Consider the following 144179-nt stretch of genomic DNA (forward strand, 5'->3'; position numbering starts at 1 on the left):
GATCAGTGAAGGTAAAAGGAAGTTGTGAGGGATTCACTCTGGCTTCTGCAGAGCAGGTCTAAGGAAGGAGTAAGAAAGTGCAGACTTGTTCTGGATGGTGTGCTATTCAGAACAAGGGCTATTCAGTGGTTGGGTATTTGATAATGTGATCAAGGAGCTGGATGGACTAAATCAGAGTTAACACTGTTGTGGTAAAGTTTTCCATGTTAGCTGGGAAAAGGGGATATTTAGTTGCCTCTGTGGTTGCAAATTGGAGAAGGCAATGGCACCCCACTCCAGTACTCTTGCCTGGAAAATCCCATGGACAGAGGAGCCTGGTAGGCTGCAGTCCATGGGGTCGAGAAGAGTTGGATACACTGAGAGACTTCACTTTCACTTTTCACTTTCATGCATTGGAGAAGGAAATGGCAACCCACTCCAGTGTTCTTGCCTGGAGAATCCCAGGGATGGGGGAGCCTGGTGGGCAGCCGTCTATGGGGTCGCAAAGAGTCGGACACAACTGAAGCGACGTAGCAGCAGCAGTGGTTGCAAAGCATCCTTGCCTGTTTTAGACAAGTTTATAGAGGGAAGCTGATTACTGTTCTGTGAGCAGTTTATGTACAGTTGAAAACATCACAGGTGAGCTGCTTCACATGTTTTTATTTTCTCAAGCAACCATGCCATGATTGCCATTTTAAGGAGCTAGAACGTACATGTAAGGAGTTTTTAAAAGTGAAATAACATATAAAGTTTCTGTTTGGGGAAGATCACTCAGGTGGCTATGCAGAAGAAGGTTTTGAATGTGGCAAGACCAGATACAGGTGATCCAACAGGAGTAGAGGAAAGAAAATGCCCGGGGAATGGGGATAGAGAGGAAAGGCTGCTGACAGATGCTTTAGGAGGAAAGAGAAAAAGTGCTACACAACAGTTCAGAGAAAAATAGCAACACAAAGCTACTGGGGCAAATCACAGGATGTGTCTCTATCTCCATGGTTTCACTGGGAAAACTACTTCTGGGGAAAACTGTAAAGGGTTTCCTTTGCCTTGAAAACTAAAACCCAGTGTTTACTAAGTTCTTACAGGGCAAATAAAATTTCTTAGACACCTGAAACTTGTTTCAGCTCTCGTAATGGCCCTACAGTAGCCTTTTCTTACCTCAGATGCAAAAAGTTTGCAATTTATTCTTCCTGGTACAATCAGAGCAAATTGATAAAGCACAGACATACCTGGCCCCAGGTTTTCTTGGGAGATGGACTCGGGTGGTCTAAGAATGTGAGTCCTGAACCAGCTGTCAGAAGCCTGAGCAGCAGATAGGAAGGACCAGTGGTAAAACAGAGTCAGGTCATCCAGTTCCTAGTCCCCACTGAAAAGAGCAAACAGGCCATTCTGGAGAGACAAGAAACTAGTAGAATATAGTAGAACCCTGGAAATTGGGAAGGAAAAAAACAGAAAAGAAAGAAAATTTTCTGTAATGTCAGGTGGGAGATTGGGAGTAACTGCGCACAGAGGAGAGGAGACCATCTTCTTTTTAGAAACAGTGCTAATTATACTGTTGTCCTGCTTTTCTTTTAATCCATAAAATTGTCATTTACTGATATAAAAATGGACACATAGAGAAGACTCATGTAATAGAGGGGGAAATGAAAAGAAAAATGAAATCAGTAAAATAAATCATATAGTATTATAACTATTAATGACTATAAGATAGATATTTTGGCCATTTAGAAGGAAAAAGGATATGGAAAAATCCAGTCTTCCCTTTTAGTCTTGTTTTGTTCCGGGGAGACTGCCTCGAGTCACAATTCTAATCTGTGACAGCACAGTTACATAAATAGCTTTGAGCAGAGTGCTTCTTAACACTTACTCCATTTAACACTACTCCATTTAACATAAATATTTTGAAGAGCAGACATTACTTTAAGAGCAACATTTCCTAAAACTCAGATGTCTTATTTATCCAGTTCTTCCACAAGCCTATTCTGCAGATTAATCTTTTCTAAAAATGTTTTTTAAAGCCAAATGAAACACTCAGAAAGTGAGGATACTATTAGTTCACGACCTTATGTTTTAGTGGAGAAAAAGTGGCTTTGCAACCCATAAAATGTGTTAATGTAGGGATAGAAATCTTTATCCTTCCACTGATACTAGGTCCAATCAATAGGGCAGATTAGACCTAAATAATCTGACATTAGTATTAAAATATATTTTAAAACATGTGTATCCATTACTGGTACATTACGTATGGAGCTTTATTTCTTGGTATTAAGACATATCCTGACCCCAAAAACACTGAGTAGAAATCATGACTATATGTGAAGTTGGGTAGGGGATACAGATAACGACTTACATCACTTTTTCAATTAGTAGCAAAGATTTGATGGCCATTTAAGAACTGATTAGCAAGTCAATAGATTAAAAAGAGGGTACCTTGTGACATATTTTGCTTCCCTGCCTTGGAATGTGTTCAACAGCAGTGAAGGACATCTGCCATGATCAACCAACACACCAGTGTTCAGATTTCATGACCAAACAATGTGGTAATAAGCACAAAAGGCGTGTCAAAGTCTCCAAAAAGCAAAAACCAATTTTTACTGTAATGACAGAAATAAAGAAATACTGAATTTTAAAAAGCATAAATCAGTTCTATTAACAAACTGGAAGTAGCATTACAACAGCTATTTATATGGTTAAATTATCATCTGAAAATATGATTTTATGTGTTTAGAATGTATTCATTTTCCATTCAACTGCCTCGGTTTTTCTAGCATGTAATTATCAGTAAGTAGCTCATTTCTTTAATATATTTTGTTTTGAGCTGAAAACACTAAGATCATGGCATCTGATCTCATCATTTCATGGCAAGTAGATGGGGAAAAAATGGAAATGGTGACAGACTTTATTTTCCTGGGCTCCAAAATCACTGTGGACAGTGACTGCAACCATGATATTAAAAGATGCTTGCTCCTTGGAAGAAAAGCTGTGAACAACCTAGACAGCATATTAAAAAGCAAAGACATCACTTTGCCAACAAAGTTCCATATAGTCAAAGATATGGGTATTTCCATATTGAACGGTATTTCCATTCAATAATGAATGGATGTGAGAGTTAGATCATAAAGAAGGCTGACTTCTGAAGAATTGATGCTTTCTAACTGGTGCTGGAGAAGACTCTTGGGAGTCCCTTGGACCACAAGGAGATCAAACCAGTCAATCCTAAAGGAAACGTACCTGAATATTCATTGGAAGGACTGATGCTGAATGTCTAATACTTTGGCCACCTGGTGCAAAGAGCCAACTCACTGGAAAAGACCCCGACGCTGGGAAAGATTGAGGACAGGATTAGAAGGGGGTGACAAAGAATTAGATGGTTGGAGGACATCATTGACTCAATGGACATGAGTTTGAGCAAACTCCAGGACACTGAAGGACAGGGGAGCCTGGCATTCTGCAGTCCATGGGGTCACAAAGAGTCAGACTCAACTTAGTGACTGAACAACAATCTTGAGCACCACCCATTCACTTTCATGCTGACAAACCCCATGTGGTAAATAGATAGCACACTCTTCCTGCTCTAATGGAGCTTACAATCCACATGAAGAATCATTTAAGGTTAAATGGAAAAATGTTAAGAAGACAACTCTGAAATATCCTAAGCCACAATATATTGCTTAAGTTTAAATAAATGGAATAGATTGTACACACGCTCTCAAGCCATGGCAGGCAGGGAGTCCTTGTTGAGTTGGAGTTCAAGCTTTAAGAGGAAATGAGTATTAAGCTGGTTCATGGAAGATGTATGGATAGGAGCAGGGGTGTGCTGGTGGGCTGGAGTAGCCTGATTTGTAGCATCTGCGATTTCCACAAGTACTCCCACCATGGTTGACTGAAAGCTACCAACTTGATTTTACTGAATGTGAAGTGGGAGAGTGCTGTGTTGTGCTTAGTTTCTCAGTTGTGCCCAACTCTTTGCGACTCCATGGACTGTAGCCTGCCAGGCTCCTCTGTCCATGGGGATTCTCCAAGCAAGAACACTGGAGTGGGTTGTCATGTCCTCCTCCAGGGGATCTTCCCAACCCAGGGATCAAACCCAGGTCTCCCACATTGCAGGCGGATTCTTTACCACCTGAGCCACCAGGGAAGCCCAAGAATACTGGAGTGGGGTGGGAGAGAAATGTTCACAACTGGCTCTTGTGAGCCAGTGCAAGCTGATATTGATACCACCAAATACGTCTACAAGTGATGAAGATTTATTCAACAAGTATCTGAAAAGAAGAAAAGGCTGGTGTGGTTTTTGAGGTCTTCCTAAAAAATAAAATAGCATTTTTGCCTATCTCTTTTCCCTTATCAACCCCCAATTAAAACACAGTCCTAATTATAAATTGAATACTTTTGAAAGCTACAGAAGGCTCTTTCCTATTAAAGGTACAATGCTGACCTATCACCAGCAATGCCTTTGAAGTGCTTTTCCCAGGGGTGATGGTAGTAGTCTTGCCCTGATCGATTTACCCCTTCTTTCTCAGTATCTCTTATGAACAGGACACACATTTTGCATCTCTTATTAGCAGGACCATGGGGCCCAGATTAGAAGTGCAGGCTGTGTTCCTAAAACAGATCAAAGTTACACACAACCACAAAATTAGACTGGATTTAAAACTTGGTAGAACTTGGCTAATTTGCTCTCTCTCTCAGCTGTACATTTGAAGTGTTTGGTGGGGACCCCAAGTCCTGATCTCATCGCTCAGGAAATGTTAAAATGCCTCTAGTGAATCTGACTTTAATTCACCATGACTGCTAAAACACAGGCTTTGAAAGCTAAAGGAGTAGCAATTTCCTATGTGAAATCAGAGCTCATAGGAGGATATTCTGCACCAGCTGCTTTGGATATATATGGGGATCCAAAAAATAACCTAACAGATACTTCTAGCAACTTTCCAAGTGCAAATGCATGGCTGAGGGGTTAAAGAGGCAAGTCATTCATTTGGTTCTAAAAGGATTAGAACAGACTTCATTTTCCTTGCTTCAAACTTTGCCTCCTTTCTTTCCCTTTTATCCCTTTTATTTTCTCCAGCCCATCCCGTTGTGGCTACCTCCCCCATTCATGACTCTGATTAACAGACAACCTCTAAGCTTACAAAAACAGCTCTTGAAAGAACTATTCTGATAGTTGCTGGGATGAGACTGCTCAGTGATCTCCAGCAAGAATCAGGAACACTCAGAGTAATCTCTGACCATTTGCTGCAAGGAAAATTTTGCAACAGTTAGAGATCAAGAAAATTGCAAGCTAGGCTAGACCACAAGGTCACATACTCCTTGCTTCTCAATTTATAAGATGCCAATACTGCTTCATTTTCAAGAGTTTCTGGGTCTTCAGGGCCAGATTTGCATCAGCTGAACAAAGCCTTTAACCTCTATTTGGATCACTTGAACGATTTCTTTTTCCCTCCAATACAACAAATATTTATTGAGTATCTCCTCTGGCCAAGCACCAACCTTGATGCTTTGGGGACACAAGTGAACAATATAAAGAAAGGACACCTACTCACATGGGGTTACATCCCTGCTATCCACAACACCATGGGCTTACTGATTTTTGGATAGTACAGCAGGTTTATATAGGGGAGCCGAAAGTAAAACTGAAAGAAAAATTCTAGGATTCTAGACCCATTGCCCATTCCCTGAATATTGTTTACATACATAGTCCTCTCACTGATGTCACATTTTCATTCTAACTTCGAATGACGATCTGACTTTTTACACTAGACTTTTCAAGAAGAGGTGAGAGATTGAAAATAAAACACAACTTATCTGACAGAAGGAATTGGGAAATCCAATACTTAAGAAAGACTACGGATTTCTTTGAGAGTAATATAAAAGCACACAGTTCGTACCGTTGGGCAATAAAGGACTACTACCAGACAGTCTTGTATTGTCTAGAATTGCTGATACACCGTGATAATAAAGAGTGGACTTTTAGTTGGTTTTATTGTTTTTAGATTTTCTCCAGAGAACACACCTTCCTTTTACCTGCACCCCGGGGTAACCACTCTCCCTGCCCCTTGGTACACTATGGCTCTTGCTTCAACTATTTTCTTAGGTTCATCTCATCTGTCACATCTTTTTGACCAGCCCCTGTCAAGCCAACTCCTAGTCTGCGAAGATCTTCTGTAGCCATCATACTCTGTCCATCTTCACTAGCCCTTATCTAAACACAAACTTAAATGCTAATTACTCCTTTCTGTACATCCTGTTCCTCCTCAAAGAGAACATCACAAGGACAGGTCTGGGTCCAGCATCCATCACTTGTTGAATGACCTAACCGGTGCACAGTTACTGTTTAGCTGGTGGTGGAAGAGGGTGGGGATGGCGATGTGCCCCCACAGGCCCTACTCCTCTTGCAGAGGGAAAGAGCATCAGCATCCCAGCCTGACCCAAGCTGTGCTCCCTGCAGAGATTCAGTTCTGCGTGTCCAGCAATGTCTAATGAGTGCAGGTGGGGCAAAGAGGAAGTCGGGCCGCTAAGTATGATCTGGTAAAAACATTTAAGAAATAAAGGGCGGAATACACTTCTGAGTACAAGGTAAGGACTTGCGCCTGGGTCAGAGAGAGAAAAGGAAGAAAGTAAAAGCTTAGTGAGACTTTGGAACCCAAGTAGTGCTGCCATAAGAACAGTGTAACAAAATTCATCTCCCAAAAGGCTGGGACTCTTCCCATCTTTGCCATAAGCCCCAGTGTGGTCTCCAGATCATGGTAGGAGCATCATGAGGAAAGAATCTGATGGGGGAGAAACAGCAGTGTTAGGGGCCTGCCAACCAAATGGGGCCTTGTCGGGTGGCTGAGCCCAGCATGTGTCACCTATTAATGGTAAAGAAAAACCCTAACATGTACTGAAAACATACTTTGTTCCAAACACTAGGCTAATGTAATTTAGGTATGTTATTTATTTACTATTCACAATCCTTTGAGGTAGCTTGAGGTCTCAGATACAATGCAACGGAACAAGGAAGGTAATAGACTGGATTTGTTCAAGAACACACATGAGCACCACCCCCAACCCCATCCTCAGGAAACAGATGTTTGTGGAGTGATCTCCCAAGTGCTAAATATTGGGGCAAGTTTTTCTGCTATTTTAATCAAAGCCCATTTGATTTCATTGGCTGGAGAGACCGCAGAAAATTCTGCTATTTTAATCAAAGCCCATTTGATTTCATTGGCTGGAGAAACCTCAGAAAACACAGGTGACTATATAATAACCATACTGGGTTAAGGAGAAGATAATCACAAATCACAGATAAACAATGTAGTCCTAGTTCAAATATCCAAAGAGATGGAGCTGTGCAGTGCTGATGTCCCCAGAGCAGAAATATAACTAGGGAGATGCTGATTAGCACTGATGGCTGGCAGATTGCTGTTCAGGTAAGATCAAAAAGAAGAAAGAGAAGCCTTAGGGGTGTGTATGGGAGGAGAGGGGCAACCTCTCTCCCTCCTCCTCTCTCTACACCACCCCTGGGGAAGGTTAATTAGCCAGTGCCTATTACCAGGCTCCTCAGCTTACAGGTAGATGAGTGATTCTCAGTCTAGGCTGAACATTTGAACCACCTGAGGCTTTAAAATACCCTGCCTCATTGACTCCCTCAGGGAGTATCTTTTAATTGGACTGCAGTATGGTGGAAGTGGGGAGGCGGAATCGGGATTTTTCTAAACTCCTTCTGGTGATTCTTATGTGCAGCTGCCAAGGTGCCAAGTTTGAAAACTGGATAAGAGCAAGCCCTGATGGGAGTTAATTGTACCTGATATTTATTGAGCAACTACTATCCCCAGGCATTGCACTGGGCACTCTACACGGATTCTTTCCAGGCCTTAACATCTGACTTGCAGATAGGTATGCTCATCCCGCTTTGAGAAGTGAGTACACTCAAATCAGTCATAGACAGTCTAGGCCATTTGCCTGCCCCCAAACCTCATCCTTTCCTGGTCTAACTGCTGCTCTCCTGGAAGGACAGTACCATAAACACTGAAAAGAGAAGTAGAGAGACCAGAGATGCTCTTCTCAAACATTCTTCATGAGAGACTGTAAAGACAAGAGGGCTCTCTGATACCTTTTCTGCCGATATCACAAATTGTCCTTGAACCTAGGTCTTCTTCCTCGTATCTGTGCTGCATTGCCTCTGGAAAGGTTTGCTTCTGAAACTTAGTTACTTCATCTTTTTTGTTCTGCTGATGGCGCCATGCTAGGTGCTAAGAGATCTACCAGGGAGCTAGAATATGCAGTGCTTGTCTTCAGGAGAGCTCTTGTTGAGTTGAGTAAGAATTCTTAAATGAAACTTCTTTGAAATAGTATTGAGGGGCAAGTATTTGAAAGGCCAGTAAATTGGTCTAGCCCCTAATTATTTAAAATGAGGTCCTCAGAGACTTCCCTGGTGGTCCAGTGGTTAAGATTTTGCCTTCCAATGAAATGGGTATGCATTCAATTCCTGGTCTGGAAGCTCTCACATATCTCATGGCCAGAAAACCAAAACATAAAACAAAAGTTGTAACACACATGTAGCACACATGAGTAACAAGTTCAATAAAGACTTTATAAATGGTCCACATCAAAAAAAAAAAAAAAAAACTTAAAAAATAAAATATGGTCCTCAGACTAGCTGCACCAATATCCTGTGGGAGCTTGTCAGAAATGCAGATTCTGAGGCCCTACCCCTGACCTACTGGTTCTCAATCTGTATCTTACACAATCCCCAGGTGATAGAATATTTACGCATTAAAGTTGGAAGCAGTAGTCAGGAGAAACATTGACATTACGTCTGTCCCACTTTGTTGCTTTAGGAATATCTGTTTTATCCTTTTTCCTAAGAATGTCTCTCATACACATTTTTAAAAAAGAGCGTAGCTGCAAATCTCCGATTCTTCCTGCCCTTCTTGAAGCACATGAAGCCATGATGAGCAGAGAACTGGGATCTTGTTCATAACTAAGTCTTTTGTCAGTCTCCTTATATGGCCCCAGGTGCCCTGGCACAGCTGCTGATATTTAGTTACGTTCTGCACCAGCAGTTCTAGCATTTGGGAAGTGAAATTCCTTTTTCTCTGTCTGGCTTTATGAAAGCCTAGGGCAAAGGAGGTGAAGAAAGGGGAGCTTGGAGGAAATCAGCCTTGGAAGTATCAAGTGTAGCAGCGAGGTCAAACCATTTTCATTTTAGGTCCTGGCGTTTCATTTAGGCCTTGGCAAGCTATCTCTTTAAATGGCGATGTGAGAATTTCTTTACCAAGGCCACAAACAAAGGTTTGTAGTTCTAAAGGGTTCAACATTTGACTCACAAGTCCTTATACTGAGTTACACCTTAAATAGGGCTTGTGCTCTGCTTTGTGTTTGGAATGATAACTCTCGAAATGTCAAGAGAAGTCCTCTCAAGCATGATCTTCAGACACGGGTAATATTAATTGTTCCATTTAATAAGGGAACCGCAGCCCCACCGATCCTGACATGGATACGATTTTAATTTAGTCAAGTAATAAGGTGAATTACATTCTCAGATCCCAGATCTCTTCTTTCATAAACCCATTCTGTTCCTTGTTTTAGCATTGAGAATAAAAGACCTACTTTTGCTATTGAACAGATTCACAAGCAAAACCTACTCAAAGCAGGGAATGAATTTGCACATATTGGGAAACTCTTTGGAGTTTAAGGATGTAGGTGACTTTGAAACTGACTGTATTATTCTTGCAAAGTTGCAGAATTATGCTATATAATGTTTGCATTTGGAAAAATTAATTATGATCCTAAAGTCATGGGTTAGAAATATAATTAAACTGATTAGTGTCATAGGATAAAAATAAAAAGCAAGGCCTGTGACAGCTTCCCACTTTCCCTCCACTCCGCAGAAAGGCTCTTAAAGGAACATTTAAAACACGAGTCTTTGTTCCCTCAATCTATGGTGCTCAGGTCAGGTGGACCCTGCAGCGTGGCTGCAATATTTCAAGCAGGCACTCACAAATGTGTCATTTGACCTGCTGTTCTTCCAAAGAGGTAGGAAAAATGTGTTTCTTGCTGAGATAACTTGAAATCAAATAAACATAATCTCTTTAATTCTTTCTAAATAGTTCCATATTTTAAGTCTAAACACAATAGAACACAAAGCTTCTGGCTTTTAAAAAAGTTTTTCTTTTTTTATATGTGTTGTATTTTTTCCGCCAGTTTGTGTTTGTTTGATTTTAAGAGTATAATTTACCTTTCAAACTAGTGAATCTATTTCTTTTGGTTGAGAGACACACACATAAAAAATGGTAACATTGTTACTTGGCTAAATGAATTTGAGCTCCTTTCTAAGAATGCTATCTATAAGCAAAGACAGACATTCTTATTTATATTAACCATCATTTGACAGATCAAAGTCTAAACCAAGGCTTGCAACAAATTGAATATTTCCTTATGTAAAATTGGTTCTGGTCCATTGTTTTTATTTATCTGCAATAATGGTACTCACTCGAGTTTGTAATAACACAGTCATGGCTGAAGGGAGTTTGTTTTAGGTATTATATCTATTATCTGCTTCCTTTCCTTTCTTTAAACAGAATCTCCAAGGAGAAAGTCTGCATGTGGCTTGGATTTAAGAAGAAAAAACAAAAGCTTTCCTAAAACCTCACTGGGTAAGGTGTTATTTCAGATTGTTTTACGATTTTGAATAATTGTTATTTGTTTGCCTTTGGCATTGAACACTGGATAAAACAGAACTTGCCCTATTCTTAGAGAATTAGAAGGCTTGGAGTCATTGTAAATGTTCTATTAATTCCCTTAGCTGTTTTGAGGCAAGCCTACATAACCTTTTGCCCAAACAAGGAATGTTTATCTAGTGTGCCCTCGCAGTGGATAAATCCAACAGTGTGGAAGCGGTTGCTGTGCTTCACCACCACTAGAGTGTGCTCTAGTGCTGTAAGATTCAGAACGTTTTCTTTAGGATGTGGGAAAGGTAGATGGATAAACCACCTAGGAAAAAAAGCCTTTGGCATCTAATTTTACAAGTGTCCTTTAAAGTGTCTTGGTAAGGCTGGATTATGTTTGTGGAGTTGATTAAAGTGGATCTGGAGACTTTACCTTCAATATTAATGCATAGTTTTGGATGAGTTCATTTTTTGTATCTGAATTAGCCTTGTTTAGGTTCAATGGTAAAAATATTTCCCTGTTCATCTACAAGCTATGTTTTCAGGCAATAACTCTTTTGATTTATAAAATAACCATCACTACGGCCCCAGGGCATGGATGCATAGTGGCAGGGACTTAGGAAGAATTCACACTTTGACTCTGTCAGAAGACCCCTCCCCTAGTCCTGGATGCTCCGTTGGTGATGGGAGCACAGTCTCGGTCTCCACTGGGGGCCAGTCATGCTGGAGGGTGATTCTAGCATGTTTCAGCAGCACCTCCTCCCCCTGCAGCTCCCACATTGGAACAGGGTGCTTTCATCTCTACTTCTCCCCCAGAAGAAGTGGCCCCTTAGTCCCCCTTGTATCATCACTGATCCCTCTTGCTTCAAGGCCTTTGAACAACCTGAGACCCAACACAACTTCCTTCTTTGGGCATCAGTATAGTTGCTTCTGCAAAGTCTGCAACAAGGTCCTTGTAGCCCAGAGTTCTGTGACCACAAACTCTGGGGCTCACATTCCCCTTCTGACCAGAGGACAGCCCAGGACCACTTTCAGAGCATTATGTGGCTGAGTCGGCCTGGACAGATGGAGACTTATCTTAGGTCCTGCTCCGGAGGCCACCCTAAAGCAGACCGGCCATAAAGAGATTGCAGCCCAGAGAACTGTCTGAGATCTCCCAGTGCATCAGGCTTCTTTTGCCCCTGGAGAGATCCACACAGGAGTTTAACCTCCCTATGCTTCTTCCTATGAACTTCAGATGTGGAATAGACAGTATTCCAGCCCCCTTTTCAGCTGGGAGGTGGTGGTGAGTGCTCTTTTAGTTCTCTAGCACAATGGAGTCACAGAGAAGTAGCTTGGAAGGTTTCAGGCCCCTCTTCCCCTGCAATAAATGTTACCAAGCAAGGGCTTGCTACAAGAACCTCACAGAAGCCAGTAAGATGGCACTTCTTTGAGAAGGCCCTTTCAGAGCCACCCCAAATAGGGACTTCCAGGGTGATCCAGTGGCTAAGACTCTGTGCTCCCAATGCAGGGGCCCCGGGTTGGATCTCTAGTCAGGGAACTAGATCCCACATGCCGCAACTAAGATCCACCACAGCCAAATAAATTAAAAAATATACATTTTTTAAAAAAGAGCCACCCTAAATAAAATTAGAATCTAAATAAAGGCGGTGCACTTGCTATATCAGTACAGCTTTAAGCCAAGTTATATGATGAGAAGCCTCTCCAGCTTCTAAACAAAGCCCCATCAACGTAGACACCAATGAGCCATCTTTCTTCCAATGCAACTCTGAACAGTCGCTCCTTCAGACTCCTCTTCCAGAAACCTGAGGCAGCCAGCCTCTATGGTCTCTAAACCTCAAGGGGCACTACCTGTCCTCCTTCTGACCCCGAGATTCTATCAGGGAGGGCCAGGAGCCCCTCAAATACCTCACTGGCTTCTGAGAATACGCATCAGAGTGATCTGTGTGAGAGCAAAGGCCCCCGGCAGGTCCTGCTTTTTCTCTTGCTCTCAGAGTTCCTCAGCCTTGTATTCCTGTGACTTGCACTCCTTGGGCAGGAAAAATGAACACAAACTTCACAGTGTGATGTTGTGTATGGAGAGAGCACGGGCTTCAAACTCCTTAGTTCATCAGTTGTGTGATCAAGGTTTACTCAAACTTTCTGGGCCTCAGTTTCCTTCTTTGTAAAAGAGAGGTGATATGAGAAGCAGGCTGAGTGTAGCATAACGCTACCAAAAGTGAAAAATCGGCGCCGTTAACTCAGAATTCTTCAATCTACAGAATGGTTTCCTCAATCCCATTTGTCAAAACTGCCTTTAAAAAGGAAGAAGAGTATTACTCCTTCTTGCGTTTATATTATTTACCAAATAAGCTGTAATTTCAAAAGCAACAAAGTTTTGACAGATTTGAAAAAAAAGAACTCTGAGATTTGCACAAAAATAAATGTTTTCCTACCACAATAGAGCTTTCACCACTGAATATATGCTGGTTTTTTTAAAACTAATTGCAATTATTTAACATGGGAGACACTGGTGATATAAAAATTTTAAAACATATGGTTCCAACTTCTGAGCCACTTACATTCCACTTGGAGTTAGAACTAACACTATGAAGTTGTGAAGACAGATTGTTCATTGACTTTATTGTGCATAACTATGGTTACTTGCAGTTTAAAATGATGAATACTATTTGATAACTGCATACCAAAACACCTTATATTTCAGAGTTTTTCCCCTGGAAGGATTTTACCTATTCAATATAGTGACAGGAGGGTAGAGTATTGTGGAAAGAACATTGCATTAAAGCCCAGTTCCACTTCTATCAACCAGCTGTGTGGCTCAGGTGAGACGCTTAACTTCCCTAGAATCTGCTTCCTTATCTGTAAACTGAGGGGTTGTAACTTTAGATCAGTGGGCCCCAGACCAAGCTAATCAACAGGTTCACCTGGGAAAGTTTGAAAATATACAGATACCCAAGACCTACCTGGAACTACTAATTAAAATCTCCAGTAGTGGGCCCAGAAATTTACATTTTTTTTAAAGCACTGCGAAATATTTCTGATGATCAGCCAGGTTTAAGAAAGACTACCTCAGAAAACTGGCCACTCTTGGTCTTTCTTTAACGAGCCTGTTTTCTCACCCTGACTAAAGGAATCTCCCTCAAATTCACCCTGGTCTCTTCCATCAACTTTCCCACTCCTTGCTGAGGGGTTTCATGACATGCTCCTATGAATCTGTGGTCACAGATATACATCTCTGCTCCTCCTCTGTCCTCTGGACCACTGGGAGACCATCACTCTTCCCACTGCTTGGATTCCTACCACCACCACCCCTGCCCCCGACAGCTGAAGACACTGATAGGATGAATCCAGTCCTTCCAAACCCACACAACCACATATTCAAGCTCTGGGACCATGATTTGCCCAAAACATCAGTTCAGTTCAGTCGCTCAGTCGTGTCCAACTCTTTGCCATCCCATGAATCGCAGCACACCAGGCCTCCCTGTCTATCACCAACTCCCGGAGTTCACCCAAACTCATGTCCATTGAATCGGTGATGCCATCCAGCCATCTCCAGCCATCTCATCCTCTATCGTCCCCTTCTCCTCCTGACCCCAACCCCTCCCAGCATCAGGGTCTTTTCCAATGAGTCAACTCTTCTCATGATGTGGCCAAAGTATTGGAGTTTCAGTTTTAGCATCAGTCCTTCCAAAGAACACCCAGGACTGATCTCCTTTAGGATGGACTGGTTGGATCTCCTTGCAGTCCAAGGGACTCTCAAGAGTCTTCTCCAACACCACAGTTCAAAAGCATCAATTCTTCGGTGCTCAGCCTTCTTCACAGTCCAACTCTCACATCCATACATGACCACAGGAAAAACCATAGCCTTGACTAGACGAACCTTTGTTGGCAAAGTAATGTCTCTGCTTTTGAATATGCTATCTAGGTTGGTCATAACTTTACTTCTAAGGAGTAAGTGTCTTTTAATTTCATGGTTGCAATCATCATCTACAGTGATTTTGGAGCCCAGAAAAATAAAGCCTGACACTGTTTCCACTGTTTCCCCATCTATTTCCCATGAAGTGATGGGACCGGATGCCATGATCTTCGTTTTCTGAATGTTGAGCTTTAAGCCAACTTTTTCACTTTCCTCTTTCACTTTCATCAAGAGGCTTTTTAGTTCCTCTTCACTTTCTGCCATAAGGGTGATGTCATCTGTATATCTGAGGTTATTGATATTTCTCCCAGCAATCTTGATTCCAGCTTGTGCTTCTTCCAGCCCAGCGTTTCTCATGATGTACTCTGCATAGAAGTTAAATAAGCAGGGTGACAACATACAGCCTTGACGTATTCCTTTTCCTATTTGGAACCAGTCTGCTGTTCCACGTCCAGTTCTAACTGTTGCTTCCTGACCTGCATATAGGTTTCTCAAGAGGCAGGTCAACCAGTTAGGACCACAGTTAGGACCTGATTACTGATATTCAATCGCTAAGTCATGTCTGACTGTTTTGTGACCCCACGGACTGGAGCCCACCAGGATCCTCCATCCATGGGATTTCCTAGGCAAGAATACTGGAGTGAGTTGCCATTTCTTTCTCCAGGGGATCTTCCCCACCCAGGGATCAACTCACGTCTCCTGCATTGCAGGTGAATTCTTTAACTGCTGAGCCACTGGGGAAGCCCTTTATCAGCCTAGAGTTACTATTTAAAGTCTCAATAAGATTATCTTGGGAAAGAAGGCAGAAAGAGAAAGAAAAGTCTACAACCAAGGCCTGGTGCACTCTCATTAGGTAGAGGCTCGATAGAAGTGATCCAGGGCAGAGAGGCCAAGGGTAAAAGGAAAGACAAAGAATTGTGCTTTCACTGATACCTGAAGGAGAAACAGTTTCAGGGTGGAGAGGAGTCAGCATGCTTACTGAGAGGTAGTCAGACACAGATACACAGAGAACTGGTTGTTCTCCATCCTCAAAAGAGATTAGCCATGAAGCTAACAAAGCTTATATTTCACAGCCCAAATCTTATGGTTACCGAAGGGGAAGGGGTAGGGAGGAATAAATTAGGAGTTTGGGATTAACATAACATTCTACTATATATAAAATAGATAAACAACAAGGATCTACTGTATAGCACAGGGAACTCTACTCAATATCTTGTAACAACATATAACAGAAAAGAATCTGAAAAAGAATACACACTAATATATTTATCTGAAAAACTGCTGTATGCCTAAAACTAACACAACATTGTAAATAAACCATACTTTAATTAAAAAAAAAACTTAACAGCCTGTCACTAGTACAAGCTCCTTCCAATGCCCATAGTTAATTTCGTATCTGCAGTTTTGTATCCTTTTGCTTACAGGATTCTCCAACTTGATAAACTTAAGCCCCATAAACCTAGATGTGGCTCTCCTCACCATCCTTCTCCTCTCTCTAACAACCTACCCAGGTAAACATCATTGATGTCATTTTTTCTTTAGTTCCCTGTGGTGCATTCCTCTCTTCCACTGTTCTCTTTTCTTCTCCTTTCATGCCCTAAATGAAGATGTCGACTAATATTTGACCTCAACCTGTTCTCCCTACATTATTGCTCTGTGAACTTATTCATTCATCTCATTCTTATGTGACAATTCCCAAATTCAAACTCCAACACTGAACTCTACCTCTCAAATATGGGCAAATACTTATGCTCTTGTGGAATTTGCCATGATAAAAAGTTACCCTTTTATAAAGCTCATGAGCAAAAGATGAAATGGATAAAAAGGGAAAGAAGCATATGCTTGGCTCAGTCAGTATTACTCACTAGCATGTTCTTTCAGAAAAGAAATGGAACGGTACTTCCCTAGTAGAAAGAATCTGCCTTGCAATGCAGGGGACATCCGTGGTCTGTGAAGATTCCACATGCCTTGGAGTAACTAAACTCCACTCATCACAACTTCTGAGCCCAGGTTTTAGGGCCCGTGAACTGCAACTACTGAGCACTTGAGCTGCAATTACGGAAGCCAGGGAGCCCCAGAGTTTATGCTCCACAAGAGAAGCCACTGCAAGGAGAAGCCCGAGCCCCCAAACAAAACAGTAGCCCCTGCTCCTGGCCACTAAAAAAAGCCTGTGCAGCAACAAAGACGCAGAGCAGAAAAATAAAGGAAAAAAAAAAAAAAGAAATGGAAGGCAGGCTGTCTTAGTAACCTATTGCTGAGCAACAAAGGACCCCCAAATTTAGTGGACAATAGCATTTATTATTTATTATTATTGCTGTCCTGTTTCCGCAGGACAGCAATCTGTGTGAGACTTAGCTGGGTCTCTCGCAGGCTGCAATCAAGCCCTTGGCGGAGGCAAGTCATTACTTCAAGGATCCCATGGGGCAGGATGGATCCCTTAGGAGGGATTAGCAGGATTCAGTTCCTCACAGGTTGTTGGACCAAGGGCCTCAGCTCTGCGTGGGCTGTCTGGCCGGGGGTGATGCTCAGTTCCCTGCCATGTGGATGGCTCCATAAGACAGCTCACAATCTGGTTAAGTGGCTTCATCAAAGTGAACAAGTGGGAGGGCAGTGAGGTAGTGCCCATGGTGGGGAGTGCAAGAAAGATGAAAAGTCAGTCTTTTATAACCTCATCTCCAAAGTGACCTCCATCACTTTTGTTTTATTCTATTGCTAGAAGTGAGTCACTAGGTCCTGCCCACACTCAAGGGGAGAGGATTTGCATAAAGGAGTGAATACAGGGAGTCAGATTACGGGGAGCATTTTAGAGGCTTCCTACCGGTTCTCCAGGGACTCGCAATCCTGCAGAGACAGCCTTATGGAGTACCTGAGAAAGGCCAAGGTAATGCTGGCGCCATGGCTGCCAGTCTACACAGGTGTGTTAAGTCACTCTACGTTTGAGACTCTATGTTCCTGTCAGCTTGCTTATAACACGTTTTAGACCATCACTGATCAGTGTCTTTTGAGATGCGTTCCAGGGAGATATCCACCTCCCCTCCCACTCCAGAATAGTTGCTACAATACTATATAAAGTAAGCTTAAAGACTTTACCAAGAACCATTCTCTGTGCTGGTGTAAGAGTCCCCATTCTTTCTGGTATTGCAGCCAACTGGAAAATGCAGTGACTTCATTTTCCACCGCATGGTCAAAGCTTCACAGAAACACTCCTCCTCATCAATGTAGGAGACAATTTTATCATGATATAAATTATTTGTACTACCTCAGAAACTCAAGTTTTTCAACTCATCTCCCAAGTTTTCCTCATGCTATAAGAAAAGAAAAGAAAAAAAAAAGACCAATTAGCTTTCTTTAATCTCTCTGAAAATAACTCGGCGATTTAACAATTAGCACACGGGCATATAATTACTCGCAGTAAACATGTGATTTAGGTGTATGTTGACTAGGCGCACATTGCGGGTTGGCGGGCTGGGGCCCCTCGTGCAGTTCCACCCCACACCTCAGGGGGAAGTCGCTACCCTTCCTTCGGCCCGCTTGGCGACCCGGCTCCCGTCTCTGTCAGACCCGACCAAGTGGCCAGGAAGTGGGGGAGGCCATAGCGACGGCGGCCCAGGCTTCCTCTGTTAAAACAAGGTTTGTCCCTTGTGATGCGCTAGTGGAAAGCACACTATAATTCTGTAAACCCCGGGCACTCTGACGGCTGCCCGGGCCTGGGTCCCGCGAGATCCCGCATTTTCTACCCCCGCGCCGGCGCAGAAAGGTGCGGTCCGGCCCGACCCGGAAGCTGCCGCGGCCGCCTAGTGCCGAGCTCGCCTCTCGCCTTGTGGGCTCCTGGCGCCCCGACTTCTGGGGCCCGCCGTGTCCTCCTTTCTTGGTCCCCTCTGGCCCATGGGTCTCCATGGCGACGGCGGGGGCCCGGCTTGGGGGGCAGGCAGCCCGAGTGGGGGCGCGGGGCGCTGGGGGCCTCTGCGGCGGCGTCGCCGTGTTCGCCGCTGTGGCCGCCGTGTTCACTCTCACGCTGCCCCCCTCGCTGCCAGGGGGCGACTCGGGTAATGTACTCTCAAGGTCGTCCCTCCTGCCCTCCCTGATTCTGACCGTTTCCACGAGATCTGGTCAGTTCGCCCACCCCATCCTCCCGCCGGGGCCCCCCGCAGGGTTTTGCGTTTCAAAACCAGTTTGTGTGTTTTCATTTCTGTAATTTTCCTGTAGTTCTGGTCTCTTGTAGTTTTCAGCCTTTCGAGACAGGGCTGGTTGCTTTCTCCTCATGGGACTTAACTGACCGCTCCACTTCTCCAGATCATCTTCCTAGCTTTCCATTCCTTTTTCGTCCACAGATACCAGTGTTACTTGCAGAGTCTTTGTCGTGTACCAGACAAAAGGGCTGACAGGAGCCGCGAGCAAGTTTCATGGAGAGTGTTGTAATGCGGGCAGAGACAATACACAAACTGTTGAATAAACACAACGTATTGGGAGAAGTTATTGGAGACAGTAAGAGGAAAATGTGATTGATAGTTGGGTAGGCAGTGGCTCTATCCGGATGGCTAGTCCGGAAAGGCCTCTAAGGAGGTGATACTTTAGTTGAAATCTGAACGTTGAAAAGCAACCAGCCTTGCAGACTATTTGCGGGAGAACACTTAAAAATAGTGGAAACCAGTTGCGGCTTAAAGCTGATTCTATCGAAAAGCGTGACTCGGGGCTATTTAAATCACATGAATAATCGTTGCGTATTTGGGATGAGATGCAGATGCAGGTTTTGTTTTGTTGTCAAACTGATCATCTAATACTGCCTAATAGTGATCAGTGATTTTGTCAGAATGGTGCTGAAACTTGGGGTAGTGAATCTATAGACTGAAAAAAACTGAACACCTTAGTTGCTGCATAACAGAATACCCCCAAATTGAGTGGCTTAAAACAACAAACGGTTATTCTCTCACATGTTCTGTTGATCAGGAATCTGGGTGCAGTTTAAGTGGGTGCTCTTATCCAGAACAAGTTTGTTGTCCTGGTGTGGGCTGGGGTGCAGTCAACTCAAAGGTTCAACCTAACAAGGATTAAATTCTAAACCTCATCCAGCTCTTTGATGTGGGGGTTTCACAGAGAGAGAGAGAGATGGCACCTCTGCCTACCGCTCCGTCATTTTGTAACCCAATCCTGGCAGTGGCAGACCACTGCCCTGTTTTATTCTTGGAAGTGAGTCAGTATGTCCAGCCCATACTCAGCGGCAGAGGGTTATCCAGTGAGAATATTGGAATTTGGGAGTTTTAGAGGCCGTCTTCAAGGCTGCCTACCACATTGAAAATCCCTGATGTTCCTTTTACACATCATTACCTTTATTTTTTCTTTCAGATCCTATTGAATAGGAGCAGTGTTTCATTAGTATAGTGGGGAATGGAGTTATTTTCAAGTTTTATACTAAATAATAGAAATAACTTTATAGTTGTGAGAGCTTTGATATTGGAGAGTATTACTTACAGGTTGAATAGTTCTGTACCTTTGAAAAAAAGCATTGATAGTTCTTGACTATGGTTGTTTGAGCCTGAAGGATGAGATTAGAATGAATAATAACAACACTTGTTGAGCACTTACTATGTGCCAGGCACTGTTCAAAGTGCTTTACATAGATTGCCATTTTAATTCTCCCAGCTGCTACCCTGTGAGGTAGGTACTCATTTATTTTATAGATGACAAAACTAAGGTTAAGCTCTGTCCAGAATCACACAAGTAGAAGATAGAGGTAGTCAAGAGGGAAAAAACCCAAGTAGATTGAATTTAGAGCGTGCTCTCTTAACTAGCCTATGCTCTAAATTCTTTTAAATCTATCATCATGTATTTAGTGATGAAGTCTATTTAAAATTTATGATTGTGTTACCAAGCTCATTTTGCTTTCTGTACAGCAGGCCAGTAAATCGGGAAAACAGTTGTTGGAGCAAGGAATAACCACTTTAATTGTAAAGCTAGCAGACTGAAAAGATGACAGACTAGCACCTCAAAAAAACAAAACAAAACAAAACCTTGGTACATATACAATGGAATACTACTCAGTCGTTAAAAATGAAGTAATGCCACTTGCAACAACATGGGTGGACCTAGAGATTGTCATACTGAGTGAAGTAAGTCAGAAGGAGAAATACTGAGTGGCATCCCTTGTATGTGGACTCTAAAAAGAAATGATACAAAGAACTTACTTAGAAAACAGAAACAGACTCACAAGCTTAGAGAAGGAACTTAGCGGTTTGCCAGGAGGAATGGATAGATAAGGAGTCTGGGATGGACAAGTACACACTGCTGTATTTAAAATGGATAACCGACAAAAACCTACTGTATAGCACATGGAACTCTGCTCAGTGTTATGGGGCAGCCTGAATGGGAGGGGAGTTTGGGGGAGAATGAATACATGTATACATATGGCTGAGTCCCTTTGCTGTTCACCTGAAAATATCACAACGTTGTTAATCCACTATACCAGGTTTCCCTGGCAGCTCAGCTGTAAAGACTCCACCTACAAATGCAGGAGATAAGGGTTTGACCCCTGAATTGGGAAGATCCCCTGGAGAAGCAAATGACAACCCACTCCAGTACTACCTGGGAAATCCTATGGACAGAAGAGCCTGGCAGGCCTCACAGTCCATGGCGTCACAAAAGAGTAGGACATGTCTTAGCAACTAAACCACCACCACCCCAATACAAAATAAAAAGGTGTTGTTGTTCAGTTACCTAGTCATGTCTGACTTTACGCCCATGGACTGCAGCATGCCAGGCCTCCCTGTCCCTCACCGTCTCCCTGAGTTTGCCCAGGTTCATGTTCATTGCATCGGTGATGCTGTCCAGCCATCTCATCCTCTCACTTCCTCTTCTGCCCTCAATCTTTCCCAGCATCAAGGACTTTTCCAGTGAGTCATCTGTTCATATCAGATGACCAAAATACTGGAGCTTCAGCATCAGTCCTTCCAGTGAATATTCAGGGTTGATCTTCCTTAAAATTGGTTTGATCTCCTTGCATCCAAGGGACTTTCAGGAGCCCTCTCTAGCGTCACAGTTTGAAGGCATCAGTTCTTTGGCGTTCTGCCCTCTTTACAGTCCAGCTCTCAACAACTGTACATGACCACTGGGAAGCCCATAGCCTTGACTATACGGACCTCTGTCAGCAGAGTAATGTCTCTGCTTTTCAATACACCGTCTAGGTTTATCATCGCTTAACTGTCAAGAAGCAATTGTCTTCTGATTTCATGGCTGCAATCACCATCTGCAGTGATTTTGGAGCCCAAGAAGAGAAAATCTGTCACTATTTCCACCATTTCCCCTTCCATTTGCCATGCAGTAATGGGCAGGTGCCATGATCTTAGGTTTTTTAATATTTAGTCTTAAGCTAGCTCTTTCACTCTCCTCCTTCACCCTCATCAAGAGGCTCTTTAGTTCTTCTTCACTTTCTGCCATTAGAGTGGTATCATCTGCATATCTGAGGTTGTTGATGTTTCTCCCACCTATCTTGATTGCAGCTTATAACTCATCCAGCCTCACATTTCTCATGATGTGCTCAGCGTGTAGGTTAAACAAACAGGGTGACAGCAGACAGCCCTGTCGTACTCCTTTCTTGATCTTGAACCAATCAGTTGTTCCATATAGGATTCTAACTGTTGCTTTTTGACCCGCATACAGGTTTCTCAGGAGACAGGTGAGATGGTCTGGTATTCCCATCTAAGAGTTTTCCACAGTTTGTCATGATCCATACAGTCAAAGGCTTTGGTGTAGTTGATGAAACAGATGTTTTTCTGAAATTCCCCTACTTTCTCTATAATCCAGTTAAGGTTAGCAACTTCATCTTCAGTTCCTCTTCCTTTTCTAAACCCAGTTTGGACATCTGGAAGTTCTTGGTTCACATAATGCTGAAGCCTAGCATGCAGGATTTTAAGCATGGCCTTATTAGTATGGGATATCAGTACAATTGTCCAATGGTTAGCACATTTTTTGTATCACCCTTCTTGGGAATTGGGATGAGAATTGACCTTTGCTAGTCCTATGGCTACTGCTGGGTCTTCCAGATTTGCTGATGTTGTTTAGTTGCTCAGTCATGTCTGACTCTTTGGGACCCCATGGACTACTGCACACCAGGTTTTCCTATCCTTTCCCCTATCCTTCCAGGACTTGCTCAAACTCATGTCCATTGAGTCGGTGATGCCATCCAACCATCTCATCCTCTGTCATCCCCTTCTCCTCTTGCCTTCAGTCTTTCCCAGCATCAGGGTCTTTTCTAATGAGTCAGCCCTTCGCATCAGGTGGCCAAAGTATTGGAGTTTCAGCTTCAGCATCAGTCCTTCCAATGAATATTCAGGACTGATTTCCTTTAGGATTGACTAGTTTGATCTTCTTCCAGTCTAAGGGACTGTCAAGAGTCTTCTCCAACACCACAGTTCAAAAGCATCAATTCTTCGGTGCTCAGCCTTCTTTATGGTCCAGCCCTCACATCCGTACGTGACTACTGGAAAAACCATAGCTTTGACTAGATGGATCTTTGTTGCCAAAGTAATGTCTCTGCTTTTTAATATGCTATCTAAGCTTGTCATAGCTTTTCTTCCAAGGAGCAAGTGTCCTTTAATTTCATGGCTGCAGTCAACATGTGCAGTGATTTTGGAGCCCAGAAAATAAAGTCTCACTGTTTCCATTGCTTCCCCATCTATTTGCCATGAAATGATGGGACCGGATGCCATGATCTTCACTTTTTTGAATGTTGAGTTTTAAGCCAGCTTTTTCGCTCTCCTCTTTCACCTTCATCAAGAGGCTCTTAAGTTCTTCACTTTTTGCCATAAGGGTGGTGTCATCTGCATATCTGAGGTTATTGATATTTGTCCCGGCAACCTTGATTCCAGCTTGTGCTTCATCTAGCCCAGGATTTTGCATGATGTACTCTGCATATAAGTTAAATCAGCAGGGTGACAAATTGCTGACATAATGAATGCAAAACCTGATGGCATCATCCTTTAGGGATTTGAATAGTTCTGCTGGAATTTCATCACATCCACTAGCTTTATTAGCAGCAGTGCTTCTTAAGGCCCTCTTGACTTTGTACTCCAGAATGTCTGGCTCTGGGTAACTAACCACACCATTATAGTAATCCAGTTCATTAAGATCTTTTTATACAGTTCTTCCATGTATTCTTTCCATCTCTTCTTGGTCTCTTCAGGGTCTATTAGGTCTCTACCATTTTTATCCTTTATTGTGCCCTTCTTTGGGTGGAATGCTTCCTTGATGTTTCCAATTTTCCTAAAGAGATCTCGTCTTTCCCCGTTTGTTATTTTCTTCTATTATTAAGCACTGTTCATTGAAGAAGGTCTTCTTGTCTCTCCTAGCTATTCTTTGGAACTCTGCATTTAATTGGACGTACTTTTCCCTCTCTCCCTTGCTTTCCGCTTCTCTTCCTTCTTCCACTATTTGTAAAGTCTCCTCAGATACCACTTTGCCTTCTTGCTTTTCTTTTTCTTTGGGATGGTTTTGTTCGCCACCTTCTATACAATATGTGGACTTCTGTTCTTAGTTCTCCAGGCACTCTGTTAACTAGATGTAGTCCCTTGAATCTATTCGTTACCTTTACTGCGAATTCATACGGGATTTGATTTAAGTCATACCTGACTGGCCTAGTGTTTTTCCCGGTTTTCTTTGTGCTGTGCTTAGTCGCTCAGTTGTGTCCACCTCTTGGCGACCCTATGGACTCTGTCCATGGGGATTCTCCAGGCAAGAATACTAGAGTGCCATGCCCTCCGCCAGGGGATCTTCCCACTCCAGGGATTGAACCCAGGTCTTCCACATTGCAGGCGGATTCTTTACCATCTGAGCCACTAGCGAATTTTCTATGAGAAATTGATGATCTGAGCCACAGTCAGCTCCAGGTCTTATTTTTGCTAACTGTATACAGCTTCTCCATCTTCGACTACAAAGAATGTAATCAATTTGATTTCAGTATTGACCATTTGGTGATGTCCATGTGTAAAGTAGTCTCTTGACTTGTTGAAAAAAGGTATATGCTATGACCAGTACATTCTCTTGGCAGAATTCAGTTAGCCTTTGCCCTGCTTCATTTTGTTTTCCAAGGCCAAACTTGACTGTTACTCCAGGTATATCTTGACTTTCTACTTTTGCATTCCAATCTCCAATGATGAATAGAACATCTTTTTTCGGTGTTAGTTTTAGGAGATCTACTAGGTCTTCATAGAACTGATAAGCTTCTTTGGCATCAGTGGTAGAGGCATAAACTTGGATTACTGTGATGTTGAATGGCTTGCCTTGGAAATGAACTGAAATCATTCTGTCATTTTTGAGGTTACACCTAAGTACTGTATAAGTACAATTTCATACTCTTTTGTTAATTATGAGGGCTACACCACCACCACCACCACCCCAATACAAAATAAAAAGTTTATATACACACACACACAAAACAACCTAAATTTGGATTCCTTTTATACAGAAGAGGGGGAGGGTCCACTGTGGTGCTGACCAGTAGCTAAGTGGGGCTGCTATATCTGGTGCCTGCCCCACACCATTACAATTGTTACTTTGTTTTCGTTAATAATGTCTTTTATTTTTTTCCCAAAAGAATAAAGTTATCTATTCACTTAGAGTTATCAGATTTTTTAGGTATTCTGATTTGTTTCATTTGACGCTGGATAGTAGTTGCTTCTAATATTTTTATGTTCATTTTTTTGAGAATGCTAAATAAACTTTTCCAATGTTGCCAGTAAAATTTGTAAATCACATCTTTGATAATTTTGCTTATGTGTTTAATGTACTGTTCTCTTTAGATTTCATGTTTATGAATTTTTTTTAACCAATAAACAGAATGCATCTCAAGACCAACATAAAGCATATACTCTTCTTCCTAATAAGTCTTAAATTATACTTCATGAATCCATCACATTGTGTGGCCTAGCCAAAACTACTTTTTGTACCACTTGATACACATTGTTGATTTATGGGCAAAAGCCTTCCTGGTCATTTAGAGGAAAGGTTGGGAATCTAGCCTTCACTTGTGTTTGTTATTCTTGGGAAAAATAAATTAGCTTATATGTATATTTATATATTTTTAACATACAGAGGGATCTGGGTTATGTAAAGGTGAAACATCTGCTAACTACTCTGAGTTTGCCACCCATTTTTGTCCCAGACAAAGCTGTGGTTCTCAAGCTTGAATATATTGATACTTGAGAATTGCCTGGAAAACATTGGCCCTGATTCCAGAGGGTGTCGTGTAAGGAGATTTAGGTTATGGTCAAGGAATCTTCACTTTTAAAAGGCATCCAGGTAATTCTGATACAGGTTATAGTAGGACTTATATTGGACAAATTGTGTTTAGTTGCTAAGTACTGTCCAACTCTGTTGAACCCCATGGACTATAGCCTGCCAGGCTCCTCTGCCCATGGGACTTCCCAGGCAAGAATACGGAGTGGGTTGCCATTTTCTTCTCCAGGGGATCTTCTTGGTCCAGGGATCAAACCCACATCTCCTGCATTGCAGGTGGACACGTTACCACTGACCCATCGAACCCTAGTGTAAAGGGTTGATTGAGGGAAAGCAAGGTGCCAGAAGGCTTTTTTTTTTTAATTATTTCTCTTTGTATCATGTTCAATTTTAAGAGTAGTGCTTCTCTTTAGCTTTTTATCAAGGGTACATAATAGACTTTGAACACTATCATCTTTTCTATTTAGATTTTAATTCACATACGAAAAGAGTTGGTGTTGGAGGTTTGTAACATTCAAGATTCATCTTTCTACCAACAACTCCCACAAAGAATAACAGTATATTGACTTTTCAATGGTAAAAAGAGAAAATAGGGCATTTTTCTTAATGTTAGATGTAATTCTAAATACATTTTTATTTGAGGAGAATCAATAGTGGCCTTGAAAATCTGAACTGAACTGTGCTTCATTGCACTTACAGAAATGTAAGAATCAGAAATTAATTAAAACCTTTTGGGACTGAACACATAAGAGCAAACCCATTTTGGAATATAAAATGATAAATACAGTTTTGGTAACAGTATCTGCAAAGGGAAGGTTATTTTAAGCATTTTAAAACCATGAATGATTTGTGTAAGATACAAAAAGGGCTTTTGTCTTCTAAGATGTTCTTGAATTTTTCTGGAAGACTTCAAAGATGTCCTTAAGCATGTGACTTAAGTGAGTAGTATCTGTCTTTCATGTCCTTGTGGGGCTTCTCTGAAGTGAGCAATTATCCCACCTGATGGGGATGTCTGAGTCTTTTTGTCATCTTCTATGTGCGGGACTCTTCTGGGTGGCACAGGAGGGAGAGGTGCCGATGTCTTCTTGACAGAACCCTAAAATGGATAACTTAGTGGAAAAGACAAATGAAAACAACTAACCAGAATAGAAAGCAATCTAAAGAAGTGCTAAATAGGTTCAGGCAGGTTCTATGAAGGAGGCAGAAGTGATTAATTCTAATGGGTGAAGCTGGGGAGGGGTATGTGTAAGGAAAGGTGTCAATGAGAAGGTAACAATTGAACCAGGCCTTGAAGGATTTAGGAGAGAATGCTGGGTGAGAAAGTGAGTGATAAGAGGTGCAAAAGAGGACCATTTCAGAGTAACAGTGGGGAGCCCAATCTGACAGAGGTGAGCCTAAGTTTCATGGACATAAGCCTTGGGAAAGGAACCAGAAGCCGTAGAGGGCTTAGGTGTCACAATGAGAAATCAACTTCATTCAGTGGGCAGAGAGCAGCCATTGAGAAATTTTAGACTAAGAAAACAATCTTGACCTCTGGCGGGGCGGGGGGTGGGGGTGGGGGTGGCAGTAATTAGTGATTTCAGTAGGGAGATGAATTGAAACAGAATATTGGTCAAAAGCTACTGCCATAGCCCAGGACAAGAGAAAAGGTCTAAAATATGATCAGGGTTCTAGAAATGAAGGACATTGATAGCCACTGAAGGATAGAAAATAGACATTAATATGATCAGGGTCTAGAAATGAAGGACATTGATAGCCACTGAAGGATAGAAAATAGACATTAATACATTTTCTGATAATTTTTAACTTTCATAAATCAGTTAATATTGATTGATTTCTTAAACTGTACAGTATTATGTATATAGGAATGAGTCAGAAATAGTCCCTGGATACTAAAAGGACTATCAAATAGGCACTGAATTACTACATCATAATTTTAGAAGTAATTGCTAATGTTGAGGAATTACAAAGAACTATGTAAATGACATGGTGATTTAATGGTTTGAAAAAAAATGTGCTGTGGTAATCAAAGCTTGCCAAAATAACCTGCAGTTAATAAGCATTTGGCAATTGTTTAAAAATATCCAGGGTAATGAATGTAGAGAAGGTATCTAAATGCCAGCTTAGGGCGGAAAGGCACATTTTATAGACTGTTCAAATCCAGCTTCTGCTCATTTTACATATAAGGTTGCATTTTTACAGGCAGTTTTGCACTAAATTCTTGAGGGATAACAGCGTTTTACACTAATGCTCTGTAAGAGTTTTTATATATTTGCAAGTGTAAACAACCTTCAGGACGGAAAGTAAGCTTTTTTAAAAAATTGAAGTATACTTGATTTACAATGTTGTGTTAGTTTCTGGTGTACAGAAAAGTAATTCAGTTATACATATTACATATTCTTCATTATAGGTTATTGCAAGATATTGGATATTATTCCCTCCTATAGTAGGAGCTTGTTTAAAATAAGCATTTTTAGAAACTAGAATTCACCTATATTTCCACTGACCAGTTATTAAAAACTGTCAAAGATAGTTTGTTCAATGAGACCTAAGGGAGAAAATACTCTGAGACTATTTCATGCTGTTAAATCTCTGCAGATTTACAGTTTTATCCAGTCAAATTAATGCAAAACCCCAATGCAAGCATTTGGATTTTGAAAACTTTGGAGGAGTGTCATTTTCTAATAGTAATTATTGGTTTTACATTATTTTTTCACAGGGGAACTGATCACAGCCGCACATGAGCTTGGAGTAAGTATTAGTTTTATTGTTTAATCAATGCTCTCATTAACAGTTTTAGGAATTAAGAAAGTTTAATTAAGCATGGAGTAAAGTAGATTAATTTATTTTCAAACCCCAGTTTTTAGTAACTTATAAGTACAGTACGTGACAATTTACTTTAAGTTTTAAATCCAATTAAACTAAATTATAAAGCAAAGCCTTTACTATATATACAGTAGCTGGCTTATTATCACCCCAAATTTTGTATAAGCTATGGAGAATAAAATAAATCGGGTTAACAGTTTTAATAAGTTTATTATTTAATAAACTTTATTATGGTGTATGATCCCTTTAGGCAAGACCTTAGGACTGTCAGCATGGTGGTAATCCGATAGCAGTGTGGTCTTTCAACTTTCTAACCAATGCGATATTTCAGAACCGGCTTTTTTTCAATAGCCTTTTAAATGACCCTAATGTACTGTGAACCCAGAGAACAAACTGCTTAAGAACTGACAATGAAATATGTCACCCCTTCTCTAGGTGACACACCATGTGATAGACGCTGCCAAATCCACTAAAGAAAATATTTATTTGTATTGGCACAAGAGGATTACAATAGAAAACCACTATTCAAACATTTAGTCATTGTCTCTTAATCTTTATACTTGCCTGGGAAAAGGGCTACTTTTCAGTGAAAGCCAGTGTGACTGTTCCTTTAAAACTAGATGGAAACCTCCTAACTGTTGCTAATTTTCCCTTAGGTTGCCCACCCTCCTGGCTACCCTTTGTTTACTCTGGTGGCTAAACTGGCAATTCTACTATTTCCTTTTGGTTCGGTTGCCTACCGAGTCAATCTGCTGTGTGGCTTATTTGGAGCAGCAGCTGCAGCTTTACTTTTTTTCACCGTTTTCAGGTAAAGTAGTTGATTAGTTAAAGTTAATTTTAACTAATTGGAGATGGAGCTTTCTTATGGCCCATGTACATACATGACAAAAAAAAAAAACCCCAAAAAACACCTTTTGTTGCTTAAATGGTTTTCCTAATCACTCATGTGATTTCACTTTCTCAATTTACAGTAATTTCATATGTGTTTGACCCTCAAATGATTACACAGTTGGTTCTGCTTCATACAGTGGAGAGAAAGTGTCACCAGTTCATTATCACAATTCTCTGTTTAGGCAGAATTAATAATGTTTGTCATTTTAGGAAGATGCAGATGGGCCAGTTTAACAGTATGAAGTTCTTCTTTTGGTAAATGGTAAATATTATTTAATTACTCACAGTATTGCTGATAGGCAGCTGCCTATCAGGTCCAGAGCTAATACCTAATTATATTGTATTTTAAATATGCACATGCATACATTTTGAAATGAGGCTATTAACTAAGGAAATCAATTTGGGAATGTAGTTTTAGTAAGGTTTCACTTTGTTACAGTATAGCTGTAGGGAAAACAAGCAAATGAGACACCACTTACTTCATAATGAAAGGCTTTCCTAGTTTGGAAGGCTACCCTACTTTTAAAAAAACAGGTCATTAGTTTAGGATTTGGTAATCTGTATTTGTCTTTGCTGTTTCTCGCTTTCAGTACTAACTCAGTCTAACCTACGCCTGAAAGGATTATAGTCAAAACTACAAATTATACTTTCTAAAAAGGAAAAACCAAGTTAAAACATTTCTTTCAAAAAGTATTGCAGATTTTATTATAAAAACAAATAATTTTGTATGTAAATATAGTATAATTTGAATAGAAAATTTCAAAAGTCCTTTTTGGAGACTGTTTTATTTACATTTGTCATATTACTGCCCTTTGACTAAATTCTTTCTAAATTCCCTTTGCTTGTTTGTAAGAAGGTAAAAGTTACTATGGCTAAAAATTACTATTAAATCTATTTGTGGAAAGTTTCAGATTCAAAATTGTAATTGTTGATCATTCCTAAACGTTTATCTGTATTATTTAATTTGTTTTTATTTCAGTCTTACAGGTTTTCAGTGATAGCCATATCTTTAAGTATTAAATGTTTAACATTTTTGTTTGGATTAATTAGTATTATGAATACTTTTTCTAAATGATTAGAGTAATTTTTATTAGAATTGTTCCTTCTGGTCTTATTTTATAATTAAGGCTGTATCATTATTTTCATTGAGAGAAAAACTATTTTAAATATCTAGAGTGAAATTTAGAACATACCAGTTCTGTATTAAATGTATGAATTACTAATTTTCATAAGATATTTAAGACAAAGCCATTTTTTTTTAAAAACTAATATTTGTTTTGCTAGTTCATTTGTATTTTAGATTATTTCTACAACATATACACATATTAAATGCTGTAGCTGTCTCTTAAAGCAAGTAAAGCTATTTGTTTTCTAAAACTTTTCCATGGTTTTTTGTTATATTAATTGTTGATGCCCTTCCACATAAAAACCACTGCAAAAATCATATATAAATTCTTTGTCTTTCCAGAATCCGAATAGTTTGGGACAGTAATTTTCCTTTGAGTTGTCTGCATTTTAAAATAGCTATAATTATTATGCTTGATTATAATGGGTTTTAGATCAGCACACAGACCTGTGACCATTTTATTTTAATATATGGTCTTAATGATAAATTCATATACTTACTGACATGTTTTAAAACAAAAACTCTTAATAGACTGGATATTTGCTTAGTTTTAGTAATCTAGTACTTTGGAAAAGTTACTTTCTTCTGAGATGTGTCCTAACAATATTATCTCTCATGTAATTTTAATATGAAAATACTTCATTATTTTGAATACAGATAATTGACAAGGTACACGTCCTTTGGGAACAACATAGTTCAAGTGGCAAATCTGTTTTGTCAAACAATGGCCGCCCTTCGGGAAAGAGCAAGCCATCTCTATGGTAATAGGACTAACAGTAGCCTATTGATCGAGTGGAAGAAGACATTATACAATGTCAGCTGGCTTGTTACAATTTCATTTGTCAAATGACCTGAACTTAACCTTTAAAACCTTCCTTCTGTGAATATAAACCCAACAGCAGGACGCGGTTTTTGTGCAGCCATTACAGTGACGGCTTTTTTCCAGTCCTAGCGTACAGTAAATGTATTCCTTCACAGGTTGACTCCTTCATCAGAACTCATTCAGAAGACATTTCACTACTTTATTTATCTACCGACCAAGTCATCATTCCATTTTCTTGTTGAATATTGAGGGGTTTTGATCCTGGAGACAGTTGTATTCTTTCTTTCCCCCATCACTTAAGAGAACATTACTGTACATGTAGGATTAGTGCTGACTGGTGTGCAGGAAATTAATTCTTTTAACAGGTTTAGGTTTTTTTCAGGTAATTGTTCACAGAGCATTCACTATATTTAGCTCTTGGGGTGGACATAAAGACCTTCTGTACCTTTTAAACAAAGATTGTATTTCAAAAGCAAATTTCTGTATAAATATGTTGATGTAAAAAGCTCCATTTTTTTCAGTAAACATGACTTGGATTGAAAGACCAGTTACTTCGTTGTTGCCAATTACTATGTAATTTTTGCTTTTCTTTCATCTTTCTTTTGCTTTTAAAAGCCTATAAGATGTCATTAACACTGCATTTTTTGTCAATCTTTCCTAATGGTTGGCAAGAATTCTTTTATATTTGCTGAGGTAGAAAGGATATGAGTAAAACAGTACATTGAAAGCTGTATGTGTCACTGTACTTTACTGAATTAAGAATAGTAAGATTGGGGCAGTTATTTCTGCATGTATTTATTTATGTATTGTCCCCTAAGGGGATATTTTAAAGCATGATTATGTTAAAGGAGTTTAATCTAATACATTTCATTTATAGGAAATAGTATTCATTTTATTAATGTGTACATCTGTGCATTTAAGACTCTGTACTACAGTTAAGTGATTTAGAGGAACTGGGATTTTTTTTTTTTCCTTTGAAGGCCAATGAAGTAAATGATTTTTTAGTTTGACAGAAGGGTATTTAAAAGTGTCATATTTGAAATTTGCAAATCCTATTAATACAAAAACGTAAAAGTTATAGGTCCTATAAATCACTAATACGAACATTGTTTAGCTTTGCTTAGTACATGAATTTCAAACTTATTTTCTAAAAACCTCAAACTAGATCCTATCGACATGTACTTAGTAAGGAAGGAGTACTGAACTCACTGTCATTAACATGCTTCCATTGTATATGTTCTGGTATCACTGGCAGAGAATGGACTCTGTTGATAGTATCATATAACAATCCTTTACTTGAGGGAAGCTTTAAATTGCTTATGATCTCAGATGAAAGCATCTCTAGTGTCCTATTTTTTTGATAAGTTCCAGGGCAGGGAATATGTTCTCAACAGGCTTGAGAGTCAGCATATCCTTTTCAAACTAGTATGGGCCAAATGGAACTGTAGCAGAACTCATTCAGCAACATTTGTTGTGCACTCATTTGAATTGAAAGTAAAATTTTTTTAGTTTTTATAATCAAATTCAGTGCTTATTTTAGAGAAAGGCAAAGTTACTCTTAAATAAAATTTTTTTTAATAAATTTTTTTCTTTTTCTAAAAGGCACTGTTTCAGGAAGCTTGCATTAAAAAACTTTATAACTCCATTAAGGTTTTACAGTAAGAAATCAGATCTCTTAATATCAAGCAGGTTCCCTAGAATATGTGAAGATTAATTATAATTAAAGGTATCTTGAAACTCTGCCTGCTTACTACAAAGAACTTACAGCAAATTTCAGTGATATTTAAATATCTCCTGGTAGATTGTTTTGTGCCAGTATTTTGTTTGTGCAATATTTTATTTTTTATAAGTTATGTAAACATTTCTAAACATTCTGCCACTACTAAAAATTAATTTGATTAAACTTTTGGAATAGGAACACTTGATTCTGAGCACTGTGTCTGCTATTCTTAGGGTTTCAGCTAAGATTCCATTCAATAAAGAATTGAAAATTAAAATGCCATACCTTAGAGTATGTAGAATCTCCTGCTTAAGAGACATTTGGATTTTCCAGCTCAAAGAGTATTTTAGATTATTGCCATAGAGAATAATGTGAAGCTCTTCCTAATTTCAGAGGTAACTATGCATAAGTAACAAATAGTCGCCAAGTTTTTGTACTTGAAGAAGAATGGAAAGTACTGGAGCATTAATTTCCTTTCAGGAGAATATCTGTCTTGATCCCTGGTTAATTGATCATATATTTCTCTCATACTTGTATTAAAATTGCATTGACTCAGACTGGCTAAGCATATTAAGAGCTCGGTTCATTTGCATTTTCTTATAAGTAGAAGGCCATATTAGGCTCAAATAGCAGCACTTCATTTTGAAGGAAAAAAGCAGGGCAAAAACTCTTTTTTAAGACTGTACAGTCTTTTCTGACAGCTAGTCAGAGTTAGAATTAGTTCAAGGAAATGTTAATAATGCACTGCCTGGCCTAATCCCTTTGATATCACCAGGTATCCTCCTGTTCATGGGTTAATTGCTTTAAAAGCAAAGGCAATATTCTGAGCGGTGGGCCGCTTCACCTTTTCACAGCTGTTACCATTGAGTGACAACTAAATCCCATGTGTAAGATGAGGAAGAGCTCAATCTCCAATTGGGAGAAAATTTATGTAAACCACAATCCCTTCAGAATGTGCGGAAGTCATAGACTTTCTTGATTTACTCTGCTTTTCCCAGAAAGCTCTATTGTTCACTTTCCTAAGTCCCATCAACCCTTTGTAGCAGAATATCACAGCGGCAGCAGATAGCTTGAAATATATAAATGCTATCATAGCTCTGATTAATAGCAGTGCTTATGAGTCAAGTCTGATAACAGTGCAGCTCTCCACTCAATTTCAGATACTGCTAATGGAATCTGTCTTCTCCAATTGTAATATGAGAAGGCCTAATTTGCCATGGAGCTTGGAGCTGTCACCAGTAGGGGATTGTGGGGTCAGATGGGAGCTGCCAGGTTTTTGCCCTGCAGCTTGTATCTCTCACTTTGAATAGAGCAGCCCCCTGCCTGCCAGTTAGCTGATAGGCCGCCGTGGGGTTTATGCCACTATATACAATAGAAAAGGGCTACATAGGCTGACTTTATAATTGTGAAGCTAGCTCATATTTCCACAGCTACTGTGCTGCATAATTTCTAATAAGTGGTTTTAACAAATGTCAGATTATGAAAAGTTTCCCCAATTACAAAAACTTATAAAACATTTAAATTGCTAAATCTGTTTCCTGCCGAGATTTTTGCCACTGGAACTAGTCATCTGTCATTATGGCTATAATAATAAATGTATACATTTCTTAAAGTTGCAAATAAAATGATAAATCATAACTCATAGATTTCCTGCTTTTCAAAGCCATAAAAAGTAGAAAACACTCAACAAATTGAAATATTACTATATACTTTATAACGTTGCATAATAAGACAACTTTGTTTAGTAAGTTGGTTAGTGTTTTTAGTGAAAATAGTTGAATATCCCCATTCTGTTGATCTTAGTTATTTGGATCTTTTAAGTTTACTTCACTTACCTTTAGAATCTTAACATTTTAAAAATTCTAAGTTTTCAGTTAAAAAGGACTTTGAGAATAATAATTCTGAACTATACCTTAACCAATTTCAGTTTTGCTACCAAATACAAAATATACTATCCAGATTGAGTAATAAGCTCATCCTGAGGCCTTGCATGGTTTTAAACATTTCAAGCAAAATTGATGAAAACCTGTAGTTTGGGAGTTATTTTAAGCTAGGTTGTACCTTAAGAGGATATTGCCTTGCATAGTGCAAGTTATTTGGCATACTATGGACACTTGGTCAAATGTAAAGTAAATGATGGTGATTCCTATCAGGCTCAGTTCAGTTGTTTTTCTTTTAGGTATTTGGGTATAAATTGATGAGATGAGTTGTTCTAAGCCTCCAATAGCTTCATCATTTATTAGTTTACAAATTTTAATTCTAATGGAAATTGCATGATTGTATTTTATTTATGAGAACTATTCATAATCTTGTTCCCTCTGTTTCACTTGTGCCCTTTTCCTTTATGAAAGCTTTCCCATTTTCTTCCCAACTTTATTTGGTGGTTTTAAAATCAAGACTAATACTTTGTACTTTTCCTTTCAGCGTACTGGTAGTTGATATTTATGTAGCTGAAAATTCGGGGTAGAACAATCTTTTTCCTATTGATAGAGTCTCATGGAATAGAATAAACCTTGGTAGGATTTCACCTGGAGTGAAAGTAAATTTTTATAAAATACGGGAAAATGGGCTTATTTGCAAATTTATTAAAGATGCAAATGTTTTACATTTTTTTACTTATGGTGGTGGTGGCTTTAGAGATAGAACTTTAATATACCAGGCCCTAAATTATTGATTGATATTCATTAGGTCTAAACTTGAAAATGACAAGAAAAACATTTAGATTCTACTGCTCTCCAAATACCCACTGACTATAATTTGCCCCAGCTTCCCAGATGGTGTTAAGGGTAAAAAACCCACCTGCCAGGAGATATAAAAGATGTGGGTTCTATTCCTGGATTGGGAAGATTCCCCTGGAGGAGGGTGTGGCAACCCACTCCAGTATTCTTGTCTGGAGAATCCCAAAGCCAGGGGAACCTGGCAGGCTACAGTCCATAGGGTGGAAAAGAGTCAGACATGACTGAACTGACTTAGCACATGTGTGCATAATTTGCCCATAGAGCACCTGGCACATATTAGATAGTCAGTACATACTTGTTGAAAGAGTGTTGAGTGAACTGCCACTGAATGAGAGAAGTTCAGCTGAAACTGAAAATCTTTGCTGTCAATAGCTTAGTTTCCCAGTTTGACATCTCCAGGTACATTGAAGAGAGAAATCTATGGGTGATGATTTTGCGAATGAGAGCCAGAGGTAACATTTGTATATTCTCCATGAACAAGACTCAGAAAGATAAGAACTTGGGAGGATGGGAGCAGTAGATTTGCCACTAATTGTATCCTGCTTTACTGTATCTCTTCCCCGTAATCTGATGCATTTTAAGTCATCAATATGAGTTGACACTAAAAATAATTTTTTTAACAAGAATGCTCAGATGCATTGTGGCCTTCCTACTTGATTCTATTGTACTTACTTCAAGTAGGAGTTTTAAATGTTCAAGGAGCATAGTGTACCCTCCAGGTTGGGTTCTTTGCACACTGAAGACAAATACATTCATGAATTTTATGAAGCACGTCAAATGTATGTTCTGAAAGAATTTCAGTTTTCTGTTATTTGTCTTTTGATTACGGGTTAGACAAACATGTGACTACACATGAAAATCAAATACTGTGTAGCAGAAAGAAAAATACACCTTATCATCAATAGCAAACCTGTGTCAATGGTGTGAATTGTAACCCCCTCCCCCTCAATTTATCCATTGTGTCAACAGATGAATAGCATTCCATCAGTGAGAAAACTATTGCACAATCAGTACCTTTCTTGTCTAGGTCTCATAGAATTCTGAGCCTCACATTTGTTAGGATTCTCTGAGAAGCATCACATATTCCGCAGCCTAGAAGAGAATTTTTCCATTCTCTGGGTGAAATTTTAAATACTTGGGAACCCTTCTTATCCTATCTGTCATACTCCTGGTATATCTTTCCTCAGTGACTGACCACTGTGATCGCCTGGAATGTGAACTCCATGGTTTTAGCCTTAGCCCAAGTAAAAGGCAATAAGGAAAATTTATTTATTGCAAAAATACTGCAAAGTACATTTTATGTGTCACATATATGTAATATGGATTTATTTATACAAAACAAACTTCAGTAACTTTTAGATTATTTGTTATTTTGAATCATCTGTATTATTACCTTATTCTGTTAGTCTGAGACCTTGAAAATTAAGCATGCTTCTCTAATAGTGTAAAAACTTGATTTTGATTGTTGACATCTTTTAAAATACAATGGCTGTCTTACTGAAATTTCATAGAAATGTTTAAAGTGTGTGTTCTTTATATGGCCTCATAAGATGTTATCTTTCTATAAGTCATGTTAGATTGTAAAATATGTATTTTACTTGAAGAAATAGCTCCCTTGATATCCTTCTGTGAGGCTCTGTGAGCCTCTAGATTGAGAATAGAAAACATTTTTCTCATATATATATAAAATTTATCATAATTAAAGTGGAAAATATTTTAGATTATTTTGCAATTTATTAGTGAGTTGTGCTGAAAACAGTTCTCATTTTATTCACAACTTCATTTGAATTTCTTTTTTTCCTCCAATTTCCTATTAGTAGCAGGTTCATCAATTTCAGTAGAAAACTGTTTGTCTTTTAAATTTAAATGAGCTAATTTTAAGATATCACTTTTAGCACATTAAATGTAAATAAATATATCTGTTCTTCAGTTGCTTTATAAAAAATAACTACTTAAGCATATTTATTTTTTAATATAAATTTATTTATTTTAATTGGAGGGTAATTACTGTACAATATTGTATTGGTTTTTCCATACATTGACATGAATCCACCATGGGTGTACAAGCATATTTATTTAAAAGAATGAAATGAAAATTAAAAGTAGGCCTCCTTGATTGCCAAGTGAAAACACCTTGGTGTTTTTTGATTATGTCATTTTTCTTTGAAAAAAGAGTTAGGTTTAATCTATAGGTAGAAGACAGTTGTTTTGTCTTATTTGAGAGTTATTTATATTTACTCTCCATCTATTTATTTGACTTTATGGATGATACCAAACAGCTTGTTTTGTGGGTTCAGAACAACATTTTCACTTAAAACTCATGTTTAAAAAACAAGGTCAGATTAAACATTCCTTCACTATATTTTTAAAAGAAATATTGCTTAGCCAGAAATTTGAACTACAGTTCATTTACCAGCATTCATGCATAGTGTTTCACTATGCTTATATAATCTAATTCTGCCCCAAAATTGCAAAGGTATGTTGTACCCTTTTCAGGGGAAAAAAATTGTAGAGTGTGTGTTCTAGTTAGAATTATTGCCCAAAAGAGCAAATTACAACTAATTTGTTCAATAACCCACATTGGGAATATTATTGGTCAAACTCATAAAATAACAAAGACCCTAGCAATCAAAACAGATAATAGATTAATTGGAGGTTTTCAGAAGTCAGCAGATTCATAGAATTCATGCCTTAAAAAAAAATTGATAAACAGACAATAAAAGTGCTTGCTAAGTCATCTTATTTAACAAGTCTAAGACCAGATTCACCTTCAGACATATTTGTTAATGTGATTTTTGCAGCATCACTTAGATAAGTCTTTTGCACATTTAATGTCTTTATCCAGAATTCACAGTGGCTTATTGATATGAAAGATTTATTGATATTTGGCTCAAAAAGACATAAAAAGTGGAAACTTTGAGGTATTTTGTTTGAGATTTACAAAGATTTGAGAAAATACAAGGAACTCCCTTTACACATCAGTGTGAAATGCAATATGAATAAAGAACAACAACAATAAAAAGTGAAGGTAAAGTATGTCTGAAATTATATATATATATAAATGTTTATATAATATATTATATAAACATTTAGTTTCCAAAAGTTGCATAGCTTTGTTCTGTGTGTGTGTGTTCAGTCACTCGGTCATGTCTGACTCTGTGCAACCCCATGGACTGTAGCCCTCCAGGCTCCTCTGTCCATGGGATTCTCCAGGCAAGAACACTGGAGTGGGTTGCCATTTTCACCTCCAGGAGATCATCTAAATATTTGTAAAATGGGATATTCTTTTAACTTTTAAATGTGCTAATGTACTGACACAGCTGTCTAGCTACATCACAGGTATCAGTAGTCCAAAAAATTCTATTGGCTTTGTTAATACTTTATTTAGAGTTTTAAGTTCCTCACATCTGGTTTCTTAACTATGTTTTGATTAAGTTACAGTTAAAATATTTTATTCCTCAAGATTGTTTTTACTAAGAAATACAGAAAATCTCCGTATTCCGATTTATTAATACATTTAATTAATAATCAATAATAATAAAAGATTATTAATAAATTTAATTTAATGAGAGTCTGGAGAAGGGGCGGTTGCCCTAGTCTTTGCGAAAGTACTTCTGAAAACTTCTTGAAAAGGTGAAGCCTGTGCTGAGTTGTAAACTATCAATCAGTGGGAGTGGCCAAGTGAAGGCAAAGCCGTGATCCAGATACAGAGAATCTTCTGTGCTAAGAAACTCTGAGGTGGAAGAGAAACAGCCTGTAAGCACAGGGAGAAGTCATTCAGTGTTGCTGGAACACAGTTCAAAATAGGTTGTGTTGAAAATGAAGCTACAGGTGGGCTGAGACCAGATCATGAAAATCTGTGTCTGTTGTCATGGGACGCTTATAATATGTTCTATAGTCAAAGAGGAACCCTTGAAGGGTTTGAAACAGAAAAGCACAACTTCAGGTGTGCCTTAGATCCCTCTCTCTGGTGGCAGTGGTGGGCCCAGGGCTGGAAGCAGGCAGCACATAAACCTACAACATTGTGTGAGCCTGAGGTGATGAGTCAGATGAGCTGACCTAGGGAAGTGAGTATGGGTAGAGAGAAGAATATGATTTTATAAAATGTTGATGAAGTCTAATTGGCAGGATTTTGGAAAGGGAGAGGAGCTCTGATGATGACTCCTAGGGCTCTTAATTTAGATAACTAAACAAGGAAGATAATGAAATTCACTAAGGGAACACAAGAAATTATTTCAGGCAAGAGGATGAGAAATGAACTTTGCACGTACTGACCCTGAGGTTCTGTGGGACATCCAGAGTTGGGGTGGCTTTGTGGTGAGGGTACAACAGTAAGTTGGAGATGAGATTAATTTCAAAACTAAGGGAGAGGTGGTGCTGGAGACAGATTTGTTTTTAGTTTGTCGCTGGCAGGTGAAGTCAAGATAGTGAATAAAGTCACCCAGGCAAAGTAGAGTGAGAACAATTTGCTGAGAATGAAATCTTTGAGAAACACTGGCTTGAAAGGTGTTAAATGCAAGAAGAGAAAACTCATTTGGAGAAAACATAAAAGGAAGACACAGAGCCATAAAAGGAAAACCAGAGGATATGAAGTCCAGATGGTCAACTTGGTAGAGTGTGGCTGGGGCAGTGATCAACACAGCAGAGAGGTTCCTTGAGCCTGCCCTGTTTGGTGGTTAGACAGTCGCTGGAGACCCCAGTGAGAACAATTCCAGTAGAGAACTAGGGTGAGAACAGAGGATGGAGGCTGCAGATGGGGACAACGTGAGGCCAATCCTGAGCCTCACTGTGACCCTGAAAATTGCCTTCAGGAAAGTGTTCTCGACATCAGCTTGCCTGCAAGTCATTTTATTTCCATCTCAATAAGGGGAAACAAAGCATGCACAGATATTGTCATATACCGTGAATAATGTAACAAGACTGCCGACCTGCAGAGTCAGTGAATGAACTGGAGACTGTCTCTGAAGTCTTCAGAAGCTCTTCATCCTCACCATTGCTGACATTATCCTTTGACCTGTCAGCCAGTCACAGACTCAGCTTGCTGTGGGCTGATGTGGGACGCCACATCTGCTTGCTTGCCTGCTAGTGACATTCTGGCACTAGACCACACACCTCTCTTCCTACATTGCACTCACCCTGCAGACTTACTAATATACCATGTACTGCTTGTCTTTTGAGACAAATGCTTAATTTTAAAGGGTATCTTATGATTTTGAGAACAGCTTTATTAAACTCCTCCATCTCTCTTCCCACTCTCTGCCTGATTTGAGCATTCAGTTCGCTCAATTTCTTGGTGCCCCTACACTTGTCTTCCATTGAACTGAGACCTAGATCCCTTTGGTCATCCTTTTGATCTCCTCCATCAGCCCCCTGCTGGCTCTGCTTCCTTCTCCATTCAGTGTAGACCCCGTAGTTCATTGCTTTAACACCTTTTCCTCTGGTCCTTCTGCCCTACCTACCTAGTAAAACTCACCCTGGTTCCTTATAACCTTCCCCAGCCCAGGTCAGGCTGCTACAGACCTTGCCACAGCCATGTGGACCAAGGCTGCCACCCCACATCCACAGCTTCTACAGTCTTCAGCCTCAGCTGAGTGCTTATTACACTTTATTTGCTATTTACAAGTCCTTGTTTTGTAGCCCTCCCTAGCTTGCAGAGTTTTCTCAGAGCAGACGATTCAAATTATCTTTACTTTTCTTAACCCACTAGACTGTACATGTTACATGGTTAGTAAATGTTGATTGATTCTGAGTTTTAGCACGGAACAAGCTTTTAAAGGCAGTATGTTCAAACCTGTGCATTTGAAGGAACATGTACAGTTTGATATATAAAAGACTGTTGGAAGCAAAGAGACTCTCAAAGTATAGCCTATATACATTATTTTATGGAAATTAGAGATAGTATTAATAAAATGAGGCCTCCAAAATGTTTTATATTCTCTATATGGATGCATGCATAACTTTTTGCCCTTAGGCATACTGCCTTCTTTTCTATGTTCCACAAAGCTTTGACAACTGCAGCATTTATTTTCAGAATTTCCTCACACACTTTTTCTTGAAGACAATAGAAATAATAAAGAAGGAAGGCAGATAGTTTTAGTCAGAATTCTCAGTGGCAAGCGATTGGCTGTGTTTAGCAGAAAAGAAGCATATTGAATGGAAGTTGGGAAGAATGCTACAACTCAGTAATAAGAAAGATACAGCAATTTTTTAAATGGGCAAAATATTTGAAAAGACATTTCTCCAAGGAAGATGTAGAAATGACCAATGAGCAATTGCAAAGGTGCTCACCATTGTTAGCCATTAAGGAAATGCAAATCAAAATCTCAGTGAGATACCCTTTCACACCGAATGGGATGACTAGAATCAAAAAGTCAGATAACAAGTGTTTACTGGGTTGTGGAAAAATCAGAACCCTCATCCAATGCTTGTGGGATCATAAAATTGTGTAGCCACTTTGGAAAACAGTCTAGCAGTTTCAAATGATTAAATTGGTTGTTTTAGGATCCAGCAATTCCACTGCTAGGTGTATACCCTAGAGAAGTGAAAACATGTCCACACAAAAACTTGTACACACATATTTACAGAAGCAGTATTCGTAGCAGGCAAAAGATGGAAACAATCTAGATGTCCATCAGTGGAAGAATGAATAAGCAAAATGTGGAATAGCTATGTAGTGGAATATTAATACAGCTGTACAAAGAAGTGAAATACTGATACACATTACAAGTTGGATGAACCTTGAACACATCATGTTAAGTGAAAGAAGTCAGACACAAAAGTCCACATATTATACGATTCTACTTATATGAAAACCCAGAAGAGGGAAGTTCACAGACAGAAGGAATATTAGTGGTTACTTAAGCCTGGCAGTGAGATTGGAGAGAGAGTTAAAGGAGACAGAGTTTCTTTTTGAGGTGATGAAAATGTTATAAAATTGACTATAATGTTAGTTGCATATATCTGTAAATATACTGAAAATCTTTAATTGTACATTTTAAATAAATGAATTATACAGTATATGAATTATATCTCAATAAAGCTTTTTGCTTTTAAATTCAAGAAAGTAGGGAAAACCACTAGACCATTCAGGTATGACCTATAATCAAATCCCTTATGATTATACAGTAGAAGTGAGAAATAGATTCAAGAGATTAGATCTGATGGAGTGCATGAAGAACTATGGATGGAGGTTCATGACATTGTACAGGAGGCAGGGACCATCCCCCAAGAAAAAGAAATGCAAAAAGAAAAATGGTTGTCTGAGGAAGCCTTACAAATAACTGAGAAAAGAAGAGAAGCAAAAGGCAAAGGATAAAAGGAAAGATATACCCATTTGAATGCAGAGTTCCAAAGAATACCCAGGAAAGATAAGAAAGCCTTCCTCAGTGATCAGTGCAAAGAAATCTAGGAAAACAATAGAATGGGAAAGACTAGAGAGCTCTTCAAGAAAATTAGAGATACTGAGGGAACATTTCATGAAAAGATAGGCTCAGTAAAGGACAGAAATGGTATGGACCTAACAGAAGCAGAAGATATTAAGAAGAGGTGGCAAGAATACACAGAAGAACTGTACAAAAAAGAATGACCCACATAATCACAATGATATGATCACTCACTTAGAGCCAGACATCCTGGAATGTGAAGTCAACAGCCTTAGGAAGCATCACTATGAACAAAGCTAGTGGAAATGATGGAATTCCAGTTGAGCTATTTCGAATCCTAAAAGATGATGCTGTGAAAGTGCTGCACTCAATATGCCAGCAAATTTAGAAAACTCAGCAGGACTAGGTCACGGGACTAGAAAAGGTCGGTTTTCATTCCAATCCCAAAGAAAGCCAATGCCAAGGAATGCTCAACCACACGATTCCACTCATCTCACACGCTAACAAAGTAATGCTCAAAATTCTCCAAGCCAGGCTTCAATAGTATGTGAACTGTGAACTTCCAGATGTTCAAGCTGGATTTAGGAAAGGCAGAGAAACCAGAGATCAAATTGCCAACATCCATTGGATCATAGAAAAAGCAAGAGAGTTCCAGAAAAACATCTGCTTTATTGACTATGCCAAAGCCTTTGACTGTGTGGATCACGACAAACTGGAAAATTCTGAAAGAGATGGGAATACCAGACCACCTGACCTGCCTTTTGAGAAATCTATATGCAGGTCAGGAAGCAACAGTTAGAACTGTACATGGAACAACAGACTGGTTCCAAATAGGGAAAGGAGTACGTTAAGGCTGTATATTGCCACTGTGCTTATTTAACTTATATGCAGAGTACATCATGAAAAACTGGGCTGGATGAAGCACAAGCTGGAATCAAGAATGCCAGGAGAAATATCAATAACCTCAGGTCTGCAGATGATACCACCCTTATGTCAGAAAGTGAAGAAAAACTAAAGAGCCTCTTGATGAAGGTGAAAGAGGAGAGTGAAAAAGTTGGCTTAAAGCTCAACATTCAGAAAACTAAGATGATGGCATCTGGTCCCTTCACTTCTTGGCAAATATATGGGGAAGCAGTGGAAACAGTGTCAGACTTTATTTTGGGGGGCTCCAAAATCCCTGCAGATGGTAACTGCAGCCATGAAATTAAAAGATGCTTACTCCTTGGAAGAAAAGTTTTGACCAACCTAGACAGCATATTAAAAAGCAGAGATATTACTTTGCCAACAAAGGTCCATCTAGTCAAAGCTGTGTTTTTTTTCCAGTGGTCATGTATGGATGTCAGAGTTGGACTGTGAAGAAAGCTGAGCGCCGAAGAATTGATGCTTTTGAACTGTGGTGTTGGAGAAGACTCTTGAGAGTCCCTTGGACAGCAAGGAGATCCAACCAGTCCATCCTAAAGGAAATCAATCCTGAATATTCATTGGAAGGACTGATGTTGAAGCTGAAACTCCAATACTTTGGCCACCTGATGTGAAGAAATGATTCATTTGAAAAGACCCTAATGCTGGGAAAGATTGAAGGCAGGAGGAGAAGGGGACAACAGAGGATAAGATGATTGGATGGCATCACCAACTCAATGGACATGAGTTTGAGTAATGTCCGAGAGTTGGTGATGGACAGGGAGGCCTGCCATGCTGCAATCTGTGGAGTCGCAAAGAGTTGGACATGACTGACCGATTGAACTGAACTGAACTGAAAGCTTTTTAAAAGAGGAAATATTCAAATCTAGAATTAAAAAAAAAAGGAAGTTGGAAAGCTTGCAGAATTTCTTGGAAGGCTGGATTAGTAGGCTCTGATCCCAAAATATTCAGAGTCCCAGGCATGTGTGTGCTGGTGAAACCACCGTGGCTGCCATCCCTGGGCCCCAGGCACCCCAGCTCACATCACCGACCCTGACCTGGGTTCTGAGCACTAGCCCTGAAGGTGCTGCCATTATTGTCTGTGAAAATGATGCACAAGTCCCACCCACCATGTCTGATTCTGTCTCCATACCTGCTCTTTGGCCTCATGAATTTCCAGTTCAAAGAATGGAGCAGGTGATTCTGACAGGCAGAGCCCAGGTCATATACCCATGCTCTAGCTGCAATGAAGACTAGAAAAATATCCTATATTTCAATGTGTGTAATAAGAGGGGCTGTGCCTCATAAGCTTGTATCACTCAAGCATATGAAAGGATTTTAGATGATGAGTAGCAAAAGAAAAGAGAAGGTCCACTACTCTTGTCTTCAGTCTATAGACTGAGTTGATTTCTAAGCAAGCTCTTTTGAGATGCTAAAAAGATCAAGATTATAGGTTTGATTTTCTTTACTGGCTTTATAATCAGTTACCTTCTTTTCTATAATCTTACTCAGCAGTCTCACAAATTATTTCTCTGATACCCAGAAAAATCAGGTGAAAGAGTATATGGATTATTCATTGTGAAACAATCTTGTCCTTGGCAGGGGGGGTGATATGGGACAGAAGTGAGGTGAGAAAAATTCAGATTTTAGACACTGCTGATGTAGGATTAGTCTTCAATAAAATGCTAATGTACATAAGTATCTGTAATAGTATAAGGTGACTGGATAAATTTTACCACTGATAATTTTACTTATACTGTCTTCAATTTCTAAAACCATATGAAATATTTGAAAAGGCAGTTAACATAGTTCATAATTCCAATAATGTCAACAATTCAAACGCTTTAGGATGTCTTCCTGAGCATAATAATGTGCTAAAAATCATTGTAGATTAGTGAGTCATGAGTTTTCTTCCTGAGGATTTGTACATATCAGTTCTCTTTAATTAACTGTTTGCTGGTTTTAAACTTTAACTGCCCTTTCAAAAAAAAAAGGTTAATATCAGTCTTCAGAGGTGTGTACAATTCAGGTTGGTAGTGTGCTGTTTAGATAACACATAGACAAATACAATTCTAATAATTGACAAAACTTCTGTTCTTCACTCAGAGGTGCATATTTAACTAAATGTACAATATATCAGTGAAAGTGAAAGTGAAATCACTCAGTTGTTTCTGACTCTTTGTGACCCCATGAACTGTAGCCTACCACACTCCTCCGTCCATTGGATTTTCCAGGCAAGAGTACTAGAGTGGGTTGCCATTTCCTTCTCCAGAGGATCTTCCCAACCCATGGATCATACCCTGGTCTCCTGTATTGTAGGCAGACGCTTTACCATCTGAGCCACTGGGGAAGTATATCATTAGTCTGGGATAAATGATTTGACATTAAAACTAAAATAGCCATCTCTTACTGATAATGTAATTATTTTAAATAGCTAGACTAACAATTTTAATCCTGGTTCTGCCACTTAATTACCTACTGTAGGGCCTTGGAAAAATTATTTGGCCTCCCTGAGCCTCAAATTCTTCATTTGAGAAATGGAGACAAACCACCATCTACTCATAGGGTTATTGTGAAAATTAAATGAATATAAAGAAGGCAATAGAACAATACCTGAAACGTGGCTAACAAGAAACTCAACAAATGTTAGCAAATTAGCTTGGAAATTTGCTGATTTCTTTAAACTTTTTATCTTGATGCAATTTCAGATTTATAAAAAAGTGGCACGAATGGCTCACTGTTTGCCCTTTACTCAGGTTCCCAAATATTAATATTTTACCACATTTGCTTTATCCTTGACTCAGTGGATATGTATGTATTATTTTGCTTTTTAACCAGTTAAGAATAAGCTGCAGTCATGATGTCCTTTTACCCTTAAATGCTTCAAGATACGTTTCTTTAAACCAACATTGTCTTACATATACACAGTGTAGGTCTCAAAACAAATTATCAATGATACAACACTGTTACCTAATCTTCAGACTTGATCCAATTTTTTCCACATGCTTATAGTAGATGACACCACCCTTATGGCAGAAAGTGAAGAGGAACTCAAAAGCCTCTTGATGAAAGTGAAAGAGGAGAGTGAAAAAGTTGGCTTAAAGCTCAACATTCAGAAAACAAAGATCATGGCATCTAGTCCCATCACTTCATGGGAAATAGATGGGGAAACAGTGAAAACAGTGTCAGACTTTAATTTTTTGGGCTCCAAAATCACTGCAGATGGTGATTGCAGCCATGAAATTAAAAGATACTTACTCCTTGGAAGGAAAGTTATGACCAAACTAGATAGCATATTCAAAAGCAGAGATATTACTTTGCCAACAAAGTCCGTCTAGTCAAGGCTATGGTTTTTCCAGTGGTCATGTATGGACGTGAGAGTTGGACTGTGAAGAAGGCTGAGCGCCAAAGAATTGATGCTTTTGAACTGTGGTGTTGGAGAAGACTCTTGAGAGTCCCTTGGGCTGCAAGGAGATCCAACCAGTCCATTCTGAAGGAGATTAGTCCTGGCTGTTCATTGGAAGGCCTGATGCTAAAGCTGAAACTCCAGTACTTTGGCCACCTCATGCGAAGAGTTGATTCATTGGAAAAGACCCTGATGCTGGGAGGGATTGAGGGCAGGAGGAAAAGGGGACGGCAGAGGATGGGATGGCTGGATGGCATCACCGGCTTGATGGACATGAGTTTAAGTAAACTCCAGGAGTTGGTGATGGACAGGGAAGCCTGGCGCACTGCAGTTCATGGGGTTGCAAAGAGTCGGACACAACTGAGCGACTGAACTGAACTGAACTATAGTAGAAGAAAGTCCTAGATAATACCTTTTATTCTATTGTCATCCTTTTGGTCTCTAAGCTGGGACAGTTCCTCATGATGGTTTTGTTTTTTCTCAAGACTTTGACACTTCTTGATACATACAGGTCAGTTATTCTGTAGAATGTCCTTCAGTCTGAGTTTGTCTGTCCTCTTGCTTAAATTCAGGTAATGCATTTTTGGCAGGAATACCATAGAAATGATGCTGTATTCTTTTTTTTTTTTTTTTGCAATAGATAAAGAAGCATATGATGATTTTTGTCCCATTACTGGGCTGTTAACTTTGATGATGTGATTAAGACTGTGTCAGTCCAGTTTGCCACTGTAATGACAGTTTCTTCTTTTGTAATTATTTACAGGGAAATACCTTTAGACAGTGTGCATATTTCTGTTACTCCAAACTTTACCCTCTACTTTGGTATCCATTGATTATTATTATGATGGTTGTCAAGTGGGGATTTCTAATTCTAATTTCTTCTATAGTTATTAGTTGACTTTCCATGGACTTTTCCTTCTCACCCAACTTTTTATATCACTACAGATCCATAGTTTTTTTTTTAGATTCATAGATTCTTATTTATTCATTGGGTTACAGTCTGTTACTCTAATTATGCTCAAGTTTTCCCCAGTTTGGCCAATGAGAGTCCTGTAAGCTGGCTAATATACTCTTTGGTCATGCCTCTATTTGAGCATTTCCTTACATTGTGCCCCAAGATGTTTCTAATTCGTTTGCTACTTGAGCTTTTCCAATCCTGGAATCAGCCATTTCTCCAAGGGTGCTAATTTATGTTTTAAGTAAAAGAAGGAATCTTGTATCTTTTGCTGACTTTCCAAAGTCATATTGACAGCTGAAACTTAGAAGTTTCTTTAAATTGTTACTAATACTTTAAGATTAATTCATTCTTTTATTTGCTAAGTTTCCTTTCTGTGCTTGGGGCCAGATGCTTCCAATTAAGTGAAGTTTAGCTCCAGTTCACATTTCAAAAAACAATGTAAAAATCATTGATATGCAGAGGTGAGCTAGAAACCTGGGAATTGAAGAGAAAATTGAGAAAAGAGTAGAGTTTTAATAAAGGAGCAGGGAGGACCTTCAGTTTAGGGCTACAGCACGGGCAAACGTATGGAGCTAGGAATAGGCAAGTCTTATTAGGGAATTTTAAGGAGCTTGACTACTTGGTGGGAGGTCATGTTGGTAATTAGTGTCTAGGGGGTCCAGTTTATTGGGAGCCTGGATTCCAGGTTGATTCTAATTCATCCTGTAGGAATAATGAGTATTCACAAAGAGTATGCTTTAGAAAGTTTAATCTGATGTTATATTTGCAGAAGGATTAGAAAAATGTAAGGCAAGTTAGGAAACTCTTACTTTGAATCTAAGGCAATAGGAATACAAATGGAAAAGAATCTGGAAAGGAATTTGGAAGGAAGAAATAACTTTAGGTTATTCAATCAGGAAAACTGGGAGAATGGAGTATTCTGCAAGAAACAGGAAACTGATGATTTTTATAAGGGAAAGAGAACAGGAAAATTGTAAAGAGAAATTCAGAGAAAAACAGGTTTGGTGATGTTGAAATTTGTTAGCTTTTTTTTCTACTAAGGTTGATTAAAACCTATACAATTACTCCATAATTTTTATGCAAAACAATGCAGCTAAAAAGTAATGACCTATGATTTGACGTCTCAAAACAAATCTCTAAATTGAGATCCAGATTCCTCAATTAATTTGAAATGTGGACTTCTGTTGGCATTGAGAGTGAGGAATTTGTTTCCAAGTGTAGCTTTGATTCTTCTGTGTTACTAAAATTCACACTCCCACCCTTCTCTTTAAAAAAAAAAAATATCATTTTTAACTTTGACTTTGTGTAAAGAATAAATCATTAGAAACTAAGAATTTAGCTTACAAGATCTTAAAATCACCAAATATTGTGACCAAGACATACTTTGCCATATGTTGGGAGATAAATGTAGAAAGTACCTAGACCCAAACATACCACAAGAAGTGAGAGTGAGTGTTCCTGAACAGATATTCCTTTTTTTTCTTTTATTTATTTTTAAAAGCTTTCTATTTTGTATTAGGATATAGCTGATTAACAATGTTGTGATATTTTGATAGTTTCAGGTGAGCAGTAAGGGACTCAACCATACACATACATGTATCCATTCTCCCCCCGACTCCCCTCCCATCCAGGCTGACACATAGCATTGAGCAGAGTTCCCTGTGCTATACAGTAGGTCCTTGTTGGTTATCCATTTTAAATATAGCAGTGTGTACATGTCCATCCCAAACTCCATAACTATCCCTTTACCCCATCCTTCCTCACTGGTAACCATAAGTTCATTCTCTAAGTCTTTAAGTCTGTTTCTACCAAACAGGTACACTGCCATTTTATTAATTTTTCAGTCTTAATCAGTCATGATCATTTTTCTTCTTAGATATAACAAGAAAAATGGCACAGGTTTGTTATCTCTCCAGTTTCTGTCTCTTGAGGCTTTCTGAAATGGCTTGAATCCTAAAGAGTACTTCAGAGAACTAAACCTCATTCAGTTCATAAGATACCAAGCAGGTTTGTTCATTTGTTTCTTAATAGGTTAATGTATGGACTTTGTAATTAAAATCTGTTGAAAGGAATTATTACATGAAGTAATGTATTAACCATCTAATGTGTTGGGATAGTGCTGGGCGGCTGTCATAATTTCTGCTGCTACAGTTTATAAAAAGGAAAATAAAGTCAGTTCTTTTTGTTGGGAAAGAAGATTTCATGTTATCTGTATTTGCAGGCTTTCTGGCTCATATGCTGGAGGAATCCTTGCTGCGGGGGTGTTTTCATTTTCTCGTCTAACATGGCAGTGGTCCATTGCAGCAGAGGTTTTTAGCTTAAACAATCTGTTTGTGGGCCTGCTTATGGCTCTTACTGTACATTTTGAGGAGGCAGCAACTACACAAGAAAGATCAAAGGTAACCTATTTTGATCAAAGTGAAATCACTTTTTGTTTTAATTTTTAGACAGATGCTCTGTTTCTTTTTAACTTGGTTTAGATACTGTTTATCTATTCTGATTACTGTCCAGGTAATCTAGGCATGTTGAGAGAAAAAGCACTCTCAAAACACTCTGTTTTTTTACTGTAAACTATGAGAGCCTTTATAAAACATGAGAATTCTTTTTCTGTCCCAGAGTTCAAAAGTTTTTTGGAGAATGAGGGTATTACAAAATCCCCTTTGAGTCTTATGGGAAAGAAAGGCTTGTTAGCTAATCCAGTGCCGTGTGTGTGTGTGTGTGTGTGTGTGTGTGTGTGTGTGATCTTAAGATGCCAAGCTCTAGGTTGACCACCTTAAATTATTTACCATTATGGTTCATTGGCTTATTCTCTAGTTTCACAAAAGATCAAATAATTTGTACTTTTTTTCACTAAAAGGAAAGTAATCAGATGTAAAATGAAGTGGTTCTGAAGAGATTATAATGACTTCTAAGACCACTGCTATCATCAAAATAATTTGCAATGTGGAGGAACCCTGTCTTCTAAGGGCTTACCGTCTACACATTGAAAAGTTCTGAATTATCTTAATATATGGGCAGCCTTTGTCATTAAAGAATTTAGAAACAACATCAAGGTTTATCTGTGGTTTCCATAAACAAGCCTGTGATGATATTAGAGTTTATTTTTTGTTTAAAATAAACCCTTTTATGATTATGAAAATAACACATGTTCAAAAATAGCAAAAAGACCACCCGCAGGGAACCAGGTTTCTAAATAACAGTGTTATATTTAATTAATTTAATAGAAGAAAATGTAAGACAAAGAATTGCTGAACTTTAGTTCTAGATTTCACTATACTATGTTCTAAAGAACTTGTCATCATATAGGACTTCCTAAAACCTAGTTTGAACACAGTAATTTAAGGTCAGACTGCAGTGATTTGATAAGAATGAAAAATATTAATAAAATAATGGTGATAGATAATTAGTGAGTATTAAAGCATGATTGTTTGCATTAAAAGTTTGATGTTAACCTGGCTTACTGTATAAATGTTTAGTTTTAATAAAAAGAATAGCTTTTTACTATTGTGCTTTCTTAGTTTTCAGTGAATTTTTAACTTGGATTATTTGCTTTTATTATTTTTCAGATAGCTAAAATTGGTGCTTTATGCTGTGGCCTTAGCTTATGTAATCAGCACACAATAGTACTCTATGTTTTGTGCATAATACCATGGATTCTCTTTCGGCTTTTAAAAGAGAAGGTATGTTTTTGAGTAAAAATGCCCAATATGACATTTATGGCATCAGAAAACATGGAGTTTATTTATTTATTAGTTTCATACAAGGCTTGATAGGGATATTATAAAATCTATAGATGGTTTTGGGTAGTAGGAACATTTTAACAATATTAATTATTTTAATCCATGAACATGAGATATCTTTTCATATGTGTCTTCTTCAGTTTCTTTCATCAATGTCTTATAGTTTTCAGTATACAGATATTTCATTAATACCTCCTCGGTTAAATATATTCCTAAGCTATTTATTATATTTGATGCTATGCTATTATAAATGAAATAGTTTTTTTTTTTTTTTCAGATAGTTCATTGTTAGTATATAGAAGCACAACTAATTTTATATCCTGTAACTTTCCTAAATTTGTTAAGTTTTACAGCTTTTTGATAGAATCTTTCAGTCAATTCAGTTCAGTAGCTCAGTCGTGTCCGACTCTTTGCGACCCCATGAATTGTAGCACGCCAGGCCTGCCTGTCCATCACTAACTCCCAGAGTTCACTTAGACTCAATGTCCATCGAGTCAGTGATGCCATCCAGCCATCTCATCCTCTGTCGTCCCATTCTCCTCCTGCCCCCAATCCCTCCCAGCATCAGAGTCTTTTCCAATGAGTCAACTCTTCACATGAGGTGGCCAAAGTACTGGAGTTTCAGCTTTAGCATCATTCCTTCCAAAGAAATCCCAGGGCTGATCTCCTTCAGAATAGACTGGTTGGATCTCCTTGCAGTCCAAGGGACTCTCAAGAGTCTTCTCCAACACCACACTTCAAAAGCATAGAATCTTTAGGATTTCCTATTTAAGATCATGTCATTTGCAAACAGAGACAATTTCACTTCCTTTCTAGTTTGGATTCCTTTTATTTCTTTTTTTTGCCTAATTACCCTGAGTAGGACTTCCAGTACTGTGTTGAACATGAGAGGTGAGAGTGGGCACCTTGTCTTATTCCTGATCTTAGAGGAGAAGCTTTCAGTCTGTCACCATTGAGTATTGTGTTAGCTGTGGCCTTGTCATATGTGACTTTCATCATGTTAATATATGCCCCACATCAATTAAATCAAAATTATTTTAGAGTAGGATCAGCCACTGGCTTGGCTCTGTAGATGCACAGAACTGCTGGCTGATCAACCTCTGCTCTGGCACTGCTGCAAACAGGAATCTGTTCTCCCAAGACTGGAAACCGGTCGCTGTAAGCCCTGCTTCCCTTCTCCATCTCTGTCTGATCCCCAGTGGTTGAGCCCCAAAGATCTATGCCCCCACCCCACCCCCACCCCACACCGCTGCAGTGGTCCCTGCAAATGAGAGCTGAATGAGTCTCCTAAGGAGCATCCTGCAGTGCCTGGGGAGCATCCTGCAATGCCTGGGGAGCATCCTGCAATGCCTGGGGAGCTAGATTTCCACCCTGGGGGCTCTTTTCCCACTGGAAAAAGTGTACCCCAAGGGGAGTCCTCCAATGCAGTGCTGTGCTGGCCTAGGGGAGGAGTGATATAGTCAGAGTGCCCCTCAAAACTTCAAGTGCAGTCCTTCTCCGTCTCTGTGGTCCAGGACTTCAGCCTCAACCCCAGTGTCTGGGATTTTCACAGCAGTATCTTGTCTACAGGTAGTTGCTGATGGTGTTTTGTGGGAAGGACTGAAGTTGGGATTACTTATGTTGCCATCTTGATGGCGTCACCCTTAGCCAGGCTTCTGATATCAGGGAAGGTGTATCTAGATATCAGAGAAATACATTCTCTGGCATGAACTTAAAAAGCAAATCTTTTGTTTTAAGTCTGGAGGGAGAGCCATATTCTCATGTAAAACATACAAGACCCAGAGCTGACAAGTTAGGAACCTGATCTGAGAGCCTGTTTACCCTGTACTTAGATCAACCTCTGATGAATGATGAAATTTGGGAAAGTGTGACTCTTCAGAGCACCTTTTATTTTTATTATTTAAAGAGCAGAGTCTAGAAAATAAGATCTACCAGTGAAGTGATAGGGAATTGGATCTGACTGCTCAGGTGATCTAAGGCAGAGAAGGAAATTAGTTGGTTGCAACCCCAACTGCTTACTTATCTGGAAAGATTTAAGAAAGTAAATAGGTGTTTGTGTGTGTGTATGCCTTTGTGTGCTCTCACCACCCTAGAATAATTCTGATTTATTTGACTGGGTGTGAGGCCCTGGGACTGATAGTTTTAAAAGATCCCCAGGTGATTCCAGTGTACATGCAGCTAGGACTCAGAGCCACTCTCCTGCATGCTCTGAAATAGTTCTCATGTGTTTGTTTTTCTATTTCCCACACAAAAGGAAAATTCAGCAGCAACTATGTCTTGCCATTCTGAACTTTATAGTGTGCAGAAACTGCTAAAATCTAAACATTTACTTTCTTTAAAGCTACTTTTAAGAATAGCAAAGGCATATTCTTCAATTAGTTATTTCTTCCATTTTTTTCATCCCATCATTTTGTATGAATCTCATTACCGCTTTAGAAATGTCAAACAATATCAGTACTGTAATAAAAACACTCCATTTTCAATGAAGAATGCTTATTTGAAAATGCTAGTATAAGTCAACTACTTTTCTACTTCTGGGGAACGGAAATCTTGGTTCTCATATTCATTGTCACCTATGAATTTCCCTTTTTCCTAGAGAAAAAATTGGCAATTTCCACTCACAATATTTGTAAGAGGCGACATTTCCAATTACTAAAGCAACTGTAGAATTCTTTTGGACTCAATCTTTGTAAAAATTTGGCAGAGTTTTCCTTGGTCTTAGAAACATGCAGAAGCAGGACTTCCCTGGCAGTACAGTGGTTAAGACTCTGTGCTTCAGTTACTTCAAGGCTTGCTCCTTGGTGGGGGAACTAAAATCACATGCCAATGACATGGCCAAAAAAGAAAAAGCAAAGAAGAAACTTGCAGATGAAAAATATATTCTGTTTGAGGCAAGATTGTTGCATACAACAACAAATTTCCTTCTTTCCTATGTAAATTGAGGGAAAAAAAAATAGCATTTGGATGAACTTGAATGTTACTTAAAAACTAGCTTCATTTGTACTAAGGATTTCCATGAAATGGCCAAAACTCTTGTAGAAAGAATATATTATTAATGTGCAGTCATAATATAGTGTATAGTTAAAGCCTACTCCTGATGATAATAATGAAGTGAATCAGTATTAGAACAATATCTTGGGCAATTTTGAAAATGGTCAAACACCATAATCAACACTGAAATCACTTCCAAGTGGGTAGTCTCAGCTGTACGATGCTGCATGTCATGACATGGTTTTAAATGTAGAGGATGCAATAAACATGAAGATCATGTCTTTGCTAATATTATTTGCTTCACTCAGATTTCACTTGCCATGCAAAGGAGTTCAGGCTGATGCAATTTCCTAGTAATCCACAGTAATCAGAAGGTTTAACATCATCTTCTGTGGTGACTTGATATAAATTGAGAGATCAGCTCTGAGTAAACATATTTGATGTTTTCCTCAATATGTTCTTGAAGTTCCAGGATGAATCTGACTAAAATAAACACTGTGATACATGTGACTCCCTATGCTCTAATGCAGGAACTCTCCCCAGGCTCCCTGTTGAAGTTGAGTCTGTGCTTCTCTGCTGGCCTGCTGCCCTATATTTACCTGCCTGTCTCATCCTACCTCAATCAAGCTCGCTGGACCTGGGGAGACCAGACGACATTGCTAGGATTTTTGACACATTTTCTCAGGGAAGAATACGGAACATTCAGTCTGGTAAATTTATATTTCAAACACTTTTAAGGAAATAACTGGCAAAACTTCAGTGTTCTGCCTGGACCATGAATGGAAAAAAAAAAAAAGTGACACATGACAGCATGTAGAATTTTCTTTGTTATTTATCTCGCAGACTTGCCCCTTGGAATGTAGCCTTTCACATGAGTTCAAAAAAACTGACTCACTTAATTTGGCATCATCCTTTTGTGTATCCTGAATGTATTTTTCAAGATAACAAGCAGTCAAAAGACACTGCTCCCAGGAGCTGAAGCTTTTCAGTCTTTTTATCATCGGGTATCATTTTGGGCCCTTGGTCTATGATTAAAAATATTTGGAAACAATTAGAGGAAAAACACTTCAAAAACTTTAATATACCTTGACCAAAACATTTCTTTTTTTTTTTTCAAATATTTGATGAACAGTGTTCATGTTAGTATTTAGTGGGAGACCTAAATATGTTAATACTTCATAAAATATGATCTCACTCAAAGGAAACAGTCTGTTCCAGAGAATTTCAAAAGACTTTGCTTTCCCTAAGACATAGTTGAGGGTAAAACACTAAATGCGTTTGGGAGTAATGGTTATCTGAAAAGTGCAAGGATATACAGATGGGTTTTTATTTTTAAATACACAGTTATGTCTGATTTTTCTTTCATGATTTGTGCTTTTTGTGTCTTACTTGAATTAGGCAAATCTCAGATGACTACAATGTTAAAGAATACCATTTATACAAAATTTTAAACCATGCAAAAACTAATGATCTGTTACTCAATAATACATAAAAGGTAGTAACACTATATAGTTTTAGAACGTAGGGTAATAACTAATACAGAATTCAAGGTAATAGTTACCACTAGGCAATGGCACCCCACTCCAGTACTTTTGCCTAGAAAATCCCATGGACGGAGGAGCCTGGTGGGCTGAAGTCCATGGGGTCGCTAGAGTTGGACACGACTGAGCGACTTCCCTTTCACTTTTCACTTTCATGCATTGGAGACGGAAATGGCAACCCACTCCAGTGTTATTGCCTGGAGAATCCCAGGGACGGGGGAGCCTGTGGGCTGCCATCTGTGGGGTCGCACAGAGTCGGACACGACTGAAGCGACTTAGCAGCAGCACCTGGGGGTAAAAAAGCCCCTTTCGAGGGTTCTGTGAAATATGGTATTTGTGTAGTTCTGTTTCTTCAATGAGTGATGAGTCTATAGATTTTTTTTAAAACTCTTTATCCCCTAAATATAGATTATATATGTTTTTATATATAAGAGATATTTCCTAAAAAATCATTTAATAAAAGAATAGTTATTATTCTTTGACTGAGAAGGTTTGGTGCTTTAAATTTATACTCTGGTTTACTTATGTTGGTTATTCCATTGAAATATCGCTTAAGGGCCATTGCAGATTTGAAAATGTGTATAATTCACACATAATTGTGAAATTATAGGCAGGTGATAATGAGCTCTAATCAAAGTGCCCAAAAAAGAGCGTAAAGAGACTTTGTAATGAAAGTGTAAAGCCTGTTAATTCATTAATGTGTTAATCATTCCTGCTGGAAGAGTTTAACTGATTTTTAGCCAATTATTATTTCTGAAATGATTCCTAAGGGATGTCTGTGTTTAGTTTTCACTGGCTTCTCTTAAAAAATCCAAATAGACTCTGAAATAAACACTTTGAATGAAAGAGGAGTTGCATCATATATTTAAAACATGTATCTTTTAAATCAGGGTAATTGAAATACAATAGCCTTCCAAAGTTTCAGTTTAACACTTGTCCAAATAAACTTTTCTCTTTATGTTCAGGCCAAATCTGAAATAGGATCCAGTATGTCTGAAATATTGCTGTGAGTATGAAATATTTTAAACTATTTTTAAATGAATTCTTTATTAATTGCTTTAAATGATTCTAGGGATTTCTGAGTTTATCACTTTGTGAAGCAGTACATCTGAGAAGTAGTTCTCATCTTTGTGGTTAACAGTTTTTGTGTATAATGTCAAATATTCTAGCATCCCATCAATAACATAAAGCTTGAAATGAGCACTAAATACAACAGTGAATAAGACTATTAGGAGACTAAATAGAATCAATAAAATGAAAATGTTTCAACTTTCAGTTGAATACAAAATTACCCAATATATTTTGGCTTTATAAATAACTTTTTCTTTGTTTATATCTTCTTGCTTTTGGAGACATATTAGAACATTGCATTTAGCACAATTTAAACAATCATTTTCTTGTTATTTTGCTTTGAACTATATTGCGGGGAGAAATATCAATAACATCAGATATACAGATGACACCACCCTCATGACAGAAAGCAAAGAGGAATTAAAGAGCCTCTTGATGAAGGTGAAAAAGGAGAGTGAAAAAGCTGGCTTAAAACTCAACATTCAGAAAACACAGATCATGGCATCCAGTCTCATCACTTCATGGCAAATAGATGAGGAAACAGTGGGAACAGTGAGAGGCTATATTTGCTTGGGATCCAAAATCACTGTGGACAGTGACTGCAGCCATGAAATTAAAAGACACTTGCTCCTTGGAAGAAAAGCAATGAAAAACCTAGACAGCATATTAAAAAGCAGAGACACTACTTTGCCTTTGCCTAGAAAAGTCCATGTAGCCAAAGCTGTGGTTTTTATTTCATGCAATAATGGACACAATAAAGGACAGAAGAGGTATTGACCTAACAGAAGCAGAAGATATTAAGAAGAGGTGGCAAGAATACACAGAAGAACTACACAAAAAAGTTCTTCATGACCCAGATAACCATGATGGTGTGATCACTCACCTAGAGCCAGATATCCTGGAATGTGAAGTCAACTGGGCCTTAGGAAACATCACTACAAACAAAGTTAGTGGAGGTAATGGAATTAGAGTGGAGCTATTTCAAATCCTGAAAGATGATGCTGTTAAAATCCTGCAGTCAATATGTCAGCAAATTTGGAAAACTCAGCAGTGGCCACAGGACTGGAAAAGGTCAGTTTTCATTCCAATCCCAAAAAAGGCAATGCCAAAGAACGTTCAAACTACCACACAATTGCACTCATCTCACACACTAGCAAAGTAATGCTCAAAATTCTTCAAGCCAGGCTTCAACAGTACATGAAACGTGAATTTCCAGATGTTCGAGCTGAATTTAAAAAAGGCAGAGGAACCAGAGATCAAATTGCCAACATGCATTAGATCATAGAAATAGCAATAGAGTTCCAGAAAAACATCTACTTCTGCTTTATTGACTATGCCAAAGCCTTTGACTGTGTGGATCACAACAAACTGTGGAAAATTCTTCAAGAGATGGAATTACCAGACACCTGGCCTGCCTCCTGAGAAATCTGTATGCAGGTCAAGGCACAACAGTTAGAACTGGACAAGGAACAACAGACTGGTTCCAAATTGGGAAAGGAATACATCAAGGCTGTATATTGTCACCGTGCTTATTTAACTTATATGCAGAGTACATCATGTGAAATGCTGGGCTGGATGAAGCACAAGCTGGCATCAAGATTGCTAGAAGAAATATCAACAACCTCAAATATGCAGATGACACCACCCTTATGGCAAAAAGCAAAGAACTAAAGAACCTCTTAAAGTGAAAGAGGAGAGTGAAAAAGCTGACTTAAAACTCAACATTCAAAAAACTAAAAAAACTGAGATCATGGCATCTGGTCCCATCACTTCATGGCAAATAGATGAGGAAACAATGGAAACAGTGAGAGACTTTATTTTGGGGGGCTCTAAAATCACTGCATTTGGTGACTGCCCATGAAATTAGAAGACACTTACTCCTTGGAAGAAAAGCTATGACCAGCCTAGACAGAATACTAAAAAGCAGAAACATTACTTTGCTGACAAAGGTCTGTCTAGTCAAGGCTATGGTTTTTCTGGTAGTCATGTATGGATTGGAGAAGGCAACGGCAACCCACTCCAGTACTCTTGCCTGGAAAATCCTGTGGACGGAGGAGCCTGGTAGGCTGCAGTCCATGGGGTCGCACACGACTGAGCAACGACTTCACTCTCACTTGTCACTTTCCTGCATTGGAGAAGGAAATGGCAACCCACTCCAGTGTTCTTGCCTGGAGAATCCCAGGGACGGAGGAACCTAGTGGGCCGCCGTCTGTGGGGTCGCACAGAGTCAGACACGACTGAGGCAACTTAGCATGTATGGATGTGAGAGTTGGACCATAAAGAAAGCTGAGCACCAAAGAATTGATGCTTTTAAACTGTGGTGTTGAAGAAGACTCTTGAGAGTCCGTTGGACTGCAAGGAGATCCAACCAGTCCATCCTAAAGGAGATCAGTCCTGGATGTTCATTGGAAGGACTGATGTTGAAGCTGAAACTCCAATACTTTGGACACCTGATGGGAAGAACTGACTCATTGGAAAAGACCCTGATGCTGGGAAAGATTCAAGGCAGGAGGAGAAGGGGATGACAGAGGATGAGATGGTTGGATGGCATCACCGACTCGATGGACATGAGTTTGAGGAAGCTCTGGGAGTTGGTGATGGACAGGGAAGCCTGGCATGCTGCAATCCATGGGATCATAGAGTTAGATATGAATGAGCGACTGAACTGAACTGAACTGATGGTTTTTCCAGTAGTCATGTATGGATGTGAGAGTTGGACCATAAACAAGGCTGAGCATTGAAGAACTGATGCTTTTAAATTGTGGTGCTGGAAGAGATTCTTGACAGTCCCTTAGACTACAAGATCAAACCAGTCAATCCTAAAGGAAATCAGTCCTGAATATTCATTGGAAGGACTGATGCTGAAGCTGAAAGTCTAATACTTTGGCCACATGATGCAAAGAGCCAACTCATTGGAAAAGATCCTACTCATTGGAAAAGACCCTGATGCTGGGAAAGATTGAAGGCAGAAGGAGAAGGGGATGAAAGAGGATAAGGTGGTTGGATGGCATCACCAACTCAATGAACATGAGTTTGAGCAAACTCTGGGAGTTGGTGAAGGACACGGAAGCCTGGTGTGCTACAGTCCATGGGGTCACAAAGAGTCAGACACAACTGAACGACTGAACAACAATATTCATTTAATTCTTCAAATATTCATTTATTTAATGTTTTAAGACTTCCTTTAAGCTGTCCTTAAGTTCTGGTTTTGACACATTTTTAAAAATCCAGCCTTACTAGAACCAGCTTAATATATTTTCATCTATATTATCTCTCAGTGTTCTTTGAAAAATGGGTTAATATTTGCTTTAAAACCTATGGAGATTAAGATAACTGAAAATTATCTATAGCAATTTTGTAATATTCTTACAGTATTTCAATATAAAATTAAGTATGAATAGGTTTACCTGACACTAAAGTGATCTCCTCAGTATTAATACAGAATTCACAGGACAACTTGAAAACTTTTAAAAATATGGGGATAATATTTTAAATCTATATGTGAGGTAGCTCACATGTTCTCACAATTTCTAATTTGTTCATTTGCTAATTTTCTTGCTTCCTTCCATACTTTGTTCTTTTTTTTTTTACTTTTATTAAACTTTTTGACTGCGCTAGGTTTTCATTGCTTTGTGCGAGCGTTCTCTGGTCTCAGTGAGTGAGGGCTACCCTTCATTGTGGTGCACGGGCTTTTCATTGCACTGGCTTCTCTTGTTGCAGAAAACAGCCTCTAGGTGCACAGGCTTCAGTAGTTGTGGCTCATGGGCTCAGCAGTTGCGGCTTGTGGGCTCTAGAGCTTGGGCTCAGTCGTTGTGGTGCATGGGCTTAGTTGCTCCAAGACATAGGAAATCTTCCCAGACCAGGGATCAAACCTGTGTCCCCTGCATTGGCAGGCAGATTCTTATCCTCTGTGCCACCAGGGAAGTTCTAAATTTCTTTCTATTCTAAATAAATGATACGTAATTATTAATAGAAAATTTAGAAAATACAGGTAAGAAAACCAAGAAAATTAAAATTACCTATAATTCCAGCATGCAGAGATAACTACTGTTCTTAATCCATTAACATTCTTGTCTATATCCTTCCAATGTTTTTTATATTTTTGTTTGTTTTTAAAAATGGAATCGTAATATACACTCTGTTTTGTTAGCCTGCTGTTTTTCACTTAATACTATATCTTGAAAATACCTCCCTGCCACCATTTAGACTTGTGGCTCCTTTTTCTTCTCTTTTGGGGAGAAGGCAGCAAGAAGCTCAGTTCCCCTTTTAAAGATAAAGACACCTTTATCAGTGTCTGTAGGCTTCTCCATTGGGGCTTTTCTCCAAGCCAAGACTCCCAGCTTGCTGTTTTCTACCTACCTTCCAAAACTGTCATCACGTTCAGGATCATTGATATATTTTGTCTTAACAAACCCCACATGAACTCCAGAGATGCCTCAAGAGTAATCCTAGACCATACATCTAACTTTCATTAGCTGCATGTAAAAGTCATCTATGGGGGAACTCAAAGGTCTCCTTTACATTGAAGTAATAGCAGTTAGGTCACATACGCAGAAAAAAAGACTTGACAAAAGTGACGCCCACGCACACCCACACTGTTGTTCCAAGGAAATCATATGTGGAATGGGGATATAATCCTAGCACTCTGTGAGGGAGAGAATTTCTAGTCTTTAATTGTTTCAGGTGGACAGGAGTGTTAAGAAAGGCAACTCATAATTAACCTACTAGAAAATTCTTGAACATGATAGAACCTAATCATCTACCTTTTCCAGTCAAGCAAATTGCATTCTTTCTCCATGCATATCTTTAAATTGCCATCTTGTTGGATTACATACTGGAAATTATTTAATCTAACCCTAGGCAGTGACCATGTTTTAAAGCTTACATTTAAGCAACAGATCTCTACAAGAGACTGACTTCGTTCCTCTTGAAGGATAGTTTGAAATGGGCCTCATGCTGGAATCAACAGAAGCAGAAGATATTAAGAAAAGATGGCAAGAATACACAGAAGAACTGTATAAAAAAGATCTTCATGACACAGATAATCACGATGGTGTGATCACTCACCTAGAGCCAGACATCCTGGAATGTGAAGTCAAGTGGGCCTTAGAAAGCATCACTACGAACAAAGCTAGTAGAGGTGATGGAATTCCAGTTGAGCTATTCCAAATCCTGAAAGATAATGCTGTGAAAGTGCTGCACTCAATATGCCAGCAAATTTGGAAAACTCAGCAGTGGCCACAGGACTGGAAAAGGTCAATTTTCATTCCAATCCCAAAGAAAGGCAATGCCAAAGAATGCTCAAACTACCGCACAATTGCACTCATCTCACACGCTAGTACAGTAATGCTCAAAATTCTCCAAGCCAGGCTTCAGCAATATGTGAACCGTAAACTTCCTGATGGTCAAGCTGGTTTTAGAAAAGGCAGAGGAATTTTCCACAGTTTATTGTGATCCACACAGTCAAAGGCTTTGGCATAGTCAGTAAAGCAGAAATAGATGTTTTTCTGGAACTCTCTTGCTTTTTCTATGATCCAGAAAAAAAAAAAAGGAAGATATATGAATGGCCAATAAACAGGAAAAGATGCTAGCATCATTGATAAATAGGAAAATTAAATCATAACAAAATACTATTCTATCTTATTAAAATAAGATAGAATTAAATTAAAATTAAAACCACAATAAGATACTATTCTATACCTATTAGAATGGCTAAATAAAGAGACAAACAGTACCAAGTGTTACATGTTAAAGAATTGATTCTTTTAAACTGTGGTGTTAGAGAAAAAAAAAAAGAAAAGGCAGAGGAACCAGAGATCAAATTGCCAACATCCACTGGATCATAGAAAAAGCAAGAGAGTTCCAGAAAAACATCTATTTCTGCTTTATTGACTATGCCAAAGCCTTTGACTGTGTGGATCACAATAAACTGTGGAAAATTCTGAAAGAGATGGGAATACCAGACCGCCTGATCTGCCTCTTGAGAAATCTGTATGCAGGTCAGGAAGCAACAGTTAGAACTGGACATGGAACAACAGACTGGTTCCAAATAGGAAAATGAGTATGTCAAGGCTGTATATTGTCACCCTGTTTATTTAACTTATATGCAGAGTACATCATGAGAAACACTGGACTGGAAGAAACACAAGCTGGAATCAAGATTACCAGGAGAAATATCAATAACCTCAGATATGCAGATGACACCACCCTTCTGGCAGAAAGTGAAGAGGAACTCAAAAGCCTCTTGATGAAAGTGAAAGAGGAGAGTGAAAAAGTTGGCTTCAAGCTCAACATTCAGAAAACGAAGATCATGGCATCCGGTCCCACCACTTCATGGGAAATAGATGGGGAAACAGTGGAAACAGTGTCAGACTTTATTTTGGGGGGCTCCAAAATCACTGCAGATGGTGACTGCAGCCATGAAATTAAAAGACGCTTACTCCCTGGAAGGAAAGTTACAACCAACCTAGATAGCATATTCAAAAGCAGAGACATTACTTTGCCAACAAAGGTTCGTCTAGTCAAGGCTATGGTTTTTCCTGTGGTCATGTATGGATATGAGTGTTGGACTGTGAAGAAGGCTGAGCGCTGAAGAATTGATGCTTTTGAACTGTGGTGTTGGAGAAGACTCTTGAGAGTCCCTTGGACTGCAAGGAGATCCAACCAGTCCATTCTGAAGGAGATCAGCCCTGGGATTTCTTTGGAAGGAATGATGCTCAAGCTGAAACTCCAGTACTTTGGCCACCTCATGCGAAGAGTTGACTCATTGGAAAAGACTCTGATGCTGGGAGGGATTGGGGGCAGGAGGAGAAGGGGACGACAGAGGATGAGATGGCTGGATGGCATCACTGACTCGATGGACGTGAGTCTGAGTGAACTCCAGCAGTTGGTGATGGACAGGGAGGCCTGGCGTGCTGCGATTCATGGGATCGCAAAGAGTCGGACACGACTGAGCAACTGATCTGCTCTGATCTTCTCATAGTAGATGAGTCTCCATTAATAAAATACACATTGTGTTGTTTCCATAATTATGGCATTACATTTATTCCAATAAAATTGCCAGTAGGGAGAAGAAAGTTCTTTGAGATAGTGTTTAGAGTCATTTTTTTATTAAAAATTGGAGATTGCCAGAGCTATTTGAAAACTCAGATAATACTTGGAAAATGTATTAGTTAATGAAAGAATTTAATTATAGGGGGGAAATACGTTTCTTGGAGATTGCTTAAACACTTTTTGTACCAAATAATACAGAAAACAAGGAAGACTTTTAAGAAAGGAGATAACCTCAAAAAGGATGGTTGGAGATCAATTCTCTTTCCTTTTTTCTCCATGATTGGATCTCCAGAAAATTATTTGAATTAATTTTGTTTTCAATTTCACATGACTTCTTATCAAACTAATCTGGGATACAAACTGGTGTATAATATCAGTATAGTAGACCAATATCAAAAATACCAAATAATTATTTGTTCTTAGCTCAAATAGTGTAAGTTGGTAATTCAGTGTTACAGCTGAAAAACATCTTACGACTATCTAGCTCTTTCTTGTGGTACTTTTTCTCCCAAATTTAAAAGAACACAAAATAATTGAAAATCTGACTTATTTACTGTATAATCAGGTATAGTATGTAAAGAATGCTTTGTTTGGAACTAGCAAATTTGTTTTCTGCCAATAATAAATTAAATTGTCTCTTACAGTTCTCAAGTGACAAATATGAGGACCCAACTCTCATTCAACATTCAAGCCCTTGCAGTTTGGGCAAATATATGTTTAACAAGAAAGTGAGTAAAGTAATTCCTTTTTCTGTTATTTTTTCCATGTTCATTAATTGAATTAATATAGTCACTATATCATTATGGCAAATAGATGGGGAAACAGTGGAAACAGTGGCTGACTTTATCTTTTTGGGCTCCAAAATCACTGCAGATGGTGATTGCAGCCATGAAATTAAAAGACACTTACTCCTTGGAAGGAAAGTTATGACCAACCTAGACAGCATATTAAAAACCAGAGACATTACTTTGTCAACAGAAGTCCATCTAGTCAAGGCTATGGTTTTTCCAGTAGTCATGTATAGATGTGAGAATTGGACTATAAAGAAAGCTGAGTGCTGAAGAATTGATGCTTTTGAACTGTGGTGTTGGAAAAGACTCTTGAGAGTCCCTTGGACTGCAAGTAGATCCAACCAGTTTATCCTAAAGGAGATCAGTCCTCGGTGTTTATTGGAAGGACTGATGTTGAAGCTGAAACTCCAATACTTTGGTCACCTGATGAGAAGAGATGAGTCATTTGAAAAGACCCTGATGCTGGGAAAGATTGAGGGCAGGAGGAGAAGGGGACGACAGGATGAGATGGTTGGATGGCATCACCGACTAAATGGACGTGGGTTTGGGTAAACTCCGGGAGTTGGTGATGGACAGGGAGGCCTGGCGTGCCGCGGTTCATGGAGTCGCAAAGAGTCGGACACGACTGAGCGACTGAACTGAACTGAACCTCTGTTAATTTCTCGTTTACTGACTTTCTAGTCTATTGAGTATATTCTTATATAAATGTATATTTGAATATATACTTATTGTTTTATTTCCTTAACCCTTAACATTATAGTGAGCATTTTTCCATACCATAACAAATACTTCAGTTCAGTTCAGTCGCTCAGTCGTGTCAGACTCTTTGTGACCCCATGAATCGCAGCGCGCCAGGCCTCCCTGTCCATCACCAACTCCCGGAGTTCACTCAGACTCACATCCATCGAGTCAGTGATGCCACCCAGCCATCTCATCCTCTGTCGTCCCCTTCTCCTCCTGCCCCCAATCCCTCCCAGCATCAGAGTCTTTTCCAATGAGTCAACTCTTCGCATGAGGTGGCCAAAGTACTGGAGTTTCAGCTTTAGCATCATTCCTTCCAAAGAAAAGAAGGGACAAATACTTAAGATCATTTAAATTTCTGTATAATAGTCCATTCTAAAACCTGGGACAATTAACTTATATGTTTTCCTATTTAAGAGTCTTAGATTGCTTCCACTTTTTCCACTACTGTAAATAAATACCAAGGCATTGTTATGGATTAATTCTTATCCAGTATTTCTGGTTCTTAAAGATTTATGCCCACATAGCAAATTACTGGGTCAATGAATGTGAATATTTTTTAAGGCTCTTGATATATTGATATATTATCAAATTAATTTTCCTTGAACATTGTACTAACATACGTCCTCATACAACTTCATTCTCACCAGCATTGAGATTTGTCATTTTAAAATTTGTATTATTTTGATGCATGAAATTATTCTTTTGTTTTGCATATGTTTAATTAAGCTTAAATTTAATAGGATTAGTAATTTATATTTTCTTCTGCAGATTTTAATTTCATATTTTTTGCTGCATAGTTCCAAGTTATGCTTATAATATGTAGTGCAGTGTGACTTATTACTATGTTCTAGTTATCTATTCCAACTCACATTTTTAAGCCTAAGGTCTTTCTTTGTTCCTATTTAAAAATGGAAAGGTTTTTAGTTCCAAATATTTTTCCTATAGCTTGTAACTGTAATATTATTAATATTCATGTCACATAAGTAATTTTTCACATATTTTAATTTTTTTATAGGGACAGACAAAGCCCATCATTAGTATGGCTTTTTACTGGAATGTTTTGCATTTATTCATTGTTCTTTGCCTGGAGGGCAAATTTAGATATTTCAAAACCGCTTTTCATGGGTGTGGTAAGTTTTGCCTAGATATATCCTTTGACCAGAAAGTTCGTGAAGAATGTACAAATCTGTCTTTCATGAATCTTGTAGAAGGGCAACCAGTCTTAGAAATAGTTAAAATTGTCGTGAAGTGAAGTGAAAGTCACTCAGTCATGTCCAACTCTTTGGAATGTTGGAGTGGGTAGTCTTTCTCTTCTCCAGGGGATCTTCCCAACCCAGGGATCGAACCCAGATCTCCAGCATTATAGGAGGATTCTTTACCAAGTGAGCCACAAGATAAGCCCAAGAATATTGGAGTGGGTAACCTATCACTTTCCCAGGGTATGTTCATGACCCAAGAATTGAACCGGGGTCTCCTGCATTGCAGGTGGATTCTTTACCAACTGAGCTATCAGTGAAGCCCTGATATTGTGTATACATGATCACAAATCAAAATTAAATTATTGAATAAGTAAGGCTAAGGCCTCTTTTGGGGGGGGCGGAAAGCATTGTTTCATTAGCACAATAGTTAAATAGAAAAATAAATGTAAGGTAGATTTAAGTTAGTCATTTTATATGTGTGCTTGGAGATATGTTAATAGGAACCACTACATTTCTTCTGGAATTTTTTAAAATAGCTTGATGAAAATGTTTAATGGTGTGGGGAGATCAATGAATGCATTGTTGATGATTTTTATTAGTGGGTGTGATTCTGAATGATGGTCATTAGTGTTCTTATAGTTGAATAACAATGATGGTTTTTCATATCATTACTTGTGGTAAATTCCATGTAAGAATAATGATAACATCCATCATATTTAAGTACTATTTTTGTGATTGGTTTTGTGGAATTTTCTTCACCTATTTATGGGGGGCTCATGTTAATTGTAGAGAAGGAAATAGCAACCCACTCCAGTATTCTTGCCTGGAGAATCCCATGGACTAAGGAGCCTGGTAGGCTACAGTCCACGGGGTCGCAAAGAGTCAGACATGACTGAGCGACTTCACTTTCACTTTCACTTTCACATTAATTGTAAGTGGTGGTGTTGGTTGTGGTATTGTATTGAATTTTGGTGGTTCTTTTTTAGGATTAATGGTGTTTTTAATTTTTTTAGAGGGGGATGTTGGTGGTATTTGGTTATACAATGGCTATGGCTACTGAGCAGTATCCTGAAGTTTAGATTTCTAATAAGACTGTCTTAGGGATATGCCTTTCTGGTTTAGTTATAGTGTTTTCAATGGTTTTTTACATGTTGAAGGATGAGAAGTTGGAAATTGTATTTAAATTTAATGTTTTAGGGGATTGAGCCTCCCTGGTGGCTCAGTTGGTAAAGAATCTGCCTGCAATGCAGCAGACATGAGTTCAATCCCTGGGTTGGGAAGATCCCCTGGAGGAGGGCATGGCAACGCACTCTAGTATTCTTGCTTGGAGAATCCCATGGACAGAGGAGTCTGGTGGGCTACAGTCCATGGGATCGCAAAGAGTCAGACACCACTGAGTGACTAACACTTTCACTTTCTTTTTCACATTTCTTCTGGAACTTTTTTAAATAGCAAAGAAATATGGGTTGTGCTTAGGGTCTCTACCAACATATTCCCTTATTTTCTTACCTCACCAGTCCACACCTGTACAAAACAGGAAGTATATTTCAATTTTCCCTGACTACGATATCTGAGATTAGAGTATTTCTTCTCCTTATAACAGAACCTATGTAAATGTAGATAGCAGCCAAAACCAACCATGTGTGTATATTTCCGAGAGACCTGATGAATAATACCTTATTTGAGTACCTGAGTTCTGAATCAGTTGAGAACAAGATAAACCAGTACATTGGGTGGGAGAATCACCTTTGTTACCAATAACGATGGGGTTGGAGAATGTGGTTTATACCTGTGGGCACTGGAGCCTTCTCATCCTGTATCCCTGAACAGTCTAGTCACAAGCAGTGCTGCTCAGGATGGGCCTCTTCCCTCCCCAGTTCACCTCACCCCAGAGTCTGCCCCTGGACAAGTACTTCCTGTGGGCAACTCACTTCCAAGAGAAAGAGAGAGGAAAGAGGAGAGCTCTTCAGGCCCAACTCCCAAACTGTCCAGTCAGCTCAGTCCCTACAGTCCTTCTAGGAGAAATAAGTGAAGGGAAAGTGTTATACTGGTGGGGCTTCTCATGGAAGGAAACATCAGGAGTTAAGCAAAAGCATTTCTCCACCTCTTCAACTTTGCACATTAGGATAAAGAATTCAAGATTAAGTATGCAGTATAGAAAAGACTTTGTGGATCCAAAAAGGGAGATCCACATGTCAGACAGGGAAGGAAGAATGCTTGAAAATGGAAAAATCAAGTGACGTGGAGTTGAGTTGGGGAAGTCAGTTAAGAAGACATAAATGACACAGGCATAAGCAACTAGATGCATGCAGTATATTTTTAAGATATGTAAATACCTGATTGATTACATAAAACAGTCAGTTGGATGCACTGTTCCCATGCCTCGTTCACAGGTGGAACGATTCTGGATGCAGAGCAATGCAGTGGTGGCTGTCCTTGCTGGCATCGGTTTGGCTGCCCTTGTATCTGAGAGTAACCGAGTGCTCAACACCAACGGGCTTCAGTATCTGGAATGGCTTTCAGCAATTCTTTTTGTAACTTGCCAAATATATTCTAACTATAGGTAATACATGGTTATTTTTATGAAAAGTAGCTTTCCAGCCAGAGACAGTTGGGATATTTAGATTCTAGGGCTTTGTTTTATCTTTACCTTCCACTAGCTTTCAAAGTGAGATAGCTTGATCTGAATGCAGTGGTTGTTAAACTTTTGAATAAGAATCTCAGCATGAGTGATATATAGTTTCAGGGCATTGCAAACAGGCGTTCAAGTGGTGCGTGTAAACTACCTGTGTATTTTCCACTAAAGGGGATCCTAGAGCTACTTTGTAGACTCTTGGATGGCATCAGTGACTCCATGGACATGAGTTTGAGCAAGCTCTGTGGCGTATATGTAAAATTCCATGATCTAAAATACCACTTAGATGGAGAGTAAAGACATTTGAAGTCTTGCTTTTGTTTGTTTTTGCCATACCACTAGGCTTGTGGGATCTTAGTTCCCCAACTAGGGATCGAACCTGCACTCTCTGTGTAGAAGCACAGAGTCTTAACCAATGGACTGGCAGTTAAGTTCAGTCGCTTAGTCGTGTCTGACTCTTTGTGACCCCATGGACTGTAGCAGGCAAGGCTTCCCTGTCCATCACCAACTCCTGGAGCTTGCTCAAACTCATGTCCATGGAGTCATTGATGCCATCCAACCATCTCATGGACTGGCAGGGAAGTCCCAATTTGGGCTTTTTTTGTATGCCCTAAAATAATTCACTTTGTGCTTCAAAGAATTTATCTTTTGAGTAATCCTTGGCCCTTATCTAGTATACTCTGTAGTAGTATATATTAAATATTTTGAATATTCAAAGTTCTGAAAGTTTCTTAACCCTTATGCATTATTAGTGTTGTTTGTATTTTTCAAAATCTGCTTAATGACCATTATAATGTAAATGTCAGTCAAACATAAAAGATGTAAAGACTTAGATGATAATTCATTTATTTGCAGTAATATTGAATAGACTTTATAGAAGTGGAAGAGTCTGCTGGAGTTTTGTTATAGTGAGATTTGATTGGTACTTTATAATGCTGAGGAGCAGCCATGCTAGGGACTCTGTGTCACCAGGAGGCCTTGTGGGAAGGGGAGGCAGATTCCTGATACAACTCCACAGCTGGCTCGGGAAGGGGAGGCAGATTCCTGATACGACTCCATGCTGGCTCGGGAAGGGTTTGCCAGGCCCATAGTGTGTTTCCCACCCCTCTTTTATCCCATTCTTCTCCTGGCTCAGGTCTTCAGGGCAACTCAGTGTCCACACCAGGGATGCCTGCACAGACTGGGTGGCTTGGTTTGATTTGGATTCTTTTTTGCCCCCAGGTGAATGGAACTTTGCTGGGTGGCAAAAGGTGAGGCATCACCCTGCAAAGTAGGGCATCACAGTAGGAAACATTTGCATCATCAGTTACAAAGGGAGGGATAGTATTTGTTCCTGGAAGTATTAATTTGCTTTGTGATGCTAACTCAATGATTCACCTTTAGGCTGTGTTTCTTATCACCGTTACATGTAATGGACCTGATAATAAGAGGAAGGACATTACTTGTTCAGTTATTTGATGCTTTTTCTCTCTTGTATTCATTTTCTTTTTTTGTGGAAGGCTCTGAGAATTCATGCCAGTTTTTCCTTTGAAGTTATAAAGTCCACTTCATCATCGAAAAGAGCTATACTGCTATTGTTGGCAACAGTAAATAATGGCTGAAGAGAAGTAAATATCTCAGCAAATTATTCCTTCCCTTCTTTCTCACTGGGCTCATCCCCTAGTGATAATCAGCTTCAGTCTAGAAGGGAGAGAGGAACACAGAGAGCCAGTGGTCCAGGGAAGTGGTAGAAAGGATCAACCTCTACATGCAAGAGAGTCAGACAAATGTGCAAATGTATGCCAGAAACTGGCAAATTTCCTTTTTGCGTTTCTGAAAATCCCTTTGAACTAAATGGAATTAACACGAAATTACGTTATACTCCAAGTGGAATTAGACACCTTACTTCTTCTTAGTGAAATTGGATATGTTTTTAGGGGTAAAATGTACTCATTATTGAGTACTAACTTGTTCCCTTTTTATGGAAATGATTATAAATTCCAGAAGTAAAGCAGTACGCTGATTTTTTTCACTAGCACAATTAGTTCTACATTTTTTCTCCAGTTAGTAGTGTTCCCTTTGAAATATATGTGTCCTCTTAGAAGATATGTTAGAATATTTAAAACGCTAAGTGTAGATTGTATAATGGGAAAGGAATGGAGTGGGGAATAAGCCTAGTCTTATTAAAACCAAAACAATGTGTTGCTATTTTAATATTTTTAAATCCTTTTATTTAGCATTTGTGACCAAAGGACCAACTATGTGATTGATAAATTTGCAAAGAACCTTCTATCCTCCATGCCTCGTGATGCAATTATCTTACTCAGAGGAGATCTGCCAGGGAATTCTCTCCGTTACATGCATTATTGTGAGGGACTGAGGCCAGATATTTCATTAGTGGATCAGGAAGTAAGTATGTGAGAAATATACTTAAAATATAGTAGTAGCAATTGTTTTAAAATGTGTATTTTAAAGAACTATTTCTTTTTTTTAACAGTGCATGGGTATAGTTTTCATGATCACTCTGAGGTAAAATATATATCACATTCTTTCCTTTATTGTAACTAATAGGATAAGTCATGTGTTTCTTCTTTGTTTTTTAAACTGAGTGTTTTAAGAATTAATATGTCTCAGATTCAAACAACATCCTAGGTCTCTAGTTCCCATGGCAGACCATGACAATACTGTGTTGTAAATTTATTTTTAAATTGTTCTTTTACATCCAATCAGCTCAGCCATTCAAATTAACACTGCCCCCTGGTCCAGAGATTAAAATAAATTAGGCTGACTATAAAATAAGTCATACTGCAAGTAAGTAAACATTTCACTCAAAATAGAAATTATTAACCACAATTCTGTTATAGAATTTGTAAATTTTGTAGATCTTATGACAAAAGTATGTTGGGAAAGGACTTGTGAAAATTTCAAGGTCTATTAAAACAATCTTCTGGAACTAAAAAAAATGTATTTAAACTATAGGATTTATTGTTTAAGCCATAAATAGTTAAAGAGAACAAATCTATCTCCACTCTTTTTAGAACAGTCATCAGGAAAATAGAAATTCTTAACCTCGAAAAAGTACTATTAGTTTGATTGAGCAAATTATAGGCACAATACTGATTTTAAAAATTTTTTGAAAAAACAATACTTATTGAATAAATTTCATTCAATTAATAAATAATTTAAAAATTTGACAACACTTTAAACAGATTTGCAAATATAGGGAAATTTGAAAATCACACATGTTTTTATAAGCAGTGTGCATTTATGTCATATACACTGATGATTCATTTGGTCTTGATTAAAATGATCTAGAATCTGACAAAAGCTAGATCATTTGTTAATAATATGGTATACCATGATTTTAAATACAGGTACTATGGTTGAGAAGCTTGGATTTCAAAGTTAATTCAACCTGAATTCACATCCTTATCCTCTCACTTCCTGGATGTATGACTTAGGGCTAAAGAGTTTTCCTTTCAGAACTTCTGTTTCCCTGTCTATAAAATGGAAATAATCATTAGATAAGTAAGTTAGGATGCTTTTGAATGTAAGAAATAAAATCACTAAGAGTAGCTTAAACTATGGGATTTTTAATCTCACAAAACAAGTAGTCTGGAGAAAGGAGCTTTTAGGCTTGATAATACAAGCAGTTCCATGATGGCCGTGTTCTAGGGTAGCTTTTTTGCAGGTCTCTTGAATTGAAGGATGCCTGGTTCTAAACATTGCATGCAAAGTGCTTCTTCTGAGTTCTCTCTCTCTCTCTCTCTGTATTGGGAATAACATGTGCCCCAGATGCCCCCGCCAGACCTTTATTCAGGCCCCACTAACCAGTATTGGGTCACATGACTACTCCAAAAACTACTCACTAGCAAAGGAGAATGACTGTAACTCCCTGATTAAAACCAGGATTGTGTTAGCTGAAAAGAAGGATTGGCTGTTGAGTGGGCAATCAACAGTATCAGAAATAATTATTCTCACCTAAGGTTATTATGAGAATTGAATGAGAAACAGTAAGGTCCTAGTACAAAGTGGTTATTTAATGAATGTTACTGTTCTCAAATAGGGGCTTCCCTTATAGCTCAGTTGGTAAAAAATCTGTCCGCAATGCAGGAGACCCCGGTTCAATTCCTGGGTTGGGAAGATTCCCTGGAGAAAGGAATCCACTCCAGTATTCTGGCCTGGAGAGACTGTATAGTCCATGGGGTCACAAAGGGTCGGACATGACTGAGCGACTTTGACTTTGACTTTTGATTCTCAAATACTGAAACTTATTGGGAAATAAACTCTAATTCAATAAGTACTTTTTGAGTATTTCCAATATGTTGTTGTGGTTCAGTAGCTAAGTCGTGTCCAATTCTTTTCAGCGCTGTGGATTGCATCCTGCCAGGCTCCTCTGTCCATAGAATTCTCCAGGCAAGAATACTGAAGTGGGTTACCGTGCCCTCCTCCCGGGGATCTTCCCAATGCAGGGATCAAACCCACGTCTCCTGCATTGCAGGTGGATTTTTTACCACCAGGGAAGCACCCTCTACATACTTAGATTAAAATTAATTTGTCACTTCTAGTTAAATGACTTGTAGAGACAGGTAAAACATAAACATAATTGCTCAAGTGATGATATCCAAACTTTAATGAAGTCTTCTTTAAAAACTGAAATTTGTACATATAAAATTGTAGGATGAAGTATATATTAAGTATAGAATTAAAAAAAATTAATACTAATGATTTATTTTAACCAAAAGAATATGTAAGGACATGTAATTAACTTGGAGCTATGAATAAATTCAGATTATTTAGCCAAGGGGTTTTTAACTTTGACGCCTAGGTTATGTGATTGAACTTCTCAAGGGCAGGGATTATATCTTCTTCACTGTAGGTCAAGCACTACTTGTTTTTGTTTTCTGAATGAATGAATGAAAGAACAGAGTAATGACACATCTCTTTATTTTGCCTAGGTTGTCTAGTCTGGCCATCAAAAAGGCATTTCAGCTTCAGCAAACATAGTTTGGGAACTATTCTGTGCCAGGCATTGTGCTAGGTGCAGAGGCAAGGAGGTGAAAAGATACAGTCTCTTTCCTATAGGAGCTCTCAGTCTAGTGAGGAATAGGCTAGAAGCTATAATCAAGGTAGGTACATCGTGCTACAGGAGCATCTTGTTCTGCTGTGAAAACTGGGGAGGACATCCTAGAGGAAGTGATGCTTAAGCTGGTTCTCAAAGTTCAGTACACTCCCTAGGTATAAGAACAGGAGGTCCTTCTGGTCATAAACTAGGTGCTGATTTTATTGATAGCTGATAATTATAACTTAAGACATAAAATCTAAGGTCTGAGTCATTAGAAGAATAGTGGCACGTACCTTGGTTGCATTTGTATGTATTTTTCAATTATGTTTATATTTAATGAGTAACCCCACATTTGGTAACTTTTTCATCATCCTTGATAAACTTGGTTCTTTTTAAAGAAACATATTAAAAGCATGATATCACATGTTATCTTTCTGGCAGATGATGACTTATGAGTGGTATCTACCCAAGATGGCAAAGCATTTACCAGGCGTCAAGTTTCCTGGGAACCGGTGGAATCCTGTAGAAGGAATATTATCTAGTGGAATGGTCACATTTAATCTTTATCATTTTCTTGAAGTAAATAAACAGTAAGCATTCTTTTCATATAATAGCTTTTCTAAAATCTTAAGCTTTTCTAAAATTGTTTATGTAGCAGCTGTGCTTCATCCAAAAGACCAATTTTCTATACCTATTTCCCTGTCACCGGTGAGATTATCTTTGTAATTAAATTGAATATCTGTGCATAAATGAGACCAGGCAGAAATAAATGTTATTGTTCTGGGTAAAGGAAAAATAAAGACAGATTAGCAAGAATAGCAAATAAGATCTTAGTACAATTCAGAGAAATTGGAGATGTGCCTGCCTACTTGAAATCATTGCAGGTAGATCGCAAGCAATTATAGTTTCCCCCTGATCAACACCATGGCCCCCTTTTAAGTTTAATGCAAATGTTTTCTGGGAATAATCACTATATAAAAATAGCTCAAGGATTTTTTTCTAAAGGATAAGGCATTTTTATAAATAAGAAAAACACCTACAGTTATGCTGACTGAGATAACATATGAGAATTGTGAATTCTATACTTCAGAACATAAAATTATTCATAGTTAAGGTCAAGAATAAATAACTCCTTCAGTGGTATACTGTTGAATATTTTTCCTGTCCCTGAAATGCTTGGGATTGTCCAGAGCCTGAAGAAGCAAACTTATTTCATAATTTCTATTCTCTTATAAAGAGGATTTCAGAAATTTTTATAAATTCCAAAGTTAAACTGTCCCTTACTAAGAACATAATGAAGTGGTACTTTGGTGTTCAGAGCCTGAAGTTTACTGTGGCTCATGAAGTCATATGAAGGTAATAGGTATAAATGTGCTGTGGAGTAATAATTAATTGTTCTATTTTGGAATAAAATATTAACAACATCTCCAAATAGGCATTTTTGGTGCAGTTTATTTAATTGAACGTCTTAAACACTAATTGAACCTACTATCTATCCGTTTGTATTAGGCAATAAAGTGAGACTCAGTTCCAGATTTAAGTAGACTACAATCTAGTTGTATATATACATAGATATGAATACAGTTAGCCATAATGGTGTAAGCTCTGTACTAACAAAGCCTTGTAAAGTGTAAGACACAGTAAATGTTCAATGTGTGTTTACTAAATGGATGACTTAATTGACAGTGTAAGCCAAATGTTCTGGGACCATGGATGAGAAAGCAATTAATTCTGCCGAGGGGCATTCATTCAGCATTTATTTAATAAACTTTGGGTATTAAAAATGTCCCAACACCTGTACTAGCTGCAGATGGATGGGTGTGATCCCTGCTGTTACCATCTTTGAGACAGATGTCAAGTGATGCCTTAAATGTGAAACAGATAAGTTATAGTATCAGCTGGTAAGCATGATAATACTGGTATGGATGAACTTTGGAGACTCAAAGACTAAGAAAGAATTTGCCAAGTGGATAGAACAGTTAGGATACAAAACAAATCCATGACCCCAGAAACTCCCTTTTTCTGCTCCTTTGTTGTTATACTGTGCCCAGACCCCTAGCCCTCAGAACCACGGATCTATCCTCTGTTACTATCAGATCAGATCAGTCTCTCAGTCGTGTCCAGCTCTTTGCGACCCCATGAATCGCAGCACGCCAGGCCTCTTCTGTTACTGTAGTTTTACCTTTTCCAGAATGTCATATAAATGGACTCATAAAGTATGTGACTTTTTGATACTAGCATCCCTTACTTTAGCAAAATGCCTCTGAGATCCTTCCAAGTTATTGTTGTGTATCAATAGTTTATTCCTTTTTGTTACTGAGTAATATTCCTTTGTATAGACGTACTGCAGTTTATCCATTCATCTATTCAAGGACATTTGGGCTGTTTCCAGTTATTTGTGAATAGAGCTGCTATAAACATTCATGTACAGGTTTGTGTATGAATATGTTTTCATACCTAGGAGTGGGATTATTGGATTTATTGGATTGTTTGTTTTCTTACTATTGAGTTTTGAGAGTTCTGTGTCTATTCTAGATGCAAATCTTTTATTAAACATGTGATATTTTTTCCTAGTCTTTTTGTTCTCTTCAAAGTGTCTTTTGCAGGTAATTTTTATTTTGATGAAATCCAATTATCATATTTCTCTTTTATGGATCATACTTTTTGATCTCCTGTCAAACAACTCTTGCCTAATGCCAGGTCACAAAGATTATCTCATGTTTTCTTCTAAGATTTTTACAGTTTTATGTTTTATATCTCAGATCAAAAATCACTTTTGAGTTAATTTTTACAAGGAGCTTGCTTAGAACAAAGATATTTTTGCCTATGAATGTTATTTGTCCTAATATCATTTGTTGAAAACATTTATATTCTTTCTTCATTTAATTGCATTTGCACCTTTTTCTGTATTTACAAAAAAAGAATACTTCTGGGGTTTTTGACTGGTTTTAATTTGATTAGGGTTTTCATGGCATATCTTTTTTTTTTCTTATGCTTTTAGCCACCTACGTCATGTTTAAAGTGGGTTTCTTGTAGATGGCACATATTTGACTCTTGTTTTATTATCCATTCTGACAATTTGTCTATCATTTCATTTATATCCAGACCATTTGCATTAATGTAAATATTGACATGTTTTAGATGTACATCTATCCTTTTATTACTTGTTTTCCGTTTGGTCTTCTGTTTTTCATTCCACTGTTTCCCTTCCTGCTTTCTTTTGGATAATTTGATTTTTTTTTAGCATTCCATGTTACTGTGTCTCTTGGTAAATTTTTTTCAGTGGTTGCTCTTAGAATTACAGTATACAGACATATTTAACTATCACAATCTATTTATTACTTTTGGAGAAGGAAATGACAAACCACTCCAGTACTCTTGCCTGGAAAATCCCACGGATGGAGAAGCCTGGCGGGCAATAGTCCATGGGTCACAAGAGTCGGACATCTCTTAGTGACTAAACCAATTTACTACTTCAAGTGAACTGTAGAAATCTTACTGGCGTGTAAGCTCCTTTACTCCACTTTTGATTGTGTTGTCAAACATGTTATATTAGACATGTGATAATTTTTGTTTTCAACATATGTTTTTTTAATTTAAGAGAAAAAGTAGTCTTAGATATCTGTTCAGATATTTACCAGATCTGTTGCTCTTCCTTCAATCCTGGTGTTCGAGCTTTCCATCTTGTATCATTTTTCTCCCTTCTGAAGTTAGTCCTTTAGCATTTCTTTCAGAACAAGACTGTTAGCAGTGAATTCTCTTAGTCTTTCTTTACCCAAAAAAGTCTTTATTTCACCTTCATTTTTGAAGGATATTTCTGGATATGTAATTCTGGGTTGGATAGTTCTTTTTTTTCTCTCATCACTTTAACAGTGTTATTTTATATCCTTTTGCCATGCATGGCTTCTGTTGAGAAATCTGCAGTTATTCAAATCATTGTTTCCCTTGTGTGAAATGTGTTGTTTTTCTCTGACTGCTTTCAAGATTTTTTGTCTTTAATTTTAAGCAATTTGATTATGATGTATCTGGGCATGAATTTCTTTGAGTTTAACCTGCTTGGGATTTACTAAGTTTCGTGAATCTGAACGATTGTGTCTTTCACAAAAGTTGGAAGTTTTCTGACGTTATTTCTTTAAGTACTTTTCCTGCTCCACCTTTTTTCTCTTCTTCTGGGATTCTGATGACTCCAGTGTTAGACCTTTTGATATTGTTCCACAGGTACCTAAGACTCTATACTTTCAGTATTTTTTCCTCTTTGTTTAAATTATACAATTTCTCTTGATCTAGCTTCAAGTTCATTGACACACATTCTGTCTTTCTAAAATTGTATGAAGCCCATCCAGTGGAGGAGTAATGGGAGTTTGCTCCCAATCTTTGGAACCACGGCTCCTCTGGTTAGCGAGCAGCGTCCACTTCCACAGAGTTGCAGGAACCTGCCCAGCTGCCACTGTGCTGCTGCTTCTGCTGCTGGCACAGTGCTGTCTGGTGCCCAGGGAAAGAGGGAAAGGAAAAAGTTCTGGGGATTTCCTCTGCTCTTTCAATCCTTACAAGTTCCTTTTCCTGCTCCTTGGAGTCAGGAAAAAAGCAAGAGGAAGGCTTCTCTTGAGATCTTTTTGTTCTCACTTGGTATGTATTTTGGGTTTCAGGCTTCCTTGAGTTCAGGCCAGGTAATCCTGGAAGATGAACAGGAGTAAACTCACCACGGATTTGGTGGAACTCAGAATTCTGCTTTCTTCCCTCAATCTTCTTTCTACCATTTACTGTTCAGAGTCTTCAGATAGTTGTTCCATGTTTAGATTTCAGAATTAATTTAGAGATAAAGAGCCTATCCTCAGGCTACTTCTGGGCTACTCAGAAGGATTTGTAAATGAAAATTGTAGGTTCAATAAAATAATGCTAAAAGAGATTAAAAGTAAAATGCAATGGAAATTGGAGGACAGAAAGACTACTAGTATTAGTAGTACTACTAATACAAAGACATGTTTCCACCTATAAAATTTAGAAGGTAGCAAATAATATGTCTATTTACACATGAGACAGAACCACAGACTCTTGTGTTTGTCCCTTTGTCCCCACCTGATTTCTTCTGATTTCTGTGTCAAAAACAGGTAGGTTTTATTATTTATGTCTGTGTGCTTCCCTTCAATCTCCAGACAGCTTTTTTCCCCCACTAATATAAATTTAAAGCAATCTACTGGCAGAGATTTAAAGAAACCAAAGTGTTCACAAATGGTTTATTGGTAACTGAGGTTTAGAGTAAAAAATGACCCTTCCTGAGTTATATGTATTTGGCATTTAGAACCTTAAGCTGATAATACATATTTTTCTGTCTTCAATAGAAAAGAAACGTTTGTTTGCATAGGAATTCACGAAGGCGACCCAACCTGGAAAAAGAATTATTCACTTTGGCCATGGGGTTCTTGTGACAAATTAGTTTCTTCAGAGATTGTATTCAACCCTGAGGAGTGGATTAAACTTACGAGAAATATCTACAACTGGACTGAAAGCTATGGAAGGTATGGAGGGCAGTTGTTTGCCATCAGTGTGTAGCTGTTTTGTGTGCCTAAAAAACTCACTGAATTTTGAAATGCCTTTTAATTTTTTAGATTTTTTTTTGTTTTTTATTAGTAGTTAATATTGCTATTTGCTGCCCACAGAGTACCGTGATAGAGAAGGAGAACTTATATTTCTTGTCCTCAGGCTTGAAGAACAATGGAGAGGTGGAGGAAAGGCAGTGATGGTTAAGTGGGCACCACGTAGTTAGATATGTGCCACCATCCACATCCAGCTCTTGTAATACCACATGGTCCGTCATCCTGTACCTCAGACCCTAAAAGTGGGAGAGATTCGTGAACTGAAGCAGAGCTTTAAAACTCACTCTGTTGTCCCTAATAGTCTCCACCCACATAAACTTGTCACTTTTATTTGTTTTCTTCAAGAATGGCAGATCAGGGACTTCCTTGGTGGTCCAGTGGTTAAGACTCCCCACTTCCACAGCAAAGGGCTCAGGTTCCATCCCTGGTCAGAGAACTAAGATCCCACATGCCACATGGTGCGGCCAAAACAAGAAAAAAAAAAAAAAAAGAATGGCAGATCACTTCTGTGTAGGAAGACTGGGATTTAAGTAACTTTTTCTTCACAACTGTTTGCCGTTAGCCTCGTTCTGTTGTTTTGATTAGTCTTCCTGGAAGCATCTCTACCTATAGTTGACTCTCTCCCATATGGAAAATGAGTCACCATCTAAAGATAGGCTCTCTATTGCCTATTTTTTAAATTAAATTATGAATTATGCAAAGATTAGATAATTACTGCTTATAATTCAAGTGGGTAACTGTTCCCTTCTCCAGAGAATCTTCCCAACCCAAGGATCGAACCCAGGTCTCCCGCATTGCAGGCAGATTCTTTACCAGCTGAGCCACAAGGGAAGCCCAAGACTTCTGGAGTGGGTAGCCTATCCCTTCTCCAGAGGATCTTCCTGACTCAGGAATCAAACTGGGGTCTCCTTCATTGCAGGCAGATTCTTTACCAACTGAGCTATAAGCCTATAATTCAAGAGCAACACTCAAAATCATATGAACAAATGCTACTGAAGATTTCTGAGTCGATATGAGCAAACAGACCCCACTGCTGTGCTCCAGCCAGAGCTGGATAAGTAGTTGTTTATCAAAGTACTCTGTGACCATTGTGAGGAAAAGCTGGAAAATCCCCTGTTCTCCAAACAGCCGATGACAGTACAGGTACACAGCATCACTCACTGCCTCCATTTTGTCAAAGTAGATACATGCTAAGAGAAATTTTAATTAAGTGGGAAAAAATCGGCAAACGGTTTAGCCAGTGCTCTTTGAGCAGCATCCTAGCTCCAACAACGATTTATCAAAGCCAGGAGTCCCCTCTTCTCACAGCTCTATGGCTTTCAGCTGTGCCCACAGAGGGACCCAGGCCTCACCCCTACCCCATTTCCCGCCTGACGGCTCTCGGGAAGCCTCCAGCCTCTTCCCACTGAGCTTTAGTGTGCTCCTGTGAGGCAGTGGGGCTCATCATGCAGATTACAAATACATTTACCAAAACCTCAGATTCCTAACCATCAAATATTTCTAAGGGAATAAGTTTGTTACTTTGGTCTCTATCTGTTCTTCAAGATGCAACCTATTTTATTTGCCTTGTAAGATTATAAAACAAAAATGACATGTCCGTAACAATAAAGGTAACTGGCAGGAAAATGTTACCATTTTCTTCTAACTACAGGTTTGATCCTTCTTCCTGGGAATCTGTGGCCAATGAAGAGATGTGGCAAGCAAGGTGACTAACTTATACTTTCGGTTTGCAGTCTACTTTTAATGTAGTAGAAGTAGCTTGTGGCAATTTTCATTTGAGCAGCAGTGGGGCATGGTGATAATAAAAGTAATATTTATGAGCGATTATTTTGTTTGGGGCATTGTACTAATTGTTACTAAGGCATAATCTCATTTCATCCATACAGCAACCTGTGGAGAAGTCAATCTTACCCCATTTTACAAAAAGAACGAACTGAAGGCAGAGAGGTTACTTGTAGGCCGCATAGCTCTACCAATAGAGTCCAAAATTCACCTCTCTCTGACTGGAACATTCATCACTCCTGTGCTCTCCCGCCTCCACTAAACCAAAGTCAGTGTAATTGATTAAGGAGAGATTGATAATTACCACCCTGTCCCATGTGTAATGTGCTAGTTAGTTATTTAAGCACTTATTGAAAACTTCCTAGAAACCAGGCACCATGCTAGGCTTGGAGGCTACACATTGGAATACGACACAGTTCCTATTGTCAGTGGAGCAGACAGACATATTCCAAGAGATTTGACTGTTCACGTGCTAGATGCTGGACTTCCCTGTTCCTATGTGAAATGAACACTTCACAGTGATGCTCTTGTCTCTCTGTGTTCCTGCCATTATTTTAAAATATTCAAAATATCTAACACTAACTAACAGACTTTGGCCTAAAATGTAAAAGGCCTAAGTGATGCAGACAGGGGTACCAAGTATGAAGTACTTCCTCCAGGAAAAATGGATTGATGCCCACTCTGGGCCAGGGGCTGAGTGCACCAGAAATTGAGTTAGGGTGTAATATGTTTAAAGAGGGTTTTTTTTTAATTGTCAAGAAATATGGTTCTTGACAAAATAACACTTACAAAAAAGTGTTTGTAGTAGTGTTTTGGAAATGTCAGAAAATTGCATATTTCAAGTTATCAACCCGGTTATAAGAACAAATACTTGCTTTGAGGGACTAATCAAAGATACACCAAATGTTTGCACGATTCTTCAGTGTGACAGTGTGGGAAAGCTTGGGGAGAAATCACATGAAGAAAGCAGGTCATTATTCGGGCAGGTATTGATTTAATTGGAGTGCTGAATACAATTCGGATGAGTTCATGTGGTCAAAGAGTCCAGCCACCTTTGAAGAACTGGTCACACACGGCATGAGCCGTCGTGATGGGTATCTTCGGGGATGTGCTGACAGACTCAGCAAGTCTCCCCTCCCAGCTGCTCTTGCACAGTGAAGATGTACATCTGGAGGGAAGGTGATGCACAACAGTGATGATGAACAGAATGCAGCGTCTTGGGGTGGGGGAGGGCTACTGTTGGTTCAGAGTAAACTTCTGTGAATATAAAAGAAGTGAAAAGAATACGATAAAGGGTTCTGTATGATTCTCATCAATGGAAAAGTCTGGCCGATTTAGGTTTGAATGTGAAATTGATGTGAACACCCTCCCACTCCCAGGATGAAAACACCATTCTTCATCTTTAACCTGGCAGAAAGTGCAAGTTTGCCTTCAAATGTGAAAGCTCAACTCTACACTCACGCCTATAACGTATGTTGCACTTTTACATATATAAATACATTTGGTGGGAGGGTAGTGGTGACTGTTTGGGATGTAAAGAGAGTGTATCACAGAGTTTTTACTTTTTTTGTTTCCAGCTTTATTTGGCATTATAAATCAGTACAAATGGAAAAACAGTCATGTGTCTCTCAAATAATATTTAAAGTAAATGACCGTGGTTGACAAAATAATGTAAGAAGTTCATGTCCTCATCTCCAGAACTTGTGAATATATGGCCTTACACGGCAAAGGGCACGTTGCAGGTGTGATTAAGGATCCTGAGGTGGGGAGATTATCCTAGATTATCCAGGTGGGCCTAATATAATCACAGGGGTCCCTAGAAGAAGGAGGCAGGAAGGTCAGAGTCAGAGAAGGAGACATGGCATTGCAAGCAGAGGTCAGAAAGAGATTTGAAGATTGCCAGGTAGCTGGCCTGAAAGATGGAGGAAGGGGCCACAAGTTAGGAAGTGCAGGCAGCCTCTGAAAGCTAGAAAAGGCAAAAAAAAAAAAAAAAACCAAACAGATTCTAGAGCCTCTAGAAATATATGATACATTTATATTGTTTTAACTGCTATGTTTTAACCACTACATTTGTGCTGATTTGTTACAACAGTAATAGGAAACTAAGATGATGGCTTTATTTTCTTAAAAAGCAGTTCTGATGGGTCGCCCTCTATACAAAAGTCATGACCCTGGCAACACTTGAAACGATCGGACCATGGCTGGTTGAGATTTCATGAGAGAGAGAAAGGGTCGTGGAGAATAACCCCAGGAAGCCAGACAGCCAGGCACGCTAAGGCTCTTGCTTAGCTGGTCCTCTGTGATGGGAACGAGGGTACAGACCAGAGGCTTGCTTTGCTATAGCACTGTGTTAACAAGGCCCTGCTTTTCTGTGGTTTATAGCACTGGCCTCTTCCCCGCCTTCTGAGATAGTCTTGGAGCCTGCAGTATAGGAAACAGACATCCTGGCAAAAGCCAGTGAGAACGGAGCCCAGGAGCTGTATGTCTAGCAAGTGATTATTTATGCTGTCTCTGGGCTGCTGTGGATCTACTCAGCCAGGGCATTTGTTTGGGACTGAGTCAAAATAGCATGGTGTCCAATTAGTGTGACAGCTTTTACTCCTCAATTGTGTGCTTATTGGTCCATGGTTTACTCATGTATTCATTTACTCACAGAGCATTTATGGAGCACCCAGTCTGTACCAAATACTGTGATGGAGATGATCAGGCATTGGCCCTGCTGTCAAATGGGCACACGCCAGAGAGGGAGATATAAGATAAAGTCCTGTTAGTAGTGAGAAATACAAGAGCTGTGCAGGGGTGCCACAGGACAGTGAGAGGCATATGAGCACAGCCTCCTGGGGAGAGGTGGCGCAGAAGGGAGGGAAAGCTGCCACAGGAGATGTCACTGCAGTGTCATCTTGAAAGATCAGAGGAAGCCAGCCAGACACATGTGGTGCAGGAAACCACAGGGATAGAGGTGGACACCTCCGAGGTGCCCATCAAGGACAGCCAGGGGCTAGATACAGGAAGCAGTGTTCTGGAGTTCTGACTGGCAGTCAGGGAGTCCCGGTTCAAGGCCTGCTCCACCATTCACTGTTAACTGTGGGCCAATTAACCTTTCTATTTTTTCTTTCAAAAAAAAAAGTGGATTGTAAATTTTATAGATTATCTCTCACATCCTGGCCATGTCAGATCCATTTCATCTCTAATACCCTGTGATTCTGTGAAAAACAAGTCGTATTTAGTTGGGAGGAATCCGAGACTTAGTACTATTTTATGTTCTCATCAGTGATCTGTTCCGTGGTCAGTCGTTAGGCCACCACTAAAGCCAATTCATGGATTTATTGTCCCTTTGGGCCTGCAGGCATTACTCTGTTCAGTGAACACAAGTCTGTAACATAGTCTATAGGTATCTCCTTCACGTGTGTCTCCAGGTATGTGACATCATTTGCAAGACAAAGGAGCTCAAATACTTGAGTCAACACAAATCACCTCCTCGCACAGGTTTTTCAAGAACATTCTTGTTAGGTATAGGAGATATTTTTGTTATTATTTATATTGTCCTGCTCAATAGTTATCCAGAACATTAAGTTCAGGTGTACTGGGAAAGCAAGAATGATCTGTTATCTTTAGGAATACAGTTGATACACTGAAGATGCCCCCCAGACTAGAATACGTTCCACTAAACTTAGTGTCACAAAGATTGACGCTTAGAGGAGGAAATACAATTCCCACATGATGAAAAATGACTGTTAGCTTCTTAAGATACAGCACATGTGACTAATGGCCCATCCAGAATGAGCTGATGAGACACCAGGATCAGAGTGTTTTAGAAAAGGGTAGTATGGCTGTTCTGATGTCCGAAGACGTAGCAGGGAGGTCGTGAGTGAGCCTCTTATTCTCTTGAGCCATTGGAAAGTGCTTACTGAGTTGCTGGCATCCATCTTGCACTCCAAAATCTAATCAGGATTTTGAAAACGGCTAAGAAAAGAACCTGAGCAGTTCCTGAGCACCGACTTTGTGCAGGGCAGCCTGCCGTGCATTTTACACATGTCCCTCATTGGAGGGAGGCTCAGGAAGAGGAGCAGCAGATAGGGAAAATAAAAAAGACTATGAGAAAAAGTAGAGAAGCTTTGGACATTTTACCAAGAAAATAAAATGCTGACTTTGAAGTCTATGAAAAGTACAAGGTGACTCTTTCCTATTTTATGGAGTGAAGGCAAAGGGAAAATAGCTTTAAAAGGCAACTTCGGGACTAAGAGTTATTAAATATCAAAATGACATAAAAAATACAGATTGGGGAATTTTTCATGGGGATGTTGTTTTGAAAAAGACTGGATATGCATTTGTCTACTCTAGAGTAGGAGTTGGGGAAACAGATAATATAATTGGGTCCCTTTCAACTGAATGATGTTATGAGTATAGTTCTAATTCAAAAAGCCCTTGTCCCTGGAGAAAGCATCATTACTTGTCCTGTGCTCTCATGGAGGCTACTGGTTAACTCAAGTGCCTGTGGATTTGACTTCAATTTGATAATCCCCAAGAAGGTTGTGAAATTCCCCAATAAGCAAGCATAATATTGTTTTGTAGATTTGCATCTACTTTTTTGGTTTATTTGTTAATTTTTTATCTTTTTCCTCTAGAAAACTCAATATTAAAGATTCTAATTCTATCCAATCAACACTATATCTGATATTGAAAAACAAAATTCTGAATTCCTGGGGGCAGAGTTTTAACTATGAAAATTGTTATTTTAGGACACTGGAGATTTTCAACATCTCACTTTAAGGGTGTCTCTTAAATTATATTATGCCCAGCCTGTTGGATGCTGGATTTGTTAGAGGTTTTCTATTGCTACTATTGTTAATACTGTTGTTTATAATGTAGAGAGAATTTTATGTAAAAATGAGGGACAAAATTGAAATTTCTTCAAGTTCTTTTTCCATGCAGTTTTCTAAAGAAAGTTACTTTTTTTTTCTTTAATAGCTAAATTTAGAGTTTCAACCTTTCTGCCTGTTGAGTAAATAGCTTTCCATGAATTAGAACCAAATCCCTTTCCCAGAACATCTCTCTGGAGGAAGAGCATTCTGTCCTGACCCAGTGTGTCTAAAGTTCCCTCCGCAACATCCAAAAAACCCCAGAAACAGCTTTATATGAAATGCATTTGCCTCCTGCTACTGTAATAATTACAGTATCATCCTTGCATTTTCTGCATGGCCTAGCAACGATTAGATTTTTACTACAGGCTGCTTGCATTTATTTTTCCCTGTGTTATTAATTCCTTTGTGTTTTCTAGTCTTTTTTAAAAAGTCAAGGGATAACAATGGAATGTCAATGTTCTTGCTGTCTTCCAGCTTTATAAGGAGATTGTCTATTTACGAAAGGAACACCCGGTGAATTGGCACAAGAACTACGCCATCTCCTGTGAACGGATGCTGCGCCTTCAGGAAAGAAGTGCAGACCCTGAAGTCTTGTTATCTGAAACCATCAGACACTTCCGTCTCTACACTCGCAAGGCCCAGAATGATCCCCAGCTGGCCGATATTTCAGTTGCTCTAAAGCACCTAAGAAAGGAACTACGAAGTCTGAGAAATATGAAAAATGGCTGAGACAGCAAACTGTGAAAAACCGGCTCAGCTTTCAGCTTCCAAAATTCCCAAGTCCAAAAGTTTTTCCTCCAAGAAAAGAAATGGCATTAAAAAACGGAAGACTAGGTCATCTCCCAGATATAAGTAACATGGTGTTATAAGTAAAACAGTAATGGTACTGTTTTACGGCAGAGTTAGAAACTGAGATGTGCTATTTCCACAAATTCTATTTAGCCTGTGTTACTGAATTAGCATTTCAGTGAGAATATTTTGAAAAATCTTCCTACTTACACAACCTTTCATCAAATAACTTGCTTGATTAAATTCTAGCAAAGAATGAACTATTTTCATATACTTAAAATATCGACCATGAATCTTAAGGGCCCTGCTTATTGGGATTGGTATTAAAATTAAATTCTTAAAATATTAATACCAGACCAAAGACATTCTCTGGCTCCCAGAAATGAAATTATTATTATTTTTTTTAATAAATCTTGTTACACTTAAGCTAGAGTACTGTTTGGGGTGCGGGGGATGGGGGGGCATTGGTTTTCTTTCTTTCTTTTTTTTTTGAGTAGCTGTAGTTGTTACATAATCTCACACTTCAAACTAAATACCAACCAGATGATATTTTGGAAAAAAGTTAAGGTTTTATTGTGTTCGATCATTCTCTGAAATCACTAAAAAAGTAAAGCTAATTGTTTGCTTTTTTTTTTTCAGTTGCTTAAACTGGCAAGTAAAAAGGATTTTGTCTTTCCTTAATTAATTTTATATTCATGTTTTACTTCTATTTGGACTCATAAATCTGGACCCAATAATTAGGAGGCTTCCTGCTGCCAAAAGGGGGGGCAGTGGGGGTTCAGGGGTGTGGGGAAGTGGTTTAATAAATTCATTTCTGTTACAAGCATCTTTTATACATATTACTAAAGAGAACATAGTAAGAAATGCAAATAATAGTTCTTTATTTTATTATGACAGTTAATTAATAGCAACCTGTTTTAATGAATAAAGTCACTCAGAGTCCTTCAGCACTTCCTAAGTAGAGGCCTGAATCTGTAGGGATTCTTTTCCCCCAATTGTATAGCTCCTAAACTCCAAGCAGTATATAGGCCCCTGTATAGAAATGCTCACTAATGAAGAGGGAGGGCTAGAAGCTTGTCTGCATTCAAAGATCACTGGTGAGTCATTCAGCAAGAAAAGGCCCCTTACCAGGAATAGTCACAGTTCCGTGGCATTGTACTAGCGAAAGGGTCTGATCAAAGGTCTCCTGTGGAGCTTGCATGGTTCCCTTTCATACTACGACCATAATTAAAACCACTAATTCTCTTTTAAAATGCTGCAGGATGCCATGTAGGCATCTGTCTGGAGTGTCCTTTGTGATGTCATAAGCTGTTAAGGGCCAGTGCCGAGGGCTTTTGAGTGAAATGCCAGTCATGAAGGTGCTTCAAGACAAGGGTGCCTCTAAAAGCTTGACAGGGCCTTGACTGCACAATTCGAGCTGAATTTGCCCCTTGTCAGCTGCCAGTAAATAAATCTCAAAGGGGGAAAAGCTGAAGTTTCATTACCTGATCCATGGGGCTTTGTTGGTTTTGGCACCACACAGGGGAAGCCCTTGCCCCTCCATTCTCTGGATTTGAAGATGTCCATCGGAGCCTGCAGCGCCTGGACAGGGTTCAGAGCGGAACCTTTTGAAGAGTGTCAATAGTTGTAACAGTTCAGCTGTTAGGAAGACAAATAAATGGAGGAGCTCATTAATCCGCTTTTGGCTCTCAGTGCCTTTTGCCCTTTTATCACAGCCTTATTAGGCTCCTACTCATCTTGAACCAGAAAAAAATGAATTGAAGTTGTTGAGTACTAATTGGCAAAGACTTTTAATCATGGGCCAAGAACTTTCACTGACTTGAAAGTAACTTCTCCACAGGGAAGAACCAAAAACCTGGTTTACCTTAAAACAAAAAACCTGTTGGAGTTCAGTGTGGTGTAAAAATTTAAGGAAGCATTGAGAAATTGTCTCAGTTGATCCATTTGAAGGAATTATGTAAGATTATGATTTCTACTTTTCTTTTTAAACAGTGCAATAAAATTCATATACTCATTCCCTGGAAATGCACTGTCTTTATTTTTTCAGAAGAGACATTGTGTGTGTGTGAGATGATCATGTTGGTTTTTGAAATCTATATTCTGTATACGGAATAATAAGTAAATGTTCATTTCAGCATCTACCTACACATCTTGTTTTGGAGTAATATTTCCTACTTATGGCCATAAGTATGGCAAATGAGGGCCTCTTTAAATATCTGCATTGTAAATGTCTGTTCATGCTATGATGCCTCATATACATCTGAATATGCTTTGCATATTGACTGTTGTCAGATGCTGCGTAGATTATTCTGTATTTGTGCAACTGTGACTTTGGACTACTCTCTTTGAGAAAGCAGTGATACGATGGCCCACTGTAGATGGGGTCATAATTATTTAAATTTCTAAAAACCAGCAGTGAATGGCAAAAGAGCAAACTGAGCTGAGATTTGGGGATGTTGGGCTTCATTCCAAGATCAACTACTTTGAAGAATTCTTTCTATTTTGTGAGGTTAAACCATTTGCTTTCTTTTCTTTCCCTTCCTTCTCCTGGGCTAGTGCACAAACACCATAAAGCCTGACAGAAGGGGTTTCCTTCAGTCTAACCCCTGACATGGAAGAGAATGTGAAGGAGGTGACTTCTCATGCAGGATTTGGCCAGCATTCCCCTAGCAGTGTCCCTGGAGTGCCATGGGTTGGCAGGATGACAGGAACCCCACAAGGCCAACTCCTGCCTGGACTTTGGCCTAAGGAGCAAGTTGGAGCCAGAAGCACTGTCTGCCTCTCCACAGGCTGCAGTGCCCTCCTGCCCAGCACTAAGGCTGGCACACACCAGAGGGCCAGTGGAGAAGGGGGTAGTGGCTTCCATGTTCGCTAACAAACCTCCCCAGCCCTGTTGCCGCTGATGGGAGATATACTTGTTTCTTGCTGTTGACTTTCTTCTTTGTTTTTCCAAAGGATCCATTTGTTTTTTTTAATGCCTTTGTTCTATGATTCAAAATGTAGCCAAAAGGGAATCAATGACCTGTGTCCTATTTTGAAGTCTTCTAATAGAAGTGAAATGTTATTTCTGCCTGCATTCTTAGTACTTTCTAATGATAGCACCAGGATGTTTATACCCTTTATGATACTTAAATAAAGCTCTTTTTGAGTGTTAGGATTATTGTATGATACCCTGCTGATTTCTTTAAGACATCAGACTAGGATATGAAGAGTAGTTTTTTAAATTCATATTTTGAAAGTTAAACAATGTGAGTCATTTTTCAGAGTTCCCATCAATATCTTTCAGAATTTAGAAATATTAATACTTTTAACATTTAAGAAAAATGTTAATACCAAAGATTGAAAAAAATGGATCCTATTAAAGCAAATCCTTTTATTCTGTTTTAATTCTGGTATATTTTGTGAAAGCACCAGTGAGGAGTAATACTTAAAATTCTGTTCTTCTAACTGGCTCTGAGCCCTGTGGTAAAATGGTAAAGAAAGTCTAACCCAGTAGGAGATTCACACTGCTTTGTTCATCCTCATATCTTGTTGTGGATGCAAGCCCATCCTAAGACTTACACTTAGAAACAAATAACTGATGTTTCCAGGGATTCTGGGAACATCTAAAGGCCAAGATCTTGGCACAGACTTACAGAGCAAACAGGGAGCTGAAGCTCAGCAGCGATCATATTCAATGAAGACGTCATTGTCAGCACACTCTAAAGGTCTGTTTGATTTGGATCAGCGTGGACGATAAAAAAAAGCCTCAGGAATAGCACGATGTGCTTACCTGGATATTGGAAAGTAAACTAATAGGAATATATCTTGAGAAAGGGATTTTTCTTAAGAAAAAATTCTGATTGCTCTTCAACAATGTAGTATATATTTGCATATACTGGAAAGATTAGTTTGTATCATATTGCAAAAAAAAAAAAAAAAAAAAGATGGTGGGGAGAGACAGGTAGAGGTTCCAAAACTGTAAACATAGAGCCTGAAATTGTTGCCCTGTAAATGGAATTATCTGGATCTTTTCCACTGATCCCAAGTGCTATTGGTGAGGGTTAATTTTCAATAGCACAGATAATGTGATGATTTTTTAAAAGTTGATAAGAAAGTTTCAAGATATAAATTGAACACAAAGGCAAATAAATGGACCACGTTGCCATCCACATGCTCCAATTTCACAGAGCACCCAAGTAGTCACAGGTCTTTTTGGTGCCATTAGCTGAGGTTTATGTTAAACAAAGGTCTAATAAAAGATAAATAGAAATAAGCCATATCTAAGTTTTAACCCATTCAGAATGTTGTTTAGAATTTATTATAAGTCGTATGAGATGGTAAGAATAGATGAGGTATAATTTTTATATTGGCAAGTTCTTTATATATTACATATGATAAACTAGTAAATGGAGATTGTCCTTTTTTAAAATATGCAAGCCATAACCATCTTCTATTTTAGAAATGTGATCTGAAACGGAGTTATTTGGGGACTTCCCTGGTGGTCTAGTGGTTAAGAATCCACTTTCCAATGCAGGGGACGCAAGTTCAATCCCTGGTGGAGGAACTACGATTCCCACATGCTGCAGAACAACTTAGCCCAGGTGCCACGCCTGGAAAAGCTGACACGACGCAACGAAAGGTCTTGAGTGTCTCAACTATGACCCAACACAGCCAAATAAATACATGTTTAAGGAGTTTTTTAAAATAATGTAACCTTTTAAAGAAAATCTTTCCGGAGCTTTTCTCATATAAATAAAATATTCCCTAATGGTTGAACCATTGGAAATACCCTTAATACCTGTGGTTGTCACTTATATGCATAAGTATGAGTGACTAAAGGGGCTTCCCTTGTGGCTCCATGGTAAGGAATCTGCCTGCTAATGCAAGAGACACAGTTTCAAACCCTGGGTCAGGAAGATCCGCTGGAGAAGGAAATGGCAAGCTACTCCAGTATTCTTGCCTGGGAAATTCCATGGACAAAGGAGCCTGAAGGGCTACAGTCCATGGGGTTTCGAGGGTCGGACACAACTTAGCAACTAAATAACTAAAGTGTGACTAAAGCCGCAGAGGGAACAATGCTTGGGAAGTTAGACTCAATTTTCCCTCCCTTAGACTGTAGTGTGAAGGAACCTAAATGAATCACTTATTACCCCACATCTTTGTGTACTGAGACACAAGAAATCCCTGGCATTCTAACAAAACTGCAACAGAGGATTAGAGGACAGGGTAAAAGATGCAAGGACTAAAATCTTGTTATGGTATTTTCCCCCAAATGGGTTTTGAAAGTAGAAGGAAAGCATTGTATAATTTTTTTTGGCTGCACCACCTAGCTTGCAGAATTTTAGCTCTCTGACTAGGAATCGAACTCAGGCCCCCCTGCAGTAGAAGCACAGAGTCTTAACCATGGGACCACCAGGGAATTCCCTATAAGTGTTTTATTATTAACAGTGCTTTTAAAAGTTAATATTTAAAAAAAATCAAAGGCTCTTTTAAAATATTCTGGCATAAGCCACAGGAACTTTTAAAAGTGTTGTTTATAAACAGAAGATGATTAACACCATATTGTAAAACAACTATACTCCAATAAAAATTAATTTTAAAAAAAGATGACTCATTTATCAAAACACTAGATTCCTCTGCTTGAAGAGTTAAAAGCCAATCTAACAGGTGAAAAGAAGTTTCAAAAATAATTTCACTTATAGAAAAATGAAAAACCAAAGTTCAGTTATGCAGAGCTTAATAGAGAGTACTTGTAGTTAGGCACTGGAGAAGGCAATGGCACCCCACTCCAGTACTCTTGCCTGGAAAACCCCAGGAAAAGAGGAGCCTGGTAGGCTGCAGTCCATGGGGTCGCTAAGAGTCGGACACGACTGAGCGACTTCACTTTCACTTTTCACTTTCATGCATTGGAGAAGGAAATGGCAACCCACTCCAGTGTTCTTGCCTGGAGAATCCCAGGGACGGGGGAGCCTGGTGAGCTGCCGTCTATGGGGTCGCACAGAGTCGGACACGACTGAAGTGACTTAGCAGTGACTTAGCAGTAGTTAGGCATTGTTTTTATTTAGTGTGTCATAATTTTTCACTAAAATTAGAGCGTATTCCTTCAATATGTAGACTGGTATTTACAGAATTTTAAAATTTCTCTTTCGGGAATCAGAGTTCTGCAGTTATCTGCATTCAACTGGAGGCAGTTCTTCAGCGTGCAGGACTGCCTAGTTAAGGTGATATGACCGTCACCAATTCTGTGTTAAGGTGACTGTCAAACTGGGTCATAAAGTCAGTTTAGTGGAAACTGACAAGCTTTTTCTTAATGAAATAGAATAAAAGATATCATAATGCACCAGAGGTAAGGAGAGTAACTATTGTTTTATAAAACTTTGTTTCATTTCACATATATGTATGTGTGGTTTATGTCCAGCATATCTTACTATGAGTGATATTAATATAGTAAGATATAGATATAACATTTACATACAAATCTATAAAGGTAGGTGAACTAGGTCATAATATACAATGTACTTCTTATTGTGGATCACAGTAAGGGATAAATCTGAAAGCCACTGGACTCAGAGAATTTATCCAAATTTATTGAATGTTAATGCCAAGAAGATTGGGGAAGGGATCATCTAATGTAACTAGTGCGACTAACCTAGATAGGAGCCAGAGCACACGCTTCTTGGCCCAATCTGGTATACTTTCCCTTCTTCCATCACAGTTAAATGAAACTAGTTACATTCTACTCTCAACTCTGTGTCATACTGAAATCCCCAAATTATGCAGTCATATTAAAATTGTGATAAACTTTTCCTGCGGTAAATGGTGTGTGAAATCAAGAACTATGTCGTAGGAAATTGTTTAAAAGCCATACATCGAACTTCTTTCTTGCCCTCCTCCAAAATTCTGGAATATAATTTATTTTTTTTTTTTTCCTTCCTTTTTACACCAGGCCAGTTGTATCCCTGGCTTTTGATAGAGAATTTTTCTACCATTCTGGACTTAGGAATATATATCCAAATTAAAAGGTTTTAGTGTGATAAGAAAAAGTCACTTTGAAACCCAGGAATTTATTAGCATAAATTACATTCCAGCTGAATCAGCTACTGAAAGTTCCATTTGAAAAATGTCCCAGTACTTTATATATTCCTTCCTGCTCATATGCAGGGTTCAAAACAGAATAGTATTTCTATGTTTTGCAGGAGGAACTATGTCCTATCTGCACTGGAGTGTTCATTGGGAATTAGACTTTTCCTCCCAGAAACTAAAACCAGCTAGAGCCAGTGTTCATGATTGTTCTATTTGGTTCAGCCACTCTATTAAAAACCAGTGTCCATGAGGTCAGAAGCCTCTCCGAAGAACTAAATATCTGGTTTCCTAATTATGAGCCTTACCAATTCAGTGTCTAGATGATTTATTTCAAATTTGGCTCTGAAGTCATGTATGTGATTTGTAAAAATGATAACAATAATAATTATTGTCATAACAAGTAATTCCATTTAATATCCATTGAATGGCTTCATTTCTGCATTTACTGTCAGTATTGGAAGTAGTCTGGCTTTTCATCTTTGGGAGGCAAATACATTTAGTGGTGCTCATAAGATGAAGACTCCTGATGTGACCACACAAGCCATGCTGCACGAATTTATGTGACGATACTTTTCTCCTTTCACATATCCCCTTGTGAACAATGAAATAGTTGATCTACAGAACCTAAACTTGTTGAAAACTATGAGCTAATTGTATAAGATAATGTGAAAGTGAAAGTCGCTCACTCATGTCTGACTCTCTGAGACCCCATGGAGTATACAGTGCATGGAATTCTCCAGGCCAGAATACTGGAATGGGTAGACTTTCCCTTCTCCATGAGATCTTCCCAACCCAGGGACTGAACCTAGGTCTCCCACATTGCAGGCAGATTCTTTACCAGCTGAGTCACCAGGGAAGCCCAAGAATACTGCAGTGGGTAGCCTATCACTTCTCCAGCAGATCTTCCCGACCCAGGAATCCAACCGGGGTCTCCTGCATTGCAGGCAGATTCTTTACCAGCTATGCTACCAGGGAAGTCCAAAGGTAAATATGGGAGCCTATATAAGAATCACGGAGAAGGCAACGGCACCCAACTCCAGCACTCTTGCCTGGAAAATCCCATGGGCGGAGGAGCCTGGTAGGCTGCAGTCCATGGGGTCGCAAAGAGTCGGACACGACTGAGCGACTTCACTTTCACTTTTCACTTTCATGCATTGGAGAAGAAAATGGCAACCCACTCCAGTGTTCTTGCCTGGAGAATCCCAGGGACGGCAGAGCCTGGTGGGCTGCCGTCTATGGGGTCGCACAGAGTCAGACACGACTGAAGCAACTTAGCAGCAGCAGCATATAAGAATCAAAACTAGAACTTTATTTTAAAGCAATTTCATGAGATTTCATAATAATTGTGCTTATTAATAGTAACTATCTTGTGAAAAATGTGACCTGCTTGAAATTTTGTAAGATAGATATTTTATGTTCTTTTTATTATAGTGCTGCTGGACTAAAGAAATACCTGAACAAATACCTTGCTTTCATCTGAAAGCTCCCTCAGTGGTGTGCAATCTCTGCAAGAACTCACTGGGACCTCCCATAGAAGGAGGGACAACTCAAGATCTCCTTGCCTGCATGAAGCAGCACACGCACACACATACACACGGGCATACACACACATGGGCACACTTGTGCCTGAAAGAGCAGAAACCTAGTCTTTCCCAACTCTTCCATTCACCTGTCCAGGAGACAGGCTATTCCAGAAAGCACAGGCCTTTTTTAGACAGCACTAGAACACCCAGTGGATAGGGCTGGACTCCCAGCTCTGCACTCTGGAGCTGGATGACTTAGTGCAAGTGTCTGCATGCCTTATCGTCCTCATCTGTAGAAGGGGGTCATAGCACACTTACCGCATGGTGTGTTTGTGAGGACGAAATGGGCTGATATAGACGGCGTGCACTGAAAATGACCCAGCGCAGAGCAACTGCTCACGGTGCTGTGGGTCCTCATTAATGCAAGCGAATACCAGAGCTCATCCCCACTACACACCAAGGACAAGTCTTCAAAGCCCTCTGTTGCTTTGCTTCTCTCCTGAATAATTAAAAAGTTCTCAGTAAACATGCATCTGAAAAGCAATTCCATTTAAATTACAATGTGTCATTTTATAGTAATTACAAATGTGTCATTTAAATTATAAGGAAACCTGGTAATTTTAAGAGTGTAACCAAGAAGTGCTGAACAGATGAAGAAATGAATCTTGGGGCCAGAGCCACAGACTTCCAATAAGGAAGGAGTGGAGTGCCCATCAGGGTGTTTCCTAAATGAGGACCTCATCCACTCACTGCTTTACAACTCATTTTTAAAAATTCATTTCATCCATAATCACTTTTTGAGTTCCTACAGTGTTCCAGGCCTGGATAATAGGTTTTCAGTGGGGCTGAGGGCGGGGTGAGAGGTGAGGAGTGGGGAGAGGTAGGAACCAGAGAGACAGGAGCCCGTCCCCTAGTGAGCTTCCAATGTAGAGAGGGAGAAAACCAAATGCAAGCACTGAAAATCTACAGAGGATCCTTGGGCACCACCACTACATTTAACCCAACGGAGCAAATCTCTCACTGTTACAAATGCTGATTGAAAAATGTTTACCACCACCGCTTCAACATAGTTTAACAAGCTTCCCACCCATTTAGATGTCCAAGTTTCATTCTTAGGACATAGAGAGCCCTGATGAACCCAGACACGGCTGCACTGGACTGCAGAGCAGTCCCTCTCCCCACACTTCCCCTTGGTCCTCCTCTCCCCACACCTCTTTTCCGCCTAGAGTCCAGAATACTCAGCCCTCCTTGGCCACACCTTGTTTTTCTGCCGATCTCAACAGTACTGGATTAAAAAAAAACTCTAGTGCTGTCTGCCTACACAGAAGAAACCTCACTTCTGCATTGCTAGCTTGGTAACCAAGAAGGGAGAAGTCAGGTAACAGAAGCGTGCTGAGTGCTTTTAGACTCAATGCCTGACTCCCTGGGACCCACCCCCAGGTTCTAAGAGGTACAGTGGCTCCCTTGGGCCTTCAGCACATGCTATTGCTTCACTCCACTGCTGGAAGAGAACAGGTCCTTCATCCACAAAGCAATGGGAAGGAGCCAGCACTTCCATGGCAGTTTTGCCCAAAATGTATAACCTCAGTGTGGTCACAAGAAAACAGCACCCAAGCCCAAATGGAAGGACACTGCAAAATACCTGACCAGGACACTTCAAAAGTGTCACAGTTGTGAAAGACAAGGAGAGATCAAGAGCATGACACAGATTGAAGGGGACTAAGGAGTTGTGACAACTAAATGGAATATGGGATCCTGGGTTGGATTCTAGAACGGAAGTATTAGTGGAAACACTAGTGAATCTGAACCCAAGTCTGCCGTGTAGTTAATAATATTGCACTAATGTCAGGTTTTTGGTTTTGTTGTACTGCGGTCACATGTGCCAAGTTGCTTCAGCTTTGTCCGACTCTTTGGGACCCTATGGACTATAGCTCACCAGGCTCTTTTGTCCATGGAATTCTCCAGGCAAGAATACTGGAGTGGGTTGCCATACCCACCTCCAGGCGATCTTCCTGATCCAGGGATCGAACCAGCATGTTTTGTGGCTCCTGCATTGCAAGCAGATTCTTTACCACTGAGCCACCAGGGAAGCCCCTGAAATCATGTTAGATATTAAATTAGGTGAAGTTGAGGGACAGATACACAGGAACGCTCTGAGCTATTTTTGCAACTTTTCTATAATTCTAAGATGATTTCACAATAAAAGAATTTAAAGAACATTTTTAAGGCAACGTGCTCCTTTTTTATTTTAGTCCTTGTCATTTCATTCCTTATTGAAAGCTTTAAACCTCAAGACATGCAATATCTAACACAATGGTCTTTACTACTTGGGCACACTGATGATCAAAGGGACAAGATTTTTAAGGGCAAAGACCACAGACCTGCCATTTGGGTAGGTGGTCCTCACTGGCCCTGAGCCTGAGCCCCCTTCTAGGGGCCGTCCATTGGGACCTGGGTGAGGACTGGGCATCAACAGGGAGCCTGCAGCTCTGGTTCAGCACCTTGGGGGAGCTCAGGAGAGGTCTGTGGGATTAATTTCCCTGAAAAGCCACTGGACTCAAACCCAGTTTGAAGACAGCAGGGTCTCGCCTCGGATTACTCCTGTGGTCCGGGTTTCTCTCTTCAGGCGGTCCTTCTCCGGGAGAAGAGGGACTGAAGGCGAAGCACCCTTAATTCCCTAATTCTTTCCAAAAATGATTCAGGTTTTTGTAGCTTCATTAGCATTTGCAGATAGAAATACATTTTAAATGGCATTATGCTAAGTAATTATTCTTACAGGATGTGAAATTAAACACATTTTACTCAGCATGAAATTATTCCTGCCACGTACTGAGTTTGGTGACAGCTTGAGAGTTGGGACAGTGGGTTGCAAGAAGAGGAGAAGCAATCTATGCATTTAAAAAAAAATGTGCCAGCCCAAAATATTCTACCGAAGGTAAGTCCTTGTAGCAAAATAATTTTGGCTGGCTGGAATATTAAACCTGCTACTATAAATTTCACGCCTTGCATTCCTAAAACAGATGCGGAGAGAGGATGCCAAAAATTAATTGGAAATAATGTGACTTGCTTTGTATACTCTATCCAGTAGAGGGCATAGCAGATAAGCGTTGTGTGCGTTGGTGACTTAGCGACTGATAAGGCTTGTTTGTAATTGCTTCTCTAAAGATATGTAGCAGCATGCTTGGATGCTTATTTACATTTAGGAATGTGGTTCAGAATAGGAGGTTTAGATTTATAACTTTGTTTTTGTCTGTTCAATACATGGGAGACTTCGGGTCGTTGCGAGCTTTATATTTACCAATGCATAATGTTAAATTGCTGGATTTAATTGTTACAGTACAGTGAATTATTCTATTATTTCTTACTTTTTTATCCTAAGGAAAATTCAAACTTTCCAGGCTTTAGGGCAGGATAAAATGGCTCTGAGCATGTCAACGTCTCAAGAGCACATTATTTTCTTATTGGATTGTATTAACTTTACAGATGGAAATTTGAAGGAGAATTAGAAGGCTTAGGGATGGGAAATTTGGAGAAGAAAAGAATAATGTCTTAAGATTTCTGGAGGGGTTAACTGGTAAGTCATTTTGAAAGCTGCTGATGCTAATTCTCATAGCAAGAGACATAGCAGACCCTAAAATTATCAGAAACGAGGCACAGAATTGCTAAGAAAGAAGAGAATCCTGTGTCACACTCAGAATTGCCAAGGATTATTCAGGTTTTCTGTCTCTGTCTCATTCCCTCCCTCCTTCTTTCTCAATACCTGCTGTAACTGGCAGAGATTTTTCTTCTGTAAACTCCTGATAGGGTAACTTTCCATAATCTAGGGGAGGGTGCTTGGCAGTTCCACTTAGTTTAAAAAACAAACATGGTCTCCTGCCTCAGATGCACGTATTTGGCCCTGAAAGGACAGCAACATGACATATATAAACAAACATTCATCCAGAAGCACTCAAATTTTCAGCTGAAGGGAAAGCTGTGGGAATAAACCACAACATTAAAAAAAAAAGCCTAACAGACAATAACGCTAAAAAGAAAAAGTCACAGGCCAGCCTCCTGCCAGGGAATTGGGCTATTTCCTGAGGATCGGGCGGCTGGGAGGGGGCAGCCGCAGGTGCCCTGTCCACACTGTGGGATCGGATCTCAGCCAGGCACCAGTCGGCTGGGTGTGGAATCCTGGTTGTCATCACCCCTCCTTGCCTCCAACACGGAGCTTCCTCCTCACCTCCCTCACCCCAGAGCTTTCCTGCACCATTTTGGAGGTTTCCCGCACCCCCAGATCAGAGGTGCCCTAATGAGAAGAATCCACAGAGCTGGCCTCTGAGTGGGGAACCAGGAGTCTGGGCTCCAGGGTGGCAGGAGACTTGTTATGTGCCCTTTATTTTTTTGCTTTGAATTTTGTACCCTGAGCAGGTATTGCCTAATCTTAAAATTGCAGAGAAACAGAACCTGAACCTAAGATAAGAGGAAGAGTGGCTTGCCTGCTCCTAGACCTGCTCTTGTTAACACTCTCTTTGCCGCATCATTTACTTCCTCCCCTTCCTCATGCTCTTCATGTAGGAAGAATGATCCTTTCTCCCAGGAGCAAACTCTACTGCAGATCTTGTATCATTTGTCCTTGGAAACTTTGTCATTTATATCATCTGTTTCTACAAATGGAGTCCTCCCTTGTGTGTGAGAGAGAGAGAGCGGGGTGACTAGGTGGAGGTGCTGAAGAACTCCTGCAGGAGGGGAGAGGAGGAAAGAGAGAGATGACTGGGAGAGAATGGGGAGGAGCTGCTCATCATTAGAAAGGTTGTGGCAGGAGAATTCGACCTGAAAGCTTATACATTTGGGGGTGAGCTTCAGGATAAATTCAATTTAATGTGAAAGTTAGGGTTTCCAGAGCTCTGTACCCCACCCATCCATCACTCAAAACCCTATTGGCACAGAGAGATATATACAAACCCAAAACAGCAAGAGCCTCGATTTGGTTCCTACATAGCTGCAGCTGCCAACAAAAAGCCTGATTCTTGCCTCTCTTCTTAGCTGCTTCTCTTGCCCTAAAATCTTTCTAAGCAGAAGCTATGTTTAATATTGCAAATAACTGCTCCCATTGGTATATCAGTCAGAGTCCCCTTGCAAAATTCAGAATCCATTCCAACTAGCTTCTGCAGAAAGGAACTTAGTACATGACATTAAATAGCTCACAAATTAGTAGAGACAGGCTCTAGGTTGATCCTTTCTAGGATGACTTCAACACTGCTCTGCAGAGCCGGGTCACCAACAGAGCTGCAGCCTCTACCACCAGGAAGCTCTCCGGCAGAGGAGCGAGCTATGTCTTGCCCCAACCCCAGAACCATAACACCGCTGCTGCCTTCGGGGAGCCATCATGGTTAGGAAGCCCGTGTATCTGCTGCAACCAGAACCACCCAAGTGTCCACTAGAATCCACACCAGAAACAACTGACCCACCACAGCTTTAAACACACAGAGCAGCAGTCAGACACAGTGAAACTGAATGTGAGTGACCATGCTTCCCAGTGAAAAGAGCAGAAGTGAGGGCTGTGTCTCACTCCTGCCTTCCAAACCTCGTGCATCTGACTGGCTGGACAGAGCTCAGTCCCAGAACCCCAGCTGCAAGGTTGGTGTCTGGAAACATAGTTCTCATTTCCCGTCCTCTGCAGTATGGAGGGCATTCCAGAAGGCAGTGGAGTAAATGTCAAACATCAATATGCTATGTCTGCTACATTTCAAACAGACTACAGTGCTGAAAACATGCTTTTTTGGAAAAGGCTTATTTACAAACTCTACACAAGAGAAAATAGTTTCTTCTGAGCCAAAATTAAATGTGCATTCTGAAATGGACAAATTCATAAAGCAGGATTGTCCCAACAAGAATGTACAGGTATTGAGATCAACACACAAAGAAAGAGGGGATGGGAATTCTTTTATTTCCTCTATCCTACCAATAAAGGAATCCACAAAGGTCAGTACACTGTATCTGTTTATGTGATATCTGGAACATGGTAAGCAGTACATTATTAGAAGATGGGGCAGAAGGGCAAACGGTAGCCTATTTCATCTAGTAATGGCACAGAAACTGGTGTGGACTCCCCTGTTGTGAAGTCTGCAACTGAGAAAAGAAACTCTTGCCTCATCAGTGGAATGGGTTAAAGATGTAAACTGGTCACGGTCCATCTGCATGCAGGAGTAGTGGAATCAACATGCCTCCAACAAGATCAGAAAGCCTGCCGATCACAGAGAAATACGCGTTGTATTTCTTTTCCATTGTCACTTGAGAAGCCATCTGAGGACAACTTGGGCATGAGTGGGAGTATATCCTTGGGCCACTGCTGGGAGGCAGAGCAGGAAGTACCACTCAAGAGTTAGAACGAGGACAAAGCTGTTTTTGCTACAGGAAAAAAGCAGCTTAAAAAAAGAATTTCTGAGAACTCAAAATCCAATGACCCAAGAGACTACAATACACACACTGTCCCAAGGCTTTAAGAAGCCAGAAGACCACTTATAAAGAAAAGCATAACCTATAACCAAATAACAGAGACCACAGATTGCAGGAGGAGGTGGAAAGAGCAAAAAGACACAGCAGAGATTATCCTGTGGGGAACCCTTACAAAGCCGCGTGCAATTTGTGATGGAAAGTCAGGAGTCCAACTGAGAACCAGAGCGTGAGACAGGAAGCTGAGCTGCAATGGCCATGCAGAGTGCGGTTCCCTGATGTCACCAGCATGCAGTTCAGTTGCATTGTCGTGCCTTGAGGGGAAGCAGTCATCTGCTCGAAAGCTTTGAGTTACTCACAACCTTCAGCACAAACGTTAATTCATCTTAATATTTTCATTTATTTACCTTTTTAATAGTTTTTTAAAAAAATACTATGCAGAAAGCAACATGAAAAACATAGGCGTGGTACTTTAGGGAGGTTGTTTTATGAGAGCCAAATAGAAATAAGGAAGCAATTACATTGTTATATGGTATCTGCTTTTGAAGAAAAAGAAAAGGGAAGCATAGAGGGTTATGCAGGAAACCTACCCAAACTCAGAGTGGGTGAATGACAGATGAAAGCTGCAGGAGGAGGGGACCACTGAAAGGGGAGAAGAGTTAGCCAGGCAGACAGGAGAGGAGGGGCGAACAGAGGGGAAAGAGACTTTCAGGAAGAAGGAATGGTGAGTGCAAAGTCTCAGAGTGTGTAGCACATTCAAGAAATTTATAGTAACTCTGGATATTTGAAATGCAGAATTTGAAATGAAAGTGGCAAGATGAATGTGAAGCAAGAGCGGACCAGTCCATGAAGGAGCTGAAGACTCAGATGGAGGCGTTAAGGTTGTATGTTAGGGCGATGGGAAACTATTAAAAAGAATTCCACACTGGGGCGTGATGTCATGTGAGTGTAGCATGATCAGAGCGACAGCAATGTTGGGAACAGACTGGAGTAGGGGAAAGGTAGGAAGGAGAAACTGTCGGATGGATGCGGTTACAGTCACAGAGTGGCGATAATGTGGCCAAAGCTGGGGGAGTGACTGTGGAAAGGCAGGGAAATGGGCATATACAAGAGAACCTTGAACCTGGAAAAGGCTCTTAACTCTGCCTACCCATCCTGGTAAGCTTGATTTCCCTCTCCCCAAGACAACCATCACAAGTTTCTTCTCTCCTCCAAACTCCAGCTCCCTCTCCTCCACCTTCTAGCTATCTCCTGTTTAGTTGTGCACAAAGGAGCCATTAGAAAGGATTTCTCTTTTCCTCACCATCACACTCACCTGCCTCTGCCCGTCTTCCCCTTCTCCACTTTTGAACCTTCCTGCTATCACAAACCAACCCTGTCCCAACTGTGACATCCTGTTCTGGCCACCTTGTCCAGGATGCTGATCCTTTGGACTTCTCTTCCATATCATTGGTGCCTCAGGCTTTCCCTCTCTCTCTCCCTTTCCCCGCCCCCTTTCCTCTGTGATCTGGCTTTGCCTCTCACTCCAAGCTTCTCTGGATCTATTCTGCTCCTTATGCCTACTTCAGCCACACTGGCCCCAAACACTCCAAGCATCTTTCTCCATGCAGGGCCTGTGTGAAAGCTACTCCACCTGCCTGGAAAAGATCCTGCCATTTGTATTGGGTTGAATCATGTCCCCAAATTTTGGGCCCTAAAATTCTTGTCCACCCAGAATTTCAAGATGTGACCTTATTTGGAAGTAGGGTCTTTGTAGATGTAATTAACTAAGATTAAGTCATATTGGGTAAAAGTGGGCCCTAAATCCAGTGACTGGTTTCTTAAAAGAAGAGTCATATAAAGATACAGATATGGAGGGAATGAGACCCTGTGAAGATGGAGGCAGAAGTTGGAGTGGTGTGTCTATAGGCCAAGGACTGTGGACAAAAGCAATAGGAAGAGCCAAGGAAAAATTCTTCCTTAGAGCCTTTGGGGGGAGCATGGCCCTGCTGATACCTTGGTTTCTGACCTCTAGCCTCCAGAACTTGGAGAGAATAAAATTCTGTTGTTTTCAGCCTCCCAGTCTGTGCCTTTTGCTACGGCGCCATTCTCACATGACCCATCCCTTTTAGCCCAGAGCCTTCCCTGTGGGGCTCTTCACTGGCCAACATCTAAGTTTTTCTCTCATATTTTTCTTCTTTGTTGAAACAAGTTTATTTTTTTTTATAGTCCTTGTCATGAGAGGAAGTCACGTGAGTATTGGCTTACTTTTGTTTGCATTATTTATTTCCCATAGTAAACTCAAAGCTCCAAGAGGGCAGGGAACACATCTGATTGCTTACCTCCTCTTATTGGCCTGAAATATAAGTTTCAGTAAACATCTGGTAACCGAATGAAATAATGAATGAAGGAATGAATGAAGCACTCATAAGCTAGAAAAAAGAGGATTTGTAACTAGTTAGGTATGAGGGGAAGGGGCAGGAGTGGTCAGGAATCCCTGGTTCCCACCCCAGTCCTTGGTGGATTCAGTTGTCCTTCACTGAACTGCAGAGCATGGGAGGAAGAGCAAGTTTGGGGAATGTTTACTTTTGGATTTCTGAGTCTGAGGTGCCTGTGCGCCATTCAAAGGTAGAGGTCAGCTAACTGGCACCCCTGTTTCTGCCTCCCCACCTCCCCCAGTCTGTTTGTAACACAGCAGCCAGGTTGAGCCTTTAGATACTTGAGCAGCTGACATCCCTTCTCTGCTAACCACTTTCCGGTGGCTCTCATGTGTGTGTATGCGTCAGTTGCTCAGTCATGTCCAACTCATTGCAACCCCATGGACTGTAACCCACCAGGTTCCTCTGTCCATGGGATTTCCCAGGCAAGAATGCTGGAGTGGATTGCCATTCCCTTCTTCAGGGGATATTCCTGAATCAGGGATCAAAACCATATCACTTGCATTGGCAGGCAGATTCCTAACTACTGAGACACCAGGGAAGCCTGTGGTTTCCACATACTATTTATTTTCCTGGTTAATTTACTCTCTGACTTGTCTAGTAAGATATTTGTTTCATGAGGGCAAGACTTTCTGTCTGTTCTGTTCACTACATATATCCAGCACCTGCAACAATGTCTGGCAGATAAGAGGTGCTCAGTAAAATGTTTGTTGGATAAAGGAATAAGATTCCATTAAGACTTCAGTCTATGGGTCTGGTACTAAGGAGTGAGTTCTGGGCTGATGAGGATTGGAAGCCACTGACAGACAGGTAGGTAGATAGATAATAGATATATAGAGCTCCTGGAATGGATGTGATCTCCCATGAGCAGGGCATAAAGTGAGAGAGAAAGGGGGTTAGGACCAAGTCGCATGAAACATGAACCTTCAAGAGAACGACAAAGAGAGTGGTATCCTCAAAGGAGACTAGGAGGCAACAGCTGGTATGGTATCAAACCACCAAGGATACAGAGCATTCCACAGAGGGAGGGATCCACAGTCAAACACGACTGAGAGGAAGCGGACAAAGAATGGTAGCCTCAAGATGGTAGAGGTAGACAGTCCACTTTTAGTGTGGAAGAATGAGTCAGAGGGAGGATATGCAGACAGGAGTTTAGCAGATGATTTGGACAAGTCTCCAAGAAATCAGACTGAGAAGAGACACGGATGATTACTGGAGTCAATATGGTCAAATACACCAGTAGCCCATGTGCCCGAGAGCCCATGCTCTGCAGCAAGAGAAGCCACTGCAAGAAGAAGCCCGTGTGCCACAACTAGAGAAAAGTCTACGCAGCAACAAAGACACAGCAGAGTCAAAAATAAATTAATTAAATTTAAAAATTTATTTTAAAAATAGTGCATGCTGCAACTAAGACCCAGTGTAGCCCAATCAAACAACAACAACAAAAACTTAATCACATAGGAACTTAAATATAGTGACTGGAATTATGAATACGTTTTGTTTACACATTTACTAAGCAAATATTTGCTCTTTTCAGCCTCCATTTGTCAACCAACTAATACGTGATTGGCCTCCTACCAGGAGTTGCGTGCCTATTGGAAACCTGGGAGAGTGCTGCCCCTGCCGAGTCTCCAGTGGAGTACAAAAACAGATGGGGCGACGGGTAATCACAATGCAATAAATGCTGCCCTGGGGGTGGGCATGGAGAGTTCACAGAAGGGCACCACTCCAGTTTAGAGGAAATGGAAGGCTTTCCAGAGGCAGAGCTGGCTGATCTGGGGCTACCTATGCAGATGACACCACCCTTATGGCAGAAAGTGAAGAGGAACTAAAAAACCTCTTGATGAAAGTGAAAGAGGAGAGTGAAAAAGTTGGCTTAAAGCTCAACATTCAGAAAATTAAGATTATGGCATCTGGTCCCATCACTTCATGGGAAATAGATGGGGAAACAGTGGAAACAGTGTCAGACTTTATTTTTGGGGCTCCAAAATCACTGCAGATGGTGATTGCAGCCATGAAATTAAAAGACGCTTTCTCCTTGGAAGGAAAGTTATAACCAACCTAGATAGCATATCCAAAAGCAGAGACATTACTTTGCCAACAAAGGTCCGTCTAGTCAAGGCTATGGTTTTTCCTGTGGTCATGTATGGATGTGAGAGTTGGACTGTGAAGAAAGCTGAGCACTGAAGAATTGATGCTTTTGAACTCTGGTGTTGGAGAAGACTCTTCAGAGTCCCTTGGATTGCAAGGAGGTCCAACCAATCTATCCTAAAGGAGATCAGTCCTGGGTGTTCATTGGAAGGACTGATGCTAAAGCTGAAACTCCAATACTTTGGCCACCTCATTCGAAGAGTTGACTCATTGGAAAAGACTCTGGGAGGGATTGGGGGCAAGAGAAGGGGATGACAGAGGATGAGATGGCTGGATGGCATCACTGACTCGATGGACGTGAGTCTGAGTGAACTCCGGGAGTTGGTGATGGACAGGGAGGCCTGGCGTGCTTCGATTCATGGGGTCGCAAAGAGTCAGACACAACTGAGCGACTGAACTAAACTGAACCGTAAGAGAGAGTGAGGTGGTCCAGGCTGAGAGGACAGCATGGATAAAGGCACAGAAGCTTGAAGGAATGTGCTGTGTTTAGGGGATAAGGTCTGTGTGATGCCCACGCAGGAGTGAGAACTGAAGTAGCAGGGAGATAGCACGGAGTGGTTCGTTGCAGCCATTTCCTGAAAGGTTTGGCGTGCCAACCACAGGAATTTGAACTTTATCGGGGAATGAGGATGAGATGAGGTTAGAGAAATATCTGGGGTAGAAGGGCCTCTCCTTTATGTTTTTTCTCCCGGTCATGCATGGTGGTATTTGCCCTCCAAAGGGCAGTCAAGTGTTGAAGATACAAGAAGAGCCCCTGGCCATCCTACAGCCTGCTTCCCCTGTTAGCATGTCTCAGCCAAGACTTGAAAGGGGATCTTTGAGATGACTTAGCAATTTCCCCACTGCCAGACAGTCCCCGGGTCCTCTGTCCTCGGCACCTCCCAGGATGATAGGAGGGGTCCCCACGCTGGGTGGGGCTGCATCAACCCTTGCACTGCCCTCTTCACTCCTACCTGTAGCAATCATGGACTATCCTTTTAGGACCTGTTAACATAGGCTTGATCTTCAACTTGACCTTCAATTTATCCCTACTTTAGAGAAAGGAAGAAGTATTTCATCTCTCTCCATCTTTCCTAAATGTTTTCAGACAGCGCACATTGGAGCCTCAGTTGCTTAGCATACAGATCCCTTTGGAAAGTTTGGAGCCCTCAGAGCCTGGTAGTAATGGAAAGTCCCCATCACAGGGTCACCTCTTAACATTGCTCTGCATGTTCTGGAATTTGATAAATACCAGGAAAGATAACAGAGAAGGCAATGGCAACCCACTCCAGTACTCTTGCCTGGAACATCCCATGGACGGAGGAGCCTGGTAGGCTGCAGTCCATGAGGTCGCTAGGACACGACTGAGAGACTTCACTTTCACTTTTCACTTTCATGCATTGGAGAAGGAAATGGCAACCCACTCCAGTACTCTTGCCTGGAGAATCCCAGGGACGGGGGAGCCTGGAGGGCTGCCGTTTATGGGGTCGCACAGAGTCGGACATGACTGAAGCGACTTAGCAGCAGCAGTAGCAGCAGGAAAGATAAAAAGACCTCAGCATCACAACACTTCTTCCTTTGTTAAATCATTCGTATGCTGCTGCCCTTCCTCCCAGAGTTCCATTTAGAGGTGCACAGTTCATTCAATGTTGTCCCACGGCCCCCAGGCCATTCAGGCTCAGGCCCTGTACTTGATAAGGTAGACACTGCCTTCCTCCCTCTCACTGCTGGAGACAGAGGCAGGAAATCCCCAACGTCCACAGTTCCATGGTCTCTACATAGGGACACCCCACCCAGAACTGCTTTCTGGCTCCATCCCCTTTCTTTGCCTTCAGAGACTGGCAGAAAGCTTCCCACATAGCCCTCTACCTACACATTCAGAATGACAGGTGTAGTTTTATTGTAACCTGAGGTATTTCCAGAGGTCAGTGAACCATGCTGAGCCTTCAAACATTCCTCACTAAGGCTGTTACCCAAAGCACCTTTACATCTTACCACCATAATCCGTTTGCTTTCTTGAGATGACCATGCATTTCCCTGGTTATGAGGATGGAGTCGGGACTGCCCACTCCAGCTCCTGGTCTGCGTCTCCAGGCACCTCTTCCAGGAGCACTAGTCCTGGGTGAGGAGCTGGCAGGTGGCATGTGATCAAGAGCATGAGCTCTGAGCCCAGGCAACTCATGATGCCGTCCTCCCTTCTCACATACCAGCTAAGCGGGTCTCTGTGTGGGTTGAAGCCACCAGCAGGTGGTAGGAATTCTGTTCTTCCTTCTGAAGCCCCGAGTTTGAATACCAGCTCTGCTGTCTTCTGGTAGAACAACCTTACACAAATTCCTGAACTTCTCTGAGTCTCTTTTGCTACCCTGTAGAATGGGCACACTACTTACGTGGAAAAATACATTGGAAATACACATGGCAGTTAATATTGCAATAGCCATTTCGTCTCTCTACTATCAGGTAGTGGCAACATCACCATCTGAAGAAAACAGGGAAGCTTTCAGAAGCCATCCCATAACTGCAAGGAGAGTTCTGACCCTGTGGACTACAATCAGCAAGACAAAGTAGCTGAATTCTTTAGTGAAATATTTATTAAGGTGTTTGAATTGTTGTTTCTCCGATAGACTATGGGCTTCTCTAAGATAGGGACTTTGATGGATCTGACACATAGGGAGAATCAGTCCTCAAAACTCTTCTTGAATATTACATTGACTCTTCCAAGTCTTTTGCCTTTCTATACAACGTTTCTAATCAGTTTGTTAATATTCAGTTGTTGGGGTTTTGATAGGAATTGCATTAAATCTCTATAGATCAAGTTGGGAAGAATTCACATCTTGACAATATTGAGCTTTCCTAGCCATGAGGCTAGGAAATATTTGAGCCATTAAATATTTCTCAATTTACTGAGTTAGAGCTTCTGTGATTTCTTGCATCAGAGTTTTTTGCTTTCCCCATACAGATCTTGTACACATTTGTTAAATGTATACCTAAGTATTTCATTTTTATGTGCTAATGCAAAGATTGTTGATGTTGTGTGGTAGATGATAGGAAGTCGAAGAAGTTGCTAAACAAAGGAGTAATATAGTGCATCTATTTTATTTGTCAATAATTTTATTTCTTTATTTTTGGCTGTGCCGGGTCTTTGCGGTTGCTCAGACTTTTCTTTAGTTGCAGCAAGTGGGACTGCTGTCCAGTTAAGGTGCACAGGTTTCTCTTTTCAGTGATTCTCTTGCGGTTGAGCACGGGCTGTAGGGCACATGGGCTTCGTGGTTGCGTGGGCTCAGGGGTTGCGGCTCCCAGACTCTAGAGCACAGGCTCAATAGTTGTGACACACGGGCTTAGTTGCTCCACAGCCTGTGGGATCTTCCAGGACCAAGAACAGAAACCGTGTCTTTTGCATTGGCAGATTCTTCATCACTGAGCCACCAGGGAGTCCTAAAGTACATTTATTTTTTAAGAAGATTGTTCTACCAGTATGGAAGATGGATTATTATCTGAGTAAAATTGGATGGAAAAAGAGCAGTCAGGTTTTTTTTTTTTTTTTTTTAATGTATACAAGTGGGAGCAAAGACCTGAGAGAAGTAAGTAAAGGCAGAAGGTATGGGAAACGTTAAATTTGACTCAAAAATAGTAAGGATGCTCTTTTTCTGAGAAAACCAAGCAGACAGACCTTCCAACAGCCTTGATAACTATTCACCTACACCAATCTTGACATCCAGGGAGGGGCATTTAAAGACCAAAATGGCAGTGTTAGCTGTCTACTCCAGCAACCATTAATCTCCTGCCCGTTTTCTTACAACCCCAATTTTGATCAAGAATCCTCCTTCCCCACCTGGCCAAGAACTATAGGAGTGGCCTACTTGGTCTATGGGTGTCCCTATCCCCCTTGCCAGGACTGAATCAAGAATGGGCATGTGGGCCAATTCTGGCCAGTAAGATGAAAAAGGAAGTCTGTTGAATGGGATGGGGACAGCAGCAATAAAAAATTCCCTCCATCCTAAGTGAAAGTCACAGGAAGAAATGATCTCCTGCCTTGCTGTGAAGGTTGTCCTGAATGTGTGACTCCCAGAGCTGCGGCATCCATATTGCTATCAGCCTGAGGATGGAGCCGATGGTGATGCTGGTGTAGCACAGGGAAAGCATGACTGAGCAGCTGAACCAAAGAAATCACATTTCTTTATTATTTAGGCCAGTGTGAGGTGGGATTTCTGAGACTTACATCTGAAAACATAGCATCTGTTACATCTGACCTTATTTAGCAACTAAGCTAAAGAGAACTCGCCTGCTATCCCCCCCACCCCTCTGAGGATGCCAAGCTCTTTTCTAGTGTCCTGTTAGATCATACCCCTAGAGTAGGACTTTGCCTGCTTGTTTATTGCTCTACCCTTCCACATCTAGACTGTCAAACATACTGTATGTTTTCAGAGTTCCTCTACCAAGTCTTCTACAAGAAACTTAATGCCAAGAAAAAAGCATACCTGTCTTGGAGAATTGCTCTTCTAGTAGGTTGTATGGACTAATTGAATGTCCCTTTTTGCCATGGCTGCCAGGAAGCTCAAAGCCTAATCTGATGCTAAATCACAGTAACTGTATTACATTTCAGTCAATGCTTGCTTCTTCTTTCTTTCCACCACTTTGCTTTTCTAATTTTAGTTGAATGACCTTATTGTGTTTGCCTTTATTATATGTTGCTTCAAATCCTTTTTCAGAAAGAGGTGCATATTAAAAAAAAATTAACAACTCAATTCTAAAAAGCCATGCAGAGGCCAAGTTGGCACCACTTGCTCTTTGTAATAGCCTGGGAGGGCCCCCAAAGTAGCCTGGTGTTTTATCTTTACAAACACATGTCAGCCAGAGCAGCGGTGCTCACGGGAGATCTCCCAAGACAAGGGTAAAAATCACCCGTCATTTTCTCCTGAATGGGTGTCTGGAGGACCATTCAGGCTCCTAGTGGCTGCATTTGGTGGGGCGGATTAATGTGGAGAGCCCTTGGAAAAATCAGCATCACCCTTGCCTGCACCAGCTATTGTTCCAGAGGTGAGCGCTCTGTCTAGTTTTGAAGATAGAATCTCTTTCCTGCCTGGTCCCCCAGCCCCGCCAGCTTTGTAAGCAGAGTCCAGTGCCCTCCAGCAGCCCCACCCCCAACTCTGGACCGCAGGTCTTTCCAGCCAGCCCTCTGTGCCAACTGGCAGAGGGTGCTCTTGTATAGCAGATCTGACTCCCTCTCCACCAATGAACTCTCTGCTCCAACCAGGCTGCCTCCACCAGCTGGAGGCCCTGGAACCCTCACATGGGGCAAATTGCTGTTTTTTTTCCCCAAAGACCGACCTGGGCCATGCCCTCAAACACTGCTGAGCTGGCCACATTCCCCTTCAAGCTTGTGTGCCCCATTCTGCCCCTCAGTTTCCCCACAGGCGGGACAGAAAGAAGCTAAATATGGGGGAATAGTTTAATTTGTGATATCATATGTATGCTGGGGTGGGGGGGAGGTTGGTAGAGCAGACAGCTCTCACCAAGCTTTGCAATCATAGATTTCATGATTTAATTGGAAATTTAGTAAATCTGCTAAAACATTTAGTGGTTTAAATTTTTCCTGTTCTGCAAAGAAACAAAGGCTTCTGGTTTACCCTGTGTCTTTCAACAACTTTAATTTCATTTGTAGATTACAGATGGAAGTAGCATTTCCACTCGATTGCATACTGGGCATTAAGAAGACAAAAACCTTCATTGTTTGCAGCCCTCAGAAATTTTTTTTCAAACATTAAGCTGTAGGTGGCATTCTTTATACCTGACATCAGAGCACTTTTGTCAGGCGTTTAGTTGACAGGATTTACTGCAAACCCATCCTAGGTGTGTGAAGCAGGGAAAACAAAATATTTCTTTCGGGTGGGCAGAGAGAGGAGTGCACAGGCTGATCAGCCCGATTGGGTAACCGCTGCTTTTCAAACTGTGTAATTAAAGATCTTTAGAGTTCTTCGAAGGGAATTAATTAGTAAAGAAAGGCTGTTTTGTTTACAGTCTTTGTCATCAACATAATCAAAAGCCAGCCTTGATATTGGTGGCAAATTGGACTGAATTCTCCCATAGCCAAGAATGCTTCCCGCAGAGCTGTTCTGTTTTTGGAAGTTTGTTCCATCTGTGTTAACTTGCCACTGGGGTGGAAGGGGGAGGCCCGAGGGAGATGTACACTGTGTCCAGGGCAGGGGAGAGGCACCCTCAGTATTGCCAAAACACCCTGACCCACATGGAGTTGCCATCACTAACACCCACCTGTGGATGGTGTGTTGGCAGGTTGAGATTACTGTTAGGGTCACCTGTCTGGATGGTTTGCCCATGTGTGGCTGTGTTTTCAGGCCTGGATCACTGTACCTGGGAACCCCTAAAAACATCCTCTGGCAGTGTGTCACAGTGGTTATCACTGTACTGGCCTGGTGGCATCCAAAGCACCTGGAGTGCTTCATAATCTGTGCTGACGTCTGGGTCCCTCCAGATCTACTGAAGAACTGCCTGGGACAGGAGTCAGGAATCTGTGTTATTAACTCACTACCCAGGTGCTCCTGATATGCAGCCAGGTCTGAAATGCAGAACTACTAAGTGAAACCTGTTAGTGACCTTTTGGTGAAAGGGCATGGGCATGAGTTGGGAAGAAAAGCAGAGGTACCAGGGAGAGTACCTTGGACCAGTAGGGCACAGGGTATCACGACTAAAGCTGCTGGGAGGCAGGTCACCATTTTCCAAGTGCAACCAAACCCAAAGCGCAAGACTCCTATTGTTCAGGCTAGATTTATCTAGCCTGAACAATAGGAGTCATTCTCCAAATCAAGACAGAATGCTGGTTGCTTCCCTTCCCCCTAGAATCCCATTTCATGGTGCCGCCAGCAGCTTAGGGGAGGGAGCTGAGTTGGTCATATGGTTATCCAATGAGTGGGAATCAGGTCTTAATAGAATCTAGGTGTTTGGGGCCCCATTTCATCTGATTATCTTACGATCACATTTCAGATCCTATCCTGTCATGGTCATTACAAAGCTTGCAGGCTTCCCCGGCTACCAAACTGTCTTTACCTGGTCACATCTACAATAATACACACCGTCTCCTCTGGATCTTAGAGCATATCTTGTCCTAGCCCTTTAGTTTCATGTTCAATGAAAGTTTATGTTATAGAACTAATACAAGTGTGTTGTTAAGAAGAATTTTCTTAAACAAGCAGTGGTGTTCATAGTGGGGAGGGAGAGCTCTCCCGGCAATCTCACACTTCAAAGAGAATCCCTGTTACAGGTGTCGACCACCTTGCTTTTCAGATGTGGATGTGAGGGTTCAGAGAGCTGAAGTCAATGATAACATGGCAGAGCAAAGATGGGGGCCCCATCCAGTGCTCTTTCTACCCACTCCTTTTTTTTTAACAGAAAAAAAGGGCTGAGAGATAGACCCAAACATTTAATAGGCAATTAATTTCCAACAGTGGTGCAAAGGCAGCTCAGTGAAGAAAGGGTAGTCTTTTTTTTTTTTTTTTTAATTTACTCCTGGCTGCACTGGGTCACCATCGTGCGCAGGCTCTCTCTAGTTACAGCAAGTGGGTTGCGGTGTGTGGACTTCTCATTGTGGTGGCTTCTCTTGTTGCAGAGCACAGGCTCTAGGGTGCCTGGGCTTCAGTGGCTGTGGCTCACAGTCTTAGTTGCCTTGCGACATGCACCCACTTCTCTTTGAAGGAGACTCTTCCAGCACCCCAAGCTGTCGGCAACTTTTCAGTGCTACTAACAAGGAGATGACTTACTTTCCATGAATCAGTAAAGGTTATCAACACACTTCTCTGGAAGCCCAAAACCACACCTTAAAACAGATTCTTTGGGGTTACAGGAAACACATCCTGCCTCTGATTTTATTTCTACCTCTGGCCTTTATATCCATCACTTTCTCATCACAAGGCTTCAGGTTTCTGAACTAGATTCCCAAGGTTATGGAGTCTCAGCTAGGAAAGCAGAACTGAGCCAGTTGGAGCCCATAAGCAGAGCACCTACAGCCATGTTGAAAGATGCTACGGGAAAAAAAAAAGAGAATAAGGCAGGTGGAGGTCCCCAGTAAAACCCACTCTGCTTTTCTAAGAGTTCTCCTTAGGGGTTCTTCACCTTTCCCAACATTCCTGGGGACTCAAGCTTGCCCAGGGTTGTCATATACAATATACAATCTGGTGAAGGGGTGGTGAGTGAGTGAAGAATTAAATATTCTTGATTCCCAGGTCATGGGGGTATCTACACGCAGTTTGTAATAGTGAGAGGTTTTCAACAACACTAGAAAAGTGGGGGTTTATGCTTCAGCATGTATTTGTTTTGTTTAACAGACCAAGTGAACAGTCACATTCAATTCTCAGAACTCGCAGAGTCATAATACAACAATCATAAGTTTCATTACACTAACTGTCCTATATTAAGCATCAAGGGGCTTCCCTGGTAGTTCAGCTGGTAAAGACTCCACCTGCAATGCAGGAGACCCCTGTTTGATTCCTGGGTTAGGAAGATCCACTGGAGAAGGGATAGGCTACACATTCCAGTTATTCATGGGATTCCCTGATGGCTCAGACGGTAAAGAACCCGCCTGCAATGTGGGAGACCTGGGTTCAATCCCTGGGTTGGGAAGATTCCCCTGGAGGAGGGCATGGCAACCCACTCCAGTATTCTTGCCTGGAGAATCCCGATGGATGGAGGAGCCTGGCGGGCTACAGTCCATCACGTCGCAGAGTCGGACACGACTCAGCAGCTCAGCACAGCACATTAAACATCAAGCATGTGCCAGGCACTAGGCTAGCTGCTTCACAGAAATTATCTCATTTCATCAACTCAAGTAGAGGGAGTTTCTTTCATCTTCATTTCTGGATGAAGAAATTGAGACTCAGAGAAGGTACCCAAGGTCACACAGCTGGTTAACAAAAGAGTCAAGTTTCCAGTCCAGGTTGATTTGGCTGCAAAGCCGGGTAGTTTATGAGTGTAAATGCAGGCCTGGTGTCAGATCGCAGCCTCTACCTCCCCCACCTTGAAAAAAGCTCACGAAGAAAGGCAAGGTCAGCTAAAGTGAGGGCTGGCTTCCCACTGTGCATCCCAAGTAGATGTGAGCCATGAACACCCGTCTTGTTGGGAGGACAACACATTTGGGAGACAAACTTGTTACTTGAAAACATGACAACTGCAGACTCAGGTGAGGCTAGGAATTGGTTATTCCACCTTGTTGGTTTATTTATTTTATGTTTAATCCCCTTTTCCCCTAGAAAAATGATCTCCACCTCTTTTGAAGTCCTTTGCCAATAGTTCTGTTGACTGCAGTAATGTATACTGGCCACAGCAATTGATAAAGAAATAAAGGCTTCTGTTAGATCTCAGGGTGGAGGGAAGCTGAGGGGTCACTGATTGTGAGGGAGACCTGGCCAGCTCGGAAGTAATTTTCAGGCGAGTCAAGAACCCAGAGTGGTGGGTTTTTATTTATTTATTTGTTTCCTTTTCTTTTCCTATGTTAAAATCATCGCAGCAGAGCCAGGTTCTTGGTGCACCCCTCTGAGAAACCTCTTGCTTTTCCAGCTCAGTCAGAATCTGCCCTGTATTGGCCGTGCCATTGTTGGAAAAGACCTTGATTTTATTTTCGTCTCTTCTGTGGGCCCCTCTTCTCTCCCTCCTCTCCAAATGTTTTAGCATCTGTTAATCCCGGTTGGAAACCTCAGCAGATAAAAGTCGTGTTCTGTGTAGATTGCTTCCAGAACAAATACAGAGGGGTAAATAATTCAGCATTCGGTTTCTGGAGGGCTTAGGGTGGGGGCTGCAGAGGACAGCACCTCTTCCTCATAAGGCATCCAGTCAAAGCGAAAGCAAAGTAATTCCCCAGCTCAGATGGAATGCATGTAGATCAGGTTCATTTCCAGGACAGCCACTGCCTGCGTTTTAGGTGGTATTAGAAGCCACCATGACAGCAAAGTAGTTTTATGCATAGCGGCTTAGGAAACACTCTGAGAACCAGTTCAGTGAAGCTATCAGGTTGAAAAATACCAAGTCACAAAGTTTTAATGAAACTAAATGTGGATCAACGTATCATAAAGAGCATCCAGGATGACTTAAAAGACCCACGGGTGGAAATTAGAATGGATCTTCAGGATTTATTTGGCAAAGCCCGTCTATTTTGACCTTTTTTTCCGTTTCATATTAAGGCTACTGAAAGTGCGTTTTGTTTGGCTAAGGCTAGAGGAGTGCAGCAGCTACTGGGGCTGTTACACCGATGCCGCCACTGAAGTTTAGCAGCATTAATTGACTGATAAGAGCCCGGGCATCAAATAGCAGAGAGAAAGGCCATCGGAGATTTTCTTGCTTTATTTCTCTCTGCACTTCATTTACATCTTAAGTCATATTGGTGATCCAGATTTGAATAAAGCCACAGCTTACGCAGTGATTAGATCTCAATAGCTTGGATTTTCTATGAAATTGCTGCATTTTTTACTAGATGTATTTAGGAATACTGGTGAAAACTGACACCTTGGGTAACTTTATCATTTAAAATGGAGCTTCGGGTGGATAAAAAAAAAACAGCTAAAATAGGGGTATTAGTCGCCAGGCCTTTGACTCAAGCAGTGTCAGAGGTTAGAATTAGACAAAAGCCAAGCCCAGCACGACTTGGGCAGGAAAGAATGCAGATAAGTCAACCCACCACCTTCCCCTCAGCCTACTCTCCCCCCAAAATGTTAATCGAAGCAGTGATCCCATAACCTGAAGAAAAATAAGGAAGCCAAAAGGAATATATAATGCAACAAGAAGCTTTTTTTATTCTGAGATTTTTTTTTTTAATCATGAAGCAATATTTTTAACTCTGAGGTTAACCTGCTAATCCTTAAGCTGGTGATATGACAGTGTCAAATGTGATGGGATTTTGTGATTCTCATTATTGTTATGTATTGTTCTTTCCCTGGTATTCCATATTAATATTTATAAATGCCCTTTTTATAGAACCAAGAAGACCAAAACCCATTATTAAATTTTTAAAATGGACAAACCTCGCATCCAATATAGTTGATTACAATTTAGAACAAAAAGGATTTCGGTAGTAATCCACTTCTTGTTTCTCGTTGTTGTTGATTTGTGTAGACAGCAGAGCTCCTGATGTTATTTTTTTAAAAACTACTGTTTGCACAAAGTAACATCCAAATGACAGAGAATAACAGAATATTGATTCTGTTCCACAAGAAGATGGTGAAAAGCACCATAAGCAGGTAAGAGGGCATAATGGAGAAAAGGTGTGCATTTAAAATGCTAAGTCACCCACCAAGAGCAAGGGCAAAATGAAAGAATCGATTAAAATTTTTAAAAGAGGGGTTGTTCATTCAGTTGTCTTCAAGTGCCTCATTTTGCTTGACAAGTGGTCTCTGAAGAGTTCGGTAGGCATCCATGTGTGTGAAAGAGGAACTCTCTGTAATAGAGGTAAATCAATCATGCCATGGCCTAACCACAGAAGACAGTCGAAATTGACAACTAATCTACCCAGTCCCTTCTCCTTTCAGCACCACAGGATGCAATCAAATATCGTTTAAAGTGAGAAGGAAGAAAATGTCTACCCAGCTCAGGATGGACTATGTTCCCAGCCCTAGGCAGCCAAGATATTCTTCAGCCCCAGAGAAGAATATTCATAAAAGGAAGATATGTTATGGCCGACTGACCCCACCACTCCCTCTGCCTTTAAAAGGACCTAAATAACTCAGCATAATTAGCAGGAGTGTGTAGGACTAATTGGTTGTGGTTTGGGGGAGGGGTGGGGGATGGCTGGGTGGCCTGGTTTTGTAGAAGAATAATCGTGAATTTGAGCAAACTCTGGAAGATACTGCAGGACAGAGGAGCCTGAGTTGCTGCAGTCCATGGGGTCACAGAGTCAGACACGACTTAGCAACTGGAAAACAACAATAACAAATCATCTCTGCTCATGAGGCTGAGAATCCGAAGCAATTACGACAAATTATTAGAAACATCTCAACTCAGCCTGAGAGAAGGTGTTTTCATGGGGTATATTTTTATTCTTGTTTATTAACATCATTTTTTCCCATTCAATGTCCAAAGCCTGGGCTTCAGAATCAGACCTAGTTGTGAATCCTGGCTCTTCCCCTTAGAGTTGTGTGATTTGGGGCAAGTTACTTTATTACGCTTCTTTGATTATAAAATGGGAGAAATGGGGAAGGATAAATTAGGAGTTTCAAATTAGCAGTTACAAACTACGATATATGTAAAACAGATAAACAAGGACCTACTGTATAGCAGAGGGAACTATATTCAGTATCTGGCAATAAACTATAATGAAAATTTTATATATATATATATATATATATATCTGAATCACTGTTGTACACCAGAAACTTACACAGCATTGTAAATTAACTACACTTCAATTTTTTAATAATGGGGAAATGGACACCTACTTCAAGCTGTTTTCCTGAGGATTAAACAAGAAGGTATGTGCTGTACAGGGCCTAACCCAAGGTAAGTATGCAAGAAATGGCAGCTTTAGTTAATAAAGCTATGATTTTGGAGATTTGAAACTATTTCTTGTGGATTTTTTTCCTCTCTTTTATCCTCTCCTGGTTTAGGAGTTACAGTCCATGCATGTGGATCTCTGCAGGTCTGCACATACAAAAAATAAACTACGTGGGCTATTATGGGGGCCCAGGTTACTTGAAGAATTCCAGGCTATATTTGGTCTTCTGGGATAAAACACTTGGGCATTTATTTTTAAACACAACTATGGTATTTTCCAACACCAATAAGGAAAGAAGTCATAACTGATGCCTAGTAGTTCTGACAGTTATTCTATTAGAGCACAGAGCTCCAGCCACAGAGCCAGCGTGTTAGCTCCCAGCTGAAGCGTATTGTATGTTCAAAGCAGCAAGGGTGTAACTCAATTCCAATGAAACCCAAGTTTGGTGAAGCAATGAGAAGGCTATTCATTATGACCAATCTTTGTAGAAACTGGCCTCGCCTTCTGGGGAAACACGTCTTATGTTTCAGGCATGTGCAATGGCCTGGGTTTGCAATGTGGTATTAGTTCAAAAAAATATGCTAAGGATGCAAGTTTCTCAGACTCCTCAAAGACTTGTCAGCCTATCTCTTCTTGAAGTCCCTGGAGAGATTTGCTTTGGGCACTTTTCTCTTCCTTTCCAGAGGAGACTCCAGGCTTAGGAGACCCCTGCGTTCTTCTCAGGCAGTCAGTGATGTGAGTTGTACTCCTGGGTCTTCCCTCTCCACCCTCAAACTGTTCTCCTTCCACTGATTTATCAGAGCTTACTGCCCTCTTCACTGTTTTCTCAGGAGGACCCTGAATGAGCAAGCCAGGGTTATACGACCAACGCTTCATCAGAGCTGAATATATGTAACCAGTGACTGACACTAAGCTAAGCTAAGCTAAGTCACTTCAGTTGTGTCCGACTCTGTGTGACCCCATAGACGGCAGCCCACCCGGCTCCCCCATCCCTGGGATTCTCCAGGCAAGAACACTGGAGTGGGTTGCCATTTCCTTCTCCAGTGCATGAAAGTGAAAAGTGAAAGTGAAGTCACTCAGTCGTGTCCGACTCCTAGCGACCCCATGGACTGCAGCCTACCAGGCTCCTCCGTCCATGGGATTTTCCAGGCAAGAGTACTGGAGTGGGGTGCCATTGCCTTCTCCATGACTGACACTAACCTAATGTAACAGGGACTTTTTTATATTAATATTTACTTATTTACTTGGCTGTGTCGGGTCTTAGTTGCAGCACTAGGATCTTTGTCATGTCATAGGGATCTTTCGTTGCGATACACAGACTCTCTAGTTGTGTCGTGCAGGCTCCAGAGCGCACAGGCTTTGTTGCTCCGTGGCACGTGGGATCCTAGTTCCCCAACCAGGGATGGAACCCATGTCTCTTCCACTTCGAGGTGGATTCTTAACCACTGGACCACCAGGGAATTCCCAGTAGTGCCTTATTTCCCCTCAGATAACATTTTCTTTTCACCAGATAGTTTCTGTGCCCTTTCCCTGTGGACTCAGGCCACCTTTTAGCACCAGCTGTTACTGTGGCACCCCTGCACCCACTGTAGCTTGATGGTCCCTTCCCTCAGCTGTGCTTCCTTACTCCTACTTTCTGCCCAGGGCTCCTCTCCCTCTCTGCCTGTGGGAGCCAGCATGGCCATGCTAGCATCTCCATGCACAGACCTGGAGGTGTGGGGGAGTCAGCACTCCTTGGAGCAAGCCTCAACCAAGGGAAATGAGAGCCAGTGGGTAAAACTCCCCACTTGGGCTAGGCAAGGAGTTTCTATACTTGACACCAAAACAATGATCCATGAAAGGAAAAATTAATAAGTTGGACTTCATCAAAATATATTTGCTCTGCAAAAGACCCTCTGAAGATGAAAAAAACAAGCTACAGAGTACAAGAAAACACTGCAGATCATATATCCAATAAAGGACTAGTATCTGGAATATACAAAATTCAAAAACTCAAACCTCAACAGGAAAAAAAAAATAGAAAACAAACAACGATTCAGTAGAAAATTGGCAAAAGACATAAAAAGATACTTGAACATAGATGATACGCAAATAATAAATGAGCACATGAAAAGCTGTTCCACATCATTAGGGAAATGCAAAATAAAACTACAATGAAATAGTAGTACACAGCTATCAGAAAGATTAAAATACAAAATAGTGACAACACCAAATGCTGGTAAGGATGTGGAAAAACTGGATTGTTCATGCATTGCTGGTGGGAATATAAAACAACTGGGCAATGGCTTAAGAAACTAAGCATGTAACTATCATACAGCCCAGTAATTGCAATTTGGGTATTTTTCCCAAAAAATGAAGACACACAAACCTATACACAAATATTCATAATAACTTTCTTCTTAGCCCCAAGCTGGAAACAACCCAGACTGTCCTTCAAGAAGTGAATGGCTAAACAAACTTGGTACATCATACCAAGGAATACAACTTCATAATAAAAAGGAATGAACTTCTGATGCATGAGACAACCTGGATGAATCTCTAGACAATTATACTGAGTGGGGGAGAAAAACACAAAAGATCACACGCTGTATAATTCTGCTTATGGAATCATCCTGAAATAGCATAAATATGAAATATCATATTTATAGAAATGGAGAACAGATTAGTGGTTGTCAAGGGTTAAGGAGGTATGGTGAAGAGAGTGAAGTGGGTGTGAATACAAGGACAACCTGAGGGATCCTGGGATGATGGAAACACTGTGTATCTCAACTGTATCCATATCAATATCCTGGTTCAGACACTGTCTGTCTGACAATCTCTGTCGTTCTTCCATTGGAAGAAACTGTCTTTTTATTTCCTACAATTGCATATGCATCTACAACTATCCCAAACTAAAAAGTTTAAAATACTTAAATGAAGGACTTCCTTGGTGGCCCCGTGGCAAAGACTCTGTGCTCCCAATGCAGGGGGCCAGGGTTCACTCTCTGGTTGGGGAACTAGATCCCGCATGCCACAACTCAGTTTGGAAGCTTTAACTAGATCCTGTGTGGTGCAACTAAGACCCAGCACAACCAAATAAATACATATTTAGAAATGAATAGTTAAACTAGTGAATATCCATGACAGACACCTGGGAAACCTAGGGATACATTTTAGCTATTATTGATAGCACTTTCCTGCTATTACTTAATACAGCTGCTGTTCTGTACTCCTGTCCCTTCTGAAATACTATGAGGCAATGTGGCACAGCAGTAAGGCAGGGAGTCAAACTCAAGCTCTAGTCAGAACTCTGACACTTATGACTCAGCTGTGTGACACTGTTCAGTCACTCAGTCATGTCCGGTTCTTCGAGACCCCATGGACTGCAGCATGCCAGGCTTCCCTGTCCTTCACCATCTCCAGGAGTTTGCTCAAATGCATGTCCATTGAGTCGGTGATGCCATCCAACCATCTCATCCTCTGTCATCCCCTTCTCATGCTTTCAGTCTTTCCCAGCATCAAGGTCTTTTCCAATGAGTCAGCTATTCGCATCAGATGGCCAAAGTATTAGAGTTTCAGCATCAGTCCTTTCAATGAATATTCAGGGTTCATTCCTTTAGGATTGACTGGTTTGATCTCCTTGCAGGCCAAGAGACTCTCAAGAGTCTTCTCCAGGACCACAGTTCAAAGGCATTAGTTCTTTAGCACTCAGCCTTTTTTATGGTCCAGCTCTCACATCCATACATGACTACTGGAAAAACCATAGCTTTGACTAGATGGACCTTTGTTAGCAAGGGCTTCCCTTGTGGCTCAGCTGGTAAAGAATCTGCCTGCAATGCAGGAGACCTGGGTTCGATCCCTGGGTTGGGAAGATCCCCTGAAGAAGAGAAAGGCTACCCACTCCAGTATTCTGGCCTGGAGAATTCCATGGACTATATAGTCCATGGGGTCTCAAAGAGTCGGACACAACTGAGTGACTTTCTCTTCACTTCACCTTCACTTCAGCAAAGTAATGTCTCTGCTTTTTAATACACTATCTAGGTTTGTCATTGCTTTTCTTTCAGGGAGCAGCATCTTTTAATTTCATGGCTGCAGTCACCATCTGAAGCGATTTTGGAGCCCAAGAAAATGAAGTTTGTCACTGTTTCCCTTGTTTCCCCATTTATTTGCCATGAAGTGATGGGACTGGATGTCGCGCTCTTCATTTTTTGAATGTTGAGTTTTAAGCCAGCTTTTTCACTCTCCTCTTTCACTTTCAAGAGGCTCTTTAGTTCCTCTTCGCTTTCTGCCGTAAGAGTGGTGTTATCTGCACATCTGAGGTTATTGATATTTCTCCCTTCAATCTTGATTCCAACTTGTGCTTCATCCAGCCTGGCATTTTGCTTGATGTACTATGCATGTAAGTTAAATGAGCAGGGTGACAATATACACCTTTGACATACTCCTTTCCCAATTTGCAACCAATCTGTTGTTCCATGTCTGGTTCTAAATGTTGCTTCTTGACCCACATACAGGTTTCACAAGAAGCAGGTAAGATGGTCTGGTATTCCCATCTCTTGAAGAATTTTCCACATTTGTGATCTACATAGTCAAAGGCTTTGGCATAGTCAATAAAGCAGAAGTAGATGTTTTTCTGGAATTCCCTTGCTTTTTCTATGATCCAACAGATGTGACATTGTGCAAGATAAAATCTTTCTTGAACCTTATTTTTATCAGTAAATGAGGATAATAATTCCCCTCCATTCTCATCATGGGACTTTCGGATTTGTTTGCTTATTTAAGAATCAAATATATGAGGTACAGAGGAGTTTAAAAAAGCTTTGAAAACTGTTAAGTGCCATAGAAATGCTACACATTCAGCATACATTTATTAAATACCTCTTACTCATCTACATACTGCTATTACTAATAAATATGACCATTTACTCGCTTGAAACCCTTGTTGGAATTTGGCATGCAAATTTCCGAAGTGTTGCTCATTTGCATTGGAAAAAGGGAGAGAGGTGGGAGGCCTTTTGAAGCCTTTTGAAAACTGAGCTCAGGGGGGATGAATTCTTATCACTGGGCCCAAGGTGTAATTGATTCTCTACACAATGGCTCACAGGTGCTACATTTACCACCCTGAGTAGTAGGAGGATGGAAATGCATCCCAAGGTGCAGCTTTTACTTAGAATATCTCCACAGTCAGCCCCCTCACTCCGAGGCAGGCGGGACTGGGCTACCCCACCTTTCTATCCATTGTCTAAATGTGCTGACAGAGGCACCTGCCCCTGCCTTCTCATCCCACTCGGAGAATTGGGCTTTGGCTTTCTTGTTTTCAGTGGCCAGATGCCAAAAGCACCTCTTTTCAGACCTGGATCACAAGGTTAGGGAAGAACACAGGCAAGCCCACCATGAAATACATATTAATATTATAACAGCCCTTTCAGAATTCACTGTTGCTATGTCAACAAAGCAGCTGGGGAAATTGGGTCTTTGGGAAAGTGGGAAGTGAGGTTGGCTTTGGCAACATGGCAAATGTTTCCTTCTCTCAGAACAATTGCTCTGTGACACCAGCCAGCCTTTTCCCACTTACTCTTTCTCCTTCTTATCTGTAGGAAAACAATGGCCATTAAGGTTTGGGATTAGGGTGTGTCTGTGTCCTGAAGGAAGCAATAGAAACAAACCCCTCCCTCCCTTTTCACCCATTTATATTGGTTTCTGGTCCCAATCTGAACTCCAAATGGACTGAAAATGGATTCTATATCCAGCTCTGCAACTTCAAATGAATTACTGACTTTATCTCAATTTCATTTACTAATTCCTTAATTGTGAAATTAAGGTATACTCGCAGGATCAGCTACACAATTTAGGGGCCCAATACGAGGTGAAAATGGAGGGCCCCTTATTAAAAACTCAGGAATTTCAAGATGGCAACAGCAGAGCATACAAACAAGATCAGTGCCTACCGAAGTTTGGGGGCCTGTACAAATGCCCAGGTCTCACATTCAGGAAACCAGCCCTGTATACTAGTTATGAGTCTACACTTACAAATGAGAGAAACCAAGTCATCCTCATTCTGAAGATAAAGATAATTCAGTGGATGGTTACTGTGGTACTGTGGAATCAAGGAAGAGCTGGACAACTGAGAGCCCTGAGGAACACCTCTAGGGCCCTGTTCTCTTATCTTTCCTCTCTTCAGAGTAACAGCTCTGTCCTACCCTGATGATAAAGCAGAACCCAGACAGCTCTTGAATTTTCCTTCTCACAGTTTCAACCACCAGGATGTGCTCTTGGTCTAAATGTGGAATTTCAGGGCCACTCTGATTCACCTTAGATCAGATGCCCACTCTAGATCTACCAACCTTGGATGGAACTCTGAGGAAAACTTCAGAATACTGATGGGGGCCCGATGGATAATCCCAGGGCTTACCCACAAGTTATCAGAACAGAGATAACATTTTATTTCAACACTATTGGGGGTCTATTAGTAGCAACTGCCTAGGGAGAGGCGTAGATTCCTGGGGCCATATTTGGACTGTCACGAGGGCAGGCCATCACATTTGTCTGCCAAGAAAAGTGATGACCCAGGTGTCTGCATTTGCCATCCTTGGACTAGATTCAGTGAGTTTCAGGTTTTCTTACAGCCCTGATATTCTGTAAGTATTTCTTCTCTGTGCTCATACTCATCCCCCAATTCAACTTTTAGGAAGGCTTCACATGTAGGGATAATTTATTTCATTCAATAGATGTTGGTGAAATGTGATTAAATCTTTCAAAAATAAGTGGATGTATTTGAAATACATGAGAGAAATGCTCAGGCTTAAGCAATTCTGAAGCAAATCCTTTGGTAAAGCAGACTCTTATTTAAATTGAATAGTCACTTAGCTCCTTAGCAAATCTGAATTTTTATGTGGAGTGCTATGGTTAAGATAGAGAGACTGAGGGTCTGATTTGGAAAGACAACCACTGAGGAAGAAGGCGATGGGTCTGCAGCTTGCAGAAAAATGTATCAACAGCCTTCAATCTGCCCCACTCCCACCTAAGTAAGCAACAAGGGAGATTTTTCCTTCATCTGTACATTCTTGGGTGGTTTGCCTCCTTCAAGGATGCCTGAGATTTTTTTTCTAGCATAAGTCCACTTGAAGAGCATTTTTTCTTTCGAGGGGTGGGGTGGGCCAAATATCAGTGACAGGACTTTAGACATGTGCTGTCCAAGAAGGTAGCCATTAGCACTTGAGATTTGAACTGGACTGAATGGGGTTGAACTGAAATTGGCTGTGTGTGTAAAATACACACTAAGTTTTGAGGATTCCATATGAAAAAAGAAAGTAAAATATCTCAATAATTTTATTGATTAATTATAGGCAAACCTTGGAGATATTGTGCATTTGGTTTCAGACCATGCAATAAACCAAATATTGCTATAACACAAGTCACACAAATTTTTTGGTTTCCCAGTGTATATAAAAATTATATTTACACTATAGTGTAATCTATAATGAAGTATAACTGCATTATATCTTTAAAAACAATGTACATAACTTAATTAAAAATAGGTTACTGCTGAAAAATGCTAACCATTGTCTGAGACTTCAGTGAGTCTTAGTAGGAACATCAGATATCACTGATTCACTGATCATAGATTACTATAACAAATTTAATGAAAAAGTTTGAAATATTGTGAGAATTACCAAAATGTGATGCAGAAACACCAACTGAGCCACTGGTGTTGGAAAAATAGCATCAACAATCTTTCTCAATGCCAAGTTACCACCGACTGTCAATTTGTTAAAAACAAAACAAAACAAAACTATCTGCAAAGCAGAATAAAGTAAGTTGTGCCTGCATATGTTGAAATAATTTCTTCATATATTGGTTCAAGTAAAATATATTGCTGTTGTTGTTGTTCAGTCACCCAGTCATGTCCGGCTCTTTGCAACACCATATACTGCAGCACACAGGCCTCCCTGTCCCTTACCATCTCCTGGAGTTTGCCAACTTCACGATCATTGTATCAGTGATGCCATCCAGCCATCTCATCTTCTGAGGCCATCTTCTCCTGCTGCCCTCAATCTTTCCCAGCATCAGAGCCTTTTCCAATTAGTCATTTGTTCACATCAGATGATCAAAATACTAGAGCTTCAGTTGCAGCATCAGTCCTTCCAGTGAATATTCAGGGTTGATCTCCCTTAAGATTGACTAGTTTGATCTCCTTGCTGTCCAAGGGACTCTTGGGAGTCTTCTCGAGCACCGCAGTTCAAAAGTATCACTGCCTTGTCATGGCAAAGGGGCTTGTGTTACTCAATGAAGCTATGAGCCATGCCATGCAGGGCCACCCAAGACGGACAGGTTATAGCAGAGAGTTCTGACAAAACGTGATCCACTGGAAGAGGGAATGGCAAATCACCCTAGTATACTTGTATAAAAGGCCAAAATAATTTAATTTCACTTATTTCTGTTTTACTTTTTAATGTAGCTATTAGAAAATTTAAAGTAATTCTTGTGTCTTGCATTCTATTTCTATTGGACAGACCTGCCCTGGACTCCATTGTCCAGTGGTATCCTGGGTCTGACCATGATGTCTCATTGATTAAAGCTTTTCCAAAGCAGAAGATGAGATGAGGTCAAATTTGAGATGAGGTCAAATTAAGGGAGAGTAGATAAAGGGCAAAGGTAAAATAAGGGCACTGGTCATAGCAAATACCCTCTTCCAACAACACAAGAGAAGACTCTACACGTGGACATCACCAGATGGTCAACGCTGAAATCAGATTGATTATATTGTTTGCAGCCAAAGACGGAGAAGCTCTATACAGTCAGCAAAAACAAGACCAGGAGCTGACTGTGGCTCAGATCATGAACTCCTTATTGCCAAATTCAGACTGAAATTGAAGAAAGTAGGGAAAACCACTAGACCATTCAGGTATGACCTAAATCAAATCCCTTATGATTAAACAGTGGAAGTGAGAAATGGATTTAAGGGACTAGGTCTGATAGATAGAGTGCCTGATGAACTATGGAATGAGATTTGTGACACTGTATGGGAGACAGGGATCAAGACCATCCTCATGGAAAAGAAATGCAAAAAAGCAAAATGGCTGTCTGGGGAGGCCTTACAAATAGCTGTGGAAAGAAGAGAAGTGAAAAGCAAAGGAGAAAAGGAAAGATATAAACATCTGAATGCAGAGTTCCAAAGAATAGCAAGAAGAGATAAGAAAGCCTTCTTTAGCGATCAATGCAAAGAAATGGAGGAAAACAACAGAATGGGAAAGTCTAGAGATCTCTTCAAGAAAATTAGAGATACCAAGGGAACATCTCATGCAAAGATGGGCTCGATAAAGGACAGAAATGGTATGGACCTAACAGAAGCAGAAGATATTAAGAAGAGGTGGCAAGAATACACAGAAGAACTGTACAAAAAAGATCTTCATGACCCAGATAATCATGATGGTGTGGTCACTCACCTAGAGCCAGACATCCTGGAATGTGAAGTCAAGTGGGCCTTAGAAAGCATCATTATGAACAAAGCTAGTAGAGGTGATGGAATTCCAGTTGAGCTATTTCAAATCCTGAAAGATGAGGCTGTAAAAGTGCTGTACTCAATATGCCAGCAAATTTGGAAAACTCAGCAGTGGCCACAGGACTGGAAAAGGTCAGTTTTTATTCCAATCCCAAAGAAAGGCAATGCCAAAGAATGCTCAAACTACTGACAATTGAACTCATCTCACACGCTTGTAAAGGAATGCTCAAAATTCTCCAAGCCAGGCTTCAGCAATACGTAAACCGTAAACTTCCTGACGTTCAAGCTGGTTTTAGAAAAGGCAGAGGAACCAGAGATCAAATTGCCAACATCCGCTGGATCATGGAAAAAGCAAGAGAGTTTCAGAAAAACATCTATTTGTGCTTTATTGACTATGCCAAAGCCTTTGACTGTGTGGATCACAATAAACTGTGGAAAATTCTGAGATGGGAATACCAGACTACCTGACCTGCCTCTTGAGAAATTTGTATGCAGGTCAGGAAGTAACAGTTAGAACTGGACATGGAACAACAGACTGGTTCCAAATAGGAAAAGGAGTACGTCAAGGCTATATATTGTCACCCTGCTTATTTAACTTCTATGCAGAGTACAACATGAGAAATGCTGGGCTGGAAGAAGCACAAGGTGGAATCAAGATTGCCAGGAGAAATATCAATAACCTCAAATATGCAGATGACACCACCCTTATGGCAGAAAGTGAAGAGGAACTAAAAAGCCTGTTGATGAAGGTGAAAGAGAAAAGAAAAAGTTGGCTTAAAGCTCAGTGTTCAGAAAATGAAGATCATGGCATCTGGGACCATCATTTCATGGGAAATAGATGGGGAAACAGTGGAAACAGTGTCAGACTTTATTTTTTTGGGCTCCAAAATCACTGCAGATGGTGACTGCAGCCATGAAATTAAAAGACGCTTACTTCTTGGAAGCAAAGTTATGACCATCCTAGATAGCATATTCAAAAGCAGAGACATTAGTTTGCCAACAAACGTCCGTCTAGTCAAGGCTATGGTTTTTCCTGTGGTCATGTATGGATGTGAGAGTTGGACTGTGAAGAAAGCTGAGTGCTGAAGAATTGATGCTTTTGAACTGTGGTGTTGGAGAAGACTCCTGAGAGTCCCTTGGACTGCAAGGAGATCCAACCAGTCCATTCTGAAGGAGATCAGCCCTGGGATTTCTTTGGAAGGAATGATGCTAAAGCTGGAACTCCAGTACTTTGGCCACCTCATGCAAAGAGTTGACTCATTGGAAAAGACTCTGATGCTGGGAGGGATTGGGGGCAGGAGGAGAAGGGGAGGACAGAGGATGAGATGGCTGGATGGTATCACTGACTCAATGGACATGAGTCTGAGTGAACTCCGGGAGATGGTGATGGACAGGGAGGCCTGGCATGCTGTGATTCATGAGGTCACAAAGAGTCAGACACGACTGAGCAACTGAACTGAACTGAACGGAAAATAAGGGCAGAAATTAAGTTTTTTCCCCCACCCACTTCCCCTACCCCTACTTCAGGGCTATGCTTACAACAGGGTCTGAAAGAAACTTGTAGCATTGTAAAGATGAAAGCTACAGATTGACATCTGTGTTATATCACCCATACCCTGCTAGGTATTAATCTACCCTGTTGTGGAGGATTAGTCTGCTGAAAATACTTAAGACTCCTCCCATGAGGAGCTGGGTCTGTGTCTGTCAAACACATACACACACACACACACACACACACACACACCAGGCTCTGTGACTGCTCCACCAGCTCTGGGTCCAGTTTCTAGGAGGATTGGAAGTCTCTGCTGCCTTCTTCAAGAGCCTGAAACACTGTGGGAAAAGTTCTACTCCCTCTTTGGAGAGTGATGACTACACGAAGGAGAAGAAAACAGTTGAACCTACCCTTCCTCCCCACTGTGTACACTGAGGTGCTAGGATATGCAAGGCAAGCCATCTTGGATCCTCCTGACCAGACCGGCCACCAGCTGATACCACCAAGCACCTCCGCTGATATCACATGGAACCAAAGACTCGCCCAGTAGAACCCTGCCCAAATTCCTGACCCATGGATTTATAATAAAAAGGTTGAAGCTACCAAGATTTGAGTAGTTTATGATGCGCAGTAGTCAATTGAAAAACCTGTAAATCACCCACTGTTGGCTTGTGTGTTTGCAGGCAGATACTACAACTCCAGTCAAATATTCATTTAATCACACACCAGAACACATAGGTCTTGAAAGAAAGCAGTAGAGGGTCAGGGATATTAAAGCCAATTTACAGTCTTGAATTCAAGGCTAAGAAGTTAGATTTTATCACAGAGGCGGTAGAGAGCTACTAGCTATTTTGAATGGGGAGTAATTTAATCACGGGTATGCTTTATAAACATCACTTAACATCTTTGTGAAAAATGGATTGGAGAAAGGAGAGATTAGAAGTAAGAAGGCCAGTTAGATAATCCAAAATTCAACATCTCTGATGGAAGTACATTGCCAGAATCCAGGGTGGTGACAGTGGAAAATTTCCTGTGTTTCTCAGCTGGGAAGACATTGAACCTGGGAACTACTTGAGAATGTCTAGAGCTGTTTCTGATTATCACAATGACAGAAGGGCATGTAGTTGACAGGGGTCAATAATGTTAAATAATCTGCAATGCATATAATAGTCCCACAAAATGAAGACTTATTCTACCCACCATGCCCTGTTGAATCATACTAGTAGATAGAACACTCTACACAAAGTCAATAGAACTCAGCAAGGGACTGAATGAGGATGGAGCAAAGGGGGAAACAGGAGTCAGTGACCATGCTGAGGTTTCTAGATAGGATTATAGGTATCATAAACAGGCATTTCCCTGGTGGCTCAGATGGTAAGGAGTCTGCCTGCAATGCAGAGATCCAGGTTTGATCCCTGGGTTGGGAAGATCCCCTGGAGAAGGGAATGGCTGCCTAACCCCGTACTCTTGCCTGGAGAATTCCATGGACAGAGGAGACTGGCAGGCTACAGAGATGGAAATTCAGGAAAAGGAACAGACTTGGGTGGAAGTTGTAAAGTCTGAGTTGCTCACAAAGCCTCCAGATGGTGGTATCTCACCTGTAGCAGGATGGAAGTCAGCATACACTCAGAAAAGAGGCCATGGGGTGGTGTTGTAAAGCCAGCCACCACTGTCTCATGTATAGTTTCCACCACTCTTCAGGGGCTGCGTATTCACTGCCTTGGGTCTTATACAAGGTGCATTGCTCCCTGTTTTATCAGAGCAGACTGCCCTTTGGGGACAGCCATCAGCATTTAGAGATCATCTAAGCTGGAAAGCCAGCAAATCCGGAAAACTCAGCAGTGGCCACAGGACTGGAAAAGGTCAGTTTTCATTCCAATACCAAAGAAAGGCAATGCCAAAGAATGTTCAGACTAACACAATTGCACTTATCTCACACACTTGCAAGTGAAAAGTGAAAGTCACTTAGTCATGTCAGACTCTTTGTGACCCCAAGGATTATACAGTCCATGGAATTCTTCAGGCCAGAATACTAGAGTGGGTAGCTTTTCTCTTCTCTAGGGGAATCTTCCCAACCCAGGGGTCGAACCCAGCTCTCCTGCATCACTGGCGGATTCTTTACCAGCTGAGCCACAGGGGAAACCAAAGTAATGCTAAAAATTCTCCAAGCAAGGCTTCAACAGTACATGAACCGTAAACTTCCAGATATTCAAGCTGGATTTAGAAAAGGAAGAGGAACTAGAGATCAAATTGCCAACATCCACTGGATCATAGAAAAAGCAAGAGAATTCCAGAAAAACATCTACTTCTACTTCATTGACTATGCCAAAGCTTTTGACTGTGTGGATCACAACAAACTGTGGAAAATTCTTCAAGAGATGGAAATACCAGACAACCTGACCCGCCTCCTGAGAAATCTGTATGCAGGTCAGGAAGCAACAGTTAGAACTGGACATGGAAAAACTGACTGGTTCCAAATCGGGAAAGGAGAATGTCGAGGCTGTATATGGTCACCTTGCTTATTTAAATTATATGCAGAGTACATCATGCAAAATGCCAGGCTGGATGAAGCACAAGCTGGAATCAAGATTGCCAGGAGAAATATCAATATGCAGATATTGGTATGCAGATGACACCACTCTATGGCAGATAGCTGCTGCTGCTGCTGCTAAGTCGCTTCAGTCGTGTCCAACTCTGTGCGACCCCAGAGATGGCAGCCCACCAGGCTCCCCCATCCCTGGGATTCTCCAGGCAAGAACACTGGAGTGGGTTGCCATTTCCTTCTCCAATGCATGAAAGTGAAAAATGAAAGTGAAGTCGTTCAGTCGTGTCCGACTCCTAGCAACCCCATGGACTTCAGCCTACCAGGCTCCTCCGTCCATGGGATTTTCCAGGCAAGAGTACTGGAGTGGGGTGCCATTGCCTTCTCCAATGGCAGATAGCTAGGAGGAACTAAAGAGCCTCTTGATGCAAGTGAAAGAGGAGAGTGAAAAAGCTGGCTTAAAACTCAACATTCAAAAAACTAAGATAATGGCAATGGGTCCCATCACTTCATGGCAAATAGATGTGGAAACAATAGAAACAGTGAGAGACTTTATTTTCATGGGCTCCAAAATCACTGCCGATGATGGCTGCAGCCATGAAATTAAAAGACATTTGCTCCTTGGAAGAAAAGCTATGACCAACCTAGACAGCATATTAAAAAGCAGAGATATTACTTTACCAACAAAGGTCCATCTAGTCAAAGCTATGGTTTTTCCAGTAGTCATGTATGGATGTGAGAGTTGGATCATAAAGGAAGCTGAGTGCAGAAGAATTGTTGCTTTTGAACTGTGGTGTTGGAGAAGACCCTTGAGAGTCCCTTGGACTGCAAGGAGATCCAACCAGTCATTCCTAAAAGAAATCAGTCCTGAATATTCATTGGAAGGACTGATGCTGAAGCTGAAACTCCAATACTTTGGCCACCTGATGTGAAGAACTGATTCACTGGAAAAGACTCTGATGCTGGGAAAGACTGAAGGCAGGAGGAGAAGGGAACGAGAGAGGATGAGATGGTTGGATGGCATCATGGACTCAATGGACCTGAGTCTGAGCAAACTCCAGGAGTTGGTGATGGGCAGAGAAGCCTGGCATGCTACAGTCCATGGGGTCACAAAGAGTCAGACATGACTGAGTGACTGAACTGAACTGAAGCTGAGAAATGTGATTGGAGGCAGGGAGGATGCTGGGCTAAGGAGTGGCAACCATGGTCTGCAACAGGTTCTGCTCCTTCCCCACCATGTAGACCCAGCCGAGCTGTTGACCTTCTGTGAAACAGCAGTGTTTGAACCACTGGATGTGCCATGAGGAAACTGTGCCAACTCTAAAGGACCACTGCTCCAGGGTAGGGCCTTCATCACGACGGTCCTCCTGCAGGTGTGGGAAGGGTTCTCACAAAGCCACAAGGGGCTCTCTAAAATGACAAGCCAGTACCCCACAACAGAAGAAAAGGGGGTTTCTCATGGATATTCAGGTTCAGATGATGGACAACACAAGCTTTGCACTTTCTCTCCCTTGATTCTCTTCTAACCTAAGGCCTGTCTTCTGCTCATCTTGCGACTGCTTTTTTCTCAAGGACTGGCAAGAAGCAGCTCTCGCTGTTCCACTAGGTGCCCACGTCAGACCCGAGCCTGCCCGTTGCTTCAGCGCCCTCCTTTCCCTCTCCCTCCAGGCAGGTGCAACAAGACTGGTTTTCTGTGTGAGAAATAAAGCGGAATATGGCAATGACCATCCGTTGTCATTTCTGCGATGCATTACAGAGCAAGGAAGTTTGGGGAACCATAGCAGCTAAGTGACACCTTTGCTCCCCAGGGTGGTATTTGAAAGTGATGTCATCCCCCAACACCCAATTAAAATTCACACCCTTTAACCTCCACAGTCATCTGAGATCCCTATCATCAAGTCTGATTCTGGTAAGATGCCTTGATATTTTAAATTATTTGTCAGCCTGGCACAGCAAATAAACATTTGTGAAATTCATTTCAAAAGATGTTAACACTGGTGAAACCCATGTGCCCCCAGAGGGATTATACAAATTTCCATGTCAAATATTTGAGGCAAAGTACTTGTAGAGACACAGTGTTTTTTTGTGTTTTGATGCCTTTCATTTCCATAAACTAGATTACTTTCTGAAATTACTTTCACACAGAGAACAGTTTCTATTGAATTCCAGTCAGTGAACTCCTCTGAGTGTGAGGTGAATAAAATATCTCGGGGCTGCGAGGCCTGCTTGATGCATACGTACCTGTGTTGTGTAAGGAGGGCAAACTGAGTTGAGATGTTATCTTTAGAGAGCTCATGTACCCAGATCTGCTGTCTTACAGTAATTGCTAAACAACCAATTCATTTAGAGCCTAACAAGGAAGCTCTGGGGCTTTTTCTTCCCTCCCCATCTCTCCTACCTGGCTAACAATGACTCCAGCTCTGTTGTTAACTGGAGATTTTGCTGGCAGGCAGCTGCTTGCTACAGTGAGGTTCTCCCACAGTCAAGTTTTATCTGCTTCTTGCAAACACTGATTCTGCCAAAAAAATTCACACAAAAAAATTTGATCCGAGCAAACATTGTCCTATTGTCCTAGTTCTGTCAAGCCCATAAAATTAAAACAGACTTAGTTTTCTTAAAGGGAAGAAAAAAGAGAAAAAGTGGTTGAAGGCCCAAGTAGAAGAAAGCTGCTGGGTTCGAAGTTGCCTGAGACAAACAGGCATTTCCTATAGGTGTGGGCTCCCATGCGGTGACAGAGTGGTGACTCCTATCTGGGTGGGGACAAAGGGAACAATCTCTCCTTAGATAAAGCCACTAGAGGTCTTATCTTCCAGGGCCAGGAGGGAAGAGTGCCCGGATCTGGGGTAGACATTGCCTAGCAAATCTAACCTTGACCAACTTGAAAATGACCAGCTGATTAGCATGTGAGGATAACAGGAACCCAGGTGTGGCCCTGAAAACATCAGCAGTCCCGGTGCTCTCACGGGGAGGGAGGCAGAACAAAAGGGCAGTGGCCTCGAGCAGGCAGGACTTGTGTCTGGTTTTGTTTTTTGCCAGAAAGCGGCAGTGAAGAGAGCAGTTTCCAGCTCGACTCCTCAGGGTGAGGTGAAAACCACTGGAGGGTGTAATCCAAGGAGCCAGCTGATCTGATTTGCTTTTTTAACGAGATCATGCAGGCCGCTGAGTTAAGCAGACCAACAGAAGGAAAGGTAGAAGGTTGTTGGAATGACCAAAGCGAGACATGATGTTGACTTAGACCAAAGTGGTAGCGGAGGAAATGATGAGAAAAGATTCTAGATTTATTTGAAGGTGAACCAACCCTTTCAGGGTGTTCGAATAAAGGAAAATGAAAGGATGACCCCAAACTTGTTGTCCTGAGCAGCTGGGAAAATGAAGTTGCCATTCATTAATACTTAGTGCTGTGCTTAGTCGCTCAGTCGTGTCCGATTCTTTGTGACCCCGTGGACTATAGCCTCCCAGGCCTCTCTGTCCGTGGGATTTTCCAGGCAAGCATACTGGAATGGGTTGCCAAGCCCTTCCCCAGGTCCCAACCCAGGGACCAAACCCAGGTCTCTCCCATTGCAGGTGGATTCTTTACATCTGACCTACCAGATAGAAAAGGCTACAAATGGAAACGAGGATTTGGACATACAGTCTTGATCTTGAGATGTTTATTAGACTTCCCAGTGGAAAAGTCAGATAGAGAAAGTAGTCTACATGGAATATAAATTCGAGTCATCTATTTGTCTATTTATAGATGCATTTAAAACCCTTGATAGGTGGATGAGATCACCAGAGAAGTGCAAATAAAGATAAGAAAAAGTCCTGGGACACTTCAACCTTAGGCAAATTTGTAGCCTATCAAAATGTAATACAAATGCATAATCAGCTGACTTTGTACTGAAAAAAAATTCGCTATCTGGTCACTTAATGGACCCTGGAGGACTGAACCGCAGGAGGCATGTTATAAAGAAGACAAGGCAAGGTCACAAGGAAATGGTGACATCTAAGGGACTGGGAGGGACAGTGGTGATACCTACCACCTTCAGAGTAGAGTCGCCCAGGAAGAAGAGGTTGTGGCAAAGGTCCCAGTGCAGGTGAGGAAGACTGGGTGTGCTGGGAAGTCATTAAAGAGTTGAAGAAGAACATAAAGAGACAAGTGAGCTGATGCCCAAGGAACAGTCTCTCTTCAAAAGTCTTGCTTGGTTTCCTTGTTCCTCCTCCATCCTCTATTTCACTGCCCTCACTCTGAGCCCTCCACCCAGTGCCCATTTGTGCGCCCACAAGCAGCCCCACACATTCTCTTCCCATCCAGGAAAGAGACAGGCAACACAGTGCCCTCTGCTGGAGACAGGCCTGAGGCCTTGGGAAGATACTCAAGAGCTGGCCTCGCCCTTCAGTTCTCTATCCCCTTCCACAGCTTCATGTTTCTTCATCTCCTCCCCACGGCCCCATATCTCTTCACATGTCTCTTTACTGTCTTCTCAACCACCAGGCTAGAGACTCCATGAGGAAGAGACTTTGTTTTTGTCCCCACTGTATCCTTAGTGCCAGGAACTGTGTCTAGCACATAGAAGGTGCTCAATAAAATTCTGTATAATGGACTTCCCTAGGGGGTCTAGTGGTTAAGAATTCACCTTGAAATGCAGAGGAAACCAGTTTGATCCCTAGTCCGGGGATTGCCTTGGGGCAACTAACCTCATGCACCACATCTGCGGAACACTACACACCCTAGGGCCTGTGTTCCACAATAAGAGGGTGGCCTCTGCTCGCTGCAACTAGAGAAAGTTCTCTCACAGCAGCAAAGACTCAGGGCAACCAAAAAATAATTAATTAATTTAAGAAGATAAAGTTCTGCATTGATTAAATGGATGATATGCTGAAATGCAAAGAGAGTTACCAATGCCAATACCTCCCAACTGCTTGATTTCATACACGTTTCATCATCCCTCCTAACCTCAGTGTTTTGGAACTATAAAATGGAACTCTTACCTATCTGTAGGTTGTGAGAATTAAAATTAAATGGGATTATTTTTGTAAAGCACCTGGTCCATACTAGGTATACATAAAACGTGTTCTCTGTACATACCCTTACTTTGGAGCTAAGAGAGTAAAGGCAGAGAGTTCTAACTCTGAACTTAGTGATGAGAACCAGCTTCTGGCACATGGGCTCTCTCTAGCACCACAGAGTCCTAGGAAGGAAGGTATTTTAAGTGTCAGAGAATGAATTCTCATGGTAAGAATTGCAATATTCTAGCAAGGCTTTAATAATGTAAAACAACATGGTTAACAAAGTTTCTCAGAAAGGAACCATATAATATTTTCTAAATGAAAACTTGGCACAGATTAGACATTTGGTAATATTTGATGAATGAATAAATGGAAAGTGAGATCAGTTAAAACTTCACCTAAAAGTGAAGACTTTACTAAATCTCACCCTAGATTATAAACAAATTTAATCTTAAAGAAAGTAACCTACACTACATCTTCAAGAGCTCTCATTTTGTCAGTGGGCTTTCCTTTGATCAAATGGTAAAATGCAAAATTTACATTTCTGTACTGAAAAAAATTATATTTGATTCTAAATTTCTGTAATTTTCCCAGAAAAATGCTAATATCTTAGTAATTATGCATGAGATTTAAGCACTTCAAACATCCCTCATCCTCCGCCGTTCTTTTGTACATTTTGTATTGTTCAGAAGATGTTTCTCTCTACTTGCAAGATTCTCACTAGGGTCCAGCGGAATTCCTGGCACAGAAAAAAAATAAAAGGAAATGATGCTTTTCAGTACCTGCCTACTACCACTCCGACTCCCTACAGCCAGGTCAGCTCTGGAACAATCTGCTCATCTCAATTCCTGCCTCTGTCCTGCCCTGTCCCCAGCACCCCGCCAGCATCCACATCCATCTTCACCTCTACCCTCTCTCGATGCTTCCTCACCTCCATCTCTCACTGTCTTCATCGCACACCATCCTTAGTCTCAGGTTTGGAACCAGAGATACTCACGAGGATCTATCTTGGGAGATAAAGTATCTGAGTTGTCTTAGGAGGGAAATATTTTTGAGTCAGTGTCTTAATCAGGATCCTTGCAAAAACAGGCAAATGTGAAGAGGAGCAAGAGGTCCCCCACCCCATCCTGAAGGTTTTAGTTCTGACCTGTGCTCCCACCGCCCACAGACAGAAACCCAGCCAGCAGTGGGGCTCTAGCTCTCAAGAACCCCCTGGTTAATGAAGTTGCTATCAAGGGGCTGCTTGCCACTTACAGTATTCAAGCAAAGCCCTCTCTCTTCTCCAGGACCTCCCAGGCAGGGGTGATACGGAGCCAATAGTGGGCTGGCATATGTCTCCACTCACCTTGGGGAGCAAGTCCCCTCCCCCTCCACCAATGTGGGGTTAAATGCACTCCCCTCAGGAACATAATGACTGTCCCTCTCCAGGTAGCACATGGCTATCCTTTCCACAAGGCATCACATCTGGAAGCTTTGATTCTGTTTTGCAGGTAATTAATTTGCTGTGAAAACAAACACTTAGAGAAAGCAAACTTGTCTCAGGGATGCAAATAACCATGGATGTTCTATGTTTTAGAAAGACTGCTGAACACCGCTGGTTTCCTGAATGGCTTTATTACATGTGTGAACCATCAGAAATTTAGCCTCACTCCCAATCAACGTGAGAGATTTGTAATCACAAACTTTGTGACAGAAAGACAAATGAGGAAATCTCAGGACCAAATTAGGCATAATTAGTATCCATACAGGAAACTCTCCAGTAACCTGGCAATTTGCAGCCAGGGGAGGATACATGCAGCATTGTCTTAACAACAAGTTCATCAAACGTGTAATTAGCCACCGGCCACCAGGCACCTTTGCAAACTGAATCTGAGCTGCTGCCAGTCACAGACTGGCCTGCAGACGCCTCACAGCAGAAGCCTAGGTGGATGGGCAAATACAGTGTGTACCAGGAAGGCAAACAGCCAAGCTTGTCTGGCTTTTTTTTTTTTTTCTTAATTGATTGATTATTTATTTAGTTATTTTGGGCTGTGCTGGGTCTTCATTGCTATACTCAGGCTTTCTCTGGTTTTGGCGAGCAAGGGCTACACTTCATTGCAGTGCGTGGGCTTCTCATTGTGGTGGCTTCTCTTGTCGCCGAGCATAGGCTCTAGGTGGTCAGCTTAATAGTTGTGGCATGCAGGCTTAGTTGCTCCGAAGCATGCGGGATCTTGCAGGATCAGGGAGCAAACCTGTGTGCCCTGCATTGGCAGGTGGATTCTTAACCACTGGACCACCAAGGAAGTCCATGTCTTTTTATCTGATGAACTCGCAATATTTTTCCTTATTTTAATGAAGTTAGATTTCGGGGGTCAATTTCACTCAAGTTACTTCCTGAAGCAAGAAGCCCAAGGCATCGCTTTTTGTCAGAGTTTAATGACAGCCATGAAGACAGATGGCCTGTAGAGGATGGCCTTGATTCAGACAATTAAATTTTCCATTGGAAGGAGTTGATTTCAAGCACTTCTATTAATAATAAGGAGAAATAATCATAACTACAGTACTCACATCCCCTGTATCCAGCTTAGTGAGAAAGGCTACACGACCCCACCTCTCCATTCCAGCACTGCAGAAAGAATTAGCTGAAAAATATTGTCTCTGCAAATAAAAAATAATAGTTCATCCAATTAAGCATGACCAATAAAGATTAAACCTTGTGGCTTTTCTTTCTGGACATATCTGTCAATTCACTCTAGGACCAATATAGACTATTTCTCTCAGGAGGTAAGATTACAAAGGAAGAAAAAATGTTCTCAGAGCTCAGTTGGTAATTAATCTTTGCATATGACTTCCTCATAGTTCCCATTAATTATCAATATTCAATCATGCATTAAAAATGGATTTTTCTTTGACAGAATTTAGCTGTTTATAAGACTTACTATATCAAACTTACTTCTCACATAATCACAGAACTTGGCCTTGCAAACCTTCATTACATTTTTACCAATCCTTTAGTCGAAGGCTACATGCAAACACATTAATAATAGCCACTTCAGCAGGATCAATGTGCAAAAATTGGTATCAAAAGTGAATATAAGCATGTCAATCAATTGTAATGTGTGGACTTTACTTGTATTCTGATTCAAACAAACAAAATTTAAAAAAAAATTATATGACATTTTGAAATTGGAAATTGAACACTGGATATTTTTAAAGAAATGCTTGTTTTTAGGTGTTATAAATGTATTATGATTATATTTAAATATTAATGAATAAGATAATATGATACCTAGGAGTTAGTTGAAAATAATATGAGAAGAAATGGGTATAGTTAAAATAACACTGATCATTAGTTGATAAATGCACACGGGAGATTTTTATGTTTCCTCAGCAGAAAGTTACAGTTTTAAAAGAAGTAAAGCACTTGAAGGGCTTCCTAGGTGGCTCAGTGGTAAAGAATCTGCCTGGCATTACATGAGACACAGGAGATCGGGGTTCGATACCTGGGTCAGGAAGATCCCCTGGAGGAGGAGGAAGTGGCAACCCACTCCAGCATTCTTGCCTGGGAAATCCCATGGATAGAGGAGCCTGGTGGGTTATAGTCCATGGAGGTGCAAAGAGTTGGACACAACTGAGCAAGCTGAGCATGCATGGAAAGCCCTTGAAGTCAACACAGGGGTTGTTTCTCTCAAGATCGCTCATCAGGTAGCAGTCACTTAATAGAAAGAAAGCCAATTCTTTTCAATGATGAAAACTCTAAGCTGGAGGCATCAAACCAAAGACCTGCTGACTGAATCTGGCTTGCCCTTATGTTTTGCTCAGCTTTTCTTGAAGTCACACGACTTGGCAACCCCAGGCCAATGATACTACTTAGTAGCACTCAGCTGGAGCTAAGAAGAGGCTGCCCACTTTGGATGGGGCAGGATGACGAGACTGCCAGTCCCTACCAGGCCCACTTAACTCATTCACATTATGGATGTAGCTGGGCTTTGGGCCTGTGCTCTTAGAACAACCCTCTGCAATTATTCAGGAACCCATTGCCTGAAGGCAAAGGACTTAAAATCCACTTTTTAGCAATTACAGTCAGCCACCCACAGCTTCCCTGGTGGCTCAGATGGTAAACAATCTGCCTGCAGTGCAAGAGATCTGGGTTTGATCCCTGGGTAGGGAAGATCACCTGGAGAAGGGAATGGCAACCCACTCCAATATTCTTGCCTGGAGACTTCCATGGACAGAGGAGCCAGGAGGGCTACAGTCCTTGGGGTCACAAAGAGTCGGACACAACTGAGTGACTAACACTTTGACTTTTCACCCACATTTTCAAACCAGTCCCTTTTCTCAAAAAGGGCACAATTTTCTCAGAGGCTAGAGGAGACCTTGTAGACCATCTAGTCCAGTGGTTCTCAATGTTGGCTGCAATGCTAGAATCATCCAAGGGGATTTTAAAAATTCCAAACTGCAATCTTCAGTCGAAGCCTTTAAATCAGATTCTCTGGGGGTCCAGTAGTTAGGACTCAGAGCATTCGCTGCCCTGGGCCTGAGGTTCAATCCCTGGGCAGGAAACTAAAATCCTGCAAGACTTGTGGCATGGCCAAAAAGAAAATCAGACTTTCTAGGAGTAACTTGTAAATATGTCTGACCCTCCCTCCAGCCTAGCAATCTGACTTGCATTGAGGTAGGCCTTACCCCCAGGCAACCTTGTGGCTCCTGATCACCTAACCTTGCCCCAGATTACTCACGCCCTTACACAGCCTTCTGCTGCTCAGGCCTTTGAAAATGTCCTCTGCCCTAGTGACATCCTTTCACATCTTCAGATACCACCTGCTACCAATGCCTTCTCTGATTTCCTTCCCCAAGCCAGACATTTCTCCCTCTTTGACCCCCCATAGCAAGTAACTGATAACTTTCTTCCTACATTTACTCTATTCTACCTATGCCTCAGCTATTTTCTATACCTGCTTGTCTGTACATACTACATTTTAACCTCCTGGAGGCCAGGTGTTATGTCTTCATTATTTTATCCCCACAGCATGTTTGGAAACAAGTACTCTAAGATGTCAGTGAGATGAACAGAGCTGCATTAGATGACTGGGAGCTCATTTCATAATCTTAAGTAATACCCACATATTTTTAAAGTTTGTCTTGTGTTTTGTTTTGTTGGCTTACTAACAGGGGGAATGGGAGCTAGGTATTTTTATTTTAGAGATAGGTATATGAGAGTAACAAGAGTATTCTACTTAAAGCCATTTGGAGTTGATGGCAGAAA

General features: G+C 40.5%; 1 protein-coding gene across 1 annotated transcript; it reads left to right on the forward strand.

The window, feature by feature from the left end:
- Positions 1 to 18298: 18298 nt before the first annotated feature.
- On the forward strand, positions 18299 to 90390 carry TMEM260 (transmembrane protein 260). Its single transcript, XM_061428987.1, is given in 17 exon segments — positions 18299 to 18462; positions 18464 to 18590; positions 28490 to 28521; positions 29253 to 29404; positions 50762 to 50939; positions 52107 to 52220; positions 55802 to 55981; positions 57778 to 57818; positions 65581 to 65664; positions 67487 to 67601; positions 70064 to 70233; positions 72522 to 72693; positions 75791 to 75939; positions 80689 to 80865; positions 82595 to 82648; positions 84105 to 84195; positions 88062 to 90390. Coding segments are annotated over 17 exon segments (2124 nt in total). The 5' UTR covers positions 18299 to 18429; the 3' UTR covers positions 88317 to 90390.
- The last annotated feature ends 53789 nt before the right edge of the window (positions 90391 to 144179 follow it).

Source organism: Bos javanicus, chromosome 10 (assembly GCF_032452875.1).
Source record: "Bos javanicus breed banteng chromosome 10, ARS-OSU_banteng_1.0, whole genome shotgun sequence".
Taxonomy (NCBI): Eukaryota; Metazoa; Chordata; class Mammalia; order Artiodactyla; family Bovidae; genus Bos; species Bos javanicus.